Below are 104,995 nucleotides of genomic sequence, written 5' to 3' on the forward strand. Positions count from 1 at the left end.
GTCAGTTCGGTTTACAATTAATGTCGTGCTTAAAATACCTTTCTAATAAAAAATTATAAAAGGTAATCGCATTAATTAAACACGCTTTAAGATAACATCAGCAATCCTTCGAGTTCCGAAATAGAATCATTTCCAATAGAAGAATATAAAAGCATTGTGAAAATATTTACATGAAAATCACAGGACACGTAAAATCGTCAGTTCTGTTGCACAACGGTATGAAGTGGCTTCATTTATAATATGCGCACCTGATTCGATTCCCAGATGGGCTAACGTTGTAATACCCTGGACCAGGGTATGAAAGGCGCTTGCTCCTGTTCAGTGGTCTTTCAAAACAGTTTAAAAATCGGGCAATACAATATGCAAAAAATATTGAATAAAAGAATATGTGTGTGACAATCGGAACTGCAAAAAGACAAGCTCTGTAGCCTGCACCGGGGCTCGAGCGATGAGGAACAATTTCTCAGCCCAAGCATTTGTGATACCATATCATACCATATCATACCATATCATACCATATCATACCATATCATACCATATCATACCATATCATACCATATCATACCATATCATACCATATCATACCATATCATACCATATCATACCATATCATACCATATCATACCATATCATACCATATCATACCATATCATACCATATCATACCATATCATACCATATCATACCATATCATACCATATCATACCATATCATACCATATCATACCATATCATACCATATCATACCATATCATACCATATCATACCATATCATACCATATCATACCATATCATACCATATCATACCATATCATACCATATCATACCATATCATACCATATCATACCATATCATACCATATCATACCATATCATACCATATCATACCATATCATACCATATCATACCATATCATACCATATCATACCATATCATACCATATCATACCATATCATACCATGTTGTATCATTTCGTTGCAAGATTGAGGAAATTCGTACATGACATTGTAGAGTTTTAGATAAAATCATATTGCAACGCAAAATCAACGTTGTTTCGAACAAACTCTTAAGTATTTAGTTGCTTAAAATAGAACCTTTGTTACATCAAGAAACGCAATAATGTTTTCCTAAAGATTAAATGGCTTTTAATGTAAGTCATCTCAAGTTGGTCTCATCTTCATCTCAACCATCTTCAGAGAGTAGCAACTTCCCCGACCAAACCCACTCCATCGTATTCCATCACAGTCGTCTACTCCTCCCCTGAGATATTGACCATTCAAGTTTGCAGAATGACAAGCTCCGTACCACCAAGCTCCGTGAAATTGCTCGGCACAGTTCAATGTGCGATGAACATCATGTTCTTGATCCCACGACGAAAATGGTTTTTTGTTATGTCCAGCCAAAGCATTACCTGAAACAAATCACATATAACATAGGTTGGAAAATTATAAAAATCAGTTTGAATTGTCTTCAAACTTTCAAAACTTTACAACTCAAATATTATGCTAGGGTTAGTTAGTTTAGATGACTTTCATAGTTATTACGACCAGCGTAAACCTGCATTTCCTGAGTATCCAGATACTAACAAAGGGTAGTTCGTATCTTCAGAACCAACCGAAAACGAACTGAAAGCAACAGAAATTATATTCATATAATGAGAACTTATTCCAATATACACACGAAGTTTTGTAGTTTAGTTTTATATGCCTGTTATACTTGAAGCAAAACATAACACCGGCAGTAGACATTTTTTACGTTTTATAGGTTGTTTTAGCAATCATATAATATTGAAATTAATAGTATGAAAAAATAAAGATAAGAAAATGGTATCCTGTCACCTGTATTTAGCAAAAGCCGAGTTAAAATCAAAATCTTGGATGTCCACCCGAAGTTCATAATTTCCACTGCTCGTTATTGTGTGAAGATTTTCTAAACCTGTTAATATTTCTTTTTTATAGCATAACTTAACTTATTAGTCATAACTTAATATAATTAATATATTTAGACATAATTTAAAACATAGTAATTCAAAACATAGTTTTGTAGACGTTAAAGGTATATATAAGCTTACAAAGAAATGCTAAAGAAAGATTTGCATGCTCAATGCTTAACAAAACAACCACCAACCAAACCAAAACTCTTTGTTGATGTCTCCGAATCCTCTGCGATAAAACTCCCAGGTTTTATAGAAATCTAAATTTCCATCGATTCGTCGTTGAAATACCTGAATGTCGTTGATATAAATATATGCACAACGATCAGTTCAAGAAAATTATGAGAAATGAAACAAATAATTGATTTCGACGAATAACAACGTTGCGGTAAAGTGTTACTATTATAGGCTGTTTAAGCGTCGCGTCGTCGAAAATGCGATAAAAAACTAAAATTATAAAATTGAAAAAACTCTATACCATCCAACCACCGCCATCCGTTTCCATGTCGCAATAAACTTTGACCAATCTCCCGCTGATGTTCAACGAATAAACTCCGCTAAATACTTCGCCGTTGTTCATGATGTCTCGGCAGTTTTTGGGCTTGAACTGTTCTAAAGGAATGGTGACCGTTAAAAGCATGACTCAAGATTCTTAGGCGTAACTTATATTTTAAAACAATTTACGTTAAATGCACAACTGAAAAAATATCAGACGTGTATAATTTTGCCTCGTTCGTTTCTTTCCAATGCATCAATCCTCTCCATGGAGCTCTCAACTGCTTCCATCCAACCATCGTTCTCTCCGGGTTCTCCTTTGATGCCCTGGACCCCTGGATCACCACGGGGACCTTTCTTACCCGCTGGTCCAGCAGGACCTCGTACTGCTACGTCATCACCACCACATGTCAAAGTCACTTCACGCGATGCTTCACATGTTGACCAAACGATGACGACAAGAAATATAAACTTAAAAGTAACCATTTTACTAAACTTATGAATTGCAAGGAACCCGAAATCTATACTACTGCAGTGTTTTCTTAAAAACTGAAAGCTATTGCATTAATTATTTAATTGTCTCATTTAATGATTAAACCGCGGACTAGCTCAGCTCGAACGAAATTAACAAAATCATGACACGGTTCACAACTGCAATCAGCAAACTATCAAACGCTTTGCATCTGTAGTAAGACCTCACTGATCCGAAGGTAAATTATGTTGTGAGTTTTATAGGAAAACGTTTGTCTTTAAATAGGTTGAATGAAAGCGAGAAAATGCGTAAAGATAAAGTGTCAATGTCAAAAACAACACTTGTTGTTTTACAAGAAAAACGTTTTTTTCAGTCACAGAGCATTTGCATGACCTTTAAGACCTCAAACAGTGAAGTAAACAGCTTAAAGGCTGACTTAGGTACTGACTTTGGCGCCTAGACGGCGGCTTATTCATGAGAAGAGCATTTCTATGACTACTCACGAAAAGGTAATTTAAGTAAAGATTTGTTTGACTTCATCTGTGTTGGTTGTTTTTCTCTTTAAGTCGTATTAGCTTAATCGTCGGGATTGCTCGTGTAATTACCCCTTCAATACGCTTATTAAACATGTTTTGTCTGGAATTAGCGGAGAAAGACACAAAAGCGCTTGATTCTTGAAACGAAATGAAAAGCACTCCTTGTTGAAGACTTTCTTTTTAGTCACTAGTTTAAATTTTTAAAGTAAGCCTAAAATATTTTATGCCGGTCTCATCTTTATCTCCACCATCTTCAGCGAGTAGCAGTTTGTCCGATCAAATGATCCTCTCCATCTTATACCATCACAGTTGTCTACTCTTCCTCTGAGATATTGTCCATTCAAGTTTCCATTGTGGCAGGCTCTGTACCATCAAGCTCGGTTGTCATTATTTTTTTTCGGTCCTTTGTCGAAAACGTTTTTTGTCCAGCAAAGCGTCACCTAATACAGAAGTCACATAATATCGATTGGTTAGTTATAAAAATCATTTTCAGTTGTTATAAAATTTTCAGAAATTTTCTGGTCAGATTGATGTTAATTTCTTGATTTAATTAGGCTAATGTTCGTATCATTGTCCGCATTGCTGCATTCCTTTTGCCAAAATGCACAAATCTTACAGTGTATTCCTTTTCCCAGTACACCTGAAGAAGCAAGCTCATGCTTGCGAAAGCTCGTGTAGAAAAATATAAAGTTAACCTTCAGATTGCCAAACTATATCCTGTTTTTTAGTGTTCTAACAATTTCAATTGTTTCTCTTTGTTTGACTCATATTTCACAGTCTGCGTTGTTGTTCTTATTTCAACCAGATGCGATTCAGTTTTAGATTGGGCTATATAGGCCTATATATGTTTATTAAAAAAACTAAATAGGCCTATTGGGTCTAAATCTCAATTTAATCCATAAAAAATATCATTACTCTAACTCATATTAATTTATACAACAACAAATGTTTTAAGTTTGAAAGAATATTCCATTTCAACAAGAATCCTGAACCTTTAATCTGGCAACGGCATTGTGCCCATATGTGGGTTATAATAGGTAACTAGTCACGAAATGACACCCATGTGGGTGTTGCAGTTGTATCTTGCGGAAAGGCGTTATTTTACACAAAAAGCAAAACATTATGAGTTCAAGTTCAAGGTTTCACAGCTTATGCACATAGTTCATGCTTAAAATTTGCTTTACAATTACTGTGAACAATTTATCACTTCCGACTGCGTTAGGTGTTATTGTGGTTACGTTTTTATACGGTGGGTGTGTTATTATGAGGAAATTTGCTGCGTGGAACTTCGCTGAAACAACGTACCTTGGAAAAACAGGTGCTTTGCCAAATTTAGATTTAGTTGCGCTTATAAAGATACGGCATGGTCTGAACTCATGTCCCTATAAATATTCTATGAGTTCATGGAATTAATTTTGGGTCTACTTCTATGCGAATGCAGCTCGGTGTTTATTCTCATCCAAATTCAGCGAAAAAGAACGAACAGGCTGAAAAGCCACCGCATGATATCACACACCGTCAAACAGATACTGGCCGTGTTTCCAATTGGGAAGTTGTTTCGTGTGTTCTAAGTTTTCTACAGTATCATCTCTCCGCAACAAAGCCACTGTGAAAACTCTGGGCCCGACAATGGATTGCTTTCACTTGAAAACCGATCACGCTTCTGTTCCGGGGTTAAAATGCAAACTGCTAAATCCTTATACCTCGCAGTTTACCATAGCACAAAACGTTTCATATTGTCCTTCGAAGTCATGGCAGGAAATTAAAAAATGATACAAAAATCGCTCAAACGTTCGTTTGGTTCAAGCAGCGGATTCGACAGAATTATCAATAAGATTCTTGCTTTTAATTTCGAAGAAAAAGATCAAGCATTGCCAATTACACAAGACTACAAAGCTTAATATATTAAACTATACAAAAACTGCAGCTTAACGAAGATATAGAATCTTTAATAGAATAAAAATCGACGGGAACTCGAAGATAGCAGTCAATTTGTACCTCACTGCAACCAATTTTTACATAACGTGTACAGTACAAGTTTGGTAATAATAAAAAGGGCTCCAATTTCAAATTAAGTGAAACGGTACCACGATTTCCATTGGAATAATACACTCTATTTGGCCAATTTATTTCACCTGTTAAACAAAAAGGCCAGCGCTAAGTAAAGACTTGGGCATGCTAAATAACATGTAATACTGACTGTAAGGTCTGGCTTTGACGCGATAAAGCAGCAAGTGAAAATCTTGGGAACTTCTTGGCTAACGATTGAAGAGATTACAACAAGGCCGCTAGTACAACTCAGAAAGAAAAAAATAACACAGGTTTAAGATGTCGATGTATGTTACTTAAACGGCACCCATGCGTGAAAGCAGCGGGTAAATTCCCAGGGTTCGTTTCCTTTCTTGACCAATCGTAATCGACGCTTGATTCCCTTGCTTTTAAGGTGTTGGATGTAAACCTAAGAGAAAATATCAACTGTGACAGCAAGAAACTCTATATAATCTCGCCCATCTTGACAAGTTATGCAACGCAATTTAGCTGGTTTCTTCTTCACACATACCGATGCGGTTTTCAGTCCCAGTTTTACTTCCACTTGACTTGTTTGACCTCCGACCCACATGAACATCTTAAAATATAAATCCAAGTATTAAGCAATACCTATAAGAAATTTTCCTGTTCCTGGAGTACTTATATACCGTAGCCTACAGTAATATCTAATCTATCAATTCCACATAACTCAAAGTAATTTACTAAACATAAACAAATAAAAATACTAAAATTATAAAATAAGTAAATAGCAATAACCAACTAGTACCGATTCTCCATTATCGAGCAGCATGATGTCATCATCTGCGAGATCATCTTGACAGAAGTCGGCACATTTCTCGGACACTGAGAAGTATCCCTTCTCATTGGAGCAACGGAACAACCGAGCGTAATGGAGATAGGAGGCCTCCTCATCGTAAGAGTCCGGCTTTTCTCCGAGTCCAACCCAGAAGAAGTTCTCTGGTTCCTCTCCCTCGTTTATCATCTAAATTACGCCGAATTGAAGATGTGAGAAAATGATGACATTAAAATGAGGAAAATAAGTATGATGATTATTTTTGCCACAAAAATTATGACACTATGACAAAAAATTTGCTATGAAAATTTACGACATAGTTTATGGAAAACAGAAAGGTTAATAATAAAAACTAGGACAAGAAAAATCAAAAAAAGAACAAGGATTTTGTTATGATAATCTTTATTTTATTCCGCATCACAGAGCTTATACAATCGTCATGACGTTTCACTGCTGTACCTGTACACTGTATTCATCTCCAAACATGTCAGCGAGTATGTCTTCTAAGAGCCTCGCTTGGTTTGAAGAAGACACCCTTCCTATCCATCCATACACGATACCAGCGCTGTCCGTGCTGTTAAATGGAACCTGCAGGAATAAACTATGCAAGTTAATCTGCAATCCACATCACTTCAGTACTGTATATTGCTGTTTTGATTGAGTTTTACTAAAATCAAACACTAGAATTTAGTTCTTACCTTCAGTATGTAGCAAAACTCTGAGTTGAGTAGTTTAGGGTTTGTTTCGATCTCGACACATCGAGTTGTCAATAAACCACCGTTTGATCGAATGTGATAGAACTGGGGCTGATCCTATACAAGTAGAGGTTACTCAAACACAAATGATATGATGCAATGAATTTAATTTTATCACAAACTGCTACAAAACCAAAATAAAAGCAGTTGCATTAAAAATTAAATTATAAATATGTATACGAATACCCTAGAGTGCAGGAAAAGCAAAAATTTTAGCATGCCGTTTTAGCATGACGTTTAGCAAAACAAGCTTTAAACAAGTAACACATTTTTAAAACTAGTCATAAATTGCCTGAAACGTAACCTACCAAAGCTTTCCTTTCCTTATCAAGCATGGCTTCTTTTCTGCTGCCGTTTGAAATTATAAACTTCTGGTGGAAATGGGACAGAAATTTAAGATTTTCCTGAAAAGAATGTTGTTATTAATGTCTATAGAGCTAGCACCTGTTGCTGTAAAGTTCCATGCAGAAGGTATTGCAACCACAATATCAACTACCACCAATATTAACAACGATCTCATTATCAAAGCAAAATGACTAGAATTTTGTTTGCTTACCTGCTGCTGTTTCATCTTAACCACTTCCAGCTTTCCAGGAAATAATGTTTCGAATTTCTTTTGCAAAGTGAAAGTGAAAGTCAACCAGCCCATATTAGCAGCATCTCGGCCCTAGAGCAAAATGCGCGAATAGGAAATAATCAAACCGGCCAAGTGTATCCAAGAGCTCATCCACCAACAGCACCAAGCTGAAGAAAGAGACACTGACCTGCCAAAAGTAGACAACACATTGTATGTCATCTACAGGTTCCTCCTCCTCTTCTTGATCTTCTTCAGGATCAATCTCTGGAGGTACCCAGTACCTGGATACAATTCTTGTGTCACACAAAGTTTAACCAAAAAAACTACTAATTATTTGCTAATTAACTATTAACTAAAACAACTGCTCATTTGTTAGGTATGTTTGATTGATGACGTGGAGTTTTTTCGATAAGTTGTGAAGTAGTCAACCTGCATAGGAAGACATAACAGTCTTTTGTGTAGAATTTTCCGAACTCCTCTTGTGGAAGTGAGACAAATTTTTTTCCTTCTAGCACGAATCCATTCATCACGTCAAGATCTTCGTTCCATTCTTCCATGAGCTGTGATGCCTGGAGAAAATTTTAAAACAGAAAAAAAATTTAAGATATGACGATTTTCATTAATATCTTACCCGCTAAGTTCAAATTTACAGGTTAATTCAGTTCAGGTTAAGTTTACTGATAACTTTCTACAAACCTCATTGTCGGGCATTGGAGGTTGTCTTGGGAGGAAGATCGCGGAGAGATCGATTTTGTTTTCTTTGTCCTTCGCATCCTGCTTGACTTGAGGACCTTCCAAGCCACCAGGTGTCTTCGTGTAATCGACTTTCAGAACGTCGTTCCAGTTTTTGAACCTTGCCTTAAATATCTGTAAAATATTTGCATAAAATTCACTTCTCATCATCACACTGTAAGCATAAAAGTCTGTATAATTCTACATCAGAACCATTGTAATGTGATTCCTGCATTCAATGGGGATCTTGGAGTAAAAATTGACACCACATCACATGACTGACAGCTTACCACAGACTCAGTTCCTTCAAGTTGTTTCGAAACAATCGCAAATGATGGACGATGAATCATTGCTGATATTTCATAGGCGAGTTTTAACGCAGCGGCTCTTACAAGTCGTGGTGATTTCCGTCCGATCCAAACAAAAACATCTGAAAATTTTCACAATCATTTTGTATTTAAGTTTTCAAATTAACGGCTATTAGTAACAGAAAATCTACTGGGAAAATATGACATGTTTTACCGGTGTGACTGTCCAAAATGTAAACTTGTTTTGAGTCAAGCAGTGTATTCAGCAACCTCTTGCTTGGTGAAATCTCAGCACTTGGCTTCACAGTGTGCTCAGTAATTAGCTCATATCTGACTTGCGGCAATTCAAGGTAGCCCATACCAAGATTCACCTGCAATCATTGTTAGGACTGATAACACTGTGTTTAACAAAACTTTGTTTATTGCACACTACGAGGAATGACTGAGTATAGACTATAGAGATTAACTATCAGTGGAACCTGCATCAATTAACATTAGCGATAGAGCTACAGTGGCTAAGCTACATGGAAACTTCCTTTGTTGTGACACTAGTTCAAGTAGTTCATACTCACAATCACCTCATTTTTTGTTTTGAATAATTGATACACACAGGAATTTCACTATACTAGTTTTTGTATACAACAGCTATTGCAGGGCATGTAAAACACTCTACATTGAATAGTTTAAGCTAAATTTAAAAAAAGATGAGAGCTAGGGAAGATGCAAACAGTTTAATTACAGATGGTAACAGAAGTAACTGTACTCATAAGGTGCCATTTATCAATGTGTACAATTACTGCCTGAAACATATGGAATTATTTTGCTCATCAGTTTACCTTATACAAGCATGGTTTTCCTCCCTTGTATTGTTTCAAATCTGCAGGTTCAATTTCATCAGGCATCCCACCAAATATCTCCCAAAAATCGGTCTCTTCATAACCTTGGTATGACATCACAATCTCCGCTTGGTTCTTGCGTTCATCCTTGTTAATTTTCTCCGCAATCAACCTGGGAAACAAAAAATTAGAAAGGTTAAGTTCAGGAATAATTGAAAACTATTGAAAGGGGCACATAGACATATTATTCATACGAGAAACATCATTGTTAAGTTCCAGGATTGGTTATTACAAATGATTATTTGCAGTTTTTAATAACATACATGTAATCAATCAATTAATGGACAATAACTAATTAAGCAAATTAGGTACTACATGATTAACAAAGTGAAAGCCTTACCGTAAATTACACATTAATATCAATTTAAAATAAGCACATGCACGGTCTAACCAACTAACTAGTTACATTCACTAGGCAAATTAAATAATGTGTAAATTAGCAAAATTAGTTAGATTATTTCAATTCAATTACATAATACTTTTTTAACCTACTATCTACCAGAAATAAAGACAAGCATATAACGTAACATCTCTTTGCTTTATGCTGACATATTCAACTCAGCCAAGCTTTAATAACCAACCTTGCTTTTGAACGCTTCACACCTTTAGCGAGGGCTCCCACCCAGACGTGGATGGTCATCCCAAGGTCAAGGATTAGAACCTCTTTTGGATCAAGTGACGAGGTTTCAAGAGGAATTGGATACGGTGTTATTGTTCGTTTACCATAAAGACCATAGAGCCTTTAACAAAAGGAAACGTATGAGATCAATAAAGAGTTTCAAGAAGTTCTAGCTGTGGCAGGAATGACTTTACTAAAATCTCCAATCTATTCACCTTGAAGGGTAAACAGTTTCATCAACAGAATAGAAACCACTTGTGTTTCCACCAGCAATGTATGCAATGTCGTTACCAAACAACTGAAACAAATGATTTTGTGTCAATATTTGTGAAAGAAAAAAAAGGAATATCATTAGGCTAGGGGTCATTCTGTCAACAGCCACATAGGATGTACCCTTAGAACATGATGGGAATTTTAGTAACTATGTGATTGATATCTGCAGTCATTATTCAATTTGATTGAACCTAAGAAACAAACCAAATTAAAAATATTTGTCCAATGCTAAAATTTCAAAATTTTTGGCTTTATTCTGCATAGCAATAAATGCATTTGGTTAATATTTATGCAATGCTCCGCCGGCCAGCCAGTAGGTGCTTGTTGCAATAAGAAAATTTATCACTGGGGCAATACCTCGAGAAATTCATCTGCTTCATCACCCATCTCCTCTCGGTGAGTTCTACCAGTTGCACCGAGCATATTACGGAGGTTGACAGCGTGGATAGCACTACACGCCTTCTTGTCTAAGCTTGACTCTTGACCAATCCAATAAAATATCTCCCATTCCAAGTTGCCCGAACCATCCATTGTAGTCTGCACAATATTATAAGGAATTCAATTCATTCAAAAACTTTAAACAGTGTTTCTTTAAACTTTTTTATTCGTTAGAAAATCTTTAACTAGTTTCATCTCACAATATATAACTTTCTCCATGCCGTCTCCACTGCCATGAAAATGGGGTGGGAATATGCTTTTACGCAAATGTTCTATTAAACTTAAAGCAATGTCTTGCAGGTTGCTGAAGTTTGGCAAAAGCCAGGTTGAGAAAGCATTCTTGAAAATTCTGAAAAATATATTTCTGAACATTCTTACGTTCAAGATGATATAGCAATCTCCAACATAAAATTTCCCGTAGTATGTCGAATCTTCAATGAAGACTGGATAAAAATTCTCTATTTGCCACACAGACAAACCCGGAAACTGTCCAACCTAAGAAAAAGTATTTGTGGCAAAAGTCAAGCTGATAATTAATCATACAATCGTAATGACCTCCAAGGCTCTAAGTATTAATTTTTAAAACAGAAAAGGCCAAATTTAAGGCAAAAAAATTTTCATTAGTAAAATGTAAAACTTAACTTGGTTCGGCGAATAATATACAGAAATGTATATATAGTACACAGATTTTAAACAAAGGCAAAGAATTTTTAATTTATTAATTAGCCTCTGCAAATGGCACTGACTTGCACATAGGCAGACTTATTTAGGTATTAAGCAAGCATAAAGAAATCTGTTTATGTCAATATATGTAAAACCATTTGTTCAACTATAACTCAACCAATTGCTCAAAACCAATTCTACAACTAGTCTAATGCACATTCAGTTAGGATACAATTACGGTTAAGACATTTTTAAAACTTACCTCTTCTGGAAAGATCTCACTGTAGTCAAGGTCGGGCTTATTTAAAGCTTCATCCCATTTCTTTCCTGCTTTTACAATTTCTGCATTCAACTCCTAATAATAAATAATTGAGAGCATACAACACAGGCTTACAGATATGAAAAGTCAGGTATGATGCCTTATTAAGCTCTGTTAGCAAAAGTCTTGCATTTTATGAACATCAGCATTGTGAGTACAAAGCGACAAGCACACAGTGACGATTACTTGTATAATTGTTCACTGAATTAAAGTGCACACTGCCCACGACATGGTAAATGCAAGTAATATTATTGTTGATTAGTTTGAACAAAAATACAACAAATTACCTCCAGATTATCACCAAGCTTTTTCTTTTCTTGTGCCACATCACTCATTCCTTTTAACACTTGTTGCGCTTGAGAGTCAGCAGCTTGTTCTCGACGTCGTCGTAGCCTCAATTTCCGAGCAAGCGCGTCTTTGTGTGCATCTAAACAAAAGGTTTCTTACGAATTGAAGTTTTGTTGTATAGAACTTTTTGTGTGTTGCTACTGCTGCCGCACGTAAAGATGTTGCAAGAAATAATCTTACGAGCTTGTTGCTGTGCTGCTCCAGGTGGTACAACACCAATCAACCGGAGCTGATTTTGCAGAGAAAAGTCGATGTTGTATAACTTATTTTGGTTTTCATCAACTAAGGAAGGAAAAGAGTTATGTTAATTTAAAAAATTTAACCCGAATATAAAGTCATGTTTAAGTATAAAAAAGTTAGTTATCAATAAAGCTTTTAGTGACATGACAATTTTGTTCAGTAAAAACCATTTCCATAACTGTTATGGTATTATATATGTAAATTTCAAAACGCAAACATTCTTTTTTCTTACTAGTAGCTGGTTTTGGTGGCATAATGAGCTGTGGATTTCCCCGGACATCTAGAAGCTTCAGATCTGACAACAAATGCACAGCTTCCGGCAAAGTTATAAGGCGATTGTTGGTGAGAACCAATTTTTTCAAACGAGTGCACCTATAACATTACAGAGACACCTCTAAATAACTATATATATAAATAGAGCATATAAAATATAATTTGGTGCAATGTGTTAGAAACATAGTACAATCTGATCATGATGTAAATTAGGTCAAGGTATTCTGAATCTGAGTGTTTCGCTAAATTGACACTGGTCACCAAGCAAGCATAAACTAGTATTTACTGCACAAAATGGAAAAACTTCCATATTATCATCACAATTATGTTAAGCAACTTAAAACTTAAAGTGAGATTCATTTATAAACAATCATTTTAAGACAGTTATTTACCTGCATAGGCTTTCAGGTATCAGTTCCAAGTTATTATTAGCAGCACAGAAACATTCGAGTGGATAAAGTTTTCCAATGCTGGCTGGTATTCCTTCGAAGTCTAGATTATTGTCGTTGATAAACAGTCGACGCAAACACTGCAACTTGCAGAGAGATGTCTACGAAAATACAAAACAGAAAAAAATAAACGTTGCAATAGTGCAAACTTTCACAATACAAAACTATACTATATGTGTCACTTACTGGCAATGAAGTTAGCTTATTGTTAGACAAATTCAGTGTCTGCATTTTTGTCCAAGTGTCTGTAAAAGTGTCCGTGAAAGTGTCGTTGCATAATACAACAGTAGTTATAGCATACAACTATGAACCAATAATCTCAACTATTAACAAAAAACAATCAGCCTATGCCTTCATGAATGCTAATCAACTGTTAGATAACTGTTGCTACCGATCAGTCTAATGTGGTTAAAATATTTCAGCCATTCCAAAGTTACTTATACCAATTATCAATGACAATTCGAGGATTTCGTTGTTGGATAAATTTAGCCTCTGCAGACTAGAAAGTGTGTAGAGTGAGTCTGGAACTCGACTCAGTTCATTGTATGACAGGTCAACATCTGTTAAGTTCTTCAGCATGTCCAAGTTGCTTGGAAAATTGCTGATGTTCCTTTGAGTGTTTCGTAGATAGAGTGTTGTGAGAGAACTAAGTGAGGGGAGTTGCCTAGAACAGAAAGAAAAACACAAATTGTAAGTTTTGAATAACTTATTTTATCCCACTTGAATAGATAATATGAAAAGGCCAAACTTCTTAAAAAATAAATTGTTATATTAAACTAACCGCACAATGCTTTAATGACACCTCAAACCTTAATTGTATATATAACTGGATTTTCCAACAAAAGTTTCTTATAGACAAAACAAATTTTTATACCACAAAATTTTGGCGGTCACACAACTAGGAGTAGCAGTACTAATATGAATTTGTCTAAATGTTAACAAAGAAATTCAAAAAAGGCTTGTAAGCTCACCGTAGCTGGGCGTGCAGCAATGGGTTGTCATTTAGCACTAAAACCTTTAAATGGAGCAGCCTTCTGAGTTGCGGCGGAAGAGTTTCCAGCTTATTATTGCTCACATCCAAGTGGAGTAAGTCAGTTAAGTTGATGAACAATTGTGGAGGTATTGTTTCAATCCTGAAAAAGATGGAAATAATTTGAACTACTTACGATGCAGGTGTTGTTCCTTCATTCATGCCTGCCACTTTTAACCCCAATATCCTATGTACTTAAAACCGAATAAACCCCAAACTATACAAAGCAATATTAAACATTTTTTTAATTCTCTGCTAACTCCAAGACACAGGATCCTTTTCCCATTTCCTATGCATATTGCTTGCAAGGAAATACTTACGTACAGATTACAAGGAAAATATATGTATACTGTATAAGAATTCCTATAGTGTGGGATTAGACAAGTTAACTTTCAATAGTCTTTCTCGAATTTGCCATTTTTGATTAAATGTTGGACTTGCTGGTGCCTGGGGACAAATTATTGCCTTTTATCTTATGGCACTCAACATGTTAACCCATGATGTGATAAGCATTACACTTCGCCTCATGTCAATGCTCAGCAGCTCTAAGATATCACTTTTTCCGATAGTTTTTGTTTTTCTTCCCTTGTACAATACGATCATGGACACATAACAAGCATGTCTTGGAATAAATAGCTATGTAAGCTGATGGCAACTTTTGAAAAGTCATCGAAATAAAATTTATATACTTACTCGTTATGGCTTATGTTAAGCACCAAAATAGTTCTGCAGGCTTCAAGCTCTGCTGGAACTGTTGTCAATTGGTTGTGACTTAAATCCTGCAAAATGCAAAGAGTCATAATTTAACCTATCATACTTTTGTATGTCTACAAATTTCCTAAACTTGGTTTCACATTTCATTTATAATGTTTTTGTAGCTACTTGGTAAACCACTTGGTTTAATGTGAGGCAACGAGTGGTTCAAGTTAAATCCAGAAAACAATTGACACATTTTCATAAATTTATATATATACTGTTTTTAGTCTCCACTATTATAGCTATATGAAATATTTATACAATATAGATAGTAGCATAAGCAGAATGAACTCATAAACTGTAAAACAAGTCACATACTAGTGTGGAAAGGTCATCCAATGCAAAGATGTCAGAAGGAATCGAGGCATCTTTTAGTTTGTTGTGACTCGCTTTTATAGACTTTAAACCGGGAAGGGAAGCAAGGTCACCATGCAGTGAAGTCAGCTCATTTTTACACACTGACACTTCTTCAAGCTTTTTTAATGTTCCAAGTTCCTCCGGAAGATAGCATAAGCGAGTTTTATCCAATTTCAGCCAACGAAGGCCGGTCATGTTACGAGTTTTATCAGGAAAGAGCCCTCCCTGAAATAAAAAAATAGAACTAAATTTAACCTATTTGTTCAAGAACTTCAATGGTGTTAAGTGTCACAAGATTATAAACAAGTAGATGACATCTCTATTTTAAATGACCAAAATACATACAAATACAATCACAGATAACTACAGCCTAATCATTCAACAATCAGAAAACTATATACACAGACATATATATGATATACAACCAAACATATCCTGTTATAATAAAATTACATTTACACTTTAAGTAGTTGAACAGTACCTTGAAGTCATACTTTGTGAGATCAACACCTCGTACAAATGGTAAAACCCCAGCTGCCATAATAGATAATACGATACAAAACTATCAAAGAAGCAGTCCGTAAAAAGTGCTATGCGGTCTCATACAGGCTTATTCTGAGTTTTTGATGCAGTCATACACCTATAGTACTGTTTGATTTTGTGTACTTTTCTACACATATTGGAATAGGTTAGATACAAGCATAGAAAAAACAAACAAGGCTACTTTCCAAAAAAAACTACTTTATACATACCACACACTGAGGTTAAAATATAGCTTAGGGTCCTAAGTTTAACATAATACCTATAGGTACTACCAATCTGATATAGCATTCAAGTTAACTTGGAGCCAATACTAATATATGCATCAAACAACATTTGTAAAAATCATATGCAACGTTAAAATGTGGAAGATGCAATGTTAATATTTCCCACATATGGGAAATTTAATAAATGTTAATAAAGATTATAGGCTATGTATATAGCCTACTGTAGGCTTATACAGATTACAGAGTGAACCATGAAAAATGATTTTAGTTGTGCATTTTACTTATATATAAGAGACCAAAATAACAAAAATAGTGCTGCAAAAATTTTCGGCAATTTTGCTGATTAATTAACCTATTGATTTTTCCATTGTTATACTAACAACTTCTTTTGGTAACCTAATCAATTCTAATTGTTAATTATAGGGCAAGCAAGCAAGCAATTATTGGTAGCAAGAAATAAGAATGATCGACACCCAGATTGCAATGTTTGCTTGGCCTACCGGTACTCAACAAGAGCAAGGGCTTACCGAGATACCGGTATAGGACTATAGCGACTCGTAATAGCCTAGAGTACCGCCCCGGTCCGTAGCCACTAGCTGACTAGGCCTATAGCCCTAGCCTATAATCAAGATTCTTTATTTCAGAACCGGTATTTACTAACTGAGGCTAAGTCTCACTTTTTCTCAAACTACGTCGCTAAAATGCTGTTTGGCTGCTTTTAGGGTTACTGTTAGAACCACTCGAGCTTCCTGTTCGCTAAATGGTTGGAAGTGCTGCGACCTGGAACAGGCCCCGTCTAAGCTAGCATATTACGCAAATTTAGCTAAGGGTTTGGGCAAATTGAGCTTTATAAGCTTGGGAAAAATAGCTGGGGATCCCCCAAATTTTACAAGTACAGTATCGGTACACCCAACACCCCGAACCAATTTTAAGCCAGTTTCAGTGAAGAAACTTCACAAAACATAAGCAAAAGCTGTGTTAAAGTCTATAAGAATAATGAACTTTAATGAAAAATTGTAGGTTTTCAAATTTTTCACTTCCAGTTCGTAATTTTAGAGTTAAGTATAAAATTTAATAATGTTAATTTTATACTTAACTAGTTTACACTCTACAAGGCTTAGCTCACTTTGGATCACAAAGTATCTAAACCAGGGGTTCCCAACCGGTGGTACGCGTACCACTAGTGGTGCGCGGGAGCTTTTCAGGTGGTACGCGAGCAGCTCTCCGTTGCATGCGATATATAGTAGTATGCGTAGTATAGTAGTAGTATAGTTCTGATGCGCTCTGTGCTGTGTGGTTTAATGGACTCTGTGATGTTTTGTTGGTAATTTTGCTACTTTCGCTGACTTTACATCCAGATTCATCATCTTGCAAATAATTTAATATTGGATCAAATTAGTTGTTTTGAAAATAGTGGTACGTGTTAACAATCCGTGGTGGCTAAGTGGTACGAGCACATAAAAAGGTTGGGAACCCCTGAATTCTAAACACAACAACTTCTTTTCAATGTTCAACGTCAATATCTGTATTTCCACTCTCTATTTCAGTGGAATTCCTTAAGCAAAAGTTGATTTTCAATATAACGTTTACAACCTGAACAAGTCGTTTTTGCAGTTACGTTTTAAATGATTACAGAATATCATTCCGTGTTTTTGAGGATATGCTATGGCTTTATAGGGGAGTTGCTACAAAATATCATTCGTAACTTTACAATATATATTAAAGTTAAAACATCACCAATGAGCATTGACGCATAATTTTCGATTTGCCCTGAAGTTCGTAACTTAATAACAGTTATATAAAAATTCATTTGGAAAACGTGTAGCAATGCGGTGGCTGTTACAACAAAGAAAAACTAATTTCCAGGTTTGTCTACTATACGATATACTTATCTATCCCATTGTATTGGCCGTGTTTCCAACTGGTACAAACTCCATAAACCAGGGACCAATTTCTCAAAGAAGTGAAGTGTTGACTGGACTTCATTTGCGTGTCATGTATTATATGTATGCTTCAACCGTATATTATTAAGTTGAAATATATGTTTTATTGAGCTTGTATTGAATGTTTTTGTTATTTATAATGTGCAGACATAAACAAACTGCATTATTGAACACTAAAAGTGCAGGATTTGAGTAACTACGAATTTATCATACTAAAGTATTTTACTTCCTTTTAACATACATTTGTTTCTAATTAATCCTGCTTGTAAACAAACAAAGACTGCTACAGGTGCAGTCTTCAAAAATAATTCATTTATATAGCAATTTGACAAATGTGTGATGTAATGCAAATTGACAAACTTATGATGTAATGCATTAGTGGCATTTTTTAAACCATCAATCAGTTTAGAAGTATCTTGTTGAAAACAATTTGTTGTTACTTGTAGATTAGCTATAACACTATAATCACAAGCACTCAGTGTTGTTTATACACTTCCAGTTATGAGATTCGGCAAAAACAACATAAGCTACCTTGGTTAAAGTTGTAACACCATTGATATAACTGTAAAACTTTAAAAGAAACACATTGCTTTCAAAAGAAATTCTACATACTTCAGTCAAATACATTGTGGTTTTTATGTTATGTTATAAAATAAGTGACTTATGAATATCTCGTTTAGTATTATACGAAATAACAGAGTTTGAAGATAACACACATAACATACACTAAATATTCTAACAGTGTGCATTACATTGTGGCAAGAATAAGCCAATTAAAATAAAAAATAGACATTTAGAGAAAAATCCATCAAGTACTGAATTCTAATCAAAAACAACTGCACTTAACATAATTTATAAATTGAGTTAAAAAGTTTATTTTATACTAGCATTAAAAAACCCACAACCACAATCCATTTAAAACAGATATGAGAGGTTTTCTGTATTTCATTGCAAAATTAAGAAAAAAATGCTGTTTTGAATATAATCTTGTGACCAGATTGGTAAGTCTATTTGTATTTTTCACAGTTCTACATATTAAAGTACCACAGTAGACATGGGCGCATTGGAAATTTCTAGCACTTTTTACGAAGATATATGAAATTATACACACAAACATACCACAAAAGCATATTCTGGCATAGTTTCTTCAAGGAAACGAATAAATAACGGCTTTAATGTCAAAAGATAATTTAGAGCATAACAAATAATAGCAATAAATGAGTTTGAAATTTGTAGTGTGAAAGACAGCTATATGACTTTGTAACGAGAAACTACATTTAGGTAAATCAAAAATTATAAAACGCTATGTTGGGTGAAAGAAGTTATTTGCAAGGTAACCACAGAAAACAAAAAAAATTCTTCTAAAATCACCAGCAAAGATGGTTACCAAGTTCGAAGCAACTCACTAAACCACTCGTACGTTAGAAATACCAAACCAGACGTGGCACAAGATTTAAAGACTGCCACTGTGAAACCTTTGTAGAATCCACTGAAGCCTTCATTTTTCCAAATTGAGCTAATGCAGTTTCGAAAACTTGAATAATCAATAACAGTACTGACAGTTGCTGCATTAAACCCTTGAACCTACCTCAATAAAAATGGTAACAGTATAACAACACTAACAGAGCATAAACAATGCACAAACACTACAAAAATGATACAAATATATGATTGATTTCAAATGGAAAAGGTTTCAACATAAAATAGTATATAAGCCATTACTTGTTAAGCACAGCTAAATTTCATAAGCACAATTTAAAAGCTAATTGCAAAAAAATGAAATATACCTGTAACCTTTTCTTTACAACATCAAATGGGTAAACTATGCCCTTGCTCAAAATACCAGCACCTGATCCACACACTAAATGACTAAGTGAACCTGATAAAATACATTTCGGTTATAACAAACAAATGGCACAGAAAACTTCATTGGAATATAAGCCTTTTTCAAACTCTAACACTGAGCAGCCAAAATTCAAAGGGCTGAAGATTGGAAATGGTGAAGCAACTGGGTGTTTACTGTTTATATTAAATGAAATCATTCCATTACATGTTTGATCCAGTTGATCAGTCTGTGACTACTAGGTGGTCAAAATAGAGTAAGACTGTATTGTGACCTGAACTTAATTAATGAATCACTGCAACGAGTAGGGTACACTTTACCAATATTACTATTGTAGAGTTGAGCAATAAGTGGACACAGTATGTGACACAAAAGCAGGTGTAAACATTGCATTAATTTCAAAAGCTAACATAAGTTGAACAACGTTTGTTCCTCCTCAGAACATAATAACTTGAATGAATAGTAGAAGGACGATTTAAAGAAACAAATCTTGTTTAAAATAATTCTATATTAACATAAGGATGTGAGACCAGGGAAAACCGACGAACAAAAATGTCTAGTCTTGTTAGATAGGTCGTGATAATGTTTGCAGACTGGTAAAATTAAGAAGCACCTTAGCGGCTCCTTGGAGTTACAGCTGATTATTGCTGCACGTAACTGGAAATCTAGTTAGGTAATTAACATACCATATGGCTGTGAACAAGACTTTTAAATCACACAGCAAATGCTGCAATCTGCACACTTTTGAAAAGGGCAATGTAGGTCAAGTTTAGACACCAAAATGTTATGAATTTTGACCAATAAACGAAAGAAATTTATCCAAGAAACAGGTTACTGGGTAATAATGTTAGTTATGCCAATATTTGTAACTAATTGTTCTGTTTACTGCATACTTTTTGTATTTAGTTTAGTTACGTGTAACACTTCAAGTGATCCTTAAGTATTAAGCGCATATTACAATGCAAACATAGCCAATGGTTGCACAAAGCTATTGGTAGCTGGTAATGTAAGCCCAGAAATGAAACCGTCCAAAACCATGCCATGCAATATTTATGCATTTTTGCTACACAAAAAATGTTCTTGTTCAACCTTATGGTCCTCCGACTACTATTTTACCTTCTTTTAAAGATACGTGACACCAAACTGCTTGCAAAAAGGAATACGACATAAATTGCAGACCACTGTAAGGCACCATTTGAATTAAAGCAGGAGTTGTTCCTCGATAAAACCCCCGTACACCTTCATGTTTTAGCATGTGACTTAATGCATCATGTATTTTTGGAAAGAGCTAAAATAAAAATAAAAAATGGTTAAAACTTGGACTTAATACACAGAAATGCAGAAAGTTGTCACGTCATATATTGTGAGTAGTATGTGGTTCTCTGGCAGTTTATTGCTGGATCTTAACAAGGTAAACAGACATACTTTTTATGACATGTGAAACAGATTATTATAAGAATCTGGGGCTAAAATAAAAAGATTCGTGAATTAGAAATAATAAATTTCAAATTTGTGTGAATATTATTTGCTAACTTTGCTCAAGGTACTTAACCAAATACCGTACAACCGACAAGAACCCATAAGTGTATTAATAAAACTGTGTTTGTCATTTCAAACTTTTAAAATAATGGTGATATGTACGCCTCTGTTTTTGCAGGGTTTTTTGTAGCTGTCAAATATATCTAATTTGCCAAATGTGGTTCCTCAATTGTATAACTTTGGCTTGGTTACACACTGCTGTTAATTACTATAATCATGTATAGAACAAAACAACTGGCAAGGAGACTGAGAACCCGAGAACACTTTTACATACAGAATATTGTGAATTATATATAGCCTACATATTACAAACTGTAAAAAATAAATTATATACCATAGGCTCTTTTTGAGCAGCAAATCTAGTCCTCAGAACATCAACCGGCTGACCTGCAATAGTGGCAAGGCCACCTGAAACACAGCCACAACTGTAATTAACAACAGCACGCAAAAGATGGTCATCCCGAGTATGAGGAACTAGATCGTTGGCAATTTTGGTTAGGTGCTGGAAAGAACCAAACTATGACAAAAACAAGCTGTTACCAATTACAATGAGCAGAAACAAACGTCAGCTGTTATTCTTGCAAACGATCTGTGCTAAAGCTTCTCAAACATTATTCACTCGTGACCCGATCTCTTGGGGCAAAATTTTTTGTCATCATTTGTAGCAGTAAAATTTTGCAATGGTCTAACCAAATTTAATAACCAAATTAACCAAATTTAACCAGTTATTTGAAACTGGTAAGTATGGAACTTTTACAAACCTAAACATTTTTCAATAAAAAGCATTTAATTATTTCTTAAATGTTTTCGTAAAATCAAAAAAAAAATACATTTTTGTTTTTCCACACACAAATTGTTTGAAAAAGTTCATGTCATTTTTCATTTAGCCCTATTTGACTAGCGCTTGTACAGAAGTAAAACTGATAGAAAAAGTAGCCCATAACTTTGTGAATTGGGGCTATAGAAACTTCAAACTTTATAGTTTTTGTAAAAAATGTAATCTTTAAATCTACGCAATTACCAAGAGCAATGAATTTTGAAATATTGGAAATGTCAGCAAATTCTAGTAAAAGAATTTATTTTTGGTCAAACATGACCCCTTTTAAGGTGTTTGTTTATAAGACAAGCGTTTTGTTACTAGACACTGATCAATAAGTAGTTAGAAGTATATATTTTGCTTAAAGTATAGTCAAAGTCTGTATGGCTCCTGAAATCTTCATGGAGACAACAAAAAAGATCACCCAGTTTGGGAAGCTCTGATTAATATTTTCTTTCTCTCTTTTAGAAAGAATGTATACTTAATTACACATTCGATAACAATTTTGAACATATATACCAGTACCATACATACCTGCATTCCGCCATAAATCATTGATAAGCATTGAGCAGGAATATGACCTTTCCAGAACGCACGGATACCTTCTTCTTGAAAGATTGTCCTTACTGCTTGAATAATTCCATAATACTTTTGACCATGGCCTTTTTCAGGTTGTAGCTGATTAAATTAAATCGATCATCATATATATACATGATTATATATAATTATGATCGTACAAAGATGTAGTGCTATAATTGAATATATGTTATTGTATTACAATGCAAATTGAAAAATACTTTATTTACACTTATTCAGTACATTTTCAGTGCTTAGGAAATTATCACCATAGATTTATCAAGTTATCATGATTAATCCTTTTTTTAACTAAAATCCTTACTTCACAACATTTCGGCACTCTAAAATGGCAAGATATATCAGAATTATGTAGCCTGTATATGTACACAGAAGCAAATTTAATGGGAAGAGTTATACCTGAAACCGAATTTTCAAAACATCAATAGGAGAAACACATACTCTTGTGACACTACCACCTAATATGCCAGCCAAAGTTGAGTGAGAAACATGAAGAGTTTTTTCGTGGTCATACCCCACCATGATGACCACATTCTAAATTGTACGAAAAGAAGCTAATATACAACAAAACATCTGTAATTGTAAAATAATGTAAATATCATAACATACTGGTGTCAGACTGCTAAGCTTGTAGTGTGTGCAACAAACTTCCTGGCTGCCCCTTGGCTTAAACACGATCCTAAATACGCGATTGATATGTGGGGCGTACAATTTTTTTGAAAACAAAAGTGGGGCCTGGGACAAAAAAGGTCAAATACAAAAAAGAAACACTGATCCAGCAGTACCTAATATCTACCATTATCGTTAACACTTTCTATAAGTTTTGTCCGGACTGCATAGTATGGAAGTGTTTTTTGAGATCTCGGGGGTGCAGAAGAATAATTCCAGTGTACAGATCAAACCAACTGGTGTGCACCCCGATTCGTTCAGCAATTTTGGTAAACAAGGTGCGGCCTTTTGCCTCTTATTTTTTAGGTAGATCACTCTACTCCCTGTGTACATTACCGTTTCGGCCAAAAGGTGTGCTCCTGCCATACACTGCAGCCAGGGGTTTAATTATAAAGTTAAATTTAGTTTAAAAGGTAGATTTAGGTTAGGCTTAGATTACTATGTTATCACATTTAAGTTAGGTTAACAAGAAACTGTGAAAAAGAGCTTTGAACAGACGATTTTTTCCGGTGAAATAATGGCAGCATAAAAATATTGGGCATCCGAGGCCTGAGCCCGCTTTGGCTGCTTTAATCGTTGCAATTGCAGCAATCCTGGCATCTGAAGTCTGCTTCAACTATTCCTAACTAAGCTATAAAAAATAACTTGCTAAATGGCAGTGATTTATGATATACATACAAATTAGGACGACTACAAGCCTTGTACACTTCAAGCTAGTAGGTTTAGCTATGGCTAAATTCTCAAAACTGAACACTCGTACAAAGCCGCAGGTGCAGCAGCAAGAATTGTAAACAAGGTTGTTATGAATGACGTCAAACGCATTTTGCAAACTCAACACGTGGTGCAGTAATGTTTCTTGCATGAACCTCAATTTTTAGCAAGTCGATAACATGTGTTGTAAAACATGCTTAAAACTAAATTTCCACAAAATAAACATCCGTTAATGCTAAATATCTGTAATATTTCATAAATATCTGTATTTATTTCACTAAAAAGAAAAACTGTCAGTAAAGTATCACAACAAGTTGAAAATAAAATGCATCGTTTCATTTGAAAGATGCAAAAAAGGCAACTCTGGCTTGCAAGATTTGCAATTTTTTCAACCGTTTACTTCTCTACAAAAGAGCAAGCTTGGAGTGCCGCTAGCAGCTGAGTGGCTTTAGGAGAAAAGACGATACGTATTGCTACAAATTTCTGGGGTTTTACATGTTACGTTAGTAAACATATTCAGATTGGAATGTCATCTGAAGCTCATACCACTGCAACAGTTTTCCATATAGGCAACATCAAGAAATTAAACATATACTACAGAAATGTAAGTGAGTAAATAGTAGAAAGTTTTTGCCAAATTTTCAGCTACTTTTGACTTAATCACTGTATTTGTCACCAAGTTTCGTTTTAGTGCAAAAATTCTTCCATAACATTTAAATTTAACATGCGTGCAGTCATTGTAGCCTATAGTTGTCACTTCGTGCTACAGGATATTTGGTGCAAATAACGTCGGTAGCTTAAGTTGTTTTTCGACAACGACTTGGTCAATGAGTCATCTCAACTTAAACGCGGCATGATTGTTTAGAAAACCACGTGTGGCAAATTTGGGTCAGATGTAAGCCGGCGGCTTTTAGTCCGACAGCAAGAGTAAATTGCAGAGCTTTTTACCGTTTATAGACGGCTTTTGTCCGATGAAGTACAGTTAATAAATTAAAACGATAAAAGTGAACATTGTAGTTACCTAACGAAAGTCACGTTACGTAACAAAAGTCTGAATCTGCTTTGAAAATCATTGGCTTAACTAGACAAGCACTTCAACAAATGTACATTGATGTTATCGGCCATTGGACGCTTGGTTTCCTTGGTGGCCACGTATAGGGTTCTGTAGCGTAGACGTATTTTGTTTATCGAGACTTAGTTTTGCTGCTCAGCAATTAGCGTTTTATAGAAATGCTTTCGGTAAGTTTGACTAGATCCTTAGTGTATCAGCTACAATTCAATAGTTTAATGCAAAGGGCCGAGTTGAAAGGTTGTGCAAAGTGTGAGTGCCCGGCAAATGCGGCAATCAACTAATTATATTTGTACATACATACGCAATGTACAAATTCTAAGAAGAAACAATGAATTATATAGCTTGAATGTTTTTAGAACTTCTTGGTGTAACTACTAACTAAGCGAGATTTGACATCTTCTGTCAACGCATAGTCTTATAACAATTAATTTTAATAGCCCACACCAATATGTTGCAATCAACACAACGAGTACAGAAATAGACGTATTTATTTACAAAACGATATCTCAAATGCATTTGTGATTATACTGTACCTCATCATAGCGACTAAGAGCATTCTGTATCTAAAAGTGAACCACAATAAATGCAAATGGCAGTGATTTTTGGGAAAAGGGAGGTTTATCTGCAAAAAACAATGGACGTCAAGTCACGGTAAAGGATAACATTAGACGGCAAAACGAAGTTCAAACAGCAAGTTAAATTTTTACTTTTAAATTTGGTGAGTCAGTTTAATGCCCATTTGCTACGACTACGACCAATATATACAAAGGAAAAACTACACGAAATTTTTACTTACTGTGCTAGAGCACACGCAGTCAAAAAAGTTGTATTAAATAAGTCATAAAAACTCACGTAATCCAATAGTAATGTCATTTGTAATGGGACATCTTTTTTATTGAAAATTTTAACTCAATCTCATAAAGATGACTAAAAAAAACTGCTATTTACATTGCTTATATCCTAATTTATTTCTGTATAACAATGTCGTGCATCTGTTTTGCTTGCTTCACGCTTAACTTGCTTAATCTCATTATTTTACATTGTGCTGTTGCTTGCCCGTTCATTATTGTCCTTTCTCGTGAATGATTAGTTTCGAAGCCCATTGTTTTTATAAACGAAGCTCTCTTTTCACCATTACTCATTACCAACTGCCATTATTGTTGTTTACTTTTAAATCTGTTCTACTTCGGTCTGATGAGGGATTGAAGTATAATCCGAAACATGTTAAATGTTTCTTTTGTAAATGAACATGTCTATTTTTGCTTTTCTTGTGCTGATTGCAACATTTTAAAACAGCAAAGCTATTATTTCATCTCTCCCCCTAAATTTTGTTACTTCAATTGTGTCGCCGGGCACTTCACGTAGTGCATAGAAAAGAAGGTAATAAGACTTTGCCTGATGATTTTTGCAAAGCAGCCTCTCGGTTAGCCTATCTATTGAGTTGAATACAAACCATGTAAAAAAAGCGACTATTTCACCGTAATTAAGTAGATTGTTGAATATAGCCCGATTTTAAAGATAGTCGATTTGATCTGGAGAATGGACGATATGCAAAAAACTGACTTATTTGCGGCTCAAAGTTGGATTCAGCTTGTAAGGTTCGTTTACGTGAGATTTAGGTTATTACTATGGTTACAAGTTTAATAAAGTTTCAGTTAGGTTAGCAAAAAACTGTGAAAAATAGTTCAGGACGTACTATTATTCCAGTGAAATGGTAAAAGTCCACATGAAATCGTTCCGCGACCCACTTTGAACTATAGTCTATTTCAGTAATAGACCGTAATTATAGAGATTACTACGAGGTGCCTATATTTGATAAAATACTCAAGTCATTTAATTTCTTTCTTCGTTTTAGAAAAAAGCAATAGCATGACAAGTTACGATCATGACGATAAGTTTCACGACGAGTGTGGAGTGTTTGCTTGTATTGCAAGCGATTCTTGGCCCACAGAGCTAGACGTTGCTAACATTATATCACTCGGACTGGTTGGCTTGCAGCACAGGGGCCAAGAAAGCGCTGGAATTGTAACAAGTTCCGGAAATGTTGGCGAAAGGCTGAAAATACATAAAGGAATGGGCTTAGTCAGCCATGCTTTCACACCTCATGTGCTTTCGCAGTTAAATGGAAATTTGGGGATCGGACATACTCGTTACTCTACACACGGTGTATCCGAACTCTCAAATTGCCAACCCTTCGTCGTGGACACTCAGCATGGACGCATTGCCGTTGCGCATAACGGTGAACTCGTGAACAAGGGATCATTGAGGAAGGAAATACTGAACCGTGGAGTTGGATTATCAACTGGCTCGGACAGTGAACTAATCACACAGATTCTTTGCCACCCGCTAGACTCAGAAAGCAAAAACGGTGGCAATTGGCCTGGCCGATTGAAAAACCTAATGCAACAAACGCCGTCCGCTTATTCACTGGTGCTGTTACACGGCGATACCATATACGCTGCTCGCGACCCTTACGGCAACAGGCCTCTATGCATTGGACGCCTTGTCGTTCACTCCGGTGTCGAAGGTCACTGCTCGAACCATCACGACCGCCACGAAATGACAGAGGGATGGGTTGTGACGTCAGAGTCGTGCGTTTTTCAGTCGCTGGGAGCGGAATTGGTCCGCGAAGTCCTACCAGGCGAAATTGTCAAGATCACCAAAAACGGACCAATGTCCATGGCAAAGGTGCCCAGACCGGATAAAGGTTCGCGTTACCCGGCCTTCTGCGTGTTCGAGTACGTCTACTTTGCCCGACCCGACTCCATTTTTGAAGGGCAGATGGTGTACAACGTCCGTAGGAGATGCGGAGAACAACTCGCAAAAGAATCGCCCGTAGAAGCGGACATCATTAGCACGGTACCGGAAAGCGCAACGCCTGCCGCTTTCGGGTTCGCAAAAGAAATCGGCATACCGTACGACGAGGTCTTGGCAAAGAACCGTTACATCGGCCGTACTTTCATCCAGCCCAGCACTAGGCTCCGTAAGCTTGCTGTAGCGAAGAAGTTTGGCGTTTTGAGAGAGAATGTCCAAGGGAAAAGAATCGTCGTGGTAGACGACTCAATAGTCAGAGGCAACACCATGAGCGCGATTATTCGGATGCTGAAAGAAGGCGGAGCTACTGAAGTCCACATAAGGATTGCTTCTCCGCCCGTCCGCAATCCGTGCTATATGGGCATCAATATACCAACAAAGCAGGAGCTCCTAGCTAACCGAATATCCGTAGCTGAAACGGCAAAATATCTGGGTGCTGACTCAGTGGCTTATCTGACTGTGGAGGGCCTCTTAAAATCGGTCCGGGCTGGCATTGATACTAAAGAAATCCTTTACGATGACGAAGAAGATTTGCAACGTGGTACGGTACAAAGAGAACCCGTGGAAAACGGATCGTCTGGGTGCCAATGCAACCTGTCGGGATGTAGCTGCAAAGAGACGAAAACGAATCAAGACATGCAGTCCCGGCAGCGCATTCACTTGTCAGAAGTTGGCCACTGTGTGGCATGCTTGACAGGAGAATACCCTGTTCCATTAGATTGGTAACCCGCGTCATTACTGTTTTAAACTTTGTTACTTTAGGAAATTACCTTAAATAAACCTCTATACTTGCAAACCATATCGACTAACTGTTAGCCTATATGTTATGATAGATGTTGCCAAAAGTTACTGTTATAATCGTTTGAGTTCTCTCGTGAAATCAACTGTGGTGTAGCGTGAAATTTATACGTATTTTATCAACTATATTAAAGGCCTATTATGAATGATAGATTGGTTTTCTATGATTGGAAAATAATCTTATGGTCAATATACAGTTTGCAAAATAACTTTTTGTAGGGTAATGGTTGATAGTTTTGTGGTTATAGGTGAGTAAGTTTACCGAAAAACTACAAATCGTTTTACGGACACGGAAACAAACAAACAAACAAACGTTGATTTGGGTTACCGAAACAGCTGTCTTTCTAAACTTCTTTGTCTTAACAGGTTTGACATGTTGGGTGTGGAGTAAATTAAACTTTTACGTATGAAGACAACTGCCGTTAGAGAACGGTGACGATAATTGTATGGGAGTTCTCGTTGGTTTAGAAGTGCTGTGACGGTTGGTTTAAGTTTGCTGTAAGGTCAGCATAAACAATAGATGTTTTAATTATCTTAACACCATTCTGTGATTGGAAATAATGTCCGCAGGCAACATTTAAACGTATATAGTACAGTTAGTACCATAATATTATTTAACCATTTATGTCTTGTTTTGCAAAACATTACGACATTGTTTGAGTAGTGGAAGGCTAATGTTTTAAATATGATATGTTTAGGTTAAGTAATATTTACAGAGACGACACAAAAATAAAAAGAGAATTAATTTGCTTTTAACTTAAAAACGAAAACTATAAAATTGAATGCATTATGCTCATCTCTTTTATAAGAACGCCTTTATAAAAAATCAAACTCTTAATGATGAATTCATTTTAATTCAATTCAAAGTCCAATTCCGTTGTTTTCTTTACTGAAAACGAATCGAGGATGTTTATAAGATTGAATTTTGGATTGTAGATTTGTAGGTTGGAGCTCCTAGTAATTTCACCGTCAGTTTCGTAATGTAGGGCACAGAACTTATAAGTTTAGTACAAGTTTCTTAAAGGGTTCCTTAATTTATTAAACAGAAACTTGCTTTAAACCAAATTTCACTGAGCCTATAGCTACATTAAACTACAAAGTATCAATAAATTGACTGATAAATAAGCTGAAAACCACAGCTTATGACACACCATGGTGCAGCATGAATAATAATTAATGATTAGTCGTAAGCCTACAAGTCAAATCAGATGCTATAGGCCAGGGGTGTTCAAATTATTTTTGGCATGATCCACCACAACCAAACCTGACAACAAGATGATCCACTAAATACGAATAGTAAACGTATTGGACATGCTTTAATTTGAATGGTGCTTTATTTATGTAAATGTACCCTACATTGTAGGGCCTACAGCCCTACAATATATTTATAACTTTGTAAAAGTCCAAAGTGAAGTGTGCTATAGCTGCAAGATTGTTTCAAGATTCCAGAAGATCCGGAAGATCCAGACAAAAAGTTGAAAAGATCCGGATCGAGATCCGCCATTTGAACACCCCCGCTATAGGCCTAATTTCATGCTCCTGGTATGCTATAACTCCGACATTTAGGCGCAAATTACACCACTGTAAGCCTTACATTTAAGCTGTTAGAGTACTGGTTAACAAACATTTTTTGGCAGGAAATGTTTCTCGTGTTTGATTTTGTATTTTTCTGCGTCAATCCTATTAAGCTACAAGAGAAGTAGGCCAAGTGTAGCAGTAGGCTAATTACATCAGCGTATAAGCTATAAATCAACGTTCCGTCGAAAAAAGTAACACGTAGCCTACATCTACATTAAACTAGAAAACATCAGTGTTATTGACTGACATGCAATAACCAAAGCTTATGACGTACCCTGGTACATAATAAATAATGGTGAGTCGCACAATTAAAAAATACTTTTCTCATGTTATAACTCCGCCATCTAGGCGCCAACGCAAACGCCAAACTATAAAGTTAAGCTGTTTACCAACTTTCTTGCGTTTCTGAAAATCTTGAGAAAGTTTTACTATTGGAAATATGGTCTTATCTTTATCTTTAAAAGATGAATTTGCTTTTTACTAACTTTACTTTTTTCATTTGAATTCAGTCTATTTAAGAAGACAAATTTCAAAAATGAAACAAAAGTCACATTTCTGATCAGTGAAGACGTATTGTAGCTGCAGTTTGGTCTTTTGTTTCAAATCCTGAGTAAGCTCAGTTTGGATGCAAAAAATAGGGCCTACTGTTCGTCTTTACTTAGTTTTAGCTTTTGTTATCGTTTTTAGTTGGACATACGTGGTACACTGTACATATAATGTATCCTGAACCATTTACATGCAAAAATATAAAGTAACTGATTTATACAGGATTAACTGCAATAAAGTTGTGAGGTGCCGGATCTCTCATTTCCACAGCTGCGTGCTAAAGTAAAATGCTTACAACAAACTTTATTATTTTTACCTTCAATTTTTGACAACATGTAAAGCACCACGTGAAGTAACTATGACATGTGGTGGTGATGACGTAACAGAAAGAGAACCTGTTGGGCCAGCGGGTAAAAAATGCCCCCATGGTGATCCAGGGATCCAGGGAATCACAGCAGCGAAAGCAGAACCTGGAGAGAGCGATAGTTGGATGAAAGTAGTGGGGAGCTCGGTAAAGAGAATTGCTGCATTGGAAAGAAACGACTAAGGCAAAATTAAACATTTCGTGTTTGGTATCGTTTATATCTGCAACATCAGAGACTTCAAAAAAATGTGTCTTGCTATCCACTAAAACAAAAAATTTTTTTTCTAATTACAACTGACTTTTTATAGAAAAATATTAGCCTGGAAACTGCCAAGACATCATGAACAACGGCGTAGTATTTAGCAGAGTTTTTTCGATGATCATCAGCGGGAGATTGGTCAAAGTTTATTGCGACAAGGACACGGATGGTGGTGGTTGGATGGTAGTAGTAGAAATTGCTTTTGGTCATGTAAACGTTTACACTTTGGATGTTTTTTGGAAGAATGAAATTTTGATGTTGTGCTCCTGACAACGTTTTTTTTTAACTTTTACTCACTCACCAATGCGATTGTTCGTTGCTGGCATGTATTTTTATTCTTGGTTTTCGTAGACTGATTAATTATCATTTACAGCTAAACTTCTTTCGTGAGTATGATTTTTGAGTGCAAAAGATATATAAGTTAACGGTTAATTATTTCCCAACTGAACTTGCAAAATTTTCCACTGCCGAGAAATTTTCCATCGGTTAAGAACCGCTGGTCTACGATCTCTATGGATAAAATCGACTCGAACCTGAAATTATTTGATAATGTAATTACAATAAACAACACCATAAACAATGGTTAGTCGTACAACCGCGCTAAAGTTTTTAACAGCAAAGGTCTTGACAATAAATGCTTTTCTTGTTCGGATTCGTGTTTTTCTGTGTAAATCCTATAACCACAAGATGAAGTGAAGTGTACCATTATAGATTACACCAGCATACTGTATGTACGTTTTATCATGATTAGCAAGATTAGGTTGAAAATGCATAACAGGTATCCAAATAAAGTTAAAATAATCAGTACTTTTGATTGACAAGTAATAACCACAACGTATGACACACCTTGGTACATAACAAACAATATTTGGTCGTACATGTCAAAAAATACTTTTCTGACGCTGTAGCTGTGCCATCTTGGCGCCAATGCAACCACAAAACACTAAGTATAAGCTGTTTACCAACTTGGTTGCGGTTCTGAAAATCTTGAGAAAATTGTGTTATTGGAAATGTGGTCTTAACTTGAAATCTTTATCTTTAAAGGATGGATTTGCCTTTAACTAACTTTAAGTGCTTTTTTTCTTTTGCATTCAGCCTATTTAAGAATACAAAATTACAAATGTCGAAGAGAAACTGAAAGGCCAATTCTCTGATCACTTGTGATCAGTGAAGGAGTACTGTAGTTGCCGTTGGCCCTGAGTCAGCCCTGTTTTGTTGCAACGAAAGTGTATAGTTTAGCTTTAATTTATTGTAAGGACAGCATTATATTATATATATATTATATTATAGGAGACATATCACATTTTGTGTGTATAGGCTACTGTTCTAGTATGTATGCAAAAAGTAAACTTGACTATTTCATTCAGCTGCGTGTTAAAGTAAAATGCTTACGACTAAGTTTATTATTTTTTTCTTCATCTTTTTGACAACATGTGAAGCATCTCGTGAAGTGACTTTAACATGTGGTGGTGATGACGTAACAGAACGGGGACCTGCTGGGCCAGCTGGTAAAAAAGGTCCCCATGGTAATCCAGGGATCCATGGCATCAAAGGAGCGAAAGGAGAACCCGGGGAGAACGATGGTTGGATGGAAGCAGTTGAAAACTCCATGGAGAGGATTGATGCATTAGAAAGAAACGATCAAGGTTAAATTATACGTTTTATATCACGTCCGTTGTGTACAGAATTTGGCTTAGTCTAAAGCAAAACTAGCAAAGCTTTCAAAATTTTGAAAATTAATTGCCTTCAACAAGATACATAACCTCGATTAACCTTGCGTTATGTGAGCAACTTGTTTGTAGAAAAGTTTAAGCCCAAAAACTGCCGAGACATCATGAACAACGGCGAAGTATTTAGCGGAGTTTATTCGTTGAACATCAGCGGGAGATTGGTCAAAGTTTATTGCGACATGGACACGGATGGTGGTGGTTGGATGGTATAAAAGTTTTAAATTTTTGCAGTGATAATTAAACGGTAATTTTTGTATCGTATTCTTCAACGAAACAATGAGCATAAAAATACTTTATTTACTTTATTCGTTTTTCAACGCTATTTTGCGCAAAATCAATTGTTTGTTTCATTTCTCATAATTTTCTTGAACTGATCGTTGTGCATATATTTATATCAACAACATTCAGGTATTTCAACGACGAATCGATGGAAATTTAGATTTCTATAAAACCTGGGAGTTTTATCGCAGAGGTTTTGGAGACATCAACAAGGAGTTTTGGTTTGGTTCGTGGTTGTTTTGTTAAGCATTGAGCATGCAAATCTTTCTTTAGCATTTTCTTGTACGCTAACGTCAAAATTTGTTACAAAATAGAAAAATTATTAACAGGTTTAAAAAATCTTCACACTATAACGAGTAGTGGAAATTATGAACTTCGAGTGGATATCCAAGATTTTGATTACAACTGGGCTTTTGCTAAATACAGGTGCCAAAAAATATTTTTATTTAACTTTTGCGCATTTTTCTAAACACTTTCCTGTGTTATTTTTTACTTTGTGATTCCTAACATTTTGAATTGATTTGCTGCCGAAATCTATTTCAGCTACAATTAATCATAGGCAAAACATTGGCTTATTTCATAGCTTTCATATAACATTTAAAAAGTTTTATTATTGTATTCAGTTCATTTTCGGTTGGATCAGAAGATACCAACTACATTTTGTCAGTATCCGGCTACTCGGGAAATGCAGGTTTGTAATTTATACCAAAACATTTGGCCAGTTATTTCTTTATAGGAAGTTATGAAAAGGCGATGCAATGTAAATGATCTCTGCAATTTTGCAATTGCTGACACATGATGTTAATTTTAGGTGACGCTTTGGCTGAACATAACAATAAAGCCTTTACGACGAAAGATGAAGACCACGATACGAACAATGCCGTAAACTGTGCCGTGCGCTACCACGGCGCATGGTGGTATAGAAGATGTCATCATTCAAACTTGAATGGCCAATATCTCAGAGGAGGAGTAGACGACTGCAATGGAATGAGATGGAGAGGATCATTTGGTCGGGGAAGTTGCTACTCGCTGAAGATGGTTGAGATGAAGATGAGACCAACATGAGATGTCTTGTATTGAAAATTATACATGTTTGTTTCAAAAATTGTGTTTCAATATGTCTTTGCAGTAATAAAATCGCCTACCTTTGCAAATTAGTGCAACGTGGTTATCATTGTACAGATTGCTACGTACAAGCCTTGTATATTGTATATTTACAATCTTGCAAATAAAACAGGTTTGTTTGTGAATCCTTTGGTTTCAATTCAAAGATTTTAAAACTTGACTTAACAACTTCTTCTATAACCTTAAGACAATTTTGTTTTAAAACTCGACACAGGAATACTGATAAAAATCACTCATTGCTAAAAACAAGATTGTTCTAGATTGTTCGGCACAAAGCGCCACATGGTTTAAAGCACCACTGGGTACTAACACATGGGTTGAATTATTGCGAGACTGGTCCTCTTACCACTTCACTACCAAGCTAACCAGTTAAATTAATTATAAATCACAGAATTGAATCATTAAATTATCATTATTATCCATATTACTTGTTTGTCGTTTCAAAGGGCGTATATGTAAGACTTGTAGCCAACCACTAAGCTGCGTTTCAAATGATTTAGTTCTATTTAGTAATCATAATTGTATCAGATTCGTTTGAATTGGTTCACGACGTTGTGTATTAAAACGAGTAGAGTCTATGAATATTTCAAATGATGAGCTTAATGTAGGTTACAGGCAAGTGCGAATGCATGTATATTTTATTTACGTTTTCACTTTTAAATGTTGTCATGTATTTTCAAAACAGCAAAAAATTCCGAAAAAGCAACTAAAACCACCAAAAGTCTTCATACGAGTACTTTTCGTAACTATTGGTCATGTACTGTACAGTTTCATCAGCATATAGGTACGCATAAATAATTGAAGAACACATCCTGACATGAACGCTAACATGGTAAGATGCGAAACGGAGACAGATATATTCACAGCTATTATTTCGTTTGTGGCCTTATTGTTACAAAAGGATAAATATAAAGAGGAACAAAGTACGATATGGCAACGTGTCAGAAAAAATCTTCTTTGTCTTTTGCAAAAATTCAGTTGGAGTTGGCAAAATCTTAAATTTCGGTTAGTTTGTTAAATATGGATGATAGAATCTCAAGACTCTGGTCCAGCAACATCCGGAATAGGAGCTAAAGGTCCAGGTAAGGAGCTCAAATTCACTGTAATAACACAAAGTTTAAGCAATTGGAAAGCAGTTCAGCTCTTCGAAAAATGCAATGAATGTAAACTATAGCTTGTAATCAAATATAAACGGCAAAGCTGCTTCCATTCGTTGCATTAGCTTTGCCGATTATTTACAATTACATTACTGCTCTTTAAAATAACTTACTGGCATCAGGATCGTTACAGTCGAAGGTTTCCGAAGAGAATTGTGCGTGTCTGGTGTTTGGTATCTCTTTCCCGGTTGTCTCGTTCACACACCAACATTCTAGTAAGAAGCCATAACACTGGATTGGAAGGTACTTTTCGTTGTCGTTAACATCGCATTCCGGAATGAAATCGTCTTGAAGTCGCTTGCTTTTTATTTTAATTGTTTCTTCAGTGCAATTTACTGTCGAAAGAAGATGAAAAAATAGTGTTATATTGACCACAAAATGCTTTGCTACCTGTTATGTTAATTTCCTACATATTTACAGTATATGACTTGATATCTCTCACCTTGCGATTCTCTCCCTTCACTTTCCTGTTGTGTCACGGGGCACTCCGCTGCTGGTATGCAGACGTTGTCCGGTGACCGAAGATGACCCTTCGGACATGAGCACTTTTGCAGACAGATTTTGGTTAGGCTGCATGGCTTAAGTGGTTCGTCGCAGGTCGCATCACAAGTAGCTGCGCATACGTTGAAAATTTCACCGAGATCTAAGTTGCAACCTAAACATAAGGACGCGTTCAATTTGTCGTTTCGTAAACATAATTTATCATTTGAAAGAACTAGTGTAATGTGTAGTGGTAAAGTTTAATATTTTATCTAAGCATTATTTTTAATTGGCTATTAGAGGTATGCATGATGTCTATTTTCAATGCTTTACCTGTAATCGCATTTTCATCTTGTAACTGGGGGCATTCGGGCTCCAGAACACATTCGCCAAAGTCCTCCTCAACGTAATAACCTTCTTTGCATTGGCAACCCGGAGTACATTCTTCAGGAGGGTCACAAAGAGGACTTTTATCGAAACAGGTTCCGAAGCAACGCGGGAGACAGAATGTCCATTGCATTCCGCTTAAACTATTGCAATCTGTACGAAATGAGAAGCTAAGTCAATGATATCTAAAATCCGAGGCCGGTGAATGGTTATGCAAACAAGAGTTAGCTTATAAGTGGGATGCATGTTTCAAAAACAGGTGAAATGATAGAATTAATAAGTTGCTACAAGATAACAACGATTAACGGTACTGGTTGATCGTTTTTGTTGTTTGATAGATCGTAAGCTTTATAGATTTTGTGTCCTATATAGTATACTTTATAATTTGCCCATATTCGCACCTCTTGCCTGAGCACATGTATCCGGTGTAAATGAGTTTATCCCGGCTTCTGTGTTTATTATTTTTACACCATCCCGGTCGACACACCAGCACATGTCATCTTCAGCGCACTGCCTTGGCTCAAAATAGCCAAAAATGTCGCACTGTACAGTTGGTGATAAAGCCCGTTTGTATGGACATGAATGCGGTGCTGAATAACACAAAAAAAGATTTTTCAAATCTCTCGCTTGCATCAAATCAGCACTTCAATCCATAAGGTTTTTTATTTTCTTCATATTTTAGAAATTATAGTGAGAATTCCTCCAGCGTTTTATCAAATTCTAACCTGGACATAAATCAATCGGCACGCAGGTCATATCATCGCCAGCTCTTCGTACGTGACCAGGTGGACAAACACAGTCGATTGCACAGTTTCGGGTACAGCGCGGTAGAGGGTCATCACAAGTTTCAGGGCAGGCGGTTGCGCAAGAATTGAACGTCATTTTACCAGGACAATCTTGAAAGAGAACATCACAGTTGCTATGATACACGTTTAACAAGATTTACTGTTTCGGTTTTGATATTTTACGATTCATGAATGTATAACAGTAGTAAGTTTATGTAATGTAAATACATGTATACGTATACTGTATAAGCTATAATATAAATATATATGTTAGTAAGTGACAGCATACAAATGCATCTAACATCAGTAATGTACTATATTTATGGGAAACGTACAAATGCAACAAGGAACTCTGAACCTGTTTGCTTTAATTTGCCTGCATTGTAATGAATGAAATTAGTATCATTTCTAAAGACATTGCTTACCACTTGGTACACCGTGTACATCATGTGTTATCTTACAACTATAGAGCTTACCGCCTAATAACGAACATTCCAAGTTGAATATTTCAATTGGTCGACGAGTTCCTTCCAAAATATTTCCGCTCATCTTATCAACGCAGAAACACATATCTTCTTCGCATTGGGTTGTGTTGAAATTTCCGTTCTCGTCGCATTGTGGCACGTAGCTGAGATCCCCAGTTGAATAGGTTTCACAAGTCACTGAAGAACCTATAAAGATATGCGAGGTATAATAACTTGATTTAAACGTAAGAGTTCATATTTTTTTTAATTGATTTTAATCCAGCTGTTCGGCACGTTTAAGTTTGAAAATTTATCACCCTTTCCGTAACTTTAAGCTAGGCTAGCTCATTAGATAAGTTCCGAACTACCAACCGCTATCTTTTTGTGGGCACTGGTCAGCATTTACGCAAACTCCCTTGGAGTTTCGAACTTGTTCCTTGTCACACGCACAACGTTTGTTGCAAGATTCTTGCAAACTGCAAAACTTTTGTGGTTCATCGCATGTGGCGTCGCATGGTGGCGCGCATGAGCTGTACGCCTCGTTTAAACTTGCGTTACAAACTGAAAAACCGAAAAAGTGTTTATTTGTTTCCGGAATTCCAATTAATACAAGTCCAACGTTGTACCGTTACTGTAGAAGTGATTGTGCTGTAGTCATACTTTATAATGTCACTTCTAATTTTATTATCTGATATGTGTTCAAACTAAGCCAAATACCTGGAGGACATTCAATTTCTTCGACACATCTTTCACCATCCAAATACAATCCTGATTGGCAAGTACATTTCTGTTTACATTCAAGTGTACAGATCATCAAGATATCTCGTTCATCACATCTACGGTCGCATCCAGCACACTCGCTATACACTTGATTTTCAGGACAGACTGAAGATAAAGTAAAAGTTATTTTTGGATGTAAATGGAAATATTTTTTACATTTTCGTTCATCTTTCTTGTAATTGTTTTTCAAAAAAATCTATAGAAAATTTCCACCCATGCCAAAGCATTCTATGATTGCTAAATATGATTAAAATAACTTTAAAATAGAATAAAAGTTTTTTGTGTTTTAGAAATCTTTACCTGGTGTCGCCTCAGGACACTCATCTTGGAGAATGCAAACACCTTCATCGTTTCTGACAAAACCTTCCAGACAAGCGCATCTTTTGTTGCAAGATTCTTGCAAACTGCAGAGTTTTTGGGGCTCGTCGCAAGTGGGGTCACATGGTGGCGCGCATGAGCTGTATACTTCGTTCAAACTTGTGTTGCAAACTGAAATCCACAAGATAAAGGTTAAGCGCGAATTAGTGTTAGACGCTATCGAAGAAAGTAAAAACGAAAACATAGAAATACAAAAAATACAACTTAATAAGAAATCGTTATGAGACTTTACATAGTAAGAAAAAAATTCCGGAAAGTTTTCAAACATATTACTACTGATGATGATGATGACTACTGTGAAAAGTTTGTCATAAACCATTAAGCTTGTTTGAATACCTGGAGGACATTGATCTTTTTCAACGCATCTTTCACCATCCAAATACAATCCTGGTTGGCAAGTACACTTTTGTTTACAATCAAGTGTACAAATTCTCATAATGTCTCGTTCATCACATCTACGGTCGCATCCAGCACACTCGCTATACACTTGATTTTCAGGACAGACTGAAGAAAAGATGACAGTCAGTTTTGCGTGTAACAAGCTAACGTTTAAAAACATAAGCTGATTGATTTGTGTTATTTATCGTTTATGTCGCTAATCCACAGTCTGTACGGTGAGAGGTAGAATGTCCCGCAAATGGTTGAGCACTGAAGTAGCCCGCTTATGTATGATCTGCCAACATACCAGCCTAAAGATTTACGCGGAGATATACGGACGAAGCTTAATGCTTTTGTGAACTTAGCGTTTGTTTTGATAACAGACACTTCTGTGTTTATTGTTTTCTTTTAAACACGAACTGCGTAAAGCAGGGAGTGATAAACTACTTTGTTATTAAGTGGATTTTTACGTGTCATTAAGGAGTTAAAAGGCGATAAATGTGAAGTAGACCTTTTCTCTTGAGCTGTATATAATAGATGGCTAAATAAAGCTTGGTTTTTTTAGGAAAGATGCTTCACTTAACTTTATGCCTCCGGGGTGTACAGCTTTAAAGATCACAGTCTGGGTAATAACCTCTATCAACTATATCGAAGTATTTTTAGCTGCAACTTCTTCTTCAATTTCAAAATCTGCTTATACTTACGGTAATAGTTCTCAGAAATCTATGGAACTTTACACCCACATAAATGTTATACTTTGATTTTTGCGTATACAACTCACCGAAAAATATTTTATAAAAATTTTAATTCACTTGACTTCTTCAGATATCGTCTTTTATCATGGAGTAAATGCGTAGGCAAGCTAGGCCGCTCACATAAAATTTTCAACTGGGATGTTTGTTAAAACGTTTATGGAGCATTTGTTTGATTGTTGCATGTGATATTGTTACAAATTAACATATGTTGTAGTTGTGTGGTTTCCTGCCTTTACAATATTTTGTTTTTGTTTGTTGATTATGTCAACTAGCAAGATATTAATTAATATAAAAAAATCAGACAGTTCTACTGTCATACCTGGTACAGTTGGTTCTGGCGCTGGACACTGTTCAACTTCAACGCAAACGCCTTCATCGTTTCTGACGTATCCATCGGCGCATGCGCATCGCTTGTTGCAAGATTCTTGCAGACTACAGAGTTTCTGTGGCTCGTCACATGTGGCGTCACAAGGTGGCGCGCATTCCCTGTACTCTTCGTTCAACGTTTGGTCGCAAACTGTCACGAGGTAATATGCGTCAAATTAATTGGAATGACCATTTGGTCACATGCATGCAGAAACACGTAAAGTAAAAGAGTTTTTTTTATATACCAAATTACGCTAGATTAAGTCGATATAATGATTGCAAAGTGCGACTTTATCGCCCATAGCTTTCAAGCAGTATCGTATAAAAGGATGAGTATGATATATACTGTACTAAAAACATGTTAGAGGCACATATCATACTTGCTTCCGACATTTATCCATTAAATTAAACGTATAAGTATATATGCGCTAGCAGGTCAATTACTATGGATCTTACTTGGAGGACAATTTTCTTCGTAGACGCAAACACCGCCATTGTCAACCATTCCAGATGGGCATGTACATCCTTGCCGACAAAGAGTGATACAAGCTATAGGTTGGTTAAGGTTACTGCAAGTCGTAGGGCAGTAGCTGGCACAGTTGCTGTAAATTTGGTTCCCTGGGCATTCTGAAATGAAGTGAAAAGTTGATTAATCCGTTTTATAACAGGAAAAGTTATTCCCATGTTCAGTATTGATGTTCGTAAGCGTACACTATCTAGAATTTTGTGCCATATTTCGGTCAGGCGAAGGAAAGTGAATGAAATATAGACCTTTGCATGTTACGGCAGAGAAAAATACTTCTCGTTGGGTTTATGACTTCTTCGTTTATATCGGGTTACAGCAATCATCGGATTTCCTGTTGCACATTTCTTTTTAATTTGAGCTGAAAGCTTTGTATTAACCTTTAATGTCGGTTTTCGAATTTGAGTTGTCGTAGATCCGAGCATACAAAATTTTGCTTTTAATTTTTAGAAAACTTTTAAGTTTAATTTATTTTCTGCAAAGGTTTTCAACAAAATTCGTTTCACAATACAGAAGAGTCGTTTGTATATTTGCATACATTTGATAACCTAACCAAGGCACAAACCTCAATGTTTTTATTTACTGTATAATACCAAAGTAAATTTACATGATCAATGAATATACCAGTCATACCTGGTACAGTTGGTTCTGGCGCTGGACACTGTTTAACTTCAACGCAAACGCCTTCATCGTTTCTGACGTATCCATCGGCGCATGCGCATCGCTTGTTGCAAGATTCTTGCAGACTACAGAGTTTTTTAGGGTCGTCACATGTGGCGTCACAAGGTGGCGCGCATTCCCTGTACACTTCATTTAAAGTATCGTTGCAGGCTGTAAAAAGAATTTTAAATTAATGAAATTAATTGTTTCGTTACTTTCTGTACAAGCAGAGATTGGTAATCCTATTAATACTCTTTTCTCTCCTTTTCTCCCTGCGTTATACGCTAATTTGAACTCAGTACCAACTACCAAGTAGCCTACGTATAATTATCACAATTATCTTTTAAACACAAAAATTATAAGTAACTGTAGTATCTTCATATTCTGATATGATGTTTGTGTTACATATAGCTTCAACATTGTGCTCAATGCAATGCTTCACAATGCTTAATGCAAAGCTTCGCAATGCTTAATGCAATGCTTCACAATGCTTAATGCATTGTAATGAATACAGTAATTTAGTGTATACTGTATCAGTAATTTAATAACTGTCTTACTTGGCGGGCACTCTTCTTCGCTGACGCAAACACCATTTTTGTCGACAGTTCCAGATGGACAAGTACATCCTTGACGACAGGCAGCGATACAGATTCTCGGTTTATTTCGGTTTTCGCACGTGTTAGGGCAGTAGCTGGCACAGTTGCTGTAAATTTCAGTCAACTCACATTCTAAAATAAAGGAAAAGAGTCACTATTTCTGTTTTTTCCATCATAATATTTCGGTTAGACAAAGTTGTGTTGCCTGTAGGAAAAACTGTTTTCTGTGTATTTGAAAATATTTAGTAGCCTACACAATACGTTTACGTAAAAACAGTCACCTGTCGAAATCAACAATAGTCAAGTGTTGTTTTTGGGTTCAGATAAACCACATGTATTGAAGCGGAATACTTGACGCTATACGTAACGAGAAACGTGTTTGGATTTATTTTGACATGTTGTGGTAAGTGACGTCGAAAAATTAGACATACAGCCACTGCTTTATGTTTTGCGATGACTCTTGGTGCTAATTAGTGAAAAAGGTGGCAATTATCAGACAACTTTTAACTTTACAAAATTTTTAAAAGGAGCAAATCTATACATATCTATAATTATTATAGTTACGGGAATAAGTAAAACGTTTCAAGAGAAAACGCAGTGTGCACAAAGTTTGTGGGGCTCTTAATTTTCACTTTGATGAAAACGTCGCGACATTTTTAAGTAATTTCACGAAGTTGAAATCTTCAGATAAGCGCTGGGTACATATCACCATTCAAGTGACGTTTTCAATAAACAACATTGCGCATGTTGTGAGCCAATATCTAACGGAAGTTAGCTTGGAGAATTTTGATTATAATTTACCGCAACTCAAATATCGTGCAAAGTTTTTCTCAGTTAAGCGACATAAGGTATAGTACGTTAAATTTTATCTTGGTATTCTTCGCTCAATGTGTAATGTTAATTGTCCAAGAAATTAACACCCAATGGAAGATTTTTGTGACAATTCTAAACAATGACAAGGTAATATCAACTCACCTAAAACAGATTTTCTGCAGTCCACCGTTTTCCTTGCGTGTGGCACATAACTGTGCGGCTGCCCAGTTCTGCTTGATACACACCAGCAGTTGCCAAACGCGTCACATTGTTCGTAGGCATACCAGCGAAAATAGACACACGTAGGTTTCCATGTTCCAAAATTTCGATTAAGACGTTCAAGCCAACAGTTAAGCGTACTCGGTACCGGTGGAGTGAAACCTGAAGTATAGATTTGTCCAGTTATCGAAAAAACTTGATTTAATCAGATATATGCGCGACTCTCAAACATCTTTAGATCTGTGTAGACGCCCAATTTAACATGCAAGATATTTTGTGTATATGTGTTTTATCTTATACACGTTTAACACACAGCACATTACCACCGTATTCAGTAAAACCCACACTTACTTGATTGAGCGGTGGTTATTGCAGCTAAGACCGCAACCAACAAGCAAAATCCAAGCAACCTCATATTTTTGGTGAAAATTTTTTGGCGACGATTCTTTCAATTCTTTTTTGAGGGAACTCAGGATACAATTTTCTAGCGTAACTGCAGCGTTTAATGCAAATAACGCTCTTATATAACTTCAGGTCAAAGCTCAAACACTCTGTGATCTGTCTACTCGAAAGGCAAGCTATTTATGCAGAGTTTGAAACCGCGGCCGGAACGTAAAAGCTTGCGGCCTAAAAAGGCTTCAGAACTGTGATGACGTCACATTTTCAGAAGGCCTAAAGCCAACTTAATATTATGGTTATATGACGCAGTGAAATGGATATTCAAAAACTGTAATAAAACGCCCGAGTTTTGTTTTAATGCACCAGAATTGTTTCACAAGTCTGACGTTTGATAGAAATGTGCAAAATATTACGTGTGCACGAAGCAGGAAGTTCTGAATCAGTGTATGGGTTTGTTTCCTGAATTCTTCTAAGTCATGAATACATATACAACTACTTCGAGTAATTTTGTTCCCATTCCTTACCTCAACATTTTAAATGACATGACATATAGAGGACAGCCAGATATGGTGACTAATCAATAATCATCTTTTAAAACTAAAACATGGTTGTATACACGTAAAAACAGCTTTGTATGGACGACAGAAAAAGATAGCACGGAAAATAAACCGCATTTTAAGCAAATTATTATGTTTTGCAAAGCCATTTCCAATGAAAGGCAATTGACAAACAATTCTGTTGTATTAACTTCGCTGTTTTCACTTCAGCGTCCTCACCAATGCACACTTCACTGCTTCGCATGACGTCACTCAACAATGCGTCACCGAGGTCGTTAACCCTGCGGCCAGCCCAAATTTATTTCAGAAATAGTACGCTCCCTTTGAATATTTTGAGTAATCCTTGAATACGAAGAATTTGTTTCTCCACTCTTGTTTACTGAACTTAAGGCTACTGGGAACGCGGTGGTGTACGTGCAATGGTAACCGATTATTTGAAAGCTAAATTTAGACAAATCGGAAAATATCGGAAAGTTTTTATGATGAGAAATTTCAACCACAGACTTAAATAAGATTAAGACGAGCGGGTAGGTAGAAATTATTCTTTAACTAATTAATCATTAACTCGTACACTGCAAAACTTTCTTTAATGAAATAAACAAAAACCTTACAAATTGGTTTTATGGAATCTCCGTTCGATTTGAAATTTCATGACGCTATCAAACAAGCAACGAGCTAAACAAAACAACAGACTTCGTCCAAAATATACTCCTTTGTCAAAGGAATAATAAGACCAGATCTATTTTGCCATTCTCATTTTAAAATCATTGCTCTCCAACAAAATTACACCGTTTTATGTTCACCCTTTATAGTTTATATGGAAACTTCTCAGCAACACTAACCAAAACTTTCCCAAGCTTTAACTAACTTACTGTTACTTATTAATGATTGAAGATTTGTTGCCCACAAATGACCTAGTATCCAGCCACAGCGTCATATGCTCCTATTTTACGAAAACAAACTAGAAACTATGCTGAATGAAATTTCATTAGAGTTAGTGTAAAACGGCAAATGATGACATAAATTCAATAACATGTTCTTGAAATTTACTTTAACCAAAATCATTTTTCTACCAATTAGTCGGTTGAAAAAATTGACGTTTGGTAAAGATTAAGCATACTAAGGATAAACTATACCGCCAAGAATGTTGTGAAACAGGTTACGCCATAATTTTTTCATAACTTCTGGTTAAAACTTGCTGCGATTAGCGATAAATTCATCGAAAGTGACAAAAAGGTTAAAGATTAGCTAAAACTTCTTATTTAGTAACACAACAGTGACAGTACGTATCGTGTTTATTTTATGAATTGCCAAATATCGGCAAGCACAAAACAATGTGTCTCTTTGAAATCCACTTCTTCCGCGAAATGAACATTTCCTGACGTAATTTAAAAAACGAATCGGATATATCGGCTATGAGGTCTCGCCTTTTTAACTTATTACGTCAGAATGATTGTCTAGGACATTAAGGTCACAACGCGAATTTTTTGTAGTTGCAATTAGAATTATTTTAAAGAAAATTTGTAAATTCAGAAACTTAGCTCCAAAAGGGGATAAACTTAACAATATTGCAGTCAATGAATCCGTGGCGATAACAAAATAAAACATCTAACAAAAAAGCAGCACAGCCGTTGTGCTTTATACATATTATTGTTACCTAACTTCTTATTTGCTTTTTGCTAACTTCTTATCTTTTTTTTATTTGAAATAATCCTCTGTGATGAAATAGCCGTCTGTGATGAAATAGCCGTCTGTGGTGAAATAGCCGTCTGTGATGAAATCGTCCTTTGTGGTGGAGTAGATGTTTGTGGTGAAATCTTTCTCAGTGCTGGGTGAGTTAGCGTCTGTTGTAGAATCACCTACTGTGGTAGGCTGGGTAACGACCGGGGGTGAGTAGAAATAAGTAATAAGGGCTACGTTAGATGGGTCAACCCTGTTTCCGCTCTCATCGATTGCCAAAAGCGCAAAACTTAACGTAATATAATTTGTGGTAATGGCAACGTTAGTTGTAATCTAACTTCTTAAACTTCATAACCTAACTTCTTATTTGCATTTACAAACTGTGCGCACGCCACCTATTGGTAGGGTTTAAATTGGTTTTAACTCTAAATAACTAACGACATAACTGTACAAGTAAATTATAACTCTTTCTTGGGGTGATCAAAAGACGTGCATTGGTCATAAGGATACCCATCTCATTGTAACTTACAAACTAAATGTCGAAGAGCAAATGTTTTGTAATTAAGATATTATGTAATTTTTCAGATAAATTTTCGCTTTTAGTGAAAATTATTTTGAAATCATTTTATAGCCTATGTGGCTAGTCCAACAAAGACCAATATGAAAAATATTTTTTAACATTTCTCAAAACGTTTGTATCTTCGATGTATTTTTTACGAAATTACTTGGTTTTTCGAGATTTAAAAAAAATAAAACAAAAATATTTACATGTTAAAATGTTTTCTATAACAATTACGGTAGGCCTATTCACCTGAAGTACTTAAGAGCATTGTTGCCATAGTTTTGCATTTATGATTTTTCCCAAGTTCTCCGGCTATTTGAACGCTCTGCACCATCGAGCTGCCAAACACGGAAATCAAGTCTATTTGAGACTAGGGAAGATGATTAGCAAAGGGGTAAAAAACCAAACCTGACGTAATTTTCAATTGCAGTTATAGGGAAAAAAGTCTTGTTGTTAAATCCGTGAAATAGGACCAACCTGTATTGTTGACTGACAATTTAATCAGCAGGGGTCCTTGAAAGAATTGTTGTGCGAATTAGTAGGCCTATTATTAGTGATGTATTCTCAAACGCTGTACTATAATATCTGACCTCAGTTTATTGCGCATTCTTTATTTGTATTACATCCGGCATTCCGGGTTACGTAAATCCGACTCCCAGTTCCAAGTAGCCTTTAGTAAGCAGTGTACGTTACGTTTTTTTTCAGAACAAAAATTGAAAAAGTGAAAGCAGACACGTACAGCTACAAAGACTACTCAGCACAACTCTATGTTGGTGGCTTTTCCAAAATGGAAATAACAAAATATAAAACCAGCAACCATAAACCGGTGAATTGTGAGCACGTAAGACCTGTGTATTTGTGTGATCTTTAGGTTCGAACCTTTGACAAAAACCAAGTTATGCAGTAGAAGTACAGTTTTCATGATGAAATTTATTTTTAAACCTGTCGGAGCTACGACGATCACAACTAACAGATGCAGCGGAGAACATTTGCAAAATCAATAAAACGTCAAGATTTCTGAAAACAGCAATGTAAAATGCCATGCACTTCAAACATTTTGAGTGGAAATGAAAAGACATTACTTGATCTTGGGCAAATGACGAATCGACAGAAATTAGTTTTACATTTATAGAAAGATACAAACGTTTAATGAACCTTGAAGTTACAGTTTGCATTTGTATTTGCTTTAAACGTTTCACTTTTTTCCGACAAAACTGGTGAGCTATACCAAGTACGACTCTTTAAGAACTTTATTTAGAAAATTTGTACAACAGGCTAAGTGTAGACAACTTTTGTCTTTAACCTTAATGTCTTTAAACCACAAGGTAACACCGGAAGCGAACACCAGTCTCAGGCTTGAAACACATCTACGCACACCACATGTTTAGGCATTTTTTGGGACACTTGTCCACAATTTTCCGCGCGATATTTTTTCTAGGGATGTTTTTTGAATTTGTGTCGTCCGAACTGTGAGCTTTTTGTAACAAAAAAAATGATAAACATTTAGATTTTGTGGCTTACAAAGTTGGAACTTAAAATTTGAATATCGAAAGATTCGCATGAATCACTTACGCCATCTAACGGGCGTAAAAACTAAATAGGAAACGACAATAAATTACTTGAAGACAACACGAAAGACGAGACAGAGAATTCCTTAGGAGAGCACGAATCAAGTGCAATTAGACGACAGGCCATAAATTAAACAACAAGCATGACCAAAGCTACAGCCAACAATTCCCTAATAAAATTACACTGTTTCGATATTATAACTATGTTGGATTACCGAGTTTAACAGGTAGCAAGATAAGGCAGAAAACTGGTTCTAAATTCGCGTTTTAATCAAACAATTATGTTGTCGAACATGCAATAGATGCAAACGGTAAATGACAAATGATAACTAAACCTAAAAAAGAACGTTGCAGCAAAAATTGATTACCACGTCAGGTGACGTCACACAGATCATTGGAGGTAAAATTACGGTCATAAGAGAAAGAAAGATTGATGAAAAATTAATAGGTTCTCGGACTACGATGCTTCTAAGAAAAGGATTGAAATGTTCTTGATGCCGGCCGCAGGATAAAGATCTACTCCTTGTACTTCTCAAGAAAACCGAGGTGAAAGTCGCGGAATAGTTTAAATAATGATCTCATCATGTCAATAGGCGGAAGAATAGTCATTCTAAGAACAAAGATAAAATAGTTTGTTATCATGATCTGTTTTTAGTTACTTTAACTTCAATTTATCCAATAAAATTTATGTCTAGCAGTTATGATGACTAAAAGAATTTCTTTCACGTGAATAGAAAGGCAACGAATAGCAGAAGCGTCAGCTGCTTTTCGCAAATTTTAGTAAATTCCATTGAGAGTTTTAGTAAATTTCAAAAAGGAATTTTTTTCTTAAAAAGACCCAGTGTTCGCTATTGTCAGATGACGAAAGAGTTAAGGTTAACTGCATGTAAATGCTGACATAATGTTACCTACAAAGACAACATTAAAAACCATTAACGGCGTTTTAGAACGCACTGCTGGTTACCATAACAATGTCATGTATAACCGCCGTTGGATGGCATTGCAGAGCACAAATTGTTTCATCGGAAGGCAACAACAGCACCGCGTACTTTGTAACTCTTCGAGGTAGCAATCGCGTTGAATTTAAAGAGAACCAAAAATTCCAAGCTTGCTACACTTTCATGTTGTCGCGTTCTCAGCAAATTAGCATTTGCGTGTCTTACAACGTCTTTACATAATCTACGTCCCGGAACCAAAGGGACGTAATAAATTATTCAAGGACGGTTAGAAAATTGTTTTAAAAGTCCAATAAAATGCCAACTATAGTTACTTTCTCAATAGTCGTCGTAAGTAACAGAATTTAAAATCACACTCAAAGTCTTTGTCGTTCATTGAAATTAACAAAATGTACCAGCGTAAAATGTAGTTAGGTCGTAACGTCACATCCGGTACAGGAGCAACTTACCTGAAGTGATAAGTGCCTGGCTTTTGTCCGAACCCACTCCCGGCCACAATACATATTCCTGTTTCTTCTAGGAGCTCATGTGCGTAAAATGCATCAGGTTGCATGCCACAAGTCTGCCAAAGATTAACTTTTAGGTCAAGAAATACGGTATTACACAGTTATAGCATTATAACGTTTACGTAGTATATTAGAATGTAAGGGACAAGCTTAACCCAATCAGGATTTACAGTTGCCATTTTCTTGCAGGAGGGCATACGTAATAATGAAGTAACAATGGAAAAAAGGTTTCAGGAGCGCTTACCTCCGCCTTACGAACCGCTCTTTCTGGGATTTCAATGCGTGGGAACGAGTACATCGCCCCCTGTACAGTATTGCAGTGAATGCCAGGGATTGAATTAAACATTTCTGCAGTTAGGCGGGCCTTTTCGGCAAGGGTGCCCAACACGGCCCGTTTTTCAGCGTCAAACTTCTCAAACGAAGGTTCTCCCTGTTGTGGGGGGTTGACGATAACTTCTAACGCAGCCTGAAAGCAGAGAGATTGCAAAGTTATTCAGTCGAATATTGTTACGTTGGAAACTATCAGCGCTATGATTAAAACTGGCTCGGTGTTTTGTCATAAAAAAACAGTGCCTTGCAGCAACAAAGGATAAACCTTTTTGATGATTTTTACTCTAAACTTTGCTAATAAAATACAAGCTGTAGGAAATTGGTTTGACAATTCTGGTATCAAACTTGATAAAGTTCACGGGAAAAGGCTAGCGTACTTCATTGCGGTTTATGATATCTGTCTTTAGTCTTTACGAAAACAATTAGTATATAGCAGGGGTGGGAAAACTTGTTCAATGAAAGAGTCACTTGCGGAAAACTACAAACAGTAGCGAGCCGGAAAATCAGTAGTGTCAATACAAATACGGTCAACAATGCATGGATAATTAACGATATTATGGATATTACTATTCAGCTAGAAGAGCCACAAAAACAAGTCGGCGAGCCGCAGTTTGCCCACCTTTGCGATATAGCATATTATTTATGAAGATCTTCAACATCTGAGAGAAGTCCAAGCAATCCATAACAAAGTAATACAACACCAGTTATTGTTCATCCTCAGTGTTGTCAAACCGGCAAAGTAAGATTAATTACCTGTCCTGTTACTGGTGGACAAAGTCGACAAGAGACAAGCTTGCGAAGTTGTTCTTTTACTTTGTGGTCAAGGTTAATCGTCTCCATATAGCCCCCCCTGAAGCCACACTCACCCATATAACCCTTTGATATTGAGTGAAACGAGGCTAGTTCGACGTGATCGCTAAAAACAGGGTTAATAGTTTTAGTAATAGAAGTAGTTGAACAGTTATTATTGGACTAAAATCTCATAACAAGCTTGGTGAAATTATCTATGTCAAAATACCATTCAAGTGCTCTGAATGTCATATACATCAAGATTATTTCCCTTAAAAACTTAAGCAACATACTTATATAATACTTTTCAATGCAGATATTTCTTTAATCTACTCAAGCAAGGTTTACTTAACAATTTTTCCCAGCATGTGACAACATGTACCCCAGCATTTGCCATGCTGTTTACAGGACTTGCTGGCAAAAAGTAAAGAAAATGTCAATAACATTCCATATACCTGTACTCTGGCCCAAGGTCAAACAAGACTTTCTTGAACGAATGGAAAGCGCAACCTTCAGCATAAACGTTGTCTTGGTACACCTGTAGTGCATAGCAGAACACAAATAAAATGCTTTAGTTTGTATCACTACTCTGCGCTAACGTCCATATGTGTTGTGTGGTGATTTTAGGTGTGTGTTTTTGGAGTCCTGTTATGCAGAGTTGAGAGTGAAATGGTAGCGAAAATAGTTGAACATAACATAATAAAAGTCATTCCCAATCTACTTATTTTCTTATGGTCATGCTTAGAGTATTTTGGATGTTATGAAATTTGATGGAAACACCTCATGTATGATTTTTACTAACAGTTTGATTTTATACACGTCCATGAAAACGATTCTCAATAACAGCCCAAGGAAATATTCACCCACCAACCTCATCGGCCATCAAAAACAAATGATTTTGTTTGGCAAATTTTATAATTTCTACAACATTGTCCCGGCTTAGAACTTGTCCAGTAGGATTGCCTGGGTTGATGACGCAGAGAACTCGAGGAAGACAAATCTTTTCACCCTCGTCAAACGCCCGTTGCAGCTCTTCAATATCTAATGCCCAGTTGTTATCTTCATCTAAATAGTATGGCACCTGCAAAAATATATGCAACCAGTAAACACAAAATAAAAAGGGTAAAGTAAACAATAAAATTCAAACTTAAGTTGTCAAGCGGTGGACAGAAGTAAGCCAAATACATTAATAATTAGGTTCCAATGACATTTGATACAAGTTCATTAATTTAATATTTAGTTTCAAAAACACATAACTTTGTTTTATATCTGAACTAAAGATATACCATTTTGGCATTGAGCTCAGCAAGCGTGGCTGAGTAGAGTGGATATTGTGGTATGGGAATCATTGCACCTGTTCTGCTTGCCCCTTCACCAGATACAAGGAGTTTCAGCATTGCCTGTTAATAAATGCTTTTATGTATTGCAAAAGACAATGAGGATAACTATGATATGCAGTGCTTTAGGAGTAAGCTGTGCTACAAGCTCTAAATCAGTAGGGAAGCTAAAGTATTAAACATGTACAACGTATGTGTCTGTGAATTTCTAGAGTTGCATTGTCACGTATTCTGACGTTATGAGCAATCGTGCTTAATAGATAGCGGCTACTTACCACCACTCCGTCGCTAGCCCCTGTGCAAAGGAAGATGTTGTTCGGATCAGATTTCAGGCCTCCATCCCTCCTCTCGATGTAGTTAGCAACATCATTGCGAATTATCTCAACCCCTTGACTAGCAGAATATGCTCCTACCACACAGTTATAATAAATTTATGGGTTGGATCGCAGAAAATGATTGTTATTTGTACAGTGATTCGCCATATTGGCTTAAAGGTGTTATATGATCGACTTCAAGCAACATATCACAGTCCATACCTATTGAGCCACCACCACAGCCATCGAGTATTCTCTGTGCTCTATCTTTTGCATCGTCGGGAAAGTTATTGGTTTTAAGTAGGTCTGGATATACACATAAGGCCACTACCTGTTGCAAAAATTTGTAATTTCATTTAAAGTATAATAAATGAGTAAGATTAGATGGAGTTGAGAGTTAAGATGTGACCTGCAGCTTGCAACGTCACTTTTACCCATGGCGCTGGGGCAGTTGAAAGTTATCATATATACAGAATATATATATTAAATTTTACAATCAATTTACAAGAATTTTGAATTTTAAGGATTCTAACCTCATTGGCAACATTACAGCTTCAATGGTAACATAATTAATACATGTTTTAAAAGTTGTGACATATATGCTGTATATACATAACACACTTTAAGACCATGAGTTACCCACTTGCAAAACATTTAAATGGACAATTTATGTCAATTAACAGGCCGCTACATTTATCATAATCCATAGATACGCATAACATAACAATAAAGACTGCATGAGATATAGACATGGAAGATACTTATTTTTCAAAAACCTGTGATTTTATCAACACACAAAAATGATATTGTCGTAGATAGAAAATGGTATGTAAATAGAACATACACAATTGCATAGTCTACTACAGGTATACACTGGTACATTACCATGACATAGTATTTCAATTACTGTATACATATCATATATATAACAGAAAAATGTTATCTTAAAACTGGCGATCACTGGAAAACGCTAAATACATTATTTATGTCAAACAGTATTTAACATATGCAAAATAAGGAGCTTTGTTGTTGATTTGATCTTGTAATTTCAACAGAATGATAGACTAAAAAGCAAATGTATATATATACTGTATAAAGAAAGATCGTTTTATGGATGATAATATTTAGACATAGCCCACACACTATTGAGTCTAAGTTTGAAACAGCGCATTCTTTTTAAAAACCTACCCAAACCAGTTGTTAGCATCAAAATTAATATTACTCACTTTGACAAAATTACTTAAAAATTGCCAGAGAGCATGCAACTGTTTTTTAAAGCCGAAATGACTCTATTACCTGTCTTAGAAATGTAATTGGTGCTTGACCCATTGCGTGTGCATCGCCAATGTTAGCTGATATAACTTCCTTGAATGGCTTTTGTGCACCCTACAAGGTAAAAAAAGTTTTGTACCAACGGTCATGTCATTAGCAAAAAGTAAATATTGACGGAGCATAGACATACAAAGCTGTAACTAATGCTTGTTCAAAAGCATATTTGCATTCACATTAATAGTTCTAGTAACTATAATTACACTATCATCTATTAAACAGCAGTGTAAAGAGGCGTTTAAACTGTTACTAAAGAGAAACAATGTGGAGTTTGGACCTTAAGTACACAACACGGATAAACTGCATAATCTATGTCAAAAATATATTCTCTGCAAAATGAATAACATAACATAAAAATCATTTATGATATCAACGCAATATAAGACTACCTGCTCCAACTCCTTTCGAATGGCTCCTGCTCGGACGACTATAGGTCCACGAACTGCATACTCCACTTTTTTTATATGTTCATTCATAGAATCAAGGGTTAAGACCTTTCCATTGTGAGAAAATCCGTTTGCAAAATGCCTTTTCGCCATAGTTACCACTGTAATGCGAGTATTTCGAAACATATGAGCTGACTTTGATGCCATGCTTAAATTTGTTATTTACAAATCATATTTTACAAACAAACTTTATCAAACTTCTGAGGCAAAATTAGCCTAATTAAAAAACTCTAAAACATATTAATGAGTTTCTTTTACATTTGCACTCTATTCACACACTTTTATGAATACAAATCCTGAATGAGAAGGAGTTTTGTGGTAATTGAAAAGAAATTATGATGTAATAATAATTCTTCAATATACAATCTTGATATGGTAGGGTTACCATGTTGGATAATGCACTAACCCTGACAAATTTACCTCAGTTGCATTGACTAACTTTAGAATATTACCATAGTACATTGCCGACATTGCTTTTTGTGAAAGAAGGATAAACACTAAACATTACAAAAACAGCAAAGAAATGTTGCATTGCAATACAGAAAAAAGTTAGAAAGAGTTGGAAAAAAGGTGGCAACCTAGAAAAACTTGGATTAAAATACCATTTAAAAAAATTCCGGACTTTTAAGCACATTTTAGCATTTCTCCCTGACGCAGATTTCAAGACTAAATTCCCTGACATGTCAGGGAAAATCCTGACGTATGGCAACCCTATGATATGGGAGACTGAGAAGCAGAAACGGTAAATAAACGCAAAAAGGAGATTCAAAGTTTGTATAAATTATAACTAGGGCGATTATTTTTTGACCTAAAAATTGAAAATTTTGACAAATTTTGACATGAATAACTTTTTTTGACAAATTTTGACGTATGAAGATTTTAAGTAGTTAAATTACGCATCATTGTACAAAAGTTAAAATTTATTGTAGTACAGAAGGGCAAAAATTTGAACACAGACCTAGCCTATTCTGAAAAGGGAAATGAGCTAATTACAAATCACTGCCAAAAAACTGCAACTAAAACACAACAAAAACTGTTCAATACAATTGTCTAAACTAAAGATAGATGAAGTATCTAAAGCAAAACCGAAGCAAGAGCTGATTCACAGTAAGTAGACAATGGGCCATTTACAACAGTATAAAGTAGGCTGCAAGGTGTACAATGCAAAATGACAAGTTCACCTACAGTGCAACCTCTATGACACCACGACAATGCAGTTTGTAAACAATTTCGACTTGGTAAAAAATTTTGACTTTTTAAACAATTTTGACAATTTTTGACCTAACGCTTTAAATTTGACAAATTTCTGACTTTTTTTGACATGTCAAAAAATAATCGCTCTAATTATAACCAAGGCCAGTACACCTATAAAGGTTATAATTATAGGAACACTATAGTTATGCAAGTGATATAGTTGGGCTTGACCCTTAATATATGGCTCACAAAATGGTTACAACACAAAACACAAATGTAACATGAAAACCAAAAACAGTGACCAGAACATAACCTAATACAAACTTAACGGAAAGTTTTATATAATCTGAATTGGTAAGGCGAGACACCATGGTAACCTAACATGGCATAAGGTATAGGCTTGTATGCTCTATTACATTTAAAGTTTGGAGTACTATGTCCATGTGTAACCAAAAAACATTTCAAGCAACAAAATATGTTAATAGGTAAGTGTAAAATGATTTACATATTAACTAACAAACACCTGTTAAGCGCTAACTTCTTCATCAGTGCAAATACTATCGTACTCAAAACACACTTAGCCTAAGTTACCAGTAATCAAAACTCACATCCTAAAAACCTTTGTCAACGTCTATTACTGCGTGTTTTTGAGTTAATAACTCAGTGGTTACAATTACCTACAGTAAACAAATCACGATGATCGGGCTAAACGACATCATTATGCCTCAACAGTTGGCGTAATAATTCTTTGAAAGTATGCCACTGAAATTCAACTGATAAAATATTTCCCAGAAACGCATGTACACTTTTTTGGGCATAACACCAGAAGGCATGCTTGGCCTTTGGCCAATAAGAGAAAACCGCATTTCACGCTGACTGGTCGAAAACGTTACGACCACTCAGGAGACTCTCAATCAGGTAATAATCGTGTGTGACGTAGTAGTAGGTGGAAAAGGGGCGTGTTTTCAACGAACCATTATATTCTAAAACGATTACCTTGAGCGTACAAAAATCTAACCTTTGGCGCGGTTGCAAATTAACCCGATCAGCTTTAAAATGTCCTTCAACTGTTTATATGACCACATCTATTAATTACAAGTATTGTTGCTACTTAATCGACAAAACGCCATCGTTCTGAGTAAACACAACAAACTCTTTTACAGGATAACTTTTTTACATGTTTACATTTTGTTATAGTGACGGTGATATCAATTATTCATTGCTATAAAGTCGTGTTTTAATTCATGTATATTTTAAGTCTTTGGGCTTAGCTGATTTTTCCGTTTTGTTACTTATGACAGTGGTGGTAAAAGTATGACGTCACAATACACTACCAACGTGCTTAATAGTTGATGTTTGAATAAAGTAAGGCACTAGACTAGCCAATAATGGTTGTGTTGCTAATACCCTTGTGAGTGAAAACTTCTCAAGCGATTAGTTGGAGTAAATGTATATTTTCACTTTTCAGCAAAGAACTATCAGAGATGACTGCGCATAGCATCTATCTTTACCAGTATTAATACACCGACTGCAAGTTAGGGTACGTTTAATTAACATGAGATATTCCTGTTATGCACAAGTAGATTTTAACCATAGTCCTGTGTATTTCTTGTAGGTTAAACGAAACTTTCTATTTGTACTTGATCCAAACACCGACGTCATACGCTTTGGGTAGCATAAATAACGAAATTTTGCGTTTTTATGGCAACCATTTGGGGAATAACTGCTTGACCACCATATATTAAGTTATTGAAAATAATTTCCCGGTATACTTACATACGATCCCTTTGATGTAAGGACGACTTGTTTTTGGAATTGAAGCTCATTTTAAATTAAATTTTAAGCCTCTGCAAATTTGAAGCATTACTAGAAATAAACTTATGTTGTGAACCTCACAAACAAACGCGATCAGAAAAATAACAAAACAACTTAACAAGTTTTAAATAATTCCATCAACATCATGCATACACAAATTGGGATTGCCATATGAAAACGTTTATGAGTCATGGCCAGTTCCTTCGCCGGAAGTCATACAAACTACGATTTCGAGGTCAAACTTTTGCATTTGCTTAGACCTGAAATTCCCTGAGTTTGATGTGTTCCTTTTTGAAATTTTGCATACTTGTGACATTGGCCAGGTATTGCAATAAAGAAATCTACGAGTCAAGCACGAAACGGATTACAACCTAAACACTCTGGCACTTGCAGTCACAATGCCGGAGCAATTGCGGATTTGTTAATGCAAGCAAGATTGCTAAAATTGTTTGCAATTGGCATGACTACCTTTGCCTTAAACGACACACCGGCATATCATTTTTAGAAAGAATATAACAATAACATATTGCAACAGACTGACCTAATTCACTTTATCATTGAAATCATTCAGCTTTATATCAAGGACAGCATTTAATCAGCATCGACTCAAAAAACTGTATTGCAAAATGCTCACTGACAAAACAAAACTTGTGAAACTTCCACAATCCCATTTATTGTTGTAAACCTAAGTATCTCAAGGGCCCTTTTTAAGTCACCAATACACCGCCACACAGACAAGTACAGTAGCGAGGCCACATATGTGCAAGCAAAGCAAAATATTGGTTTCAACATTTCCAGGAAGAAAGAAAAATACTGTATAATAATAATAATACAGTTAAACAACTATTAGGTCATGACTTACCAGCTACTTTCGTCGTCTTCTATACGCTAAATTTCGAGTAACAGAGGCTAGTTTTGATAGGATAACTTTTGCTGTCGACCGCTATCGAACATTAATCGAAGTTTTTTGGCGGCGTCATCAGCGCTTAAGTTTAAAGGTTCTTTCTGCAATGTTTGTACTAGAACAAGTTTACACTGCTCTCGACTTTCTGAATTCCTTTTTCGCTGCCTGGCTCATGACAGCAGATGCTGCTTTTCAAACAGTTGACTGTACATAATTCTTACCGTGTGTCGATATATGAATATGACAAACTTCACTTACAAAGAGGATGCTATTAATTCGATTGTCAATACTGTGCTAGTTTTTTATTTATGATGCTGCATTTTCGAGGTTGCCAACTATTCCCATATGCTCTTGAGTGTAGCATATCTTACCGTTGTAAATTATTTTGCGATAACTTTGTATCATATACACTATACAGCTATGCTATCACCCTATACTGCACTAAAGATATTTTATTGGTTTAACCAGCACGGTAAATGACAATCAAAGCAAAAATATTCGCTACTCAGCGGTAGGCTACAGTATAAGTATTTGCTAAACTAACATTAGCAATTAGGTAATAACAATAGACCATAGGTACATTAGCATCAAAGCGTTATGAATTTTTGACTCGTGCACGAGGTAACCTTAAAGGCTTCCCCACATGCTGTTGATGTAAGCAAAATCTTCTGGAAACAAGAGCTATTGTTTGCCTTAATCAACAATTTTAATTCAGCCAGAACAGCATTTTTGAATGTTGCAATAGCTCTATTACCAGCAAATAATTAATGTTGTGAGTGTGACCTAATACCGATTCCAAATATAGCTGACGCGCTTAAAAACAAGCACGACAGTTTGAAAAACTTAACCAGAATGTCTTAACGTTTGAATTCAGTTGCACGTTTTGTAAACAATGTTAACCAATGGCTGTTCGTCATAAAGTAGGCGGGATATTAGCTCGATGGGTAACTGACGCTGTCATAATTCGACGTCTGTTTTGCTAAGTTCGCGAACTTCCTCCCAAACTGAATCATACTCCAACACAGTGCACGTTTTAGTGGTCATAATGTAGGGCTTGTAGGCTAATGTTTATCGTGTGACATATAGTAGACTCACTACAAGTGACGTATGTGATGGGGAGTTTGGCTGCCACATTTATACCAGAAAAAAGCATGCGTCCCAGACTGTTTTTCACCATCAAAATCATGAATAGCTCACACAGTTTAGATGAGAAGGCAATATTCAGGTAATAAACGTCATAAAAATGCCTCATAGTAGTCCATCTGCATTGACAAATATTGCTTATAATTTGGTTCGTACTGCATTGGGTGCAAATAAGACAGCAAAACTTCCACTAGGTTTGTTGGAGTTCAAAAATGAAATGAAATGATTCTAGAACTTACCCAATTAATGTCGTTTTGCGTTGTGGCATCTTACTAATATAACTACGTAACGTTTCCTTTCGAACCTTTAAATGTATATAACCTTTAAATGTATATTTGCATTCAATGCGTGCGTTTGAAGCAAGAATTTTGAAAAATACTTTGCAAAATGCATAAAAAGTAAAGTTGATTGGTGAAAAGAGGGGCAATAGTTTGCGCTCCATCCGGCGGCCAAAACTTACTATGAGCCAATTGATAAAGCTTTGTATTGCAGAATATAATTATACCAAATGCACATATCGCTTAAATACGTTAAACATTAAAAGAAAATAGGCAAGGCGGTAAATTTCTGTGTTTTGTTACATGTGGCCCTTAAAACCTAAAAGACCTTTCAGTCATATTATAATGTGTCAAACGCCAAAATCGCTTTGGCGCTTTCACTTCCATACACATTCCCTGGCCATTTAGCGGTATCCATCAAGTTTTTAACATCGTGTGAAGATTCTTGTTCTCCATGTTTTGTACTTCAAGCAAATATATTTTTAAGTTATAAATGTCTTAGTATAAGAAGCTTAGTCGACTACTGAATTAAGCTTTACCCTTTTTCGGTGTCTCCGCCGTTATTGTGATCGAAATAACCTGACATTTATAGTAATAATTGTGCGTAGGCCGTACGTACGTTGGTCAGCTTTTAATATATTCTTGTTACAGGTATATATACGAAAATGCATAACTTACATACAAAGCATCCGACAAAATACAAACATCAGTTTCATTGTCTGGTAACCTGTCGATTTGTAAAAAAGGAGATGGGAAATTTAAAATCGTTGTATATTCATATTTATAAAAGTTTACGTTACTTTCAAAGAATGAAAAGAAAAAGAGACACAATCCTTTGCAAAGGCAACAAAAGTGTTCGCCACAACTGGTAGGACTAAATCTTCTTTTATTTTACAAAAAGAGACGGAATTGTCATATAGCATTTGCTGCTGAACTTTATCTTTCAGGTTGGTCGAATTTTCATTTCAACACTCTTCATGGAGTAGTGTTCTCCTTTCCAATTTCTCCAGTCAACTCCTTGTGCGCTAGGCTCAGGCCCAGGAGTGCGATACTGACCATTTAGGTTAGAATAGTGGCATGACTTATACCACCAGGCAGCTTTGAAAATTTCTGCACAGTGGGATGGATGGACATCATTGTCTGAATCTCTCGTAGAAAAAGGACTACCGTTGTGGTACTCCAGAGAATCACCTAAAAAATCATTAACTAGTGGGTTATCGGTGGATTTTTAACGAAAGGAAACGACTTATTGGAAATATTGAATTATGTACAAAAGTAGCAGTGAGTTTACCTGCATCTCCAGAAAATCCACTTGCAGTTAATACGTAATTTTCCGAACGTCGTCCAATCGAGAAAGTGCTTTAAAGAAGAGGTCAATTATTTTAATCATGTGATATTGCTAAAACAATATAACGTCATCACACCACGAAACAGTTTGAATCGTTTTTTGTAAATCACAAACCTATACTCGGCATATGCCATGTTGCTATCTTCATCTTCAAGCTCCACTCGTAAGATGTAACTTCTTCTACTCGTAATTTCATGAAGAGCATCAAGCCCTAAAATGATGTCGTAAGGGATACCAATGTAGCCTGAAGACTAACTTATTTGTAACATTTACAGAAGAGTAAATTACTGATACCTAGCCAAAACTCCCCGGATATATTTCCAAATCCTCGAGCATAAGAATCCCAATCACGGTAAAAGTTTTCGCTTCCATCAATTCGTCGCTGGAAAACCTGCGTTTTAGGTGGATCTAATGTTAACACATTTAACGCATATTATTCTCAATATGGAAGAGCATCTTAACTAACCAGCCAACCACCCCCACTTGTCTCCATATCACAATAAACTTCTCCGACGTTTACTTTGTAAATCCCTGATGTATCAAATCCGAGGTTTAAAACATCTTTGCAATCGTTCGATGTCACAGTTTTTAAATCGTTTGTATTTTGTGCTGCAAGAATTATCGGAAACATATTTTTTTAATTAGGAACTGAATTTAAATTAGTTTTCAAGCATTAACTTAATGGTATGTTCGTGTTTTAATTTTGAAATGTTTTCCCAAAATATACGTTATATCATTTCGAATATAAACACAGCATTTTTTTCTTGCTCACATAAACTTTTCTCCAATTCTTGTATCCTCTGCTGCATCCTTTCAAACACTTCCATCCAGCCGTCGTTCTCTCCTGGCTCCCCTTTCGATCCTTTAGGTCCCTGGATTCCTTGATCGCCAACAATCCCTTTCTTACCAGGGACACCTGGCGGTCCCCTGACACTTACGTCATCATCGTCGTCATTACCGCATGTTAACGTCACTTGACGTGCACCATCACAAACAGATGTTGCCAGGATGATGATAAGAAGAACAATCACTTGCCAGTTAGAGCTGTTGAAAAAGTAAAATATGCCAGTTTTAAAACTAAATATCGTTAAAAAAACGTTGCAAGGTTTTTAATTTAAATATATTTGGTCTACTTTACCTTCGCTTTACTTCCATTGCAGGCGATGCTCGATTCACAACTTGCTATAAGTTGTAAATCTTTTGTGGTAAACGTTTTAGAGGCAAGCATATATATACCTTTGCCGAAATAGGAGAAATACTTGTTTGCTGCGAGAAAGTTAAATTTGTTTTTCCCAGAAAATCTTCTTTCCCTTCAAGTTGATTGATTGGATACATTTGAGAAAATGCCTTTTTGTTTAAGTTTGACGTTTTTGTGGAAAACTTAATAACGAGTTGCACAAACGCAGCATAATTAAGTCTAAAATGTTCTTAAGGCAAGTTGTTTTATGGCTTGATTGAAAGAGGAAAATTGTTTTGAAAAATTTGTTTGCACGTTCAATTTGTCAGTTTGCCGTTATTAAATAAATCTATTTGGATTAACGCGTGCTCAAGTAAAAATTTTCTCATTAACTTTCTGAAAATGTTTTTGCAACTTGACGTATTTGTCATTGATTAACCATATCGGAATTATTTGCTCCTTTTTCCACCTCAAAAAGCTCTTGTTGGAAATTTTGATTTCGTATAAATATTTTAAATTTTCAGGAGATATTACGGTAGCCTACTGCAGGGAAGGTCAAGCAAAACAGAACAACAAGAAAAAACTGGATGCTAAATCAATTTCAATAAATATGCATTTGGCCGATTCTTTTGAACGGGTTGGTATTCGGTATACCGAATATCCGAAGCTTGACTCAAAATTATGAGTCGCCGAGGGCATAACATTTTTGTTACAAAAAGCAATTAAGTTTTCCAATCAATGCAACCGCAGCGAGGTTTGCTATTTTTGCATTCTGTTTTGTCGTTCTTTTCTTAATCTAGTTTTATGAACGCATCTCCCTGATAAATGCTTTGACACGTCCAGCGCTGGGAATTTAGTGTCAAAATTGTTTCATGTGTTAAAATTTAGTGTACAGTAATAACTGTAAGCGATTTAGGTAGTGACAAAAACGGAATTGTGCTGTGGTAAAATGTCTGTCAGACTTATAAGTAGGCCTGCCCTATACTAAACCTGAATAAAGTTTACAGCTTAAAATATAATTGAATTAAAAGTTGTTTGTGTTCCAAACAATAAAATTCGAAGTTGGCGCACTAAAGCGAACAAGGCCGTTCCTTTGTTTAGAAGTGATAACTACGACTTCATATTAAGCACGACTGCAGCAGATGTTATTTGAAAAGAACTTGTGATTATTTGCTATCTACCGTTGCCACCTAAACAAGTATAAGAAAAAAACACTGATGATTTTCCAAGCATCTATATGTAGACACAAATAAGTTAAGTGTCGCATCATTTTCATTTAGGATTTGAACAAGCTTAATGCTGGTGTATTGTATTGTAAACCGTTAGTCAAAAATCTTTGAGAATGTCTACTTCACCGGAAGTAGGTCATGCAGCCCATAGTTAAAGATAGGCGGTTGGTAGAATTTGTTCGCAAAAACTTGATTTTAATTATTTAGGGTTCAATTTACGTTAGATTTAGAGTAGAACGTAGATGTAGGTTAGGCTTAGGTTACTATGTTATAACATTTAAGTTTGGTTTACAAGAAACTGTGAAAAAGAGCTTTGAACGCACGATTTTTTCCGGTGAAACAGTGACAGCCAAAATTTTTACGACGAATAAGTCTAAATGTTACAACATTGCGTTGATGGCAACCAATAGTTTCAAGGCCACTCTAATGCTCGGTGTTACCGCAACGAGAGAAGCGGACCCAGAAATCAGAGCGTACCAAACGGTACCAATATCATATGGATCCAAACGCCAGAAAAAACTGTCATATACAGTACTAACTGGTTGCCAGTGGACCAGGGCCCTTGGTAACTGAACCATTTGAATCAATGCAACAATCAGCATTTGGTTCGGTTACAAAACACAGAAAATCTTTCAAAAAATCAACAAAATCGACATGGAAAACTTCCTCGGTATTTTATTAAAGCTATAAATGACAATAACTTTATTCAGAAAAGTTGCACATAACGTTATGGTTTGCATGTCAAACAAAATCTACTTATACCTGCATTCTTGCATTCTACATTGTATTGCTTGAATTTAGAAATGTTTGCCAGGACCACCAAACAGGAGCAAACGTCCTTAATGCCTTAAGAAGAGCGTGAGAACAGTATAGCGCTGCTTGGTATCAAAGATGGGCCGCGTAATTTGAAAGAAATCATAATCAAAACGCAATCTTCACGGCCTTGGGTTAGTCAACAGCAATAAATGCAGTTTTTGTAAAGATCAAGTTGAGTCCCAAATGGATATTTTTATTTTGCCCTATAGTCAAGGAGTTAAGGTATGACTTCAAATCATTTATTTCCTGTAAATCTTTGCCTACCTTAGGTCTAACTCCGAAGCAATGTTTGTTCAGTGTACATGAAAGAGGTACTAACACGATCGTGCTCTACCGTAAAATGTGTGCTGTTAATGTTCGCACAAGATTTTATATTTAAGCGTATAAATTTCAAAAACGATTGCCAACCTTGAGCGGATCGTTGTGGAGGTATGCGGACTTCAAAGCTCCGAGTATATCATCACAAAACGCAAAGGAGAGCTTTTAAAGCATCACCAGAAATGGGACACTGACCCACTATCGCTAAATGGTATATGAATATGTATAGGTGTATAACTTTTTGTTTGAACTTGTTTCTTGTTTTGGTTGGAACTCTGCGTGATCGATGTACTTTCGTAATTTTGTTAATTTATTGTTGTTCACAGCTGCAAAAGATTGCGTCATCAAAAATCTGCATAATGTTTTACAACAATTCTCCAAATTCCAATTTCCTATGTCAGTAGCAAAAAATTGAGCTTTATAGTTCTGCAGTTGTCTCTGTCATCCACAAACACATATATCTACTTTTAATCGCAATAATCCCACACGTGTTGGTCTAAACTCTAAACCATTCTACTTGAAAATTGTAATGATGAATAGAAAGTACAAAACCTTAATGACGAGAACAACTTTCCTCGTTCAATCAAACCATGTAGCAGCTTGCCTCAACAACATTTCAGATTTAAGTCGTCTGCGTCGGTGTAACTGTAAAGCGATTGTTGGCTACAAAACCGTCAAATTTACGAAATATCGGCATTTTCTCAAATCAAACTAAGTTGTTTACTACTTCTTGGAAATACAAATACGATTGCACCAGACGTTTTGGAAAGCGATACAAATATCCAACAACAACAGACAAACGGAATTTTTATAATATAGGCAGTTAAAAGACGTTATGATGTAATCCTGACTGTGGAAGAGAAAAAGAAAGTTCTGGGAAAATCAACTCCTATTCCTGCAAAGGTATATATATCTTCATGTTTAAAACGTTTGCTATAGACAACTTTCAGCATGTGAATATCGTCTGCAATGGCAGTAAAACATAGGTGAAACAAACCAAATATCTACATGAAATAACATGCAGCTGCTGGCCAATATAGTTTATTTTTAAAATTGGGAAAATTTACTTTATCAACAGCACTAAATGGCTAGAAATTGTTTTGCTTTCCGTTGTTTTAACAACATTCGTTTGTGAGAGTAGGCCTACACGTCGAGTGACGTTAATATGCAGTTGTGACGACAATGATGACAACTGGATGGAAGTGTTTGAAGAGATGCAGCAAAGGATGCAAGATCTGGAGAAAAAATTAGGTGAGCTAGCAGAGCAAATTAGCTAAAATAAATAATTCTATAATAGACGTAAGTAAACAATGTTTAAAATGTTGATATATTTCGAAAAAAAAACAAATAAAATTTTCAAAATGATTTTTACTACAATAAACATCTGGTGTATATGATGTATAGCCTACTGCAGTTACAGTATCTTAAAACATATTTCGTAACAGCACAAAATGCTAAAGATTTAAGTCATTTGAAAAGCAAAGATTGCAAAGATGTCTTTGATTCTGACTTCAATATTACTGGACTTTGTGGAATAAATGTAGGAGGAGAAATCAAGCAAGTGTTTGTGACATGGACACAAGTGGAGGGAAATGGTTGGTAAATATTAATAAAAGTTGGTTTTTGAAAGCGATTGTATGTAATATCTTTGCAAAAACTTTTGAAAAAATTGTTATCTTTAACCCCAGGTATTTCAACGAAGGATTGACGGAAGCGAAAAGTTTTATGGAGACTGGAGTTCTGACACCTACTGATTTTGGAGCAAATCCGGCCGATTTTGGCTTGATAATTAGTATTCTTAATTTCTTACAAAACATTACAATAAGTAAAGACAGATATCATAACCCCGAATCGTTATTAAGTTTGGAATCTCTCCATCAAATCACAAGCAGAAGATATTACGAGTAGAACTTGAAGATGCAGAGAGCAACATGGCTTACGCTGAGTATAGGTAACTAGTTGCTACTAAATTTGACAAAGCATTTAGTTATTTGTTGGCTTAAGCATTTATATAAGCATTTAGGGAATTATTTGTATGCATCCAATAAAATTTGTAGTATGATATTTATTGTTTGGCAGTACCTTTTCGATTGGACCAAGATCGGGAAATTACGTTTTGACTGTCAATGGATACACAGGAAATGCGAGTAAGAGATATAAGGCATGTATAAGTATAGTCTTTCGTATATATTCACAATCTTGCCTGTGGACTACTTTGATAGGTGTAAAACTTAAAGCAAGATTAATTTAATTGCAGGCGATTCGTTTACTGAGCACAATAATCGACCCTTCAGCACAAAAGATCAGGGTCATGATAATTACGAAGGTAACTGCGCACAAATCTTTTATGGTGCTTGGTGGTACAGAGCCTGCCACACTTCAAATCGCAACGGTTATTACTTGACGCCTGGGCCTGATTCAACTGCAAGGGGAATTGACTGGAAATTCTGGAAAGGAGAGCATTACTCCATGGCATGAAGAGCGCTCAGATGAAGATACGACCTGCTTAAAAATGTTAATCTAACGATAACTTTTAAAAATAGTAAGAAATAAAGTTCCAATTAAGGGAATCAAAGGCTTATACATACGATAGAATGGTACCGGAAATTTCACACTAGTCCGCGCAGACAATAATATCAAAAAGCGTACGAATGTTATTGCCAATAAACCTTCCTTTTATGAATCCATTTTGGTCATCGTTACTTATCGTTTCCATACGGTTGACCACATAACCGCGACGCGTCTTTCCCCGATTGGTGGCCTGCAGGCATTGTTGTGTAATGGGGTTTACCTTTGATGCAGAGCATGGATCAAAATGGCATTCCAGATATACGGACCCAGAATAAGAACTTTCGTTCTTGTTGTTTTTTACGGGTCCACTGTAAAGAATATTTTGTCATCGCTTTACTGTACAAGTCTGTTAGCGACTTTTCTTATATGTTCTTAATCCACGAATTTTATATTATAATACAAGAGAGGTGTGTTTATTCTACACGCCTGGTCAGGAGTGGGCCGTGAAAGCGGTGAACCGTGAAAGCTTTTCTAAAAACTCAGACAGACTAATTGATTAGACATTAATTGATAAGAGGCGTTAACGTCTCTTGGTAATGACTATACGAGTCTTTTTAGTGTTTAAAAATTTAATGGAAAAAGCTATTAAGTTGTTTTCATATGATATATTACTGTATAACTTAAAACTTAATCTAAACGTAAATTTGAATTTATGGTAACATTCTACATTCTTGGTAGAATGTACTTGGTTTACGTTGGTAACATTCTACTGTAATGGACAATACAATATGAATAATGCCCACAAATAAATTCTTCAGTTTTCATGAAATTGCGTATTCTTAACTGCTAGTTATATGCAAGTGCAAAAGCGTCTGGGTTTTAAAGAAGTAAAGGACGTCGTTAATATGCAGTTTAATGATAGTGACTTGTCAAACGCTTTTTCTAACAAAAGGAAATGATAAAGCAAGTATACGAGAAAAAATGTAAGCATATATGTTGGTTCACGGTAAAAAGTAACAATGGCGTCAAAATTTATTCAACTATAAAACGCCAAAAGGAAACTATTATTTGAAAAAGTACTTTTTTATCTTGAATATGTACAAAGTTTAAAAATCAAAAAGAATCAAGATAAATAAATACTTGAAATACTGAGAGACATTTTCAATCTGTTAAACTGGAATGGTGAACAAAAAGAATTACACTAAAAACACAGTGTGGCCAATCACACGTTCTTACATCGAGGTATTTCGTCAGCACGCAAATTAGGAATGATTTTGAGTAGCTCGACAATTCCCTCTTCCATGCTTATGTGAGCCTTGTAGCCCAAGTTGCGTATACGCTCGTAGGATACCGCGTAATCGCGCTTGTCTGCGTCCGAACCGCTGTTGGATTCGGTGATGCTGCAGCCTTCCACGTTGTTTTCGATAAGCTTGGCGACCTGAAGCTTGGTCATGTTCATTGATTCGTCTCCAACATTAAACGGCTTTCCACTCATGGCTCTATAAAGGGGAAACAGTGAAACGTATTAGCTAATGACGAAAGGTGATCCTACGAACATTAAAGTATAGTTTTCAGTCTTAGTTTAACAGAGATATAACAATAACCAAACTTTCAATACATGGGACTAAAACTAATTTCGTAGCCACGGGGACCAAGTCTTTCAAACAAGAGCTAGGCGCAAAAATGTCTTAAGCGTTACAGTTATATTTACAGTATAAGCATACGGCATTTAGAGATATAGAAGTTGGATTGTGCTCAGCGATATGTAGTTTAAAGGCTAAAATTATCCTCAAAGTATACTTAATTTAAGATGCTCAAAATATCAGGATTATAATGAAAGTAAGGATGCATAAACAACGTATAAGAACAAAGAACGAAATGCAACAATGTGTAAGAGAAATAATAAAATGGTTGTGACAATAATTGGCAGAATGATGTCCGTATTTGCATAAAAGAAAGAAACCTATTCCAGCACATGAATAAGCACTGTTGACTAACTAATTCCAGTTTTCAACTTTTTAAAGTTTGCAATAATGAAGTTAAGCCTTTGTGTAGATTTATAATGGCTTTGTCACGAAATTTTCACGTACTAATTCTTTTTATAATAACAAACGTGTTATAGTTTAGCAACGCACTATTCTTATACAGTATATCACTATTGATTTGTTTTTAGATCTATATTTAGAGGTATTTCACCCACGATGCGTGACTTCGTACTGTGGAGTACGAATGTTTTGTGACACTTGTTATTCTTTTTATTGTTTTTTTTTGTAAGTTGTAAATACACGAAATTTAGAGCTTTTACGCCCTCCCCTTTTCAACTCTTGCCCAAGGCAGGTTACACTGCCCGCGATTCCTTGTCTCGCTCCTAACTACGGTAAACTTCGCGGTGGTGATGGGAACTTGGTTTTATTCTACGTTTAGAGTTTGCTTAAGGAGCACTGGTGCTTTTATTGGCAGTAAGTGAAGAACGTTGATTTTATTCTACATATGCTCGAATGAACGTTATTAAAAGTTAGAAGATACAGAGATTGGCTATGTGACCAGAAGTAAGAGCAGGAAGTTTCCTGAACTGGAGAATTTAGCGCGACACTTGTACAAAAACATGTCCTTGGGCTGATGGCAAAGATAAATTCGGGGTACGTGAAGTATGACATCAAATACTGCCACGTTAGTTTGATAATAACCTAGGAAAAAGTTCACTATCAAGCGGTGTACCGCTTGAGGATTGAGATTGGGGAAAGTGCATGGTCGGTTGGTCGCTGATATAGCTGTTGCGTAGGAGCTGAGAAATTCTTGCATATTGTGTCGAATCAAACTCAAGATGCTTTCTGCGTTTCTTACGTTGCTGCGTGCACAGTAGGTTGTTCGTTGGACTCCTTTTATTTTCTTTGTGTGTAAAAGTGTGCGACTACATTTAAATCTAGCAGTAAAGTCCAAATTTTCTTCGCCTATAGCATAAAACCTGTCTCCGAAACTACAAGTAGCAAACAGCAACATTAGCAGAAGCCAAAATTGCAAAAAATCAAATAGGTTCCAGCTGGAGTTATCAGGGATTAATTGATTTAGACTTTAGAGTTTGATTAGAAAGTAGGTATGATTTCGGTATAGTTTAGCAAGTGGGAACTTTTAAATGAAGTTACCACTTATTCAAAATCGCACCTAACCTACGTTTATTACTGGTGTAATGTTAGCTAAGTAAAATCTCACCAAACGTTCAGCATAAATCCAAACAGTCTCATAAGAAAATACACCAAAAACACACAAATTTCATAAAAATATATTTGACTACTAATCACGAAAATGGCCAACCTCAACCAAAGTCTGTCTTGCCTCGTTCCTAACAGTAACGACAAAATTTCAGTTATAGGTTTGGCAAAAGCACACAGAACTTACTTGTAATGTTGCAAAGAGAATACAAATGCCCGCGCCGCGTCTCTGACGTGAAGGAATGTTCTTCTAAATCCTCCCTCGTACAGGTCAAAGGTCCTCATGCTTAACGCCTTCGAAGTCAGGTCGTTGACTAACAAGTCCAGGCGAAGTCGCGGGGAGACCTGCACAACAAAATACGATCACGTGACCATATCTTTGAGGTTATAGATTCGCTTATAACCACGTGAAGTTTGCTCTTGCTGCTCCATGGCTATATGCCGGATGAAAATCAACACTTGATCACAAACTATTCAAATCTTCTTCGATTGATTATTACTTAGAATTGTTTTTCGGTGTTTGTGTTTCATCAGCTCAAGCTAGATCGGTTTTTAAGTATAATTTGCAACATGTACCCTACTTCAGTGTTCAGTAATATGCCTAATACTGTAAATTGGTAAACTTCACACACAATTACCTGCAGTAGGTATATATTTCTGTAAAAGCACATGGTACCAAAAATTGTCTTAAGTTTTACGTGCAGCTCATTGCTCTTCTATAGGGGTATTATAATTGTGTATAGAACACCAGTATACCCGTACCACAATATTTTCAGCTTTCATAAAAACTTACTCCAAACACAGTTGCGAGGCGGAGCGCAACGCCTCCGGCTGCAATGGCAACTTTCTCGCCTTCCGCCTTCGTTTCACCATAAAGAGTGATTGGGCTGATGGGAATTTCTTCCGTGCAAATTCCAGTAACGATGCCATAGCATGAACCTAAACGAACGTTACTTATTATTACGTAGCAGTGAAATACCTGGTATGTTTCATACCCTTGAATTTGCTTTTATTAAAGTATGACGTACTTTGGGACACTTATCACGTCACATTCTAAACACGTAATCAGTGTAGGCCTAGTGACCTACCGGTTGAAGCGTACACAAGCTTTTTTCCGGGTTCCATAGCATTCACAACATTTTTAGTGCCTTGTATGTTGATCGTCTTTGCCAACTCCGGGTCTTTTGAGCATGCTGGATAGCCAACGATGGCTGCTAAATGTATGATGGCATCTGCTTTCTTCACCACCTTTGAAAAAGACAATTCTTTGTTAATTGTGAAGCCACAATGGAACAGGTGTGGACGTTATGCTTCACTGGACAGGTAACAATTGATTGAACATATCTATCAACTGTGTGTAGGATAGAATATTTCGCAATGAACTTGTAAATGCCTTAGGCATATTGACTTTTCAGTTCGGCATTTTTGTAATTACAGTGGTTTTCTTTGTAATAGCTGTGGATTACAGTACCTTATTTGAAGCTATGTTTTTGAGTTTTCAATATTAAGATCATATGAACAACTTAGTAAACTCAGATATTCAAATTACAAATTAAAATGATTTTACAGTCACGGGAAAAGACTCACGAAATCTTTTGAACGTGTAATTTTTTGGTAGATAAGACATTTTTTGTAAATATTGGACCAACAAAGCGAGAAGCAACCCATTAATGGAACTACTGCTGTTTTTTAATGCGTGGACGCTATACCCTTACCAAATTTTTTAGGAAATAAATTTATCAAAAAATCTTTGCTATTTGAAGACATTTTTTTAAGGTATGGCTTCCGGTTCATCTGCGTCACAAAACTAAAACGACATAGGCCTAGCGCCCTAGCCTAACTAAACTGAAAACGCCAAGAAAAGTTTTGAATAGATTTGCAGAAATATTCTTGATTCGGCCTAATTCATTGAGCGTTATCACCAAAGATTTCATATCGAGTCGAATCCTAAATTAACATTTGAAACAAATCGTGACCAACTTGGAAACAACCAACAGTGCCAGACAAAGGCATGATTTATTTTATTTTGCACTAACGGGTAACAGCACCAGAGTTGTAAACTGGACTCGTAATGTCAACCCGAACCCGAAAATTTATTTGAAGCCCGATTTAGGCCCGAAAGCTAAATTTAATGAATAGATTAAAGTCATCTTTTGATGCTATTTTTTGACTGTCATCGTTTTATAAATCACGCTTTTCTCTCTGCGGGAGGTTTTTAGCACATTCGTGAAAAGAAAGTGAAATTACGACTGAAATGTGGCAGAGTGTGAGTACAAATTGGTCCGAATCTGGCCCGAATTTTTTTTGAATTTTCAAACTTAAATCCGAATTTGAACCAGATCTGAAAAGCCCAGCCCCGACTAACAACTCTGAACAGCAGCATTACGTAACTATAACATAAAAAACTGGTTTTTCAACATATGATATTTTTATGCATTACCGCATCCTATAACTTAAAGATGGTTGATTAACTGTACGTATAATAGCCCAGGGCCTTATTATAACAAAGAAAATTGCTACTCGACCGCAAACATGCCTCCAAAATGGGAACTATCATGCTGTCTTTAAACACGTACAGAGAAGATAAAACTAAAACGTTCGATAGCTTCATCCATCTTACCTCGGCAACTCTCTTCTCATCCAATATATCACCGTTGATGATGGTCAAATTGGGGTTGTTTGCGACGGACTGTAGTGACGAAATTCCCCACCTGCGCAGAAGTGCGAATGTCAAAGATTTTATAATTAATTACTGTAATTGCCGTGCACACCATGTATTACGGAGAATTGTCTTTTATTCACGACTGACAGATATAAATTGTTTTGGACAGCCAATCGATCGATTAAATTTAGTAAAGGCGTCTTAGACATATTTCGTAATAGTTACATTTTCATCGGTAAAATTACAATCGCTTATAAATTGAACAGAATGGATCAATAAAAGTGTCTTATTTTCAAAAAGACTAAGTTACGTTACGCCAATTTAAAAATTTACTGTACACCAGTTTCAGCTTGTTGAAACAATAAGTTTCAATACAATTACCGTGTCTTGTATTTAAAAAACAATACTTAATAAGGTGCTATCATCACATGCACACAATTTAACAACCACAACGTACTTGAAGATGTCGTACACGATCACATCGTAACCGTCATCCAGTAGAAGTGGAACAATGGAAGATCCGAGATACCCCGCTCCTCCTGTGACTAGGACGCAACGTATCTCTTCATCATCACGACCGTTTGGCATTCCTGGACTCATTTTTACTTTAGGCGTAGAGCAAATAACTAAAACTTAATTGCTTTTTCTGTAAGAAACGTTTTCCAATTAATTGGGGGAGCACCTTACACATAAAAGTACTTTTCTACTTTACTACCTTAGCCGGGTATCTAACAAATCTTAGATATAATTTTCTTTTGTTCAGTCACAGAATCGACAAGGCACAGTTCCTTCTGCGGCGTGAACTTTTGCGAAGCTTAATAGTAGATTTGGCTGTGAGTTTTTATTGAATGTCATGGAACTAGTTAGCCCGGTTGATCAGGTGAAAAGAGCGCCGTAAGGCATGACATTCTGCCACGTCCTAAGCGTTATAAAATATAGAGTTCATGAGCAATATAGTACTGTTACCGGCCTTTTTCTGTTGCTGGTTCGAAGAAACCTGCAGTTAGCTATATGAGATTGCATAGCAAACGGCCAAAACAAGACACTTCTACATAGCACTACTGGTTTCGGTAGAGCAGTCCTTTGTTATACAATAAAGGAGGCGTTATCAAATGAATAAGTGCTTCTGGCCGAAGGCAGACAAGACTGAAAATCAGAAAACAACGTTACACTCCTCCTCCTCCTCCAATCAATTTCACTTACGTATTGTTTGAACATCAATTAGCATAACTGGCTATATTTGTTACTAGCCACTATTTTGTTACCCAAATGAATTTACGAATTATTTAAGGGAACCCTTTCGACTACGGATACCATAGTGGGCCACGGAACAAAGGTTTACAAAAACGAATCTTTACACACAGCAAAATGGCACACAAGTGGCAGAAACTACAATTACCACACCAAAAATAGAAAACGCAAATTTAACAACGTGTAGTATTTTTATACAGATAATGTAAACACAACATTACATTACAAACCACAGCAAAATTAACTTGGTGTAAGACAAATTTAGACAGCATGATTATATTAACACAATAACACAAACAAAATAAAGAGTATCGGTGGGTTACAAATCACGCTTCATGCCAATAACACTACAAAAAGTATAAAAACGTGGGAACCCACAAATACGATTTTTAAAAGGCCCAGGGACAACAGGCTTAAACAAGCGAGTTCAACTCGTTAACTCACGCTTTTCTCGTTTTGAAAATTGGAATAGAGCAAAACGAGCTCACACGTCTTTTTGGTCTGTCAAACTCGACCCATACGTATATCGTGGATCTCCACGCTTAGAATCCAGTTACCCAAGGCCGGATTAATCTGGTGCAGGGTCTATAGCGCAAAAAGGCTGCCCTAGTATTTTTGGATTATATTGGAAATTGTCTTGTCTCTATGATTCAAAACTGTAAGTCCAGTATATGCATATCGGCGAAAACGGTCAGGTCAGCCTATAAATTTGATTTAAAGAAAAATTCGTGTTTGAGGAAACTCTACAAGAAGCTGTTTCTTATAACACTTGAGCCAAAACTGAAGAAATGAAAGTTTGAGTAGAAGCTTCGAGCTAATATTCACCAAAATCTAGCGTATAAATCTTCAAGCCATTAATAGTAGTAATTAATTTTACAACCATTAATATCAAACAAAAGGCTGTTAATGAAAAATCGTTGTTATTATTATTAGAATTATTCAAAACTGCAACAACTACAGCAATCCGAACCGCTTGTCATATAATCAGAAAAAGATATATACATGTTTTAGTAGCACTGGTAAAACCGGTTATTCCAAGCATGTGGCAAACATATTTTCACTTTGACGTAAATGTAGGTCTCGTTTTTTTTATGCGGCCTATATATACAGACAGCACGTAACAAACCTGTAGTACCGGTCGAATAGTTTCTTAGGTGACAGACAAGTTAAACAAGAGACCTTTAAAGTGTTGCTTCCTGGACAATGATGATATAATCATTGCCAGATGCGTTATGAGGTCACGTTGTTAAATATGCATCCATAGCCTATTGCAGGTATACAACTCAAAACGTAACAGATTACATTATCAAATCATTTCTATCAACTAATTACATTATACTGTAGTTGCATTAATTATATCAGTCAAATTATAGTTACAATGGCTACATTCTGCTGCAGTGGATATAGCAGACAAGCTGCTGACCTTTTTTAAAAGACAACACTGGCTATGGTTATTTTCCAGTATTATCGTCGTTGATAGACTTATTTCCAAGCACTCATAGAATATCCTTAAATTTTATAATAAATTTGATTTATGCGTTGAAGTATATCAATGCCATAACTGCCATGCACCAATTTCCTGGTACAGGAAAAAATGACTAAGGTGTAACTTCTCTATATCATAGGCCATGGGCCGGCCTTAGGCCAATCCGAGAGATGCGACTACGTTGGGCCCCACGCTGTTTGGCAAAAAAAATAACAATTTAGCTTTAACTTTGCGGAAATCACAAGGTTATTTCTCAATTTCTTCTCCATGAAAACTTCTGGTGAAAATATAGCTGATTTACAAAGAGTTGATATTCAGTTTACATTCTGATACTAAATTATTACCGCAAATTAAGTTGTTAAAAATCGGCAAGAAATCCCATTATCAGTTCTTGCTTGCACTTGCTAAGGCCGGCCCTGAATATTCAAATATAGCCTTGATGCGAACTTAACACAAAGCACGCGATAACTAATTACATGCCCCAGTCGGAGCTTACTTATAAACACGTCAGAGCAAGCTCTTTGTAATGTAGTTCGATAAAATTAAGATACGAAAATGCCTTTAGGTGGAAAAAACACAAATGAAAACCGAAAAGAGCCCGCGGTAAAATTTTTTAATCTTTTGCCATACCACCATATTTCCATCTTGAAAACAACAGCGACTACTCATGACGAACTATGTTGATAAAGTGCAACAATGAAATTTTCGTTGTAAAAAGTTTGTTCAATATACAGTCGACTCCGCTTAATTCGGACACTTTGGTTCCGCTCACTTTTGGCCGAATTAAGCGGAGAAACGGCTTTGTCCGAATTAAGCGGAAAATTAATTGTTCGTTTCATGGTCATGCGTAAAGGCAGACAACGCATTTAAAATACTGTTGTGTTGCGTAATAAATGAATTGCAGCTGCGCTATACTGCAGTAATTGGCACTGATCGCACAAAAAGCACAAGAGTTATACCTTCAGGTTAGTTGTATTGTACAGTATTTCGATACCAAACCATTCAACAAATGCCGTATATCTGTATACTGTATTTTGATGTCCCCACCAACCCAGCTAACTGCCTAACTGTCAAGGAAGCGTCTTTATTTTTTTCTTCGTTTACTTTAGTGAGCAATTTCACTTTTTCTGCAAAACTTTTCTGTACCATTCTGTTTTACAAGATGGACGCAATTGTACCGAAGTAAAAGCGACTATGAAGCTGGCACGGCCTTATATCAGTTCATTGTCGATTGTTACTGCATCGATCGTCATTGTTTCACCATAATCACTCATAATGTAATTGCATCTTGTGTTAAAACGGACGAAGCACTGTTTATTGTGTCATAACCTAACTATAGGAATTGCGAACCTGTGTCCGAATTAAGCGGAGAATTGTCCGAATTAACGGGAGTTTTTTACGTTCAATTTTTACTTTTGTTCCGTTCCCGAGCATTTTGGCCGAATAAAGCGGTTGTCCGGGTTATCCGGTGTCCGAATTAAGCGGATTCGACTGTAGTATGTTGTATTTTGACGTGTAGAGAAAGGTTTTAGTATCTTGAACATAAATCGTTCAACAAATACAGATGAAGGATAATATATGAAAGGCATAAAAATATTTATGCATAATGTAAACATGTAATTCACTGCATTTGCTTCTTCTAATTATTTCATATTGGTCGCGACAGTTCTTTGTTTTTCATTGTTGCCTATTGCCGAAAAAATCTTTATCATGTACGGAATAGGCTACCACAATCATATTCCATCAGATATTAGTAAAACTGGAATTGCCTGCATGTGTTTCCATATCAAACGATAGAAACCAAAACTGCCAAGAGACTTTAATCTACCCATGGCACGCACCTTGGCAATTAGCATGAAAATATACGAACAATGGCACTATATAGGTTATAACAACAAAATTATGAACAACGCTTAAAACACATAAGTTTTCTGATTTGTTATTGGTTTTACCTTGATAGCTAAAGTGCTTTATCACGTCCATCACGTCTGATTGCCGATTATATCCCGAGGTGTCATATATTGCCTGCTATACTTGTCTTAACCTATAATGTCCTACAAGAATTCTCGTGTTTGGAGAAAAGGCTTTTATGAACACAAAGGGCAGCCTTAATTGCTGCTCTTATAACTGATGCTGAGGTATATGCAACCGGTGCATAAGAAATCTATACATGTGCATGTCTCACCCACTCAAAGTCGGATGAAACGTACAATACATGTACGTTTACTAAAAACAAGGCAAACACATTTTTTGTATGCGTTTGCATTTCTACTCGTACATTTTATCCGTAGTTGAGTGAGTGAGACATGCGCATGTGTAGATTTCTTATGCATGAGTTGCATACCTTAGCGGCAATCAATATATAATCTGTTTCAATTTTTTGAAAAAGTTGGATCCTCACCACAGACACGAAAATGCATAGCTGACGAAGTTTGCTTTTTGTCAATGCTAGAGCGAGGAAGTCTGTCGCCTTTTTGGCTTTTTGGCATTGACCGTTAGCTGGAGGCAACAGTTGTCTTATAGTCACTAATTCTCAAGACACGTTATAGATTGCACGTTAAACTACTTTTTATTTTTAAGAATCGACATAAAAATCGACTAATTCGAATTCCTAACTAATCCTTCTACTTGCAAATGGACTAAATGGTTCCGCCATGACAAACATTTGAGGCCACAGTGCTTGTGGGTTGCTGACTCTGATTGTTGTTATTCGCTTTACCGAGCTCACCGCCAGGAGGTTGATAACATGAACTAAAAGAATAGCTGAAAATCCTTTGATAAATTTTTCCAGCAACCCTGTACATTGCAGCACTTTCTGCAATCATCATATTTTCCCGTAAGTCGTTATATCTTTTAAACAATATTATTATCATCAATAATTAATTGCTGAGCATATATCAGCAGCCTATACATTCTTTAATTTTACTTCCTACATAACATGGAAGCATACTCTGCAAAACGTTGCCAAATTAAGCACTGCTTTGTCTCTTCCAGCTAACGTTGAACGTGTTTGTCTTGGTTCTAATAATTGTATCAAATCAAAGAGGGCCTTTACAAATATATGAAGATGTCACTATGAGATCAGATTACGTCACATGTTATTAACTTCTTTTTATTTTACCGTTTATATAATGTGATAATTGTTTGTACAAGTTATTTGGTGATTCTATTGCAGTGTTTTGGTTTTAGTTGGTTGTCAGTGCTTATTTTACTTCTCACGCCTTATGCGTTTCCTTATCAGTATAGTCTCACACCTTTTGTAAGTTATAAAAGCCGTTCTTGAATGACTTGAGTGGTTCAGTTTGGTTTATTCGTTGGTTAGGAAATAAAATTGCTCACGTCAGTAAACACGTCACGTCACGCCACGTCACGTCACGCCACGTCACGTCACGTCACGTCACGTCAAGTCACGTCACGTCACGGAAACACGTCAGAGCAAAGGTAAGCAGTTGAAAAGCACAACCCACACGTATCTCTCTCAGCTTCCCTGCTGAAAATCAAAAAAGTATCCGTTGTACCACTAAGTGCAGTGCAGTAAAAACATTGTATTATTATTATTATTATTACTATAATAGTTTTTGATCTATTTTATCTTTTAAATTTTTGTCCATCTTTGGTAATAATTATGTTTATGCCTTTCCTTTTATTTATGCTACAGACTATTGATGCCCGCTGTGGGCAAAATTTATTTCTGTTTGCAATTGACAAGCTGGCTCTTGGTTTAATTATATATTCAACTTGTACCACTAATACCTTCATCTAGGCTTATATAGTACACCCAAGCAGACGTTCAAAACATTTCTCAACGGCCTTTAAAGAGTATTTGGTTTATAAACCTATTGTTGATTTGTTTAGTTACAATTTCAATATCTTTAGCGTAGAAAATTCCCTGGCCGCAGAGGACTTGGTGATTGTCACAAATTGCTCCATTCGATAAACGTAAACAGGGCAATGTCGTCATAAAAAGTAGAATTCCCCACAGTTGCCTTCAAGTTATTGATGGTTAGGACTGATAACCAAACCAGCACAAGCTTTTACATTCCTAAGCGTTTGTCCATAGCATATGTAAGTGTATTTGTTTGGATAAGTTTATTTGTTGTTAAAATACTTTAAGATTATTTCGGTTGATTTAAACCAGCCAAAAAAGGCTTCACAAAATGTTTATAGTGTTATAGGCCTAAAGGAAATCAAATAAATTTGTGTACAAACGCCAGTGACTCCACTACACCTATTGAATATTATAGAAAAAGATGTCATACAAACGTTGATATCATTTAGACTGTGTTACAAAAAATTGTTACACATATTCTTTTTTTTATAATATGTTTTATTTGAATAAAAGCATATAAAACCCGTTTGTGTAACTGGGGAATCTTTTCGTCAAGCACAAGCCAGTACGTTGTACACCACGCTTATGGCGAACGGCGGCACCAATCAAACTTTCAGGCAAGATATCTCATAAGTGTAAGCTTGTATACTCATTGTAGCGCGTTGCGCAAACAATCTAAAAGCATCATTTGCCCAAAAACGAAACATCGCACCAAACGAGATACGCTAACGCCGAGGTGTAAACAGGCTAAGCTGTAATAAAACTTAAGTGATAAAATTACAATAGACTTCAATACACATGATAAAGTATTTAAGTTAATGAACTTTTACAGACGTCAGATGTGAAATAAGGTGAAATAAAATGGCTGCATAGGTAGCATATATCAAACAGTGTCAACGGTAATTAAACGTTTCTTATACGGCACCAAATTTCGTAATGTTTGGATAAATTACATCTTTCGCTAAGCCTGCCACTTATGACGTTTGGGTTTAGCTTCAAAAAACGCTTCACACCGCAGCTCTAGATTACATAAAGCATGATTTCCTTCTAAGCCCGTTTGTTAAACATTTCAAGTCAAAAAATAAATATTAAACATATAATTGTGATATGCTAAGACGCTAAGTCAAATAATAACTAGATTCAAAAACAGAAAGCTTTGTTGTTATTAGAGCGATAATGTTCCGACTTCTGAGTTCAATTAAGATGTTTTGGGGATATTTTTTTTCAGTTATACTAACATTCATTTCTACTTCATAACCTGCCCGGAGGCAACAGTGCCATCTTTACTTGGGTTAAGCGAGAAGCTATAAGGCTGTCTGCAGTAGTCCGAAAAAATATCGAAAGGACTCTTAGAAACCGCTATGCAGGGAATAACTATGAAGCTTGCTTTGTTTTTCTGCGCCTTGACAACTGTCTACAGGATTACCGATGGTGAGTTTTTTAAAGCGTTTAAAAATATCAAACAATAAAGCTGTCGCTGTTATTGGTATTTAAATGTAGTTTGCTGAGGCACAATTGTAACAATCAGGAACGCAAGTGTCGATAGCTGTGACACTATATTTCTGGATTTTAAACAAGAATGCAAACAAAGATTACATTGTTGTTTAGCAATACAAACTTTTTCTTTTTAACTTTAAAAAGTAAATGGACGTTAAAAGCATATCTAGGTTTAAAGCTAACATAGTATTTCCTTTCATTTGGCCGCTTAACTTTCACACACTGCATTATAGTTTATCTGGGTGTCCCAATAAAACTGAATTTTCGAACAAAGACTATCGGATTAAAAGCAAAATTGACGCTATAAGAATGCAGCAATACTGGTTCCGATAAAATCGTTTACTTGGCACACTTTTGTATAGACGCCAGATTTTTATCAGTATTACCCGTTAAGTTGCTTGATTTGGATGAATCAATATTTCAACTTTGTGTTAAGTCATGGCAGGAATATCATTGTAGATTCGTTGCAAAGATCTCGGCTTAATGGGATAAGATATTATGCCCACATCCGATACAGTGACGAAAGAGGTGAATCTTATTAGAGTGGAAGCTCATCAGATCGACTTCGGTTAATTAGAAATTTTCGACAACACAAATCAGCTTCACTTTTCTCAATATTCAACTAATTTAGCTATAACTTCGGACAACTAGTAGCTATTTGATCAGTTTCTTCAGCTTCCCCTTCACGTACGCAATTTTTTGAAAAGGTTTTACAGCTGCAAATTTTCTGTGGAAAAGATTGTTCATGTTTTCGTTTTCATTTCTGCTTCTATTCTCGGACAACTTAGCATCTAAATGTTTCTTCTGTGGTTATATTGCCATGTTGAACATCCAGTGTGGCAATCTTTGTTACCTCTGTTCCGACCTTATCCAATTTCTAAAAACTTCCTTGGTGCCATTAAAGTAAACCGAAGAATATATTTTTCATTTTAAAATGGGTGAAAGCATAACATTTTTAGTTTATTGTGTTTGCTTCTAATTTATACGCATTTATACAAGATGGAACGCTAGGAAATATGTTCAGTGTCAAGGACCGTCATTCTAACAAATCAAATAACGGTTGAAGCACTATAGACTTACAACAAACCTATATGTAAAATGATCTTAGGCTTCTGTTTGACTATAATTAAGCATAGAACAAAAAGGGATTTTTTTTGCAAATGCTCCATGCATTGCTATGAATAAAAACCACCAACGCGAAATAGCAACGTTTTACTTGAAACACATGCTTATGTATATATCAAACATCAAAGACAAATTACTTAGTTCTGAATATGATCGTTTTGTCATTCATTGTGGGCTGAATTATATTCGAAAAATTTTAAAACCTAAATCAACTCGACTATATACAGATTTTCGCACAAAATATGTTTAATTTTTATAACAGGTATCAACTGTTTTGTGTGCGAAGATGAAGTCAACACTCAGCAATGTTTAAACTCGGGCGAATTAAAGTCGTGTGAACCAGGAGAGGTATATACGAGAACAATTTTCTATGTATCGTATATTTTCGTTTTCTCGTATATTTTCTAGGAAGGGGGCAAATCTTTATACTGTATATAAGCGACTACATGTCTGTTAACATGCGTACACACCGAATTTATAGTATTATCTTAATCGGAATAACCAACTACAGAGGAAAGTACTATACAGCATTTACCTTCAACATTAACGTTATTTTTATGATTGAGATTAAACTGTAGTATATAGGATTTGGGGTATGTATATACAGACCAGCTTGGAACTTATTTTTTGTAATCAATAAAATTTGTAAAAACTGTCTTAATTAGCTTGCTACGCATGGTCATATACATATACATATAATGTATATACATATTCATATACATGTTAATATTCATTTTAACAATCTATAGGTTATATATGTCGATTGGTACAAACTCTTGTTTATCTTACTAACTTACGTTAAGATTATGTTTGTGTTACTTTATCAATCGCTTATCATATGAACAGTCAGTAATACAAATAAGCTCATGAATTAAATCATTGTTCAAATTTCTTGATTTTCTGAGCTATATTTAGGTCTGCCTCAATGAAGTTCGCCGAAAAGGTGACGGAATAAGAATTACAAAACGTTGCAAGCAACCGACAGCTTGTCAAAACAATTATTTGCAGGTTTGTGATATCTATGATATTTAATAAAATTTTCGTGTCTTTTATGCAGACATAGATCTTTAAGTTGATAGAAGAAGATGTGACTTTAAGTCATTTAAATTTTGATTTTCGTTTTTTTCTTTAAAATGCTTTAGTGCAATATTTTTATTTTCATTTAATCAAAGTACACTAAAATATCAATGCTTGTCATATATCGAATAGTTTTTTGGGGTGTGGTTTTCCAAGTCCATAATCTGCTCAAATATATAATATATTTACAACAAGCGGTTTCCGAGGTTATAAACGTTATAAGGAGGCTTGGCTCGTTCAGTTTACAGTGTACACATACTATTAGCGGCCGCACATAGCTAAAATAAAACCGCAAAAAAATTAAAAACTATAACGTGAGTCTTTAGCAAAACCGAAATTGTAGTTTCAGTCCATAGCAGGAAACACCTCAAACCAATCAATTTACCTCATAGTAATGACTATCTTCTTTATCTGATAATTATAATTCACTCACGGATTAAGGGCATTTGAAAAGTTTAAATACTATTCGGGTTTTCAGAACATTTGTAACATTTTTCTATAGATTAACCTATGACGCAACCAGAATTATTTAGGTTGATAAATAATTAATTCATATAATAAATATAGTTTAGTGAGAAATATGTGTAGTGTACTATATAGGCTAGTATAGTGACCAAGACATTGTAAAATAATTAGGAATGTAAAACGATTTCATGTTAATTTAATCCACGGACGATTATTACAGAAAACCCAAGTGGACCCAAATAACATTCGTCGGCTAAATCTTCTTTGAGTTTTAACTAACCGACCACCAAACAAAATAAAACACTGTGGTGCTATATGCAAAGCGAATTCTAGGCAATGTTACGCTGAAATAAACTTCTTATACATCGCTGTATAACAAAAGTGTTGATTTTAGAACGACAACGGAGTGGTACACCAGTGCAACGCCAGAAACCCGAACTTTGTTTGCCGCTGTTGTTGCCAAACTGATGAATGCAACGCTGCCTCTTTGCCTTGTGTTGGAGGTAAGCTTTCAATAAGGGTCAATCTAAATGACATACGATATAAGTCTTACAAATAGGCTATAATATGCTATAATATATATACTATATACTATAATATACTTATAAATGTATTGAATATTTAAATTACCAATATTATATGTCGGAGAATATATCATGTGTCCTGCGAAATATTCAGTTGTGTAGGCTATTCAATCGTTATGGCGACTTCCCGTCATATCATTTGTACGTCATGACGCACAGGATGCTTTGGGGCAATCTAGTTGACTCATTCTGTAACGGGAGTAACCCAGAGATAGCACAATCAAGTATCATGCTCTTTTGAGTTAAGAATCAGTTTCAACTTTCAACTACAAAGTTGTTCAGATTTTGATAAACGTTATCTGTACTTTCATCGACGATTTGTAACTGAACTGAAACACAAGATTTGTAACTGAATTAATATGCAATATTAACGATGTCAGCCCCTGTATTTCATTGTAATATCGGTTAAAAATCACTTGGTTTCAACCAAGCGCAAAAATAGGTTTAAGATATTCTCTTTGCATTTGTCATAATCTTCAGCTTAATTTGCTCAGTTGTTAAATATCATATAAGTAAGCTATTAACAAAAATTTGAAGAAGATACTATAATTATAATAAGATGTACGTGATACCGGTTTATTGCTAGGTTATCCAGACGACTCAATTTCTGAGCCGCAAAGAAGCGAACAGCTTTTCTCCGATGACGAAGTTAATACGTTGAGATACTCTTGGAATGATCTTGTTCCCTTCGGTTTGGACACCGTTGGACTTCTGATTTTGCGCAGGTCTTAGGACATAAGTCTTTTAATTTTAAATCTCCATTTTATCCGGTCAATTTATATTTTATAATTTAATCTTAATGTATAAGAGGTAATGACGTTACAACTTGCCGCAATACAACCTCTATATATGCGTGGCAAGCATCGATGAAAATGTTATCTTAGATTTTAAAGTAAAAAAGTGACAAATTTTTGGTTTGTTTTGCTTATAAGAAGATAACAATTATTGCCAGCAGCGTGGGCATTATAGAAGTGTTTATTAAAACTATCTCGATCCAATGCAACAAATTCAAAAATTAAAAATAGTTTTTTATTGCGTAAAATGGATTCCACAAAAATACAAATCAAAAAATAACATATCCTTATTTTTTGTTCCATTCCTAATAACTTATTTGATTTGCTTATAATAGAAATGTTCTTTTCATTTTCTATCGTAGACTCTTCAACGACTATCCCCAAACCCGACAACTCTTTCCCAGTTTAGACATACCCCAGGATGAATTACTTTCTTTAGAGCAGTTATCCGAAAATCCGCTTGTTGTTCTTCACGCAGAAAGGTAAGACAAATCACATACTTTTTGTAGTATAACAGAAGATAAATATTTCCTGTTGGGAAAATGAAACAAACTTGTTTTGAAATTTTTACCTACTTTTTATTATTATAGGGTTGCCAACGCTGTAGACAACATAATTGCCATACTGGAAGAGCCTGAAATCTTAGTCGAATTTCTTACGTGGCTTGGCGAGCGCCACGCTGCTTATGGCGTGGAACCAATCAACTTTGAGGTAAATGTGGTTTATTCTAAATGTTTTCGAAACCAACTTTACTCTATGCAAAAGTCTGGTCGGCAATTGTTTGTCTATAAGTTATATGCTTAATTGTCATTGCATGTATTGAAAGACGTTTAGCGTTTAGGATTTAGGGAATGTAAGCTTGTCATAGTACAATGCCGTATATGTTGTTTTGCAAAAAAGAAAAGCAGTTAATCGTCCATTATAATCAACCTGCAACCGTGTTTGTGCACTAATAATTTGAATATTTGTATCTCTACATAGTCAACTGCATGTTATCTAAAAAAAAACGCAATCTGTTTGTGAAATATTAGCTTTGGAAACTATGAGAAAGCAAATGTGATCTATCTATTTGGACATGTCAAACCCAGTCACGACTTTAAGTGTCTTTGAGCATAACTGCATATTTCCGTCGGTTCGTCCGCAAAGTATACGAGTTACAAATATTCATAATCAAGCAAACGTTGGTTTAAAAATTCTCAACAACACATCACTTTCGCTGCGAGGTCTGTCACCGAAAAGAAATCTTCTAACAACTCCATCAAACATAAACGATATTCAACCGGGAGTTTTTAAGTAGATACAATTCAAAAGTATGAAAGCATCACGACATTAACATAAGCACAAAAAGGACAAAAATTTTAAAATCACAAAGACAAAGTTTGCGAAGAACATACTGACACAAGTACAAGACATAAAACCACGGTTTAATTTCATCAAGCGATAAATACAAAGAGAGACCATGTACAATTCACCATATTATCTGTAATATTTGACGGTTAATAACCTCAAAGCGCCAATTCTTTTTGTTGTGCGAGGACAAAGTTTTAAGCACATGCGCAACTAACTAAAATCAAACAGAATTAAAACGAGAAGAAAAAAGTGTTTACAAGGTGCGTGGGTGGAGCAGGTGCAGCATACTTGCTTGAACGGTGCCTGAGTCGAGCTGGAAAGTAATTATACCTGTATAGGGTAAAAGTGTTGATATTTTGTAGATAAAAGCATGCACAAAATATAGGGTGACTGTCCACAATACAGTCATAAACATATCATACTATATCACATTGCAATATACACATAGAAATTACTATATATAAGGCAAAAAAACAACGCATACATTTAAGTTCTGCTGTCTTGTGTTTGCAGTACATGGGGCATGTGATCTTAAACACTATACAGGATACCTTTGAGCTTCAGGATGATTCCGAAATCTTGTCGGCTTGGGCAAAAGCTTACGGAGCAATCCGGCAAGTTATTGTTGACACAATAAGGTCATCAATAAAGGAAGAATCATACGAGCCAGCAGAGTGAGAACAAACTGAAAAGCAAACCTTGTCAATATATTTAACGTTGACGTAGTACTGTATGTATTGTATAGTTGTCTTAACATTCATTGGCACGCCATTTAATTTTAATTGTCTTAACACATATAGTACTACGTTTTCTTCTGACATGTTTGTGATGAAAGTATAGCACGGTAAGCGTATACGTTAACATTTCTAACTTAACATTCCATTTTGTTGTACTTTTGTTGAAGATACATAATCTTTAAGCGGTTCTTTTTATTTCTTTTTAATAAAAGGTGTCGTATCACACGAGTTACTGTAGGTAGAATATGTTTACCTTGAGGCAAGGTTGTAACTTACGTCATAACAGACTAAAAATAAATCGTAAAATGCTTTTGATCGTTTTCACGGAAATTTCACAGTTATCTCAAACAAGTATTTGATATTTTTGTTGATAAAGGTAAAAATATTTTTTTATGGTTGTACGAGTTTTATATCAAGTTTTTATATATGTAATATTACAGTTTATATTTAAGCAATCATGAACGGACCATTTTCGACAGGAGTAGATACTTGCAAAATGCGATAATGCCTAACGTAGCCATGAAAAATACACAAAAAAATTTGTAAATTGAATTCCAATCAATAATTAATTATGTGCAATTATTTCAATGAATAGACTTTCATCTTGCTGAAAATGTATCGGTTTACAAGTTTTTTCTTGAAATAATTCTGTTTATTTCTTTTTCTTCAATCACGTTTCCTTTGAAATAGTGCAATAACTGTACCATAGGCTAAACATGACCTGTCATCAAGGATACAAGTCAAGGCTTGTTTTCTTTCTAAAACAAGAGATTTAGTAAAATATTATATTCTTGCGTATCATGAGAATAGGAAGATTGTTAAAGAAACTCGTTATTTTATAAATAGATTTTATGTTCAACATTTTTCAATAAAATTCTTTTCTATTTTACCTTAGAATTATAGGCATAGCCCATACGTGACGCACAGCAAAACGTACCGAGAGCGCTGCTAATTATAGTGGCTAAGCATGATCAAAAAGTTCAGACACTATATGGCGCAAAAAAACTTTGGTGTTTGTTGGGAAATCTACGCTTCACTTTTATAACAAAATATCGTTACAGAAGTATAAAACAGTCTAGATATTTCCTTAGATTAAAGTAAAGTAGATGTTTTGTTTACACACGTTACGATGGCAGCAACATAAAAGCTACGGTAAAGGAATTTGTCAAAAATTTCTCCATATAGAGTTTACTATAATCTATTGACTCCAAGTGGTGCCCTAAACACTTTTGAAATATATTTTTTAGTTGTATACCAAAATATATTTGGCTTATATATACCTCAGAGTTTGACTAACCTACATGACAGTGAGATGTCATTTTTGTCTTCTTTCCCTGGAGTAACTTTACGTAAAACTAAACAGGAGTAAATCGTATTATCTTTTGCTTATGGAAATCTGTTCTGCAAATTTTCACAGTTTTTACTCCAGGTGTCGAGTCATTTTTATATAACTTATAAGGTCCCCAAATTTTGATCTCGAGTGAATGTTCCCCTGAGTACGGAAAAGACGAAATTGCCTTGTAAGCTAATGGCATGTAGATCTTCATAAACTGGAAAGTTTGATCATTCTAAACGAAAGGATGCAATCATAAAGTGAACACATCGAACTAAACCGAAAACAATCCTCTGTGTTTAGTGTGTGTTGTTGCCGGTGTTAAAAACTATTGCATTAGTTGAAATTGATGTGAAAAAATAAACGCTTTGAACTAATCAGCCCATCACAAACAGGCTAAGCTAATACAACCGGAATGAAGCTTAATACTAAATACTAAGTACTAGTACTAATGTAACCAAATTTTTTCTGACCAGGTAAGCTCCCCGCTTAACGGCTAGTCAATTAGCCAGACTGTCTTATTTTTACGAGTCTTCCTTAGATAAAAACAAAGGTCTTCACTTTATTAAAACCAAACGTAGACTGATCAGACACTAGCTCAACACCACACAGCCGAGCGCAACATTCCCACAAAACCAATTCCACGCGACTAAGGAATCCCCGTGGGACGCTAAATCCATTACTAATTGGGCCCTCGGGCTAACGATCTGAGACGTCACGAGTATAAACAAGTAAAACACGGCATATCGTGAACATGCATAAAGACAATGCGAATAAAAACGGTGTATAACGTGATGGATATAAAAACGGTGTATAACGTGATGGATATAAAAACGGTGTATAAAAATACTCTCGTGACATCCCCCCCAGACCAGTTCTTTTCCGGCCCCGGAAAAGTTATTCAACATCCGGGTAAACGACCATCGTTTGTAGCTCCTTGTTAATCGTCTGGCGCTCCGTTGTTGATGAGCACCACGCAACCAAAACCGACCGTCCAGCTTGGTGAACATCCGTCCCCTGGTGTCGTTGACGACTCCACTGCACAAAAATCACTCGATTGGCTCACTTCGTGATCGTACCGAGACAAACTTACGCCCCAAATGAGCTGCTTGCTGGCTGGAGCAGACTCAGCGGCCTGCTCTTCGGGAGCTGGAGTTTCAGCAGCTTCTTCAGCTGGAGCAGACTCAGCGGCCTGCTCTTCGGGAGCTGGAGTTTCAGCAGCTTCTTCAGCTGGAGCAGACTCAGCGGCCTGCTCTTCGGGAGCTGGAGTTTCAGCAGCTTCTTCAGCTGGAGCAGACTCAGCGGCCTGCTCTTCGGGAGCTGGAGTTTCAGCAGCTTCTTCAGCTGGAGCAGACTCAGCGGCCTGCTCTTCGGGAGCTGGAGTTTCAGCAGCTTGTTCTGCTGGAGCGGACTCAGCGGCCTGCTCTTCGGGAGCTGGAGTTTCAGCAGCTTCTTCGGCTGGAGCAGACTCAGCAGCCTACTCTTCGGGAGCGGGAGTTTCAGCAGCTTCTTCCGCACATATACGTTTTCGTACAGTGTAAGCCAACGAAGATATTGCTCTGTCGGCATCGAATCGAGTCCCATTTAATACTCGATATTTGTTACTCTCCGTAGAACAAATGGGCTGCCTCGCTTCGGTACCTCTTCTCACCAACTCATCGTACTCTAAATCGAAAAGCGACAAGTCTCTGCCTCGTACATCCCAGCTTAAATCTTCATCGAGGCTGTTAATTAGAAGATGCTTCTTTAAAGCAGGATTCGCTTCAATCGTCGTACAATAAGCGTCGAAGCGGTTGAAAAAGCTTTGGAAATCTTCGATGGGCTCATATATTGGTGGAGGAATAGCGAAACAGATGGACATCGTGAAACTTCCACAAGTTTAGTCGAATAATTTCCTTGACTGCGGGATCCTGGCGCGCTCGCCAATTGTAACCAAACTTTTTCTGACCAGGTAAGCTCCCCGCTTAACGGCTAGTCAATTAGCCAGACTGTCTTATTTTTACGAGTCTTCCTTAGATAAAAACAAAGGTCTTCACTTTATTAAAACCAAACGTAGACTGATTTTACACTAGCTCAACACCACACAGCCGAGCGCAACATTCCCACAAAACCAATTCCACGCGACTAAGGAATCCCCGTGGGACGCTAAATACATTACTAATTGGGCCCTCGGGCTAACGATCTGAGACGTCACGAGTATAAACAAGTAAAACACGGCATATCGTGAACATGCATAAAGACAATGCGAATAAAAACGGTGTATAACGTGATGGATATAAAAACGGTGTATAAAAATACTCTCGTGACACTAAGCCCTGTACAAAGAATGGCATCAGGACTCGTCAGAATTGACATGTTTACTTTCATTTTTCATTGTATATGTTGCTTTTCTTGTCACATTGATACGGCTTGTTAGCAAGATTTTTTTTTATAGCTGCAGCTAACGTTTCGTTCCCTTCTTTTTGCTTTGAAAGCGCACGGTTGGACCATGTGGAGTTTTTATTAGTTTTATGCCAAGTTATCTGCATATATAGGGTAAAGAGACAAATATAACATGTTAACATGAAGCCTTACCTGTGAAACTCAGCAACTTACACGTAATGTGAGTGACCATACTGCCGTATACTACCACTGGTGACGATGGGCAGAGTTGACTAATTCTTATAAACAAGCTTACCAAGTTTACAGCCATTATTCCCACCAGACTGCAGACTGCTAACTTTAAGTGGTTCTCAACCGGGGTGCCATTTACGCTTCGCAAGGGTGCCGCAAGTTATTGCGCACTAATCACTAGTCCAGGAAAACGATTGCGAAAATTATTTTTATTTAATGCAGAAACTTTTTGGTTTGACTGTGGGTGCCGCCAAATCTTTTGGTTGTTTGCAGGGTGCCGTAAGCCAAAAAAGGTTGAGAACCACTTAAGACTCTTAGTAGTTCGTGCGGAATAAAAAACTATGGTCTCCATAATGCCAGCAAAATTATAATAAACAAGCGATGACGACAAGACTTTACATTACGTGCACACTTTGCAAACTTTTAGAAGCAATTAAAGGACCTGAATAGGCAACAAGATATAAGCATTGATATAATAGCGTATATAGTTTGATTAAGTGTTTCATACCAAAGAGCACTGTGTATTAAGACGGATTTGGCGCAATTGCAAAATCAAGAAACACAATTCAAATCTGCTTCGTGATTAGTTGTTTTTTGTTGGCTTAACCATATCTAAACCGGGTGCGCGGTTTTTGTAGGTTAATAGCAAAAACATCTGGCTTCCTGTATACATCATAATTGTAAAACTAAAGAAAGTGCATTTAGTGTAAATTAGGTATTTGTACAAGTGATAAACTTCTAGAAATTTTTCTTGTTATGCCGCGCCCCCGCTGTGCGGAAAACCAGCTGACCGCGAGAAGAGAACACAAGAGCGTATATACTGTATTTCTCACAAGTATTAATTAATTATTATTCATTACACAACAAAAAACTAATGTAGTTATGATATTTTGGGATGGTAAAAATGTCGGATTTATAAACTCGGAAATAATGACACACAATACTGCATTCGGTTGAAATTTTACAAAGTTCTCCCAACAATTTAACCATAATAATTTTTGGATCAACTTAACAACAGTGAAAGTTTAGTTTGCTCTATAGGACTATTGTTTGTTTATTAAGCCAAAACAAATTTCTAGACCTTTTCTTTAAAAGATCATGCTAGCAGCTATAGGTGTTTGGATACGTTTGTATTATTATAACACACCTCCAAACAGTGAGTTTGGAAGTTTTCTTCAAAATATTTGTTTCTGTGATCTTGCACTTTGAAATCTGTTCCTGTTAAGCCTAAATCAATATTTTAAACATCGGTTCATATAACCAACACCATCCTTAACCCTTCTCCATGTTATCGTTGATGACATTGCGTAAACCAGTATAGGCCTGCACCGAAATACCCTGCCAGAAAATCCGGAGCATAACAAGTTTGATTTGTGTGATTGTGTTTTGGATATTGCATATTTGTTTGCAAGTAAATATTATAGTCGGCTCTAGAGGATTTTTGTAAGTTTACGTTTTTAGTGTAAGTTTAAAGTTTTGTTGTCTTTCAGTTATTAATTCATTATGGCCGAAATTACCCTGTTGTTGTAGTCCTAGCGTAGGGTATAGTTAAAAGTAAATGATTGTTTTTTTTACTACTTCTCTTACTGTACAGTATATAAGCATTGGTTTTGGTTTCAAACAATGAAACTAGCAATAAATAAATACCAATTTAACGTTTTAACAATAGATAAATAAATATCAAATAAAACTACAAACAATAACCCTTCAGTACGATATTACACTTAAGTAAACCTATAACCCAATAAGTACTCTTTGCATCAAAACATATTAAATATTTTTTCGTTAACTATGACGTACAGCAAGCAGTAATATTTATTCAAGATTATTTGTCCGAGATTGAATTTTACAACGACTTTGTTCATAACAAGAATGTGTTTCCAAAACTTGTTTTTCAGACAATATCATGTTTACTCAGACAGGTATTGCGCATATATAAATAGGGCTTCTTATCGAAAAGCGTTAGTAATAAAATTCATGGACAAGTATCTGAAATCTGAATCTGAAAAATCTGAAAAACTAGGCATCTGAAAATTTGTAAAATCGGGCAAAAATCCATATTACATAGGAAATCAAAAGAAAAGGATTCGTTGCTTTGAAGACTATTTTTCTGCTTGAACATTCACCGAGATTTCACTCAACACTATTTACTTTTGATTTTTTGCAAGAAAGGGTGATATATGTGCTTGATTTTATTCGATTAACTTGCACGACAAACAAAACAACTCGGGACCAACAACTTTTTTCATTTTTCACGCTTTAGAAAAGCATCAATAATGGTGATGAACTGTGAACTACATATCTGACAAAGTTAAATACTTGGGATGAATTTATAAAACCAAATATTAAGCAAAGAAAAAAACTGGGTACGCTATACCTATATAAAAACGCAATAAATTGAAATCTATCTCAGAGAATTAGAGAAAAAATTAGAGAATAGTTTGTCATTATAATACATGCAGTTGATTATATAGATCTTTCAAATGTTACGACATATTTGCATGATAACGATGCAGTTAGGATATTTAGAATAAGATTAAAGAGATTAGTAAGATTAGGTTAGATTAGTAAGATTAGTATAAGATTTAGAATTTTACATGACAGGACAATTCCGAAACAACAAACGTATACCTTTACCATGTAAAGCATACACTGTACTTGTAGTAAGCCAAGGTAGACTTTGTATTTTACGATACCAAAAGATTGTTTCAAGAAATAAAAAATGCAAATTTAATTTCATGATCTTTAGACAGAACAAAAACATCTTGTCTAAAAAGAAAAGGTTAATCACCATTGAAGTCAAATTTTCATCAAACTTTGTTTGCGATACGGCTCTTTAAGAAACGTTATGTTTTACAATTCCGACTTAGAGTCCTTATTCGACGTTTTTCCACCAGAAGTTGGCGGTTTCTTCAACGACCTACTATCGTCGTTGACGCCGTCCTCCACGGGCTCCCCTTCGATGATATTGAGAAGAATTTGACTGGAATGGTCGTCTTTCGGGTTCAAATTGCTTTCGATCGGCTCAAAGTCAATGTCATCACGGACTTTGAACGAAATATCTGGACAACCTTCGACGTTACGGCATACAAGTTCCTGTCGCAAATGAAAGTTTTCTTTCAGATTTCCATACGTTTATTGCGACTAGTATACTGAATGTCGATTAAAGTAAGTTAACTTAAAGACGGGGTATAAGATTCTGTAGCATGAGTTTATATGTTATATGTGTGTTGTTATTATGTAATATGTTACTGTGTTTGTTGTTGTTTAAATGTCAAAAAAGTTATTGTTATTTAGCAGCAAGAGGCTAGGCGCGATAGCTATATGATCATTAAGGGTACAACGAAGCAACCATGATATTGCAACAAATAATTCACCTGAAGGTTGGTAGTTTTGATTATATTCATGCCTTTGTCTCCTCCGAAAGTGCTCGGTTTCCACCAATCAGGAGAACTAACGGGATTTCCGATCAATCCTGCGTTCGATCCGAAAAAAATGTTAAAAACAATCAGCATAAAACCGAATAAACTTTGAAATTCCGGTATCCAGATGTACAGTATATCTACATGTAAGAGTTTGGCATCTAGACTTATACCTTTAAGAGAGTAGGGGGAACCGATTTCTGTCAAAGTCTCGCCAAAAACCTGCGGGTGTCGACGTTTTTCCAAAATCATCCCAACAAAGTACTCCAAAGCATCAATATGTCCATAGAGCTTTTCAAGTTCCGCAGCCATCTCAGTTTCCCCTAAATCGCAAGGAAAAAACAAATCTTAAAAGCACAGAGAAACGATTCTCGTTAAGATCATTTTTGCTGCTGTTGTGGTGCGGTACCATGAACACATAGTTTAAGTATTCAATAGCGGTAGATTATTGTGGTAATGGTATGTTAAGCGCAGCGATAATTTGCTGTGTATTACTCACATTATTGATTAGTATGAGCCGACTTATTGTCGGTGCACTGTCTTACGTCCCATCACAATGCATGAGTATGTAGCATTTTCAGTTTTTTTGTTGCTGTAGTTCAGGCATGCACAACATACGGCCCGCGGGCCGCATGCGGCCCGCAAAACCTTTTCATGCGGCCCACGAGATATTCCGTGATTTCGTTCGTTCAAGCATTTTCTCCACGGTTACAGTTACATAATCAACGAATCCGATGCTTTACCGCCGATAAGCGTTAAAAACAACTAGATACTGTAGTGCGAGAGGCAACCGTCTCCTGACAGTAACCATCTTCTCAACGATATCTCTTATTCAACGGGTAATCGGTCACATTATATAAAGTAGGCTACACGTTAGTTACAACAACGTTAGCACGCGGCCCGCGAAAAATATTTTTTCCCTAAAACGGCCCGTGTACTGTTTTGAGTTGTGCATGCCTGCTGTAGTTAAAGGACTCATTGCACGATACCATACCGCGTTAACTCATTTTTTTGGTTACTTTGCAACTGATTTCTCAATTTACTGTTTATCTAATTAATTTTTTTTGTTTATTTATTCACAATCTTGTGTTTTGTTTTACGCGACGTTTGTAATTTCCTGAAGATGACCAGCGTAATAAGTGCATCAAGCTTTATTTTTATGACGACAACGATCGGCGCGTATGTCGTGTAGTTGTTGGACTTCCTGCATTTTAAGCCCTTAGTTTGTATACATGTGTTCCACAAACTTTTATTGCGCTTTAATATTTTGGCCATATAGCCAGCTATCATAGCTTTTGCTGCTGTATTTGATCCTGGGAGCTGTTATAGGTTATAGGCTTTGAGCTCCAATATTCTATCATGATCAGCAGTAATAAACATTTGTTACAGTGGTTAGAATTGGTCTTACACGGGTAAGAGTGTAATTATACAAACAACCAAACAAACTTTGACACGTTAGCAATAGACGAAACAGAAAAATGCTTACACGGACATTACAAACAAACTTGCAAACCTGTAAACTCCTCAAAGCTTTTATAAGGTTTCATGCCGAACTTTACTCTGTATTTGTTAAATGGTTGCAAACGCATGTTGAATCAACAACAAAGCTGAAAGCAAGTTTGTCTTATGTGAGCGAAACTGGCTTTACGTTCAGACCCACAAAGTTAAGCTAGGCATCTGAAATTTTGTCAAATTGGGCAAAAATCCATATTACATAGGAAATCAAAAGAAAAGGATTCGTTGCTTTGAAAACTATTTTTCTGCTTGAACATTCACCGAGATTTCACTCAACACTGTTTACTTTTGATTTTTTGCAAGAAAGGGTGATATATATATGCTTGATTTTATTCGATTAACTTGCACGACAAACAAAACAATTCGTGACTAACAACTTTTTTCATTTTTCACGCTTTAGAAAAGCATCAATAATGGTGATGAATAGTGAACTACATATCTGACAAAGCTAAATATTTGGGATGAATTTATAAAACCAAATATTAAGCAAAGAAAAAAACTGGGTACGCTATACCTAAATAAAAACGCAATAAAATAAAAATTATCTTAGAGAATTAGAGAAAAAATTAGAGAATAATTTGTCTTTATAATACATGCAGTTGATTATATTATAGATCTTTCAAATGTTACGACATATTTGCATGATGACGATGCAGTTACGCTTAACATTTAGAATTTTACGTGACAGGACAATGCCGAAACAACAACCGTATACCTTTACCATGTACAATTGTACAGTATATACTGTACTTGTAGCAAAGCAAGATAGATTGTGTATTTTACGATGCCAAAGGATTTTTTCATGAAATAAAAACTGAAAATTTCATTTCATGATCTTTAGACAGAACAAAAACATCTTATCTAAAAAGAAAAGGTTAATCACCATTATAGTCAAATTTTCATCAAACTTTGTTTGCGATACGGCTCTTCAAAAAACGTTATGTTTTACAATTCCGACTTAGAGTCCTTAGTCGACGTTTTTCCACCAGAAGTTGGCGGTTTCTTTAACGACCTACTATCGTCGTTGACGCCGTCCTCCACGGGCACCCCTTCGATGATATTCAGAAGAATTTGACTGGAATGGTCGTCTTTCGGGTTCAAATTGCTTTCGATCGGTTCAAAGTCAATGTCATCACGGACTTTGAACGAAATATCTGGACAACCTTCGACGTTACGGCATACAAGTTCCTGTCGCAAATAAAAATTTTCTTTCAGATTTCCACACGTTTATTGCGGCTAGTATACTGAATGTCGATTAAAGTAAGTTACGGACTTAAAGACGGGGTATAAGATTCTGTAGCATGTGTTTATATGTTATATGTTTGTTGTTATATTATGTAATATGTTACTGTATTTGCTGCTGTTGTTGTTGTTTAAATGTCAAAAATGTTATTGTTAATTTGCAGCAAGAGGCTAGGCGCGATAGCTATTTGATCATTAAGGGTACAACGAAGCAACCATGATATTGCAACAAATAATTCACCTGAAGGTTGGTTGTTTTGATAATATTCATGCCTTTGTCTCCTCCGAAAGTGCTCGGTTTCCACCAATCAGGAGAACTAACGGGATTTCCGATCAATCCTGCGAAAAAAATGTTAAAACCAATCAGCACAAAACCAAATAAACTTTGAAATTCCGGTATCTAGATGTACAGTATATCTTCATGTAAGAGTTTGGCATCTAGACTTATACCTTTAAGAGAGTAGGGGGAACCGATTTCTGTCAAAGTTTCGCCAAAAACCTGCGGGTGTCGACGTTTTTCCAAAATCATCCCAACAAAGTACTCCAAAGCATCAATATGTCCGTAGAGCTTTTCAAGTTCCGCAGCCATCTCAGTTTCCCCTAAATCGAAGGAAAAAACAAATCTTAAATGCACAGAAACGATTCTCGTTAAGAACATTTTTGCTGCTGTTGTGGTGCGGTACCATGAACACATAGTTTAAGTATTCAATAGCGGTAGATTATTGTGGTAATGTTATGTTAAGCGTAGGAATAATTTGCTGTGTATTACTCATATTATTGATTAGTATGAGCCGACGTATTGTCGGTGCACTGTCTTACGTCCCATCACAATGCATGAGTATGTAACATTTTCAGTTTTTGTTGTTGCTGAAGTTAAAGGACTCATTGCACGATACCATACTGCGTTAACTAATTTTTTTGGTTACTTTGCAACTGATTTCTCAATTTACTGTTTATCTAATTAAATATTTTTGTTTATTTATTCACAATCTTGTGTTTTGTTTTACGTGGCGTTTGTAATTTCCTGAAGATGACCACCACAGTAAGTGCATCAAGCTTTATTTTTATGACGACAACGATCGGCGCGTAAGTCGTGTAGTTGTTGGACTTCCTGCATTTTAAGCCCTTAGTTTGTATACATGTGTTCCACAAACTTTTATTGCGCTTTAATATTTTGACCATATAGCCAGCTATCATAGCTTTTGCTGCTGTATTTGATCCTGGGAGCTGTTATAGGTTATAGGCTTTGAGCTCCAATTTTCTATCATGATCAGAAGTAATAAACATTTGTTATAGTGGTTATAAATGGTCTTACACAGGTAAGAGTGTAATTATACAAACAACCAAACAAACTTTGACACTTTAGCAATAGACGAAACAAAAAATGGTGACACAGAATTTTCAAACAAACTTGCAAACCTGTAAACTCCTCAAAGCTTTTGTAAGGTTTCATGCCGAACTTTACTCTGTATTTGTTAAATGGTTGCAAACGCATGTTTCTGGAATCGATAATAGCCCATTTCGACACGTCTCTGGTTGAATACCCCTGGCTCTTTCCACCGGCAGCCTATAAACACATTTTAAACAAATATCGTAGTCTACAGAGATCGAAATTGGACTCTGATGTAAGTCACGTTATAGACCTGAGTATGCTGAGTATAGTTGCGTGTATTGGCGTCTATATAACGTTATGCGAACCGTCACCAAACTTTCCAATTGCTCTATTAAATTTGTGTATAAGTGCAGTAGTTGGCTCAACTCATCGACAAACTTACCCTTCCCGCAAATTGAGTGGAGAGCTCTTTAACCATGGCCGCCATTCCGGCATCCACAAAGGGCTTGGGATTGAAGAGGAGGTTCCTGATGGCGTATGCGTGGTCGTTCACCCTTATGTTGTCGGGCATGAGCGCGTGCCAGTGATAAAGAAGGACAAATTCGACGTGAATTTGATTGTGATAAGAGAAGCCTTCATCGTGCATAATGGTCGGATCGTAGATCAGCTGATAGTGAAAGCCACTGAGATGTTGGACATAATCTTCAATCACTACTTTTATGGTTTCTCCTAAAAGGACACAAGACTACGCGTCATGGTGCTCTGGATTATTTCCATTTTCATTTCATGTGACCATGTTTTCTGTTATTACATAGGATTTTTTATAACGTCTAATTCAGGTCCTACCGGTGAGGATCAATCTTGCTGTCTGAAACAAGCGCTCGTCATCCCAAAATGGATTTTCTTCTTTGAGTACGTCACACACTCGGTTATGTTCCCTACGAGAAGATAAAGATCGCATCAATTCAAAGGCTGTCTAGCGTTCACCCCTCTGTACTTGTTTGTCTTCCATGGTCTCAGTCACCAAGACACAAAACTCAACACTCTTACCTCAACCAAAGCGTCGAGAAAAAGAGAAACGTGGGCATGACGGCAAAGCCTGGATGGCCGATTGCAAAATCGTAGCCCTTTGGAACTTTATCGATGCCAAACATCGTAACGTTGGCGTCCTTTATTTGGGGAGGAAACGTTTCTCCGTTAATCACGGAGTATTTCAGCTTGCCATCCTTCATCAGTCTCAAAGTCTTTTGTCGCTCCTGAGTGTTCCCGTAAACGTGTGAAAGATCCACCTGTAATATGGGTTTGTTATCATTCCGCAAATTGCTTATAACTCACCAGTTGTATGTTGTGTAAACATTAAACAAACGAAATTAGTGTGTACAACAAATCAAAACGGTTGTGAAAACAAATAAGTCGCAAATAATAATAACAACATTCACTGCACATCCAAGCAATATTCGTAATCCCTACGCCATATCATTCTTCCTCAGCTCATCACTACGTCAGAGGCACATGCAGTTACAGTCCTTTAATTATGATTTCTAAGCAGGCGTGTTTAGTGTCTATCATGCAGCGGCACATCCGCATGATTAATTCTACAGCAGCCTACCGATTAACATTTTATTTAGTTTAATTGGAATGAGTAAGTTACGTTGGGAAGTACGTAATTCGTGCTGTGTACAATATGTTTACAGTACGTTAAGATTGGTGCGGTAAATGTCTTTAAATAGGCTTAGGCGTATGATATGGTGGTGGCATCCTACTAAAAACAAGTGCTATACGCCTATTCATATTAGTACAAATGCATACTAATAGGAATTTCCCGCTGGTAAGCAGACATTAAAAGTTTAGAAACTCAAGCAAAATACAAACATTTGCACGAATTACTATAAAACATATTGAATCGTAACAGCAGGGTTTTTTTTAAGGTTTGGTTTGGGTGACCGCTAAGTAGTTTTAAGAGACCGCAAGTGTTTCATTTAAATATCAAAAAATAGCCATATTTGCTTAAACGAATTATTTATTTATTATTCCCAAATTTTGGGAAACCGCTGGAGAAATTTGGGGGACCGTTTCGGTCACCCAAAACACCTTAAAAAAAACACTGCGTAAGAGCATCTAAATGCAATCCATATCACTTACCGCGTTATCTCCCCATTGATAAGGCATGCCGTGCTGTATATCGGTCTTGAAAAATTGGTGGGTAAAGTGCTGGGCAAAGAAGGGAAACATGACAGATGTGCGGACTGGGCAAGGCTCGAACTTGGATCTCGTGAAAAATTTCTTAACCAGCATGTCGGGATCGGGAAGGTTATCGGGACCTTAAAATGCAAAGAAATGTCTTGAAAGAAGTAAAGCAAATAACGCTCAATGGAATGTGTTTATTAAGTTGGACAAGATAAACTTGAAATAAATTGTCATACGTAGCAAAGTGTAGCTCGGTTTAACAATAACGTTTTAGTTTTAATTGTCGGTGCTGTAAATGGCATCTTATACCCACCAATAGTTCCCATAGGCTTTGGGCAATTCTTTGGAATAGCAGGCAGAGTTCGCGAGTAAACAGAATTATTGGCGTATGTGTCCCAGGTAGGATAGGTATCAAGGGCTTTGAACGGTGTTGGTTCTGGGATAATTCCGGTACGTACTAAATATATGAAGAATCATGAATGTCATCAGGTTTCACGAATGCAATTAGATAAAAAAAGGCGCAGATATCGGCTCCTCGTTACTTACATTTCAGTACATTTTTCATGAGATATTTACTCAGCCAAGTAATGTTGTTGACAATTCTCCAAACAAACTTCACATGAGTCAAAGCGACAGTCATGAAGCTCTTTGACGGCCTGAACATGTTTGTAATTTTCGTCATCCATGGAACTGTAACAAGAAGTTCGTTGAAAACTGAAGCTCGAGTTGCTTCGACATATGTTACCTAATTTGCAGTTCCGCAAAAGCCCAGTAAAAGAAAGAGAGATTGTAAATTGTAAAAGTAACAGTTCACAGTAATTTACCGTTATCACAGTTTTTTCCGAAGTAACCAGTTCCGTCGCAGTAGCATTTGTATTCATCTGCAGTGCGTGGGACGCAAACACCTCCGTTTTGGCAAGGCAATGAACAGCACGGGTTAACTGTTTAGAAATAAAGCACGAAAGATAAAAACATCGCCTCAAAAGTTATTTCATTTGAAAACAATTTACCAAAAGAACGCTAAATACGCGTGTTGCTGACAGATTTTAACAAAATGATTTGTCTCAAAAAGTCTTTATTCGTTTCACGTACGGCTTAAACGTCAACACAGGCAAAGCGGGGATAACCAAAAGGAACACGACATCCAATTAAACTTCAAACACAACAGAAGCACAGTGGAAACTGTGGTTTTAACATTATGAGATTAATTCTAAACCCAGGATACTTACAGCTTGCTGATGATGTGGAAATAGTGTAGAATAGCACAAAGATTACACTCAGTAATCTTAGCTCCATTGTGTTTAACGTTACTTAACAACACCTAACAAAAGCCTTTTTAACCAGTGCAAGCTCTATGACAAAACAAAGAAGTGCGTAATGTTATTCTATTTCATAGCATCTTGCTTACTTTGGTACTGTACTTCCTAACGTACACGATAAACGCGCTTGAACCTAATCGACACTTAAATGCATTATTCATCCGGTCTTCTATAATTACTTGGTAACACATTCGAAAGCGTTTTTGCACTATATTTGCAGTTTTAGAAGCGCCAAGTACACAAACACGTCACAAAAAGTATTTATCACAACTTTTAAGAACTGCGCTTCTTTTAAACATACTTTCTGCGCTACAAAAGGTTATTGTAACTGGATACAGGCTGAGGTGGCTATAGAAGATACTTAACCTATGTTTTTCCCAAGCTCTTTTTAGCGCTGTATGTAACTGAGGACATCTTCATAACTTTCTTTCTTAGACACTTTCTTCATAACTTACACGACCAGAATTTCATTTTTATCACCCCAGACAGTGAAACAAAAGTCTCCGGTTGTTCTTTTCATGTGATTGGGGCCGGCTTACGCGTCAAAGCAGTGTAATAGAATAGAATTTCATCAAATTGTATTGTATTAAGAAACAATATGGATGTCGCTGGCATGGAACTTACTACAGATGGTGTATTTCGTGAACATTACACATGTAAAATATTGCTTATTGATGTTTACCAATTTTTAGCTGTTGCACATTTGTTTTTGCTTTAGTTTTGGATCATCATATACTGTAGCCTGAAACACACTAATTTTTATAATTGCCTAAAGATAGGCATATCATATTTTCTGATTGAAAACCGGGACGTTTCAGAACAACGAGCCTCAGATAAATGTGGTTCATGTTTTACTATTTTCCTACTTGCCTACTATTACTGAACTGGTGAAGGCGCTGACAATCAACCCACTACTGGACCAATTATTACCTGCTACAATGACTTACCAATTGCTTTCACATTTAACACTACGAAACAATAACACGCATCAGGCATTACTCTTCAGCAAGTTGGCCAAACAGACCAATCACAGCATGCTAACACTCGTATAGTGTAGAGCAGGGCTACTCAACTATTCTTAGCAAAGGTCCAGTAACAAAAGTTCAAAATTTGCTTAGGTCCGTTATAACTCTCATGAAATAACTTAGTCATACAAATGTATTAAAATACGGTATATAATATAATAATTCTCTGGATGGGTATTAATTTACCACTTACATACTCGCTGATTAATTGAATAAGTAGGAATAACAAAACTAATGATGAACGATTTCATTTGCGTAAATACTGAGACAGATAAAGTCCGGATTCAACGCTGAAAAGGACCGCGGTCCGCCAGTTGAGTAGCCCTGGTGTAGAGTGTAGACTGTAGGGCAATGCTGACTGACTATCCACTATATGAGTATATCTATCCAAAGCTGCTACTCATTGCAGATTCAGATTGGTAACTGATCGACTAAATTACTCACGAAAATTTATTTAGTAACAGACAACCCTTGTCATTGTTTTAAAAAGCCCCGTGTTTTTGTTTGGAAGATACTTTACTAATGCGGAAGTGTAGGATATAAATTAGGCACGTTCCATAACAGCTAAACCATCTAAATGATTCATTAGCGAGTTTGCCCACAACAATACGACTGAGGACATCTCAGATACATATAACAATACATAACATAACAATAACATACATATTCAAAAAAGTTTGCATAGCAAACAACGTAGTTTCTAAAACGTTTTAAACATATTGTATCCACAAAGTATCCCAAGCAAAAGCTAATACAGCCTTACAATACAGACGACACCAGACAAGTAAACTAAAGCGTTGCAGCACAGCGCAGTGGAAAAACGAAATCGTAAGTCAATCCATACGATGTCGCGTCAGTAGTCGCCGGGTTACGCGATCGCAATTGTCTGTACGTAGCCTAACTGAACGCGTTTGGATGCGTTACGCCCTGACCCTGATACCAAATGTGTAATACAAAGCTACATAGCTCTTATTGGGGTCACAAAATTTTTAGAATACTGTTATTTTCTTCACGATTGTAACTTTGGCTTTTGCTTTTTATGTATAGTCAACGACACATCTTACATGTAATCAATCATGTCTTTTTATACATTTACGTTTAGCGTAATAGGATTTCTCAATTGATTTATCGTTTTCCTCACAAAGTGTACCATTACTCTCAAAAATCCATTTGACTTGCAGTAGAAATACTTTTGGATTGTTTGCGACTTTTGCATGGTATTTTGTTTGCAAATATTTTACTGTACAATACATTAAAAACATATTAACAAAACTTGAAATAAAAGATATGTTTCATATGCAAACATTGATCTGCGACTGTATCATTGTATAGACTTTGGCACTCAGGCAGACTTTATTTTATGGCGCCATTGCTGAGGGTGACAATTTCCGGGGTGGTTATTAAAGATATTCGATAATCATACTATACTAAAATCATGACAAAAAATGGAATACTTATGCATGTGAGGAGGGCGCAAATTATTACATTGTGTCAGCGAATGAGATAATAAGCACCCATGAGCTGCGTCAATAACAGGCGAAGTAAAAAAAAATAAATAAATTTTTAATAACTTAGATATAAATACGACATTAAAGATGCACCACAATATTTGTGGATAAATGAGAATAATGCACAACATCGATAGCACATAAAGAAAAACAGCACACAAATGATTGGGCTTCAGGATGACTCGTATTAGGCTACTGAAAAAATGGATAAAGGTAATGTAACTGTTCGTATAAAAAAGGCTGCAATAGAGTCAGCTATTACGTTCATGTGATTATAGGTGAACATCCAGGCATCAAAGGAAGTTGAACAACATTGAGGTAAACTGTATAGCGCATAGGTTAGCTGAAGTGCAGTCAATGTTTTACAGGTAAATTAGGGGAAGCGGTTTTTGGTTTTGCGTTTTGGTTTTGGTCTTGCGTTTGCGTTTT

The 104,995-nt window shown here is 36.0% G+C and overlaps 13 protein-coding genes across 19 annotated transcripts; 4 read left to right on the forward strand and 9 right to left on the reverse strand.

Annotated features, from left to right (window-relative positions):
- Positions 1–942: 942 nt before the first annotated feature.
- Positions 943–3,003, reverse strand: LOC143451398 (ficolin-1-like). The gene is made up of 6 exons (XM_076951898.1): positions 2,659–3,003; positions 2,409–2,542; positions 2,125–2,221; positions 1,836–1,932; positions 1,555–1,622; positions 943–1,408 (listed from the first exon to the last, which is right to left on the reverse strand). Exons 1-6 carry the CDS (start codon positions 2,909–2,911, stop codon positions 1,158–1,160), a joined length of 900 nt encoding a protein of 299 aa, XP_076808013.1. The 5' UTR covers positions 2,912–3,003; the 3' UTR covers positions 943–1,157.
- Positions 3,004–5,257: 2,254 nt separating this feature from the next.
- Positions 5,258–15,995, reverse strand: LOC143451390 (protein flightless-1 homolog). Its single transcript, XM_076951889.1, has 28 exons — positions 15,790–15,995; positions 15,270–15,533; positions 14,889–14,974; positions 14,137–14,298; positions 13,609–13,829; positions 13,352–13,410; positions 13,109–13,266; positions 12,676–12,815; positions 12,384–12,485; positions 12,143–12,282; positions 11,799–11,891; positions 11,252–11,368; positions 10,793–10,972; positions 10,378–10,460; positions 10,125–10,283; positions 9,484–9,655; positions 8,862–9,018; positions 8,630–8,769; positions 8,304–8,474; positions 8,037–8,176; positions 7,795–7,888; positions 7,587–7,697; positions 7,339–7,434; positions 6,974–7,087; positions 6,735–6,863; positions 6,249–6,464; positions 5,994–6,059; positions 5,258–5,891 (listed from the first exon to the last, which is right to left on the reverse strand). Exons 1-28 carry the CDS (start codon positions 15,847–15,849, stop codon positions 5,775–5,777), a joined length of 3,747 nt encoding a protein of 1,248 aa, XP_076808004.1. The 5' UTR covers positions 15,850–15,995; the 3' UTR covers positions 5,258–5,774.
- A 2,315-nt stretch (positions 15,996–18,310) lies between these two features.
- On the reverse strand, positions 18,311–23,404 carry LOC143451396 (mitochondrial thiamine pyrophosphate carrier-like). Its single transcript, XM_076951896.1, has 6 exons — positions 23,211–23,404; positions 22,752–22,895; positions 21,735–21,917; positions 20,978–21,149; positions 19,806–19,897; positions 18,311–19,602 (listed from the first exon to the last, which is right to left on the reverse strand). Exons 1-6 carry the CDS (start codon positions 23,331–23,333, stop codon positions 19,402–19,404), a joined length of 915 nt encoding a protein of 304 aa, XP_076808011.1. The 5' UTR covers positions 23,334–23,404; the 3' UTR covers positions 18,311–19,401.
- A 3,680-nt stretch (positions 23,405–27,084) lies between these two features.
- LOC143451392 (amidophosphoribosyltransferase-like) lies at positions 27,085–29,026 on the forward strand. Its single transcript, XM_076951892.1, has one exon. It carries the CDS (start codon positions 27,133–27,135, stop codon positions 28,801–28,803), a length of 1,671 nt encoding a protein of 556 aa, XP_076808007.1. The 5' UTR covers positions 27,085–27,132; the 3' UTR covers positions 28,804–29,026.
- Positions 29,027–32,814: 3,788 nt separating this feature from the next.
- On the forward strand, positions 32,815–34,881 carry LOC143451397 (ficolin-1-like). Its single transcript, XM_076951897.1, has 6 exons — positions 32,815–33,268; positions 33,425–33,558; positions 33,761–33,857; positions 33,961–34,057; positions 34,255–34,322; positions 34,443–34,881. The coding sequence occupies exons 1-6, from the start codon at positions 33,007–33,009 to the stop codon at positions 34,694–34,696; spliced, it is 912 nt and encodes a 303-aa protein (XP_076808012.1). The 5' UTR covers positions 32,815–33,006; the 3' UTR covers positions 34,697–34,881.
- A 495-nt stretch (positions 34,882–35,376) lies between these two features.
- Positions 35,377–44,077, reverse strand: LOC143451391 (zonadhesin-like). 2 transcript variants are annotated; one of them, XM_076951890.1, is made up of 17 exons: positions 43,849–44,073; positions 43,441–43,659; positions 42,427–42,597; positions 41,843–42,040; positions 41,143–41,313; positions 40,640–40,837; positions 39,524–39,691; positions 39,110–39,298; positions 38,747–38,914; positions 38,402–38,590; positions 38,042–38,236; positions 37,506–37,676; positions 37,182–37,370; positions 36,727–36,933; positions 36,356–36,568; positions 36,027–36,248; positions 35,377–35,856 (listed from the first exon to the last, which is right to left on the reverse strand). In XM_076951890.1, the coding sequence occupies exons 1-17, from the start codon at positions 43,910–43,912 to the stop codon at positions 35,792–35,794; spliced, it is 2,997 nt and encodes a 998-aa protein (XP_076808005.1). In that variant the 5' UTR covers positions 43,913–44,073; the 3' UTR covers positions 35,377–35,791. The 2 variants fall into 2 exon arrangements, with proteins under 2 accessions (XP_076808005.1, XP_076808006.1); XM_076951891.1 differs by lacking the exons at positions 39,110–39,298; positions 39,524–39,691 and having other exon boundaries at positions 43,849–44,077.
- Positions 44,078–47,605: 3,528 nt separating this feature from the next.
- Positions 47,606–58,807, reverse strand: LOC143451393 (alanine aminotransferase 2-like). 2 transcript variants are annotated; one of them, XM_076951894.1, is made up of 12 exons: positions 58,142–58,807; positions 54,214–54,371; positions 53,792–53,881; positions 52,718–52,826; positions 52,457–52,590; positions 52,131–52,244; positions 51,716–51,925; positions 51,300–51,382; positions 50,809–50,971; positions 49,970–50,191; positions 49,669–49,781; positions 47,606–48,873 (listed from the first exon to the last, which is right to left on the reverse strand). In XM_076951894.1, the coding sequence occupies exons 2-12, from the start codon at positions 54,361–54,363 to the stop codon at positions 48,780–48,782; spliced, it is 1,482 nt and encodes a 493-aa protein (XP_076808009.1). In that variant the 5' UTR covers positions 54,364–54,371; positions 58,142–58,807; the 3' UTR covers positions 47,606–48,779. The 2 variants fall into 2 exon arrangements, with proteins under 2 accessions (XP_076808009.1, XP_076808008.1); XM_076951893.1 differs by lacking the exon at positions 58,142–58,807 and having other exon boundaries at positions 54,214–54,517.
- Positions 58,808–60,220: 1,413 nt separating this feature from the next.
- Positions 60,221–62,249, reverse strand: LOC143451394 (microfibril-associated glycoprotein 4-like). Its single transcript, XM_076951895.1, has 7 exons — positions 62,091–62,249; positions 61,725–61,996; positions 61,419–61,561; positions 61,247–61,343; positions 61,067–61,163; positions 60,896–60,963; positions 60,221–60,795 (listed from the first exon to the last, which is right to left on the reverse strand). The coding sequence occupies exons 1-7, from the start codon at positions 62,105–62,107 to the stop codon at positions 60,548–60,550; spliced, it is 942 nt and encodes a 313-aa protein (XP_076808010.1). The 5' UTR covers positions 62,108–62,249; the 3' UTR covers positions 60,221–60,547.
- Positions 62,250–65,445: 3,196 nt separating this feature from the next.
- On the forward strand, positions 65,446–67,518 carry LOC143452534 (fibrinogen C domain-containing protein 1-A-like). Of its 5 annotated transcripts, none has more exons than XM_076953543.1 (5): positions 65,446–65,743; positions 65,938–66,091; positions 66,181–66,443; positions 66,572–66,639; positions 66,750–67,518. In XM_076953543.1, the coding sequence occupies exons 3-5, from the start codon at positions 66,424–66,426 to the stop codon at positions 66,968–66,970; spliced, it is 309 nt and encodes a 102-aa protein (XP_076809658.1). In that variant the 5' UTR covers positions 65,446–65,743; positions 65,938–66,091; positions 66,181–66,423; the 3' UTR covers positions 66,971–67,518. The 5 variants fall into 4 exon arrangements, 4 of the variants coding, with proteins under 4 accessions (XP_076809660.1, XP_076809658.1, XP_076809659.1 ...); XM_076953545.1 differs by having other exon boundaries at positions 66,572–66,659; XM_076953544.1 differs by having other exon boundaries at positions 65,938–66,087.
- Positions 67,519–67,899: 381 nt separating this feature from the next.
- On the reverse strand, positions 67,900–73,608 carry LOC143452532 (GDP-D-glycero-alpha-D-manno-heptose dehydrogenase-like). The gene is made up of 7 exons (XM_076953541.1): positions 73,590–73,608; positions 73,332–73,520; positions 72,833–72,923; positions 71,301–71,460; positions 71,006–71,151; positions 70,400–70,557; positions 67,900–68,502 (listed from the first exon to the last, which is right to left on the reverse strand). Exons 2-7 carry the CDS (start codon positions 73,472–73,474, stop codon positions 68,226–68,228), a joined length of 975 nt encoding a protein of 324 aa, XP_076809656.1. The 5' UTR covers positions 73,475–73,520; positions 73,590–73,608; the 3' UTR covers positions 67,900–68,225.
- Positions 73,609–80,698: 7,090 nt separating this feature from the next.
- Positions 80,699–87,297, forward strand: LOC143453293 (cytoglobin-2-like). The gene is made up of 8 exons (XM_076954568.1): positions 80,699–80,871; positions 82,325–82,410; positions 82,978–83,070; positions 83,999–84,107; positions 84,775–84,913; positions 85,345–85,464; positions 85,573–85,693; positions 86,846–87,297. The coding sequence occupies exons 1-8, from the start codon at positions 80,802–80,804 to the stop codon at positions 87,008–87,010; spliced, it is 903 nt and encodes a 300-aa protein (XP_076810683.1). The 5' UTR covers positions 80,699–80,801; the 3' UTR covers positions 87,011–87,297.
- A 5,892-nt stretch (positions 87,298–93,189) lies between these two features.
- LOC143452650 (prostaglandin G/H synthase 1-like) lies at positions 93,190–96,026 on the reverse strand. Its single transcript, XM_076953696.1, has 4 exons — positions 95,951–96,026; positions 94,611–94,760; positions 94,393–94,490; positions 93,190–94,111 (listed from the first exon to the last, which is right to left on the reverse strand). Exons 1-4 carry the CDS (start codon positions 96,024–96,026, stop codon positions 93,869–93,871), a joined length of 567 nt encoding a protein of 188 aa, XP_076809811.1. The 3' UTR covers positions 93,190–93,868.
- LOC143452649 (prostaglandin G/H synthase 2-like) lies at positions 93,190–102,107 on the reverse strand. The gene is made up of 13 exons (XM_076953695.1): positions 101,944–102,107; positions 101,539–101,655; positions 101,261–101,404; positions 101,028–101,171; positions 100,670–100,848; positions 99,578–99,816; positions 99,374–99,465; positions 98,970–99,256; positions 98,614–98,761; positions 97,645–97,794; positions 97,436–97,533; positions 96,668–97,140; positions 93,190–93,646 (listed from the first exon to the last, which is right to left on the reverse strand). The coding sequence occupies exons 1-12, from the start codon at positions 102,008–102,010 to the stop codon at positions 96,898–96,900; spliced, it is 1,908 nt and encodes a 635-aa protein (XP_076809810.1). The 5' UTR covers positions 102,011–102,107; the 3' UTR covers positions 93,190–93,646; positions 96,668–96,897.
- Positions 102,108–104,995: the final 2,888 nt, after the last annotated feature.

The sequence above is a fragment of the Clavelina lepadiformis genome, chromosome 4, assembly GCF_947623445.1.
Source record: "Clavelina lepadiformis chromosome 4, kaClaLepa1.1, whole genome shotgun sequence".
In the NCBI taxonomy this organism is placed as follows: domain Eukaryota; kingdom Metazoa; phylum Chordata; class Ascidiacea; order Aplousobranchia; family Clavelinidae; genus Clavelina; species Clavelina lepadiformis.

Bases quoted from the DNA above. Each gene is read 5' to 3' on its own strand.
- LOC143451398 (XM_076951898.1), bottom strand. From the start codon at position 2,911: ATGGTTACTTTTAAGTTTATATTTCTTGTCGTCATCGTTTGGTCAACA. The intron at 2,543-2,658 runs GCAAAATTATAC...CCATTCCTTTAG, and splicing joins ATTGGAAAGAAACGAACGAG to AACAGTTCAAGCCCAAAAAC. The intron at 2,222-2,408 runs GTATAGAGTTTT...AACGACATTCAG, and splicing joins CGGATGGCGGTGGTTGGATG to GTATTTCAACGACGAATCGA.
- LOC143451390 (XM_076951889.1), bottom strand. From the start codon at position 15,849: ATGGCAGCTGGGGTTTTACCATTTGTACGAGGTGTTGATCTCACAAAG. The intron at 12,486-12,675 runs GTAAGAAAAAAG...TTCCTTCCTTAG, and splicing joins GCCACCAAAACCAGCTACTA to TTGATGAAAACCAAAATAAG. The intron at 9,656-10,124 runs GTTGGTTATTAA...TTTGTTTCCCAG, and splicing joins GTGAAGCGTTCAAAAGCAAG to GTTGATTGCGGAGAAAATTA.
- LOC143451396 (XM_076951896.1), bottom strand. From the start codon at position 23,333: ATGGTGGGGTATGACCACGAAAAAACTCTTCATGTTTCTCACTCAACT. The intron at 21,918-22,751 runs GTATGTATGGTA...TTTTTGTCATAG, and splicing joins TGATTTATGGCGGAATGCAG to TTTGGTTCTTTCCAGCACCT. The intron at 19,898-20,977 runs GTAAAATAGTAG...GTATTTTATCAG, and splicing joins TCACGTATCTTTAAAAGAAG to GTTCACTTAGTCATTTAGTG.
- LOC143451392 (XM_076951892.1), top strand. From the start codon at position 27,133: ATGACAAGTTACGATCATGACGATAAGTTTCACGACGAGTGTGGAGTG.
- LOC143451397 (XM_076951897.1), top strand. From the start codon at position 33,007: ATGCTTACGACTAAGTTTATTATTTTTTTCTTCATCTTTTTGACAACA. The intron at 33,858-33,960 runs GTTCGTGGTTGT...AATTATTAACAG, and splicing joins CAACAAGGAGTTTTGGTTTG to GTTTAAAAAATCTTCACACT. The intron at 34,058-34,254 runs GTGCCAAAAAAT...TATTGTATTCAG, and splicing joins TGGGCTTTTGCTAAATACAG to TTCATTTTCGGTTGGATCAG.
- LOC143451391 (XM_076951890.1), bottom strand. From the start codon at position 43,912: ATGAGGTTGCTTGGATTTTGCTTGTTGGTTGCGGTCTTAGCTGCAATA. The intron at 38,915-39,109 runs GTAAAGATTTCT...CTTTATCTTCAG, and splicing joins GTGTCCTGAGGCGACACCAG to TCTGTCCTGAAAATCAAGTG. The intron at 37,371-37,505 runs GTTAGAATTTGA...TGTGTTATTCAG, and splicing joins GCCGATTGATTTATGTCCAG to CACCGCATTCATGTCCATAC.
- LOC143451393 (XM_076951893.1), bottom strand. From the start codon at position 54,417: ATGGCATCAAAGTCAGCTCATATGTTTCGAAATACTCGCATTACAGTG. The intron at 53,882-54,213 runs GTAGTCTTATAT...TTTACCTTGTAG, and splicing joins TTCGAAAGGAGTTGGAGCAG to GGTGCACAAAAGCCATTCAA. The intron at 51,383-51,715 runs GTTGGTGGGTGA...TATGCACTACAG, and splicing joins TGTTTTTGATGGCCGATGAG to GTGTACCAAGACAACGTTTA.
- LOC143451394 (XM_076951895.1), bottom strand. The intron at 61,164-61,246 runs GTATCAGTAATT...ACATCATTTTAG, and splicing joins ATCCGGGGAGTTTTGGCTAG to GGCTTGATGCTCTTCATGAA. The intron at 60,964-61,066 runs GTTTGTGATTTA...TCTTCTTTAAAG, and splicing joins ATGGCATATGCCGAGTATAG to CACTTTCTCGATTGGACGAC.
- LOC143452534 (XM_076953542.1), top strand. From the start codon at position 65,689: ATGGAAGTGTTTGAAGAGATGCAGCAAAGGATGCAAGATCTGGAGAAA. The intron at 65,744-65,937 runs GTGAGCTAGCAG...ATTTCGTAACAG, and splicing joins AGATCTGGAGAAAAAATTAG to CACAAAATGCTAAAGATTTA. The intron at 66,092-66,180 runs GTAAATATTAAT...CTTTAACCCCAG, and splicing joins CAAGTGGAGGGAAATGGTTG to GTATTTCAACGAAGGATTGA.
- LOC143452532 (XM_076953541.1), bottom strand. From the start codon at position 73,474: ATGAGTCCAGGAATGCCAAACGGTCGTGATGATGAAGAGATACGTTGC. The intron at 72,924-73,331 runs GTACGTTGTGGT...ACTTCTGCGCAG, and splicing joins ATCGTGTACGACATCTTCAA to GTGGGGAATTTCGTCACTAC. The intron at 70,558-71,005 runs GTAAGTTTTTAT...TTTGTTGTGCAG, and splicing joins GCCTCGCAACTGTGTTTGGA to GTCTCCCCGCGACTTCGCCT.
- LOC143453293 (XM_076954568.1), top strand. From the start codon at position 80,802: ATGCAGGGAATAACTATGAAGCTTGCTTTGTTTTTCTGCGCCTTGACA. The intron at 83,071-83,998 runs GTTTGTGATATC...TGTTGATTTTAG, and splicing joins GTCAAAACAATTATTTGCAG to AACGACAACGGAGTGGTACA. The intron at 85,694-86,845 runs GTAAATGTGGTT...TTGTGTTTGCAG, and splicing joins TGGAACCAATCAACTTTGAG to TACATGGGGCATGTGATCTT.
- LOC143452650 (XM_076953696.1), bottom strand. From the start codon at position 96,026: ATGCGTTTGCAACCATTTAACAAATACAGAGTAAAGTTCGGCATGAAA. The intron at 94,761-95,950 runs GTTTGCAAGTTT...CTTGCGATTTAG, and splicing joins AAGCTTTGAGGAGTTTACAG to GGGAAACTGAGATGGCTGCG. The intron at 94,112-94,392 runs GTGAATTATTTG...CATTTGCGACAG, and splicing joins TCAAAACTACCAACCTTCAG to GAACTTGTATGCCGTAACGT.
- LOC143452649 (XM_076953695.1), bottom strand. From the start codon at position 102,010: ATGGAGCTAAGATTACTGAGTGTAATCTTTGTGCTATTCTACACTATT. The intron at 99,817-100,669 runs GTAAGTGATATG...CCCATATTACAG, and splicing joins ATCAATGGGGAGATAACGCG to GTGGATCTTTCACACGTTTA. The intron at 97,534-97,644 runs GTATAAGTCTAG...TTTTTTTCGCAG, and splicing joins TTCCCCCTACTCTCTTAAAG to GATTGATCGGAAATCCCGTT.